General features: G+C 39.5%; 1 protein-coding gene across 4 annotated transcripts; it reads right to left on the bottom strand.

The window, feature by feature from the left end:
* Positions 1 to 6,792: 6,792 nt before the first annotated feature.
* Grem2 (gremlin 2, DAN family BMP antagonist) lies at positions 6,793 to 98,257 on the bottom strand. Of its 4 annotated transcripts, none has more exons than XM_034520875.2 (2): positions 97,978 to 98,257; positions 6,793 to 10,249 (listed from the first exon to the last, which is right to left on the bottom strand). In XM_034520875.2, the coding sequence occupies exon 2, from the start codon at positions 10,246 to 10,248 to the stop codon at positions 9,742 to 9,744; it is 507 nt and encodes a 168-aa protein (XP_034376766.1). In that variant the 5' UTR covers position 10,249; positions 97,978 to 98,257; the 3' UTR covers positions 6,793 to 9,741. The 4 variants fall into 4 exon arrangements, 3 of the variants coding, with proteins under 3 accessions (XP_034376766.1, XP_076770657.1, XP_076770658.1); XM_076914542.1 differs by lacking the exon at positions 97,978 to 98,257 and adding an exon at positions 96,820 to 96,913; XM_076914543.1 differs by lacking the exon at positions 97,978 to 98,257 and adding an exon at positions 93,612 to 93,937.
* Positions 98,258 to 144,179: the final 45,922 nt, after the last annotated feature.

Here is a 144,179-nt window from a genome sequence, read left to right on the forward strand (position 1 = left end):
GCCCAAAGCTGATTCCTTATAATTAAAGCAGTTAAGTAGGTACCAATGTGGAAGAATTTTATATAGTTTAAAAAACACAACTCAGGACAGGAGAGAGTGCTCAGTGGTTAAGAGCACTGGCTGCTCTTCCAGAGGTCTTGAGTTTAGTTCCCAGCAAGCACATAGTGGCTCAAAGCCATCTGTAATTAGATCTGTACCCACCTGGAACACAGGTGTACAGGCAGATAGAGCACTCCTACATTAAATACATACATACATACATACATACATACATACATACATACATACCTATTTCTTAAACCAAAAATGCAAAACTCTGAGTTTAAAGTTTTGAAATTCTAAATAATCCTAAAAAGACTAAACATGTTTCAAAAAGTATAGATCTGGAGAGTGGAGGGGAAGGGACAGGGTTGGTCTATATACAAAGAAATTGCTGTACAAGGTAACAGGAGAGGGTTATGTCCCATTGGAGCGGTAGGACCGAACCAAAGCCCAGGACCACTGATGCGGGGGGTCTCTGCAAGTGCCTACCTTGGAGGCTGTACACTATTGCTGATACTGCATTCATGACAGCAGGATAAAGCAGACCAAACTGGACAATATCTATCACACAGTGCTGTTTCACAAAGGAACTCAGTGACACCAAGAAAGGCTAGATGTGGATTCAGAATGATAGCAATAACTATTTTTTTTTCAAAAAAGGAAGAAGCAATATCTTTAGACTCTCTCAGATAAGCCTGCAAGTCACAGCCCCTAAGCCTACAAGGAAAAGTGTTGATAAGGGAGAATAGACTTAGTCCTGCTGAAGAAATGGAACAAGAACTAGTTATGTTTAGTTCCCACGATGGAATGTAAAGTAGCTATCAATTGGATAGAAGAGAAAGATTTCCCTGAGCTGAATGAATCTTAGGGGGACAGGAGTGAAGAGACAGCAGGTATGAGGGACCGTGTGCTGAGCCATTACTCAGGATTAGAACTCATGAAAAGGCAGTGCTGGTGGTGCTCAAGAGTCATTAGAAGACACAGGAGAGGTGGAACTCGAGGACCCCATAAGAAGGAAGCTTCAGAAAATACAGATAAGGGCTTCAAGAAACAGTGGCTGAGAGTTTCCCAGGATCAAGGAATGGCATGCTCTTTTCGTTGAGAATGCAACAAAGGTCAGGCCAAATAAATACCAATAAAATTGACCTAAAGAGGTCAAACTGAATCAGATCCTCTAGGAAGAAAGAATACACCACTTACGACACAGGGATAGTTAACCTAAAAGCAAGAAATAAAATAGTTAAGAGCTAACTTGAAAACAGCAAATCAAGACTGTTGGTGAAAGCGATCAGTGTTTTCAGAATTTGAAAACCAAGAGTTTACTGTCCAAAAGCCTCACAGGCAGGTCTGCTAAGGGGCATGTACCAGTGAGGAAACCAGAGGACATGGATGTCAGAGGTCATAGAGGGCCCAGGAGCTCAAGCAGTAAGTCAACTCCAGACTATAAACAACAAGAAGTCATCTTTGTGTTTTAAAAAGATTAATAACAAGATGGCTAAGAAATTTTAAGAAACTAATTCAGACATGCTTAAAAAGCTTGCCTTATTCTCTCGGTGTAATTCTTCGAGTGGTGGGCTGTTAATATGTACCAGAAACTGCTATTACTGATGCTATGGTGTACTTACAGACAGGAGCCTAGCATGGCTGCTCTCTGAGAGGCCCAACAAGCTGACTGAGACAGAAACAGATACTTACTCCTAACCAATGGTCTGAAATCAGAGACCCCTGAAGTTGAATTAAGGAAAGGCTAGAAGATGTTGAGGAAGAGGATGACCCTATAGACTGGTAGTCTCAACAAACCTGGACCCCAAAATCCTTCACTGAGCCACCAACCAGGCAGCATACACTAGCTGGTCCAAGGCCCCAACATGTATACAGCAGAAGACTGCCTGGTCTGGCCTCAGTGAGAGAAGATATGCCTAACCTTGAGAGACTTGAGGCCCTAGGAAATAGGGAAGCCTGGCAGGGTGTGGGGGTGTGGGATGTGGGGACATCCTCTTGGAGATGGTGGAGGAGGAATGGGATGAGGAACTTTCGAAGGGCAGGATGGAAAGGGGATAATGAGTAGACTGTAAAAGATGATTAAAGATAACAAAAACAACAAAAAAGTGTTTTATCCTCATAGAACCTACATTCAGGGCTGGAGGAGAAGAAACAAAAACTGGGTGCAAAATAATACCAGAAACAATGCTACCTAACAGGGTCTTAACATCCTTCAGTATTCTTACAGCTGGAAAACTTCCTTGAACCAATGCTATTCCCAGACAAACACATGCATGCTACATGAGCTTTAAAATGAGAACAGAGAACAGACAGGAATGTTGAATGCGTTTAAAATTTTTTGTGCATATTTGTAAGTATGTATAGTATTTAGGGGGTATTCACCACAAAAATAGAAATTTTAGAAAGAAAAAGGCAAAGCTTATTAAACTGAAGGCGAGAAAGTTTATTTATTTTTTTAATTTTTTATTCTATATTTTTTTAAATTTACATTTCAGGTGTTATCCCCTTTCTCCATTCCGCCATTTCAGATGTTATCCCCTTGACCATTGGTCAAGACCAGTCGGGGACTGAGGGCCTCGGGGCCTTGGGGCTCCCATCTCTAGCCCAAAGTGGAAGAGATTCCACCAAGTCCGTTGTGGCAAATCTCAAAAGCCGTCTTTCTTATCTTTCTCCTCCACCCAGATCTCAGCATTTTCTCCACACTGAAGCCTCAAGATCCTCAAATTTATTAAGGACTTGCTGGATACTGATTGTCTGAGTGTGAATTTGCAAATAAGGTGAGGGATGGGACCTATCAAGGAAAAGCTGTCAAAAGTTTGTCTATTTCAGGTTAAACAGTGATCCTTATAGATCATTACCTGATGCTTCCTACATTCATGGACGTGGTTATAAATTTCATTCAACAATGAGTGTTCATTCATTTTTTTTCCCTCTGGCCTTGAGTTTGTGGCTGGGGTTTTCCTCCTGTCAGAGCCCTGCCTCAGGTGGGTAACAAGGTTCAAAAAGTCAAGGGTTTCTCCCCCTATCGATGAAACCTGGAACCCTACAAAACAAGGTACTCAGGAAGCTCAGATACACATAACACCCATGAGACCCTTCTCCAAGATTATATGCTGCAAACAATTGCTGAGGATTAGGGTAATTTTCAGTAGATCTATGTGCACACTGGAAGAGAGCTCCAAAATACCAGTTTTCTTGTTCATCATCCATACTGGAGTAGACTTTTCAGTGATGCAGCTACATAAGGGTCACCCATAAGGGTCACCCATTTCTCTCTCTCTCTCTCTCTCTCTCTCTCTCTCTCTCTCTCTCTCTCTCTCTCTCTCTCTCTCACACACACACACACACACACACACACATGTATGTATGTATATATGCGTGTGTGTGTACGTGTACGTGTAAGTATACGCATATGTATATATAACCATGCCCTAAATGAACTCATCTGTTTACCATAGTAGACAGGAATAGAATAATTTCTTGGTTCTGTTATCAGTACTTAATCAAAGAAGAACCACATTTGTGTTTAGGAAAAGCCACACCACATGGACAAATGAGAGGAGCTTTCAGAGACGCTAAGCAATCCAGTGGAAGAAGCCTTGGGGATGACAGGTTCTAAGGCTGCTGGGTCATAGAGCTGGGGTTGAGCATTACGTTGCACAATGGGTATTTCTCAGCATAAAAGCAATGTCTGGATTTGGCTTTATGGAAAATGCCCCAGGGATGGTGATAATCTGCTGGGATGATTCTATAATCCAGATATATGAAACAGAAATACAGAGACTTCCATTCTATGTAATGGAGAAACAGATTTAGTTTTAGAAAATCAAGCATGGATCCAAAGCAAGAATATACATTTAAAATTTGAGGAAATAAAACAATTACAAAACAAAACAAAACAAACCAACACATTCATATAACGGTGTTGAGGTTTGGTCCATTGCTATGTATTATAATACTAAATACTGCCCCCCTCCAAGATATGGTTGCTTCCAGAACAAGGTGATTCTCAATTTCCTTAATTTAAAACTACTGGTTGAGTAAAGATGCCTACAGCCTATAGTTGGGCAGAAGAGAGGTAGGCAAGGCTTCTATTCCCAAGTGTGCTGTCTGAAGCAGAAATCATGAGGGGAGAAGAGGGAGGAAGAGAGGTGAAGATGCTATAGAGAGGTAAATTCTGAGAACACGGCCATGAAGTTTGGCCAGTTGAAGTAAGAGCGGCCTAAGCAGAATGTGGCAGTTGTGTCACAGAGTTCATGACAGGGAAGTAGACAACATAGCTTAGAGGTTGATATCTGCCCCGCTCTAGTGCTGTTGAGACTATTATAGATATTAAAAAGTGTGTCCTTTATTGGGAACAGAATGATCAAAGATGGGATAGAAACCCCAATTAATTTTTACTACAATAGGAAGGTCTGGGCAATAAGCTTGTGCTGTTGTAACTAGACATCATTGGACAGAAGAATAGCAAAGTCCCAAAATAGCACTATCCAGATATTAATTCCTAGCAAATATATATATATATAGTAAAGCATGGTAGAATTATAGTGGCTTTGGGAGTGATTAAAAGAATATAATGTTTCTGGAGGCAAATTTCTAGTGTTTCTAGGTGGGCTAATAAGAAGGATATTGCTTAACACATACAATAAAAATATCAGTAAAGGTGGTTGTGCTGGTTTGAATATGCTTGACTCTGGGAGTGGCACCATTAGGATGTGTGGCCTTGTTGGAGGAAGTCTGTCATTGTGGGTGTGGCCTTTAAGACTCTCATCCTAGCTCCCTGGAAGCCAGTCTTCTGTTTGTTTGCCTTTGGAACAAGATGTAGAACTCTCAGCTCTTCCTACCCTATACATGACTAGATACTACCTTGCTCCCACCTTGATGATAATGGACTGAACCTCTGAAACTGTAAGCCAGCCCCAATTCAATGTTGTCCTTATAAGAGTTGCCTTGGTCATGGTATCTATTCACAGCAGTAAAGCTCTAACTGAGACAGTGGTAAAAGTTGGAAGAATGAAGGTGCAATCCCTTCCCAGTTTACAGGTCAGACTTGGAATGCATTAGTTGAAGGCATAACAGATTCTGAGCAAAGGTCCTAAATACCAGGGCAACTCCATTTATCATCTCCCCACACCTTAATCTAGGAACACTGGACCACCTATTTAAGTAAATGTGTTTTAGAGCAAAAGGAGACTACTTGATGCTTTTGAGGATTTTTTTTCACTCCTAGGTTGTAATTGACACTAATTCCTAAAACCTGAATGAACCACCATGGCTGCCCATTAATGTTGAAGCAATAGAGGGTATTCTAACCATAGCTAAAGACTGGTTCTTGGTGGGCCATTGCTTAGAGCAACCTACTGATCCATTGTCTCCTCTCCAAATACAAAATTAGAAAGGATACCCTTAGAGGTATGAAGAAACCTCACATTGATTCTTTGACCTTAGGTAAGAATTCTTACTGTAGAGAGTAACAAGCCTAAACTCTGAAACTGCTCCTATCCCCAGGGGGAAAAAAAGGAGTGGTACGGAGGGGGGAAATGGAGTGCTGAAATATTTTAATATTGCCCTGACTCCTATGTAGCTCTACTTATTTTATATGTTGGTTCTTGCAATGATAATGGCAAGAAATTATAGTCCAACACTAGAATTGGTCTCTGCCAGAGTAGCGATTGGGAATTTTGCTCTATCTTTGAGCAAGAGAACAAGACAAAATCTCCTTTCCTATGGGATGGACACCCAGTTTGTTTATTCTATTGCCTCTCGGATATTTACATTGTTATAACTCTTGTCAGATTATTGTCTGAGGAGTGCCGGGCAGTGTTGACACATGCCTTTTATCCCAGCACTTGGAAGCCAGAGGCAGGCAGATTTCTGAGTTTGAGGCCATCCTGGTCTACAGAGTGAGTTCCAGGACAGCCAGAGATACACATAGTCTGTGGAGACCTGGATTTTGTGGGCATTCTGTACTACACACTAATGGCTTGGTAAGAAATGTGGGTCACTTGTGCTTCTGCAGGAAATCTTCATAAGCACTTACACAACATACCATAGAGATTGGATAATTAATCTTATAAAAACTCTGGACACCTGTGCTACAACACAGGATAAAGTGGATATACTTTTCCTCTTCCACCCAGCAAATTCTCTTGACCCCACAGATACACAACAAATACAAGAGAGGCTTCCACTGTTCAGGAATGAAGGTGGATGGGTTAGAGAAATCTCAGGATTCAAAGAATGATACACCAGTGTGGGGGGTTGGAGGGGCAGGTTTTGTTTGGTTATTTGTTTTACCACATATTCTATATTGGAAACTCCAGAAATCACCAGAAGCTATTAGGTTTCACATAGTTCATCTTTGGTCACATGGCTGAGATGCCTACTGTGTTTGAGAAGCTGTAGCCATGGAGCTGGTAAGGGGAGGGCGTAGGGAAGATCCAGAGGATATCCAGAGAATCAACAAGCTTGGGTTACATCACTTATGATCTGGTCTGATCATCATCTAACATGAAAACCATAATCAATGGTGATACATCAATCATCACGTTAGCTTTCTAGAAACACGATCACTCTGAGTTGCTTGGTCAGCAGCGGCAGGTCATTTTCATTAACTTTACAACCTAGAAATCAGTCAGCCACTGTAGAAACTTGTAATGCCACCAATCAAAGTGGAATATTCTTGTTTAATTAACTAAGACGAAGTCTTGTCATGTTAAATTTAAATCATTAAAAGTCTAACACGTATGCGATTTTATTAAGGTTTTTATTTCTCTTATTGATTGCTGCATGTTTTAAATGGCAGATAACTCAGTTTGCAGGAAAATGACAACACTGTGAGGCTGAGATGTGTTTAAATTAAAAAATGTTGAAACCCGTGGGAAGTAAACATAAAATGAAAGAAAACAACAGTCTCTGGCTTCTGTAAGACACGAGTGTGGTGCACTGGCTAAGGAGTGAGGAGGAGATTTACAGTGGACTTCTCTTTGCATCTGTCTCTCAAAGCTTCCTCATTCAATATTTCTTATTCCAAGAACACTCAGAGTACATTCTGTATTCAGCTGGTGGGTATCTCAATAAAGGCTTGAAGTTCCTATAGACTGGAGGTGAGAGCCATCTTCACTAATTCTGCTTGTTTGATGCCTGTTTCTGATTCTCCTAGAAGATTCCAGCCACCCAAGGAACGTTTGTAATATGGGCCAAAGGTGAACTCCCAGAGGTGGATAAACGCACTCTGAGTGCACCACAATTCTTTGCTACCCAAAGACACAAGTGCAGAATCCAGCTTTTATGGGCACATGATGCCAGGATCACATAGAATCCTAGAGTATCTTTATTTGTTCTATAACTTAATAGTATACCTATAAAATAATTACATTATACTTATAGCTTTTCTTCATTTATAAACAAGACACAATTTAAATACAATTTGAGCCATATGAAGGTAAACTTTATACATACAATAAGTCAAGAAGTAGCCTCAGACCACAGCATATCATATAGCCGTCATGGGTACACCCACAATTAGAATCAAAAACGAATGCTCACGTATATACATTGTGGGTTCCTAGCTCACCTTTTCCCATTAATGTGTGGGTCCCATTAATAGAATGACATGGGCTGGCTTTGCAGCTGGGTGTGAGAATCTCCTCCTCACCCTCTGGCTACATGTCACTATCCTCCATTAAAGACGCTCATATCTCCTTCACAGCTACTCTGCTGTGGCTCTAGCTTGAGATTTCCTGCTAAAAGTGAAAATTGTAGTTCTGACCTCAGTCACCCTCTTCACTTTTTGCCTTCATCCCTGGGGTTTCCAGCCCTCTGCAATTTTTCTATTTCTCTTTGTTTCTCTCTCCTGATTCCAGGCTGGGCACTCTCATTTCTGAAGCTAATATCCCCTTCAAAACCATACAGCTTGGTTACTGTATGGCAGAATTAACTAAACTAGAAAACTTACATTGCAATACAGTCAAAAGAGTCCATGGCACACCCTACCCAGCTCATCCCAACCCTCCTTCTCCAAGTAGCAGACTGGAGAGCCAGCATCATTGGTGACTGTCCAGAAGCCTGAGTCTCAGAGCAGCTTATGGAGGGTCTCTCTCACATACTAGGAAACCCATTTTTGGCAAGAGCATGGACTCAGAAATTATCAACCAGAGGATTTTTAGCACATTCTGATTCCCACCAATGACTTCTCATTCACATTTGTCAGATGATTCCATACCTGCCATTCACAGGGAGGCTTCCCTAGGACAATTGCACAAAGAGATTGAACTTGAGTGTAGTTTTGAAGGAAAATAAATTATTTTAAAGTCCTCATGTCAAAAGACCACACTACATAGACTTCAACGACTCACCAGCAAAACTGAAGATGATCAAAGTGTTTCTTGGTGTTTTTAGAAGTCTGTTCTTTGTAAAGAAAGCTATCCTCTGAGTGACAGTTCCCCTACATTACTACCCCTATATTTGCTCTATATTTCTGTCTGTGTCACAAAAATCTCTCAATACCATATATTCTTACATATCTTTTACTAGAAAATATTTTCTTGCTTAGTGTAATGGCAGTGGAAACAGTACCAAGTCTCACCTCACATGTGCCTGTCAAGCCTTGTAACTTCCTAGTGACTCGTCTATCCCCACCGTCTGTCCCCATCCGATTTCTACACTAGGCTGCAATGCTTTAGTGTCTCCTGTGATGTCATATTAAAAGTAAAATCATGACGTGTATCACCTCCCTTCTCAATCTGGGGGGAAAAAGTGTGTGTGTGTTGGGGGGGAGGGGGGCAGTGAATTGCTGACCTGGCAGTTTTTTCTCTGTAAAATACTTTTCCCTATTGAGAATGGTGCTGCAAAACTAGAGTCCAAACACGTGACTTGATATATGAATACGCTGATAATACTTTTAACTGTTTTTAACATGATAGGTCAATTATAAAACTGACATTATTTAATACAGAGACATTGTGAGTGATATCATGGCAGTGGGAATAGCGTGTGCACCAGTTTATCTTGAGCTACAGATGGGGGCTATGAGAAGAAAGAAGGAGGTGGTGGTGTTCAGAGGTCTGGGGAGTCTTGCTTCCTCCATTCCTGGGGAAGTCCATTTCCTGATCCACTTAGTTTGGCTTGTCCTCGTGGCTACCAGGTTTGTTCCGGAACCCCTTTCGGATGAGCATCTCCTTGATAGATGCTGCACACATCGGCATCACAGCAGCAACAGAGGTGGGCAGCTCCCAGGTCAGAAGAATGAATGCCCACACCACAGAGTTCCGGTGACCAACAAAAGTTTGCGACAGAAGAGTCATGCATCCTTCACCAGGGGGAGGGTCAAGCTGGAGTGTAGGATGTGACCAGGGAAAGACTGGCTTTTCCACATGGTGGAATCGTCAATCCCGGATGACAGTGCATCTCCTGAAAAGTCCTGTCGAGTTTCTGGAAGTGGAGTTTTCCAACATCTTCTGTGTCAAATCCACAGACTGGATATAGAGACACAGGTGTAGCCTGGGGTAGATCTGGGACAATCAACAAAGCTTCACTTGTGGTTCTCATTTGTGACAAGGACACCGTTAGCCCTAAGAGATGCATTTGCTGCTGATTGGGACACTGGGCAGAGTGTGAGTGAGCTCAACAGAAGTGGCGGTGGTGCAACCCAGGGGTAAGGGTGCTCAAGGCTGAGCTGCATCCTGCCCCGTGAGTTCACTGCTTGTCGGAGTCACTCAGGTTCACCGACATGCACCGGCAATGCTTCACCTTCTGGATTTTCTTGATTCGGAAAGGTGGGTCGAGACCCGGGCATTCGAGCTCCACGATGACAGAGGTGACACGCTGGGGCTTGCAAAACGCGCAGGATTGGAAGGAATCCTCCTCTTTCTTCACGTGTCGCGGGATGTAGAAGGAGTTGCACTGGCCATAGCAGAAGCGGTTGAGGATGGTGCGGCTTCGGCAACCCTCCTCGCTCACTGTCTGCCGCAGCGGCTGTGTCTTGCACCAGTCACTCTTGAGGTACTTGCGCTCTGTAACCACCAGGGCCTCCTGGCTGGAGGCCAGCACCTCTTTGATCTGGTGATGCCATCTCTCTGAGTTGTTGCTGCTACCATCCTTGTAAGGTGAGGGAATGGCGCCCGCAGGACGGTTCTTCCTTGTTTCAGCTACCTTTACCAGCACGGCCACCAGGAGCAAGGTCAGCGAGAGCTTCCAGAACATCCTGCAATGAGAAAAGAGACGGTCAGGAAGGCTTATCTGGTCAATATCCATCTTTTTCTCTTAGTGTTTACGGCTGGATACCCAGAAACGAAATAGTACAAGAGAACGCAGCTGTGACCACACTACACAGTACCCTATAACCAGTATGTTTTACAGTAATAGGAGAAGGTCGTGCTGTGATTTGGATGAACAGTGTCCCTCATAGCTCATGCTATTTAAACATTTAGGTCCCAGCTGGTGAGTCACTGGGATAGGTAGTTGGTGCTACTTCCTGTCTGTTCTTTCCTGCCACCATGCCTTCCTTGAAGAATCAGGCTGTATCCCTTTACACTGTAAGCCAAAATAAACCCTCACTTAAGACCTGTCCCAATAACAAAAAAGGATCATTGTTATGGAAGTAAAGTTGGACAATTTCAGAGAAAAAAAAACAGTAATGTTGATGTAGCCTGAAGCCAACGTACAATATTAGCAACAATAGCACCCAGGATATACTCTACAGGTATGCACAGTGTGGGTTACTGCTGGCTTAACTGAGTCTCTCCACAGCTCATTTGTCTCAAAGCAGCCTTAGGCTCTAGCCACTGTCGATTTCGCTACTTACTTCACAGTGAAGTAAACTGAGACCCACAGAGCTTGAGTCCTTCATCCCAGATTTCATTCTCCAGACTGTAATCTCATGCTGCCATTTAGTATTAGAATAGCTACAATTTATTGGTCCTTAAGATATATCAAAAGGGTTTTCGTTTCCTTTCATAAGTAAATGTAATTAATAGTTAGAGATGCTTAGACTGAGTATGACTGCCTTCCCAGCTAAGGAATGGGAAACAGGCTTGGTAAAGCTATGCAGCTTGCCCAAAGCACAAAGCCTGTATATGAAGTGTTTGACTCCTGGCATCCTAGCTCTGTTATATTGACTTCCATGAATGTAGCTACCTCTTTCTTCAAAAGTTACAATGTTACAATATCTATGCTAAATCACAACGGGTATCAAGTCCAGGTCTAAGTGACAAGTGGCTTTGTGTCTCATCTCAAAGATGACATCTTCTGTCCTCAACTACATCCGAGAACTGAACCTAGAGTCAATGCTATCAGAGGCTTTGTTAATGCCAGTATTTTTCTGTGACTGTTGTGCTGTCAAACATCCTCCAGACTCCATGTGAGTTCCCTTGACTCCATTGACCAACAGGAAGAACCATTAGAGAGCTGAGAAAAAGAGAAAGAATTTGTTTTTTTTTTTTTTTTTTCTGTTACTATAAAAACATTTGTCCACCACAATTATTAAATTTTAAGTCCAAGTTTCCTTTAAGGGCTTTGCTCATGCTTCCCTGTTTCCACACATGAAGTACCTTATGATAACAGCCACACATCTACCAGACCCATGGCAAGAGTTGAGACTTGGACTTGTTCAGTGTACTGAGTCTAAAGAGTGATTTCTGATCTCAATCACCTCTTAAAAGAAGATTCTTTGGGTTGACTTTAATAATTTCCAAAATTATTAACACTCTAAGTAAACAAAACCAAAAGTCCTCAAGTCTCAGCCAGGAAAGATTTATGATCAACCCAGTTCTCAGTTCCCGGCTCCAACAACAGTTTATCATGAACTCTTGGTTCAGCTCAAGATTCAGGCTTCTCCTTCAGCAGCTTCTCACGGTCGTCAGAGAGAAGGGACCTAAAACATGCTCAAATCCACTTGGGGCAGAAACTCTTCGTGTGAACAGTATTCAAAGTGGTGATTAGTAACAGGCATTCTTTGAGCACTTTAAAATGGCATGCGAACATCTGGCATCCATGCCTGGAAGTGCTGTCTCTCAGGAACGGAGGAAGTAGAACAAACTTCCAGCTTTTAGGAAAGAAAAAGATACTGATGAAATACGCATAACTGGGGACAAATCTGGCTCTCCTCTTCATCCCAATTCTCTCACAGACATAACTTATTCACATGTGGCAACAAGAAACTGGAGGAGGACATGGCATCTCAGTGCCAGAACAGGTAGGCCAGTTACTTACCTGTTTTGCTACAATGACTTGTTGGGGAGGTATCCTTATTACTTTAGGGACAGTTCAGCCTGCTGCTGCCGCTGGCACCTACTCTGCTGGCCTTGGCTCCTGTAAGAGCCATAGGAGGGGGAAAGGTACAAACCTATTCTTTAGTTTATCACCTATCTCACACACATCAGGCTGAATGGGACCTGAGTTTAGCATTTCAGTGCTGTCCTGAACCTCTTGGCTATTCAGAGAAGTGGCTGGCATATAACTACCTCTCAGGAATGCTGTTCCAACTGCCAGTAAGGACAGCACGAGGATACTCCATTTTACCCTCGCATCTTGTGTTTGGCTTGTATCAGAAGAAACTCATAAATAACTCCTGTTGGTTTTATTAACCATCATTCTGGCCTGACAGTGTTGTCAATTTGCAAAGTATGCCAGAACTATAAATGCTGATGGCCTAAGCAGACTAGGTTGGCCAAAGTTGATTGTATAAAGAGAGAGCTGGTTGCAGAAGTATTTCCCCTAAGTGAACGCCCTTGGACTTGACCTTGGAAGCCAGAGCAGCCTACCACCTAGACAGCCAAATAATAAGTCCCTCCCATCAGCTCTTCATAGAATGGTCAGGACCGAAGAGAATTTTCTATCACAGTACACTTCTAATTTCTAGAAAATTTATGGAAGTGCTGAGTTTTTAGGCATATGCAGATGTGCAAAAGTCAAGGATGCAGTGAAGCTGGGGACCTCACCATCAGAGTGACCTTAATGGATTTTAGACATCAGGGCCAGGCTGTACTGGACTGTGTAGGTAGGAGTAGGGAATCGAATGGGAACAGAGCATTTTCTGTATCCTAAGAATTCCAGAACATCAGAGGATGAAGGAAATCATAGGAGATAAACTTCTCATCTCTCCAACAACTCTAACCAAGGAAAATAATGCAAATGCAACCCTACTGTCATGTTAATCTTTAGGGATTGTTGCTTATGGGCCTTCTCCAGCCACAGCTAAGGTGACTCCAGCTCTCATTTGGAGACGTAGAGAGAGAAGATGATGTTTAGCCCGTTATCTAACTCTCTAGAGACACATGCGTTCCATGGTCTCCCAGATCATCCTTAGCTTGGGGTAGCTTGTTGTTGAAACAAGTCCCCTTGGCTACTGTAAACTGAGGCAAACTGTGCCCCAGGGGGCCAAACCAAACCTGAGGTTCTGGTTTGTAAATAAGCTTGCACTGGATAGATGTCATACACTCTTTATCTGTTGACTGTGGCTGCTTTCGTGCTCTCAGGGCAGAAGCAGTGACTATGATGCTTACAAAGTCAAAGAATATTTTCGTGTGGCCTTTGACAGAAAAGCTTAGACACGTCTTGCCCCAAACCCTGTCTGTCTAACTCAGTTGTTGCCCTTTTAGGGTTCCATTCTTTGGCCTTCAAATTTTCTAATTGGTCAATATTTCAAACAGAGGGGCATAGAAAACACAGTAAGTCCCTATGTGCCCATCACCAAGATGTAAACAAAATTTATACTTCTTATCTTTATTTTACAAGTCTCAATTATGAAAAATCATAATATGAGTATATAGAGAGGCAACATTACGGTTCCCTCTCCCAACTCCTTCTGGATGTCCTCGCTGAGACTACCAGCACTGCCTCTGGTCTGCATCGCACCGTTCGCTGCTTCTGCTTCTGCTCATGTTTAATGCATGACTATTGTTTCAGTGTGTGTAATAATTCTTTCTATAAATAATACCACCCTCTACTTTCCATCTCAGAAATACATGCTTGAGACTTTACACCCGTGGGTCCTTGCAGACATCTGTTCATCCCTGTGCTGACTGTTAAAATGAATCATAGACTCCATTCATCTTACTGAGGGTGCTTCTGCTTATCTTCTACAGTCAATGTTGCTACATTGCATGCTTTTAATATCTGTTTATTTATGCTTGCCAATTGCAGATTCTTATCTATCTATCTATCTATCTATCATCTATCTATCATCTATCTATCTATCTATCTATCTATCTATCTATCTATCTATTGTTGTTACAGGACTCATGGAGAAGTGCAAAATGCTAGATCACAGGCTGTGCTCAGTTTCAGCTGGACTAGGTTTGGTGGGTTGCTTTCCAAGTGCTGACACCAGCGTTCTTTCCCCAGGGTAGGATGTGGGTCCCTGAAGCTGCGTGTACTTGCCAACACTTGATATTAGCACAGATTACTTTCGCCTATCTGAAAAAAAACTGTGAAAGGATATTTTATGACTAATTTGCATGTCTCTGATTAGCAGGTCGCATTGAGTTCAAACTCAGTTGTCCTCTCACTACAAAAAGAAGACTAATTGCAGTTCATTGGAAGGCAGAAAAGTTGGAATATGGGGAGAGGCAAACTCGGAAGTCCTGACTGCAAGTCTCAGAAGTGTCACAAATAGACTCTGAAGTGGCTAGCAATCTCAAATCAGAAATATCAAGGTCTCCCGTGTGATTCAGGAATTTGAAATCTAGAGGGATTGATTTACATTTCCAACTGACCTGTCTTGGGCCAAACTGACCATCATTTCATCCTAGGAAAAATTCTATTTCATCTGAAAAAAAAAATTATATCCTGCTTAAAAAAAAAAAAAGATTTTTCAACCAGAGGAAGAAAATAATGTATGGTTATGGATTTTTTTTATTTATGGGTATCAAAAATATCAATGGATTCAAAGTTTTTAATCTCTTGAGTAAGTGCTGGGATGCATTCAGGATAGGCAATGGAAGCTAGAGGCAAAATGGCAGCAGACTGTTAGATTCCACATGGGAATGGATGCGAAAACTTTGTGGCAGCTGTGACATGTATAAGCAGGTGTGGCCTCTGCTTAGGACCCGTGCATCAGAATGGGAAGGATAGTAATAGACCTCTGGCCTTGAGCTTCCCATACATGACCTAGCATGGCTCACTGTTGGCTTCCTTCATAAAACAGTGCTAGTTATCACCCACTAGACCACATTACTGTCAAAAGGAGAGCAAATCAGACATCAAGTTGCTATCCAAGAAATCTCCATCACATTTTTTTTTTTGAAAGGAAGTCCATAAAATGTTTTGTGACCAGTTAATTGTTCTCCCAGCCACCGGGCAACTCCTGTTGCTTCTTATTAGATAAAGAGTTTGGGCAGATATCCGAGGAGGCTGGCCACAGTAAGATACTGCATAGCCCAGTGTTGTCCCCACCCTGCCAGGATGACACTATGTTCCCAGATTGCTTTTCTCTGGGCACATAGTATAGATTTCCTGGGTATGTAACCATAAAAATCAGAGGCTCGTCTAAGAAACTTTGAGCCCAAGGAAAGCTTTCTCATTCACTGTTATATCCAGCTGCTTGGTTTTGCTTGCTCTCTATCAGTTTTTGGAATGACAGCAGCTCATGTAATGCTTGACAAAACAGAGCCTGTCCCTTCCTTCCTCCAGACTTCCTGAGAATATGCAGGTAACTACTGTCTGTTGGCTTTTATATACTTTACCTTGATTTCTTTCTTCCTTTCCCATCCTTCCTTCCTTCCTTCCTTCCTTCCTTCCTTCCTTCCTTCCTTTTCTTTCTTTCTTTTTTCTTTCTTCTCTGTTTTCCTCAGTGGGCTAAAGTTTCTCATGGAACTCATTTTTCATATTCCTATCTTACTACTCATCCATATTTATGAATTCAACTGTGAGCTCTCTGCCCATGATGCTCAGATACTATCCCCAACTGCCTACCAAGCATTCCCCCTATGTCCCCTGGAATCCTAGGTTCCATATGTCCCATGATTTTTCAATCATTTCCCTGCATCTGCTGCTCTCCTAACCATCTCTATCTCAGTAAACAAATCAGATTTTTCCTTTAAGCCAAAATGCTGAGACTGCTAATTTATAACGTCAATGTAGGACCTGATTCACTCTCAATGGAAGAACCACACATCTGTTCAGGCATTGGACTCTAAGTTCACAATGAACTTTCTACATGCCATGTTGTGGAAAGTTGGTTGGTCCAAGCCCAATCAGTTAACCCTATCTTCTTTCAGTTAATTGGTTTTGACATATGCAGGGGTGCACCTCTGAGAATTTTTTTCTAGATGAAAAAAGACCTGCCGTGAGAAATTACTACTGTAGATTGTGTGTGTGTGTGCATGTGTGTGTATCTGTGTGTGTATCTGTATGTGCATGCATGTGCATGTGCGTGTGCCTCTGTCTGCTGTGTGTGCCTCTGTGTGTGTATTATGTCTGTCTGTCTGTCTGTCTCTTTCTGTCTCTGTCTCTCTTTCTGAGTGGGCCATCTGTTTGTCGGTTTCTCTCCCTCCCTCTCCTCCCTCTCCGTCTCCCTCTCCGTCTCCCTCTCCGTCTCCCTCTCCATCTCCCTCTCCCTCTCCCTCTCCCTCTCCCTCTCCCTCTCCCTCTCCCTCTCCCTCTCCCTCTCCCTCTCCCTCTCCCTCTCCCTCTCCCTCTCCCTCTCCCTCTCCCTCTCCCTCTCCCTCTCCCTCTCCCTCTCCCTCTCCCTCTCCCTCTCCCTCTCCCTCTCCCTCTCCCTCTCCCTCTCCCTCTCCCTCTCCCTCTCCCTCCCCCTCCCCCTCCCCCTCCCCCTCCCCCTCCCCTCCCCCTCCCCCTCCCCCTCCCCTCCCCCTTCCCCCTCTCCCCCTTCCCCCTCTCCCCCCTCCCCCTTCCCCCTCTCCCCCTCTCCCCCTCCCCCTCTCCCCCTCTCCCCCTCCCCCTTTCCCCCTCCCCCTTTCCTCCTCTCCCCCTCCCCCTCTCCCCCTCTCCCCCTCTCCCCTCTCCCCCTCTCCCCCTCTCCCCCTCTCCCCCTCTCCCCCTCTCCCCCTCTCCCCCTCTCCCCCTCTCCCCTTCCCTCGCTCTCTGTCTTCTCCCTCTCCCTCTCTGTCTTCTCCCTCTCCCTCTCTGTCTTCTCCCTCTCCCTCTCTGTCTTCTCCTCCCCCTCCCCCCTCTTTTGTTATGCAAAGATTTGATACTTGTTCTAATAGAGTAAACTGTCAACTTGACCAAGCATGGAATCTCTTGAAAAGAGGGTTCACTGACTAATCTTTATCAGGTTGCCCTGTAGGCATGCTAGGTTTGGTTACTGTCTACTCTATGCTTGATATTTGTAAGTGCAAGAGTAGTTTGCTATTTTTGGTGTTTGTTTTCCTAAACAGGTTTTCTCTATGTAACCCCAACTGTCCTAGAACTCACTACATAGACCAGGCTGGCCTCGAACTCAGAGTTCTACCTACCTCTGCCTCCTGAGAGCAAGCTTCAATTTTGAAATCACATTGGTATATGCGATTTGAGCTGATCTCCTCACACATTTAATCCATTGGCATCACTCTTCCACACCTCACTTACGAATGAATATTCCTTAGAACCAGGTCCTTGAACTGGTCCTGATGATAGTCCTCTCACTGGCCTGCCTGCTTCCCGTTCCCAGACTGAGCTCTCACACACAAAATTTCTAATCAGAAACTGACTAGATTGTGCCTTTAATTTTCACCCTTTAAAAATTTCCCATCACAAATTCAACCTTTTTGGCAGTTAGCAAGAATGTTCATAAATCTTTGTCTCTTTCTTGTCTGATCTCATGGCATCTATTCACCATACTCTATATGTGAAGCTCACAAAACTCCATGTTCAATCCTATGTGAGAGTGGTTGCAACTTCTATATGTCTGTAAAGCTATTTCTCTTTATTATTTATTATTATGTGTATGACTTATGTATTTCCTAGGGTCACTACTAGGAATCTTTAATCTTTGTTTCCACAGTCATTTATGATAGCTATGGAGAATGGCTTGGAATATTTATGTGTGATGAAAGACTAGATGAGAGAATGAATTTTTACCTCTATTTTATAAATGTAGTTTCTTATTGGTTTTTAGAGACAGGGTCTCACACAGCTCAGGGTGACCTCAGACACTGCTCTGCTGGTCAGGTTGGCCATACACTTCTGATCCTCTTGTCTCCATCCACCTCGCAGTTGCAAGGATCACACACGTGCTACCACACCCAAGTAAATATAACTTTTAAAATCTATTTTAAAACCTACCAACAGGAGGTTGAAGCTGGGTCAATTTTTCAGTAGGAGTGATTTTCTTGTTACAGTCTTCAGCAGGTAAGTTAAGCCCATCACACCCTGAAACCATCAAGCCCAGAAACTTCTGCAAATCCCAGCAAGTCCCTGTGATTCAGTATTCACTGTACCATGTCCTTTTTACCCTTCTATTTCATACTGCTGCCCATTCCTCCTTACTCCGGGGCCTCTGACCTCAGGTTCTCTGCACTCTCTCCTTTAACAATTAGAGCAACTCTGCTAGGTAGCCCATCTTTAAACATGCATTTTAGTTCCTATGAGTGCACAGGATGCTGTAACCTCCAGGGGAGTTAAAGAACAATCAGTATACAAACCCCCAAGCACTATTTGTTGCTCCTCTCCTAGTAAAGGCACCTAATTTAAAACAAACAGGTTCTTCATCCAGCCTCTTTGGGTATTCCCTTTGTCCCCCTGACAACAGAAAGGGATATCTCCCCATCTCACCCCACTCATATCATTGGTTAGTCTCATTTTACTTTCTAGAAGTAAGAGGTATTTATTCACAAAGCATACACAGCAAACACATCTCACACGAGATAACGCTATAGAGGTAGGTCACTTAAATGTATAAGTCTATGTTTAATAACTAGTTGTTACATTCATACTATTTGATCAAATACTGTTAGTCACCAAAATGCTTAACTCACAGGAAATTTTTGATATTTCATGTTTTATGGCCACTGAATAAAAAGTAAAAGTTAGATGCTTACTTTCTTTCACTGAAAAGATGAACAGAATAAAAGGTAAAAGACTTACAAATATAAAACCTACCAGACTGCTAGCGTGAAGTATGTACTTAAGGAGAAAAAGACATTACATAAGATTTTCTTTAAAGGGATATTTTATATGTGCTTCAAAAACATGCAATGATATACATGACATACCTATGATATTTAGAGGCCTCTAGGGATATTATGGGGGCGGGGGAGGATTTTAGTTTGAAATGCTCAATTTGTGATACTCATTAAATGACACTCACTGCAAATTTTAGATGACCACTAAAAAAAGCCACAGATTATATTTAGAAGTAACAATGCTGGAGAGTCAGGCCTTACTGCAGGCAGAGAAGCCTATTATTCCATTGCACAACTAGGATTAGTGCAGTGATGAGGCCGGGCAGGAGCAGTGTTCACCCTCCATTTCTTTGGTTCATAAAACTTATGTGCGTATATAAAGGTTAAGAAAGTGTTCAAGCTCTATTCCTCTCTGATTCATTCACTCGTGTCTCTCAAGCTGTGCAACCTCTCTTTCCTGACAGTTTCCCAAAAATACTTAGTTGGCTAATCGGCCTGAAGAGACTGGAAAACCCTGTATTAAGTAATCTAATTGAAACAAGAAGTCTGGTTTGGTTGGTGTTGCTTCTCAGGCCCTCGGCCTCCTTCAAGTTAGCTGCTATTGACAACTGATGCTGAATTCAGACAAATTGGAGGGCAAATCCAAGGCTCTGGACCAAAGAAAACAAACATAATCAGAGACAACCAAGAGACTTGAAACATGCCAATGGAGATGGAGCTATGGAAAAACTGAAGTAAAAAAGTGTTGAAAACATACTAAAAATGAATTCCAAGAGGAAAATCACTCTCTATGTACAGGCCCTCAATAGCGGACACCGTTGTTAAAGCTGTGTACATTACCTCACCCACTGGTCCATCATCTGGACTCTGTGCACCTCTATAAGGCTTGACATATAACAGGAATTATTGGTATCCTAGAGCAAGAAAAAGGTTCCTGCAACCGTTGGAGGAAGAGATTATGTGATTATCTGATTGAGTTTTTGAGAACAGCCATGAAATCAAAATTTCTAGCCTGAACCAAGGGCCTATGAAAAGAGAAAGAAAGGGAATTTTGTTTACAAAGTTGTGTTTTAATAGACCCAAAACAAAAACAAAAACTAGATTATTTGGGTCACTCAATTGGATTTTGTGCGTGGAGCTGAGTATTTAACCTAAGAGATCAGAAAAAAAGTTGTTCCGTGGGGACAGAAAAACTATATGCACTAGGAAAGAAAATTCCAGCAAAGATGGCTTGTAGAAAGCCAAGCTATAGTTGTGTCTTGCTGTGTGAGAGCAGGAAGATGGCTTCCCTGTAAAGCAGAACAGAACTGGCATCTTACCCAGAAGTTGTGGGTGCAACTCTGGGACTAACAGGCTTTCCACTGCAGTACAGAAAGGAAACCCATCAGAGTGACCTGGTAAAAGCAGAAAGAACAAAGGCTCTCAGAAGATAAGTGAGACAACATCAGGAAAGCCTTCCCTCACCGGTGAGCCCATGAAACTCCAGTGGACAGTTCTGAACCCATCGTCACATAGAAGGCTCTGGTTAAACCCAGTGGGTCCTAAAACAGATCGAAGGCATGAATGTGAAAAAGGGAATGTGTTTAGGGAAGTGTGGCAGGGGGTGACATGAGGAACAGGGAGATGAGCGATTGGATCAGAGTAATGAAGAATGCATTATATGTGTCAACTAGCAAATTGAATTAATGAAACCTAAATCTATCCTAGTTGGATGGATATGGCTCCAGGTTGATTGATGGGTTCCAGAGAAGGCAGAGGTGGATAGAAGCAAGATTGCAACAGGAATGGAATAAACCAAGGAGGAAATGCTTTGCTTTCCAATACTCCTGATATCCTTTCAGAATTTAAGAAACTAAGTCAGTAGACTGTTGAGAAGACTAAACGGTAGTCTTCTTTCTTCTGATGCTAAAGATTAAGCCCAGCGTCATGGCATGTTACATTCCATCACTTAGCTACAGTCCCAGCACTCTTTCCCCCAGTCATATTACTGAGTTATAGTTCACATAAGCCTCAAGCAACCAGTTGTCCACTTTTCCTCTATATATACTTGCCAATTCTGGACATATAAAACTACTACTGTTCAGCTCTAGGAAGATATGTTAGTGAGTGCAATGCATGCTGCACTACCAGGAAAATATGGATCCCATTGCTAGCACCCATATTAAAAGCTGGGCATGGTGGCACAAGCTTTTATAAAAATCCATGCACAAGGAAGAAAGAGACAGGCAGATCCCTGGGGTTTTCCGGCCAGCAGATCAAGTCTAATTGGTGAGCTCTAATAATAGACTCATGTTTCACAAACCAAAGTAGAGGACTCCTGAGAAATGACACCCCAAACTGACTTCTGCCTTCCACATGCAAACACGTGCTCTCATACCTATACAAATGTGTATATGCTCACACACAAGAATGTGCACACATTCTTGCACATAAATACATACACATTCTTCTCTTTCTTTTCCTTTTTCTTTCATTTTTAGGCTCTGAACCATAAAGAAGGAAATTAGGCTGAGTCACGGTGAAGCGATGGACAAAATGGATCAAATATCAAGCTGGTCCATTCCTTTCACTGATGCTCCTTCTACTTTTTCTGAGAATTCTTTTGTTTCCCTGGTGATCAACCTTCTCTGAGCAAACCTGACTATTTTCTCCGGTAGAAAAACTCCATCAGAGTATAGACCATGTCTACCATATTCTTAAAATTGAGCACATGTCTCACCACATAAAAGATGAACAATGAATATTTGTTGAGCAAATGAATAGAGATCGATATTTTTGAGAAATTACAGATGTTCCATTTGCTAGTGTGCAAACATCCAGACTATAAGTGATATTTGAGAAGGGAAAAGTCTGGGAGGTTAAAGACATCATTCCTTTGCTTTTTATTTGGGAAATAAAGCAAATTTAAGTGTACCATTCATGCAGCAAATATTTACTGAATGCATATGTGCTCATGATGTTTGGTGTCCATTCTGCATTTTATAACTCTGTTTAGATCTCTGCTTAGATCAGCCTAATTATAAATAATGTAAACACAATGGACTTCCACTGAACTTTTGAAGTATATGCAGAGAATGTTTCTTGTTAACATCAAACAGAACCACTTCTACCTTAAGCCAAGCTTATCAAATATTTTCTAACATATTGCTTTCAAGCAATATTGGCACATCTTTCTCAAGAAGAAATTTCACAATATTTGTTACTGGTATGCAATACAAATTCAATAAAGAATCTTCTGTTGCTTACGTGTTGCTATGAACCAGCCATACCTGAGAACTTACTAAAAATGCAGATCATGTGTGCATACAGTGGGAAGAATGCCGACAATCATGATCTGAGTTAGGACCTGAGTGAGAATTAGTAGTTTTAATATGCACCCTTACTCTAAATCGCAGTCAAGAGTATTTATCTAAACTGTAATTATCTTTGTTCTGGTCCAATGGCAAGTATAAACTTCATTAATTATGTCTTCATTAATAAAGATCAGAAACAAAAGAGCAGGCATGCAGAGCAAGCAGGGGTAACATTAATAGAAACTGAGATCTAACAGCTCTTCCAACAGTTTGCCTGTGTTTAAAACAAAGAACATCTACAGTGAGTGGTGGTGGAGAAATGAGAGAGAGACCAGTGTTCTCACATAGGATCCATTTTTTGTGAAGGCCAAGCACCATGCTGAAGAGTACCAAGCAAAGTAGCCTTAGAACCCAGAACTTAGTTTCCTGTCTGCCATTTACCCATATGCAAAGCCTTTCCCAGGAGCCAGCTTGTTTGATGCTGCAATACCCCCAACTGTCTCTCCTTTTCTCCATTTCCTCTTGATGTTTAGGTCTTTCTCAGACTAGATACACTCTGTGAAAAGATGAAAGCCAAAGAAGAAAAAGGCAGATGACTCTGTGGCCAAAGTTTGGATCTGTAGCATCCACAGGAAATGTTAATAGCTATAATGGCTTGCCTATAATCCTAGAACTTGGGAGGCAGAGGTGGAAACATGAGGCAAGTTGGCTTCTTGAATAGCATAATTACCAAGATATGGAATCAAGAAATGCTGGCTTTGCAAATAAAGTAAAATGGTCAAAGAAGAGACGCCAAATCAGCCCCCAGCCCCAACGCCAGCAAACTCACATGCACGCACATCTGAATATTCATGCATCCACACATATGCTATTATGTATTCAAGCACACATCTTAGACACATACACATACATACATACACACATACAGAAAAACAATGATACACAGATATTATAGTAGGAGGGGCCATAAAGGTAAATCTATGTATTTCAAATAATGCAGTTGTATTTGGTGGTTGTGGAGGTACCAGAGATGGTAGTGATCATCAAGAAACCATGAGTTTTATTGGGTAGGGGTACTGATCTTGAACTTGATGTCCCTACCTCATATATTCTGAGTACAAAGATCTACCACCATGATCTCTGAAATCACAGTTAAGATACTCCAGAGCAAAGTAATAGCCAGTCATAGCTTGGCCATAGGAAAGTATTCCTATCCACTATGTATTCAAGGAAAACAAAGAAGCATCAACTCTTCAGCTATTTAAAATGCTAATGGAATGCAGAATACAGGGAGACAAAAGGCAGTGACAGTTGTCAGAATCTAGAGGTGACAGAATGCAAAACAAATATTCAGTACAGGGTTTCCTTCTGTGGTAATAAAAATGATTTTAACTAGATAAGGCTCATGACTGCAAAACACTGCAAAGGTACTAAAGGCCACTGAGTTGTGAACCTGAAGGTCAGTGGTTTCTCAAGCTGCCTTGAGTTCCAGGGCTCAGGGCCTCAGCCTCCCAATCAGCTGAGGATGAATATGCAAAAGAACACAACTAGGCAAAGTGACTCATGTTATGTTATCTGAATTTCATTTCAATTAGAAGAAATAGTTAGTAGAGGAATGAGCTAAATGGTAATTTCAAACAAGTACTCTAAAAGGACCTGAGCAAAAAAACTCCTTTGTTAAAAATAAAAATTAATAATTATACATTATTTCCATGAACAAGAAAGTGAGTGGGTTGCTTCAGAGTGCTATGCTTTTTATCTCTGAGAAGATGTGGATGTGAAGGGCTTCAGGGAAAAGTGTTCCTGGACATGAGTCATGTTCACTTGCTTCATTTAAAAAAAAAAAAAAACTTGATCTTATTTTTTTACATCATTATATTTTGGTTACAAGACCTCAAATCCAAATAAAAGTATGGACAGCTTTTTAAAGGACCATGTATAGGTACATATATATCACATATATAAAAATATAACATATTATTTATATTATATATACAGTCACATATAATCTCTACTATAAGCATGTTCAAAGTATTGAATTGTTGCTCTAATTTGGCTTTTTCTACCTTTTAGATGTTAGATAATCACATTGTTCTGGATTTATTATAAATATTCCCTAAGAGATGCCTTCAATATAGCTATATTGGCATCAAGTAGAATGTCCTCCTCTTATAAATAAGACACTTAATAATGAAATGAAATAAAATAAAATAAAAGCAGTAATTTGAGTAGATAAACTTAGTCACAGACTAGTATAACAACTCTGCATGTTGTAGCTAAAATTTTCACCTGTTTTCCTGATATTGGGGCTTTCCCCCACATTTCACAATTACTTTTTAATCTTGATCCAGAGTTTCTTAAATTATGGTCCCGAGAAATGCAAATTTTGTAACCAGCCTCCCTTCCATCCCCAATATCCCTCATATGTACAGAATCCTAGCACTCTGTATTGGAGCAGCCTTCCAAATAATTATATAGTCATCTATGACAAAGCTTATAGGAAAGGACTTGACTCATAAAAATGTTGATAACTGAATGAAATTTCTAAAGCTTCTTACTAATCGCAATTCATTCCGATGCTCAAAACTCTATTTTTTAAAAACATAATTCAGAACTCTGGCTCTCTCTATATTTTAATCACTCTACATAAGGAGATAGATTAAGAATAATTCTGTATGAAATTTTATGAAAAATCCACATTCATAGCTCAGCTTACTGATAGAAATTTGTTATATCTTTCCCTGGTTGTCATATCAAAAGCCATTGGTGAGATTATTGGCTGAAATCAGATCTGTTTCTGGGGATTCCCTTTTCAAGAAAGCTTCCATCTTGGCATTCTCATCTATCCATAATACTCAGCAGACATCTACTATGAATTTACTATATGCCATACACTGTTGTAGGCACTGTAGATAAGGTAAATATGTTTAACACAGTATATAATATTCTACTTTTCTTAGAAGTTACACTTTAGTTATGATGTACAAATAATGTCTGTAGTTGAGTGGCTGAGCGAGAGAAGTGATAGAGAGACACAGAGGGCCAGAAATGTAGCTCAGATTCACTGCTTACTCAACACCCACAAGGCCCTGCATTGATCTCTAGCTTTGCAAAAACAACTAACGATGAATTTTTCAGGTTGAAGATGACGGCCTATGGACCTATGCTTGTTATCCCAGTATTGGAATGGGGTTCAAAGCTAGCTGGGGCTCCATAATAAGATCCCGGCTGCTTTGTAATGTACAATGAGAAAGGGAGGGAGAGAGGGAAGGGGAAAGAGAGATGATGCAGACCAAAGAATAGATGGCTTTGCAGATTGTGATAAAGTGGAGAGTAGGGGGTTTGCTTGTTTGTTTGTTTGTGCTTAGTTAGTGAGAAGCCCAACAAGGGATTTAAAGTAACAAAGTTCCAAGTTCCAATTCAATGTCTCGAAAACCAAGAACTCAACTGCTCTACAGAGATACAAGAACACAGGAGTCAATTGGAATAATCTTGATGGCTTTGGGGACTTGGGTGACAGTACTGGAGAAGAGAAGTAAATGGCTATGAGACACATTTTAAGGGCAGAAAAACAGGGAAGAGGAGCATGCTTATAGATCCTGGAAATAAACAAGAGCTGAGAATACTCTCCCCCCACCCCCCACCCCAGGCTCAGAGAGCCATGGCAAGAAGGAAGCAGTGAAAAAAGACTGCAAAGGAATAGCCAGAGTTAAGTAATGTAAAACTGGGGAAACTGTGCATTGCAGACCAAGACACGAGGAAGAGGATTCAGCCATTCACAATTCTACTGAAATCAAACAAGCCAAGAAGCAGAAATGCCCCATTGCTCAGGCAGGAGGGGGATCAAAGTCAACCTTCAGAAGAGCAGTTTTTCAGAAGTACAGATAGTGAGAAAGAAAGCTGCATCCAGCAGGTTTGATAAGAGGCTATCAAACAACACTCAAAGAAAGCAGTTTGGAAATGTATTGGGTATATGCATGGACCCAAGGCAGTGTTTGGCACAGGGAGAGGACATACTATGAGGATATGGAAGAGCTATGGGTAATTTCAGCTCTGCTTAGGCACCTATGCCTCTTCTCAAGGACACCACTAATGATCCCTGTGAGTCCCATACCCTACAATGTTCACACCCTTAAATGTCTAATCAACTGAGGAATGTTGGCTACTCCTAGCTTTGGTTATCTATTCAATGCCTCTGATCACATGGACAATATTAGCCCAGTTTCTTCTCACTAGACGTTCTCTTCTAGATAGTGCAAAATAGTATTGGCTTGTCACCTACCATTCCCTTGAGTTGGCTAGTGTCTCAGAAGCACTTCGATTGTCTTGGAGGTTCTATCAGCAACCCTCTTAGTATTTTCCCTCATTTGATCATTTCCTTGCTCTCTCTGGGAGGGCCCTTTTGAGATTACATGAGGTTAGGATATATGAGTTAAACAACACAAACTCTTAACACAAGTACCAGCATTTAAAGTAAAAGGGATTGGGGTCATTGCAAAAGATTGTAAATGTTGGGACTAACAATTTGGTTTTGTGGGTTTTCTTCGTGAGGCTGTGTTCCAGAGAGGGCAATAAAGGGTAAAACTCATTAGAGCATCATTATCTTTTGTCTAAAGGAAACAATGTGTGGTTTCTGGGCAGCCCACTTGGTGTTTGCATTGGCCCTGGAAGCCTTTCAAACCAACTATATTGTTTGAACAATTTCCCCTCTTGAACATGAAAAGAACCACCAGTGAACCAAAGAGATGATGCTAAATTACTAGGTGATGACTCCTTTGGCTCCTAAAGTTTTCTAGATCTCAGTCATTGAAATTATGGATCTTCCTTCTAAAGGGAAAGAGTGGTGCCTCTGGGGAGACCTCCCATGTAGTCTCCTCTCCACTACTATGCTCTGCGACTTTTGAGAAGTTTGGTTTAGAATCATGGTTAATGGGTTCTCTCCAACTCCTCTGTGTGTGTGTGTGTGTGTGTGTGTGTGTGTGCACGCGTGTGCATGTGCGCATGTGAAGGGGTGGACATATGCACATTTTTCAAGTGTGGAGGCCACAGGTGTCTTTCTCAATCCATTTCACCCATACCTTTGAGACTAGGTTTCCCATTAGGCCTGGAGCTCATTACCACGGCTAGACACCTAGAAAGACAGGTGTCACCACACCTGGATTGTTACATGAACAGTGGAGACTCCAAGCTCCACAGCCTTATCCTTGAGTTGCAAGCATCTTGTACCATCTGAGCTATTTCTCCCCAGTCCCTCAAACCCTGATTGAGAAATTTCAGTTCTTTGAAAACTGCAAAGTATTTTCAGATTGAATTTGCAAACTTGAATTTGAGCGGCAATGTGGCTTAACATTTTTTTTTCCCCCTGAGGGAAGCACACTCAGTTCCTGTTGATCCAGGAGACATGAAATGGATGTGGAAGACATTGTTGTTATTTCTATGCTTGCTTGCTTGAGGACTTCGTTGAACTTTTAAATAATGATGTTACCACAGGAGCCCTTGGGAGGAAACCATAGACTATATCTGTGGCTTTCTGGGATAAAAAACCTGATTCATAGGGATTTCTACTAAAACCTTATATCTCTCTAGAAAATTTCCATCTAATCTGCTGATTCTTGCATTGTAATCTCTTGTTGGGATTTTAGCAACAAAATCAGGAGCTGCCTTTTGGTTGCTATTTCCCTCAATCATGATAAAGTTGTAAGATTTAAATATTAGAAAAGTATAGATCACATAAAGGTATCATATATTAACTGAACTTCACTTCTGAGGTTAAACCGTGTTATTGATTTGTTGCTGGTATAAATGGCACAATATGCTCTGTCCACATAACATAAATTAGAAGATGGTGGCTGTGTAGAGTCTAAGGCTTTGATGTCCTGGGTTCTAGCTCTATCTAAACCAACATTTATTTTAAATGAAAACATGACTAGATTTTACACCTCTCCACCATGATTTTCTCTTCTCCAAACTGAGAAGTGCAGAACCTGTGAATACTATTGTGGTAAGGAACACACATACACACAGAGAGAGAAACATAGAATGAACATATACATACATATACACGTATGAACATGCATGCACTGTGGTGGTTTGAATAATAATGGCTCCCATGGGCTCATATATTTTAATGCTTAGTCATCAGGTAATGGCACTGCTTGAAAGAGTTATAGGGATTAGGAAGTGTGGTCTTTATGGAAGAAGTGTGTCATTAGGGGTAGGCTTTTAGGTATCAACATCAGGGGATTCAGTCTCTGTATTTCTCTCTCTGTTTCTGGCTGTTTCTCTCTCTCTCTCTCTCTCTCTCTCTCTCTCTCTCTCTCTCTCTCTCTCTGTGTGTGTGTGTGTATGTGTGTGTCTGTCTCTGTCTTTCTCTGTCTCTCTGTCTCTGTCTCTCTGCCTGTCTCTGCCTCTCTGTCTCTCTGTCTCTGTCTCTCTGTCTCTTTCTCTCCCCATGGGAAAAAGAATGTAGCTCTCAGCTACTACTCTATCTGCACTCAGGCCAACATGCTCCCTGCCATGATGATAATGGAATAAGCCTCTGAAACTGTGAGTGAACCCCCATTTTAATGCTTTCTTTCATTATATTCATCATGGATTTTTTCTTCACAGCAATAGAACAATGACTAAAGCACATGTATACACACACATACACATAATACACAAACAAAGAAATACACATTGATATGTTTATAAAAAGATAAAGAAAAGGGGGATATGTTCTATGAAGGTGTGGTGAGGTACAGGGGAGGAGGTTACTAGTTCTTGGAAGTTTAGGCTATCGAGTGTTGGATCTTCATGTGATAGCAAGGAGAGACATACATACACAAGAAAGAAACACACATACACACATGCATATACACAGGCAAACATACATACACACACACATGCAATCTTGAATCAGGAAATTTCTCTTCTCAATAACTAGTTGTCAAGTTGTCAGATGAACTACTTCCCATTTTGTAGATGTAAATACTAAGGGTTCCTCCATTAGCTATTTAGAGTTAGGATTCAAATTAAGATTTTCTCTGACAAAAATTTCCTACTTTTTCTAGATTTGTCAGTGATTTTCCTCTACTTTTTTTAATAGCAGAAGAGTATACTTTTCCAACTGGCTCATTTTAAGTGTCAAAAGAGTATCATAACTCTGTATCTAAAAATCAAAATAAGCCTTAATTCTTTTGTGCTCTCTGGGACCCACCAAGCATACATCTGGTCTTCTTGCAAGCTTTTTATTACAAACAGAGAACAAACTGGATTTCTCACCCCTCTGTACAGCTATTGCAGTGGTCACACAGGGACAAGCATAGCATAGGTTTTTACTACCTATAAAACTTAAGAGATTACATAGCATAGTATTTTAAGGAAACAAACATTATCAAGTGTCTTCCCTAACCAGCGCTCCCACATTCTATAGTGAAACAGTAACTCTCAATGAACCTAGACCTCATCGGTATGGTAGAGCTACTTGGGTAGTGAGCCCCAGACATTCCCGAACTCAGTTCCTCATTGTTGCACAGCAGACACTGTCCAAGTGAGCCTTCTCCCTAGGCCCTGGTTGGCTTTCTAAGTCATTACTTGTACAACTTGCATTTTAGAGTTGGGATAGGCCATATTGGCTTCTGCTTCATTCTCTTCTCAACAAAGAATCTAAGCTGCAGATACATTAAGACCAATAACCACCTTGACCTTGACTATGTTTTCACAGAATGGTTGCAGCTGAATGAAGTGTTAGGACACTGGGAAGGGAACTCCGCTTACTGATCTGTTGCTGTGAGGAGCAGGCATAACACACACACGCCTCTGTGTGTTCTTTTTCCCATTAAAGTTCTAGAAGGCATGATTGTCACAAGTGTAGCTTTTAAATGATAATGTGGTTTTGATTTGTTGTTCTTTTATTTTTGTTTTCTGTTACTCTTTTAAAATAAAATTTTATTTTACTGAGCAAAAGTGTTTTTTGGTTGGGGAGGGAATAGGTTTAATCAAGCACCTACAATTTGGTTCCCTTTGAATATCTAGAATGATAAGATAAATTAATCTATCAAAATAAGCTTTAAGACTGCAATGCCTAAAAGGATTTTTCTTTTGACCCAATCTAGTCCACTCTGATACTCTTGTCTCATCTCCTCTTTGCTGCTAGGAATTACAAAAGCTTTGTCTATTCCTGGGTTCATCTTGTGAGTGAAAGCGGTGACTTACAATTGTCCCCATACAAAGACTCAGTATGCTCCATCTATGCCCTGCTTTTGGCTTTAATACAGTTATTAATATGAACCAGAATAAGGCAATGTGTATTTCAAAAGATAATGAAATATAAGATGTTGATTACATTTGTTAGAATATTGTCTATTTGCTGAGAGCTGTCATAAGGTAGCTCCTTTTGTGTGGAAAGTGGTTAGTTCTATCTACTCTTGGGATGAATGACCCTAAGATACACTGCTGATTTCTTGTGGTTTTATATATTTTATATATGATGTGTTTTGACAATTTGTGTACAGCTTAAATGGTGGTTTTCCCTGGTAAGTCAGCTTAGGGCAAAGCCTATTGTGGCATCCCTATACTCCCAGCCATACTCTGTCATGAACCTCCTGTACCAGCCCAGATCGAGGCAGACTAGACTCTCACATTAGACACACAATAAAAGAGAGAAGTTCACATGCCCAGGTCACAGAACAAAAACAAAACAAATAAGAAGCCAAGACAGTGGGTCCCCCCCAAACCCACTAGTCCAATGAGAATCACCTAAGTGAACCAAAATACAGAATTTAAAAGAACAATTATAAACTGCATCAAAGAATTTGCATCAAAAGATTAACATCAAAGAATTTTGCATCAAAAATAACAACAAATAAAAAAATACTTAGAAATTTAATAGAAATGCTGAAATAAAAAGACTGAGAAAATGAAAGTAAATTTGGATCAGGGGTTCTTGCCATGCGTTACCACATACAATTCTCCAGGTTAAGTCTTATCTTGACCCAAGTAAACTTAGTTCTTGAACATGAAAGGCTCCTTTGGCAGCTTATCTTGGAAAAGCTATGTTTGACCCATTGGCAACTGAGGGGGAAGGGTGAGCATAAGTTTTATGGTAAATAAAATTTTACTGTTTTCTGACTGTTGTCTTGATGTGACATTAAGAGGGAGTCAGTCATGGTAACTTACAGCACATTTATGAAATAACTTTTAGAGAAGTCTTTAGAGGTCTTTATAGAAAGTCACCTCTGTCACTCCGGATCTAAAGGCACCTCTATGCTATCAGTGTCTTTAATGGAATGTTTGCCTTCAGCAGGAGAAAACATTGACTTAGACATTTTCAGATGTTAGTGTAATTTTTCTAATATTTACTTTCTCCAAAGCTCCTTTGATCTGATTCAAAACATTACAATTGTATGACCTACTATTGTCTTCTCTCATTTGGTGATCATTTCCATGAGAGAATACCTCATCTATGGTGGAGCAATCACTATAGATGCCCTTGAGATTTTCCTGAGAACAAGAACCAGGAGCAAAGAAACTAAAGAGTCAAATCAAAGACGTTTCTTCACAAACTCTGAAGGGCTTAAAAAAAAAAAAAAAACAAAGTTTAACAATAACTAAGAGAAGAAGGGGAGAAGGGGTGGAAGTAGCAGGAGAGGAGGACAAAAAAGAAGACAGAGGGGAGGAAGGAAAGAGAAGAGAAGAAAAAGAAGCAATAATTGTGTAGTTCTGGGGAAGCAATGCATGCATTTATAATACAGAATTGAACACTACAAAGTAGAAAACACAGAAAGGCTTCTATCCTCTCCTGGCTCTTAAGAACAACAGTACAGATGCCATATAATCAGTTCTGGAATCACTCTAAAGTAGCATTTCTAACCTTAAGACTCTAGGAATATTTTGGGGATTGGATAACTGTAACTCTATGCTGGAGATGAGATTTCTCTGCTTATTCATGACTGTTCAGTAGTATCCTTGGTATCTACTCACCATAATACCATGTCACATCCAAGATCTGACACAAAAAGTCCTCCTTTGAGGGAGACACTGAACCATATATTAAAAAAAAAAAAAACTTTATAATAGCCGCAAGGAATCATTTTACTGGCATGGGGAACTGCACAATCATCTTTTATTAAGTTTATGTGAGAACTTATTTACCCAGAAACTGGCTGATAGTCCTTTACATTTTTTTTTTTTTAAATTTGCAGTCACATGCATGGTTGTAAAGAAAAATCATACACATTTCAGGTAATTTCAATTCATACAGTTTCACCTTTAATATAAATTTCTACAAGAGAAATATCTGGGTCAAAGGGTGTGTGTGCTTGTCATTTTGATAGGTAACACATGGATTGTTGCCAATCTCATAGGTGAAGGATGACGTTTCACTGTTCTTTTGATTTCCATTGCTATGTGGACAGACTAAGTTGTTTTTTTCTTTGTTTAAGATCTAGTTATATGTTCCTTTATGAAACACCCATTTATAATTAAGTTTTCAGAAGGTTTTTTTTTTTTTATGTTTCATGCTCTTTTAATATAGCATGAATTTTATTTTTCTTTCTGTCACTGCATGTGTACATGGAGTTCATGCACATGGATATGCATAGGTAGATGTGTGTTTGTAGGTAAATATTCATATTCATGTACACGTGCATGCATGCCATGGCTACAGACTGAAGCCATGTATTGTCATCACCAAGGCTTCTCTCACTTCAACCCAGATCTTGCTAGCTTCAGTAGCCAATTTACCCTACAGATCTTGTCTCTTGAGTACTAAGATTACAAGTGGGCTATTCTGCATGCCTGACATTTATATGGGTGCTGGGAATATGATCTCTGGTCCCCATGCTTGCATAGAAAATGTGTAACCCACTAAGTCATCTCTTTAACCTATAACTCTTTTTGTTTGTTTGTTTGTTTGCAATCTAGTGAATTGTTAGTCTTTTGATTCACTTATGTAACAGAAGGAATTCAGAAAAAAAAACCATAGGTACACATGGGAATGTAAGAAGTTGGGTCTGTGCATTGTACATTGAATGACCAGTAGCAAAAGAATACATCAAAAGTCATTTGTAAAATACAGAGTGGCTAACATAATGCCAATATACTTCCCATAGATCCAAGCTTCAGCTGAAAATAAACAGTGTCAAAAGAAACTACAAAAGAAACATTATTTTAATCAGCTGCTTGTGGGAAAAAGGTCTTCCTTCCTCATAAACACACACACACACACACACACACACAGGCACATGTGCCAAATAGGATTGAAATTCGTTTGCTTCTAAATGATCCTTCCTGCCTACCATTGTCACCCTCTCACTACCCCACTTCTGTTTGTTTGTTTGTTGTTGTTGTTTTGAGACAGGGTTTCTCCTATGTAGCTTTTGCTATCCTGGAACTTGCTTTGTAGACCAGGCTGGCCTCGGACTCCCAGAGATCCACCCCTGCCTCCCAATCACGACTCTTTTCTGAACTAATTTCAAGTCCCAAATAGACATGTCAGTAAAGCCTCAGCCAATTCAGCATGAGTCCCTGCGGCCTCAGGATGTGCCATTGATGCCATGGGATTCACCAACTACACTAAGAATAGCTCAGAGGTATGGGCAATAAGCTCGGGGTCAGGAGGTCCTTCCTCACTTCTTGTCTCAACTGCCAGAGACACTGTGATCTTAGTTTCTTCACAGGATTACTGAGTCATCCTTTCCTCTGCTTTCTCAGGAACTTCACCCACCTTGCAGGCATTGGCTCCAAATGACTAAGGCTCATCCCTTACTCCCCCTTCTCCCTTTAACATAATATTCTGGTCAAACTTCTGCGAACTTCCTAAGTACACCTGGCAGGAAGTGCTGCCATGATTGTTTACATCAAAATTGTGTTCAAATGTGTCAATATTTTGATCTGTGGGTCCCATACATACTAGGATACACGGGCCTAACACAGAATCATAAACTTACTTAAATATTTATGGGATTTTTTGCAGTGTTTTTTTGTTACTCGGTTGTAAACTTCCTGTGTGTGAACTTTGTAGAGAACAAACACTATTTGTTACAATTTCAAAAGTTTAGACATACCTGGAACTTAACTCTATTGATGGTAACTCTCCATTTAAGAATGTGCTATGGTTTTGATCTTTCATGTCCATCAAAGCTTATGACTTAAAGGTTTGGCCTTCAGCATGTGGCCTTGTTGGGACATGATAGAACATTCAGGAGGTGGGGCATAGACTGAGGAAGTTAAGTCATTGGGGCTATGTTCTTAAAGGGAACATAGGGACCCTAACCTCTGTCTCTCTCTGTCTCTCTCTGTCTCCCTCTCCTTCTCCCTGTCTCCCTCTCCCTGTCTCCCCCTCCCCCGTCTCCCCCTCCCCCTCCCCCCTCCCCCTCCCCCTCCCCCTCCCCTTACTGAATTTGTTCTCACTCTATGCCCTAGACTGCCCTCAAATTCTTAATCCTACCACTTCTACCTTCCAAATGCTGAGACTCTAGGAATGCATCACTATATCCAGCTCAGTCAGATTTTTTAAAAGGTGATACAGAATGGCTATTATTTTATTGCCACATTTCCCTTTTGACCATAACCCAGGAAATTCCATTTCCTTAAAGGACCCATGAGTTTATATTAGACTCACCTGCATTATCTAGAACAATCTCCAAACTCAAAGTCTTTAACTCAATCACACCTGCAAAGTTAACTTAGCTTTCTTATGGTAACATATACAGGGCATATGCATCTTTGGAAGGACACGTTTTATCTACCACACTGCTCTAACATGATTCTGGGGTCTAAAGGGTGAGGCATTAACCCTGAGATATTAGAAGCTGTATTTTATAAAGCATGTCACAATCGATATATTAGAAGTATGGTTTGGGGTTCGTTGCTTTGTCAAAATTAAGGCCTTTCTTACAAGTAGCATCCAACTTTAATGTGCTAGTTTCTGCAGAAATCAAAGCAACTCAATCTCCACTCTGCCTTAATCACTAATCCAACAGGCATTTAAAGCCATGTTCTCTCTGGCTTGCTTGGCTGTGCAGTCAAGCGCTCCAAAAGGCCCTCAGCACAGCTGCTGCCTTCAATGCCATGGCCAGGATCTGGTTACAACCACTTCTGCTCTAACTTGGACCCCTCCCAAGAAGAACTTTGATTTAAATATTCGATTACTGCTCTACCAGGTACTCTCCGACTCCTGTCTGTCGTTGAGACTTCAAATCTCTGTGCTTTATGTGGACGTGCCTTCAATAGCCATGCATCAGATAGAAAGATGCATGCTGTTCTTTCAGTAGTCAAGAAGAAAATTGTGCTCCAGCGAACGCTCTCCAGTACTTGAACACAGTAAAGGGAGGAGGGAGGAGGATGCTGCCAGTTCAAAGTACATTTCTAAACTACTTCTCTGGGCATATGTAGGGATGGCTTAGAGTGCACTGGCTGGAGAGAAACCTGAGCCTCTGCCATGGGGTCAGCTATCTTGTTACCTTTTAACCCGATTAGTAGATATTCCGCTAGCTAAGCAATACTTACTAAATGTACTCGGCAGCATGACACTAGAGTAATGGTTGAGAAATAAAGGAAGATATGCAGAAAAGGAATTGGCGGACAAGAAAAAAGGCAAGAAGTCCACTTTAGAGAGAGGGTGCGTCTTCCATGTCCATTATTGGTACCCACAACCTGTTGGTTAGTTCTGTTGTAAATCTGTTGCTTAAACCTTACACTACTCTCAAATATACAATGCAAAATGCCATCACATTTTAAAATCTCTCTCTCTCTCTCTCTCTCTCTCTCTCTCTGTGTGTGTGTGTGTGTGTGTGTGTGTGTGTTTGCATGTATAAATGTGTGTATTGTGTATTTGTATGTGTGTGTGTGACAGAGAGAGAAAGAGACAGAGAGACAGACAGAGAGCAAGAACAGGTGTGCACAGGTGTGTACAGGTGTAATTTGTCGTGGTCCATATGTGGAAGGCAGAGGGCAATCCTCTTGGCTATCATTCCTTACTTCCCACCTTGATGAGGACAAGGTATCTTGTTTACCATTATACTAGCCACGCTATTTGTCTGGGAGCTTCTCGGGGATTCTCCTGTTTCTGCCTTCCATCTCACTATTGGACCACTGGGATTCCAGATATGTTCTACTGCGACCAGTTTTATGTGGGTTTTAAGGATCCTCAGATCCTCTTGTTTGTACAAACAAGCACTTCCTGAGGCATCCACTTCGTTAGCCCAAAATTCCACTGCATTTTATCAGGGAAAAGAATTATATCTACAATAGTTTTAGTAAGATGCACAGTTATTTTTCTATATTTCTATTTTGAATTTGAAAGCATTTATAGTGCCCACTGGAAGTCTTAAAGATAATGCTATATGAACACAACTAGAACAATTGTATATCATTAAAGTAAATTAGTATTAATTTTAGTATTTCTGGTTTTGAAGTATTCTTAATGTTTACTCCTGTTAAACACCTCTTCCCACTCCACACAAACTCAGGATTAGGACAACTAAAAGAGAATTTTTGATTCTGTCTCTCTATGGATGCTATAAAGGGGGTTAGGGATTGATGTGCTTCTAAAAGATCTGAGGCCAAGGAGGCACTGGAAGACAAGTGTAGCAGCAGAAGTGGAGCATGGAAGGAATTCAGTGAGGCAAACTTGCTTATTCCATGTCTGTGCCAGAACCAGCATGGAGTGAATGAATACACATGATCTTTACTACCCATACTCTGTAGACAAACCCGTTGAGTCGTTAATTGCATGGTTAGAACCATGGCCCCTAGCAGAGTCAAAACTCAAATTCTAAACTGTCAAAATTCTACACCTTTAACTTTAATATACATTATGTAAAATGGAAGGCATCACTGTGGCTCAGTCACCGGGTTCTTTACTCATCATGTCACAAGAATATGAAGTTATAGAAAGTTATAAGAACAAGGTGGACAATCTTGTGAGTGATTTTCAGAGAGAAGCCCCAAATTGGGGTAAAATGTGCTTATAAGAACCATTTCTTAGTGTTAAGCACCTGACATTTCATTTAACTCTTACTAGGAAGCTTTACTTTTCTTTGTTATAGTTAAAGAGACAAAAACTTATGGAAGATGGGCTTTTATTAAAATGTGTACCTGAATATCAGACTTGACTAAAAAGAGTGGTGTAGCTTCTCAGATAATGAGGTTTCTCATGAGAATTTGAAATTCCTGGACTTAAGTTTTACAATGTGAGTGACATAAATTAGAGGGTCAGTTGTTTTCTTTAAACTAGCATATTCTAATTTCTAAGTGAGCATGGCTCTCACCAGCCAGTCACTCTGTACTTACCTGCATCCAGTCTCTAATACTTTAGAAACATTGTTGACTACAAGAAGAAAGCTGAATTAAAATAGAAATATTCTAGGGCCTGGATATGTGGGGTTTTTCCTATGTAAACCTGAAAGCCACAAACTAGCTGTATTCAATAAGTTAATTAAAACAACTAAGTAATTGGCACCAAGTATATATCGTGGCCTGTTTAGTGAGTGGATGAAGTAAACCTTCACTTGAAACTGTGTCTCTCTGGCCCCTTAGCACAGGTCCAACTGTTCTGGCAAGTCATTTCTCACTCTACCACAGCCTTGCCAGAGAAATGATCAACAGGCTGCCTGCTGAGGTTTTATGACTGTAGACTTAGAACAGCTCTTTCAATCCAAGTAGAGCTTCAGACTCAGCACCAAGCTTTGCCAAAGCCACATCAAGAAGAATCATTTAACCTGAATTCTTTTCCATCTCTTTCTCCTGCTTCTTCATGAAGGGGCTTTTGGGGTTTTCTGAAGGGAGTAGTTGATGAATCCCTATGTTCAGCAGCCAATGTTGCTATAAGGTAAAATATGACTAAAACTGTTGGATTAACATTTCTTTTTGATCTAGCCATTTCTAAGGAAGGCATCATACTTAGTGCCTTTATTCACTTCATATGTAAAGGTGTTGGAGAGGAAGAGTTTTGTAAGACTTTCAGGTGAGTCCGAGAGGATAAAGGGAGGAATTTATGGACCTGAGACTAGTGAAGTCGAGGTAATACATCCAGAGCCTTATGCTAGAGTTATTTAAGCACAAGATAGATGCCAAAATACAAACAAATAAACAAAATTAGCTCCTATGATGAAGAATATGATGATGGTGATGATGATGGTGATGATGATGGTGATGATGATGATGACAATCATTATTTTTTTGGTAGTAGGGATTCAACTTAGGATTTTGACAGTCTAAACAGGTATTGTAGCCATTGATTTCTCTCCTCAGTTCTATTTATTTCTTATAAAGTTTGATAATTTGGTGACTGCTATTTCCATCAACAATTTTATGAAACTACAGTAAAATATAGACATTTGCAACCATGGTGAACACAGAAAAACAATGGTTCATTTACCAAGATAGCAAATTTGTTCTTTTTTTTTTTTTTTTTTTTTTTTTCTGTGCATCTAACTCCAGAACCATCCTATTAGAGAGTGGCTTCCAGAAGAATGGCCCTTCTGATCTGTTATCATCTCAGATAGATTAAAAAAAAAGCTGATAAAATAAGTTTATATATTACATGCTTATATAACAGAAATAACCCTTTTTTTCAAAGCAGTGCTAGTTACGAACTTCCAGAATTACCAGAAAACTATTCAAATACATACTCGAGAAAACTGCCAGTGGTGTGTATGAATTACCTGAGTTGGCCTATACTCTCCGAGATCCCAGGACTTTATACTGATTTCCTTATTACATGGGGTAGACCCTTGGGCCCTCTTAAGTAGTTCTTTCTAGCTTTCTTTGCATCACTATGAGACACTTACACTGTACTGCTACTGCTGTCAGAACAGTCATTTCATAAGCAGATCCAGAGGCAGCCCTAATATTCGCCACTTCACTGCTTTATAAAACGTTAGCTCAGGGCTCAATAAATTCTTAAATGCTAATTTGCATTTCTATGTATGGAGCAGTACATCTGGTTGGTTCTCCAATAAACCGAGTTTCTAATTTTAGAAGCCATTGATCATTTGACAAGCAGGTCAGGCCCAAAGATTTTTAAGGAAAAATAGATCAGGACTCCCTATTATATGAATTTCTAAATGCTGGCTCCAGAAAAGATGTCTGTGATCAAATAAATTAAGTCAACCCATGTTAAATAGAGCTATAGAGAGGCCTTTTCTGGAAGATGTAAGTGTGACTAATGGGATATGTGAGTCTCTAAAAGAGAGTTATAGTGCACAGGATTTCCTGAATTCTCAGACAATAGGAAAGATCAGGACTGTCAGGGGACTGGCTAGACAGGATGATTTTGAAGACTCTTTCCTGCTCTAAATTCTCTGATGCTCTTCAGTTCGCACGAAGACCAAGTTATTCTGCAGATCTTTCCTACACCTTTAGCTTTCAATGCTCCTCTTTAAACTCTATAGCTCTTTTTAAAAGGTGGCATAAAAGATCAGAGGCATTTGGCACCAAGGAGAAGAAAGGGATCTTAAAACCATTGTACAGGAAGGGTACTAGACTCAAGGAGCACACTGCTCAATTCTAAATGATAGCTTTTAACATTAACCACCCTAACATAGCAAAATCTCCTATGAAGTGACTCTTGGAAAATAAGATTGGTGGTGTATGAGCAATGCAATGGTGATTACCAAAAAGTCTGGAGAGTCTTCCTAGAACCTGTGTGTAGAAGGCTGAAAGTCAAATGTTATGCTTTTATTTTTAAGATTCAGTGTGTTTATCTGTGTGTGCGTGTGCTCACGTCTCTCTCTCTCTCTCTCTCTCTCTCTCTCTCTCTCTCTCTCTCTCTCTCTCTCTCTCTGTGTGTGTATGCCAGTGCCTACAAAGGCTATAAGACAGGGTGAGATTCCCTGGAACTGAAGTTAAAGGCAGTCATGAGCTGCTTGACTTGGGTGCTGGGAACTGAACTTTGGTCCTCTATGAGAGCTTCAAATGTTCTCATTTCTCAACCACTAAACCAACTCTCCAGCTCCTAAAATGCCAGTCTTGCTGTTCCTTTCTTTGTCCTTCCTTACACAGAACAAAAATTAGCCCTCCTTCTAGTCTAGGGAATTGTTCACCATCAAATTGTCCAAAGTCTGAGGACAATAGTAAACATGAATGCACTGACTCTTGTTGTTTTAAGAAATTTCAGCGCAAAAATAGACAATCCTACAAACTCTGAAATTATGACAGGCATCTGGGAGCCCGGGTTATTAAGGGCTTTGTTGTATTTTGTTAAGTCTTCAATCAGATTTAGTGACAAATAACTGGGATAACTGAACTTCTGACCGAGAAACTCATGGAATTAAAAAGAGAGAGAGAGAGAACCAAACCAAGCAAGATTCATTTAGAAATTCTTGTTTGGATTCCCATAAGAGGAAGAAATATCCTCACCGTTATACTGTTTTTTCTTTCTCTTTTTGGCACAAACTGATAGTTTGAGTTTGAGTTCTCATAACTGTCTCTACCCCCATTTATGAAGATTTTTTTCCTTTATTCTAGCCTGCTGGTGGACTTTGAACAAGTGGATAATATAACTAAAAATTGATTTTCTTGGAATATCACTTACTGGGAGAAAGACAGCATACTTAAAACTCGACATAAAGGGTGGGATTAAGCATGATCAGAGCTACATTGCCAGCCCTAGGGAATGTGTCTGCCTCAACACAGGCTTTACAGTCACTGTAATTTTAATCACATTTGAATGTAATAGTATTTCATAATTTTCCACTGATTCTTTTTCTGCTTCCTTTGGAAAAGAAAAACCTCCCAAACAAGAGATATTAAAAAGAAGAATAGTATAGTTGGTGTGGTTATGTGGCAAGGATTAGTCTGCTCACACATGGTCTCTGCCTGGTTCCCGACATAGACTCATAACTCTGTCTATGCTTGTCCTTAAAATCTAGTTGTCAGGCTCTTTCTTCAGTACAAGTGGCTGGAAATGGAAGCCATTAGGAGATAGTTTATTTCTGGCTTTAGATCTTTACCAACTAATTGTCAATAAACTGTGTGACTGTGTCTTGAACAACGCAGATGACTCTTTCCTATGAAAATGTGAGGGTCTTGAGTTAAATGATTTTAATTGTCATTTCATCTCCACAGATCTGTAAGTCTGAATGATAATTTTACGAAGTTAAGCAAAGTTATGTAATTTATTTTCATCTTTATCATAGAGTAATTTGACAGACCAGGGGATTGGAGGAAGAAGAATATATCTTCACTGAAGACCACTCAATGTCAAATGCTATGTATAATTTGTTCAACTGGTCTATGCAATAATTGCCCCAGGAAGTCATTACCATAATCATAATCTTTATCACAATTATACACACTATATGGTGGCACTTAAGGAGAATGGTAAGGGAAGATCTATTATAGGATAGCTAGTGAATGGCCAAGGTCGGGGACAAAGCCAGGTTCGTTGTCCTCTTTCGCTATGATTAGAGCCTGTTTAGTTACTACCTGGAACATTTCACCGTGAAGATTGCATTGATTTCCTTTATACCCTTCAAGTCTTTTAAAATTGAATTTGTTTGTATTCATGTATTTAATTAGTAACAATTCATTACTGTAGCAGATTCTGTCATTTATTATGGTACAGTGAACATTACAATATTCACTATATCCAGAAAGAATTTTGAGTATTACAGAGAATATTCAAACATATAATATAAAACAATAATGAAAATACTACATAGTATTCACTGTGAAATATTAATACAAGCATGCCTTGGGTGTGAAGAGGGGATTTGTGAATAGCCATAGTTTCCATCAGAACATCTAGCTGGGAAAATACTTAGAAAGAGAAAAACCTAGTGCAATGGAAGAGGCCACTAATTTTAATGTGTATTTATAATAAAATTATATATGTACATATGTATGCACTTATATACATAATTATATATATTCATATATATAACCATATGTATTTATATACATATATAATTAGAGGTCAGGGCATTGCATAGTCTACAAATTGAGATGAGGTCTTCATGGATGAAGGAAGGGTACATGACAGACACATGGAGATGAAAGTGGAAAACTCAGTATTTGGAAAGCCCTTTGTGTCTCACTTTAAAGGTACAACACCATCCCAATGAAGTTAAAATGTCCTTTAAAATTTTTAAATATAAACTTTTTATCAGTAAGGAGATGCCAATGAGATGAGGTATAGAAAATTCATGTTTAAAAGAAAATCATTTTCATTTGACACATGAGAGAGAAGGCAGAGAGCACACCTAGGAAAATTAGCATATGTCATTCTCAGGAGTACGAATTCCATGTGTATCATGAAAGGCTGTGGAAGGGTCTGGCTCTGAAAAGTGAGGTAAGAAAGTACAATGCAAATGGAAATAGACAAAAAAAACTAAAAGTAATAGATCCTTTGTGTCTGGGTAAATTAGAGAAGCCATGTGCTCTCTCTGTCTTTCTGTCCTCTCCTGAAGTACCTCACACTTCTTGTTTTGATTTACCTCTCAGCTTGAAAGATTCCCTGTCAGTTTTGCCTGTGTGCTTTCTCAACCTAAGGCAGGGATGGAGAAATGGAATCTGGCTATGAGTGGGTACTAGGATGAAGGGAGAAGACATTTATTTATTTTACAATTGAATCTCCTCAAGTCGTTATTTCAATTCAAACGCCAGGAAGAAACCCTACTGAACATAAAAGATTTTGTTATCCGTTAAAATAATGATTGAAATTATAATAGTAAGCACCTACGTGTGCAGGAATCAACTGACAGATATTCTGCATTAGTGCACACGCACATTTGCTCCATTAACTGGATCAATGATTGGAGTCTGCATGGAAGTGAATTTGACCTTAGAGAAGTTGTAAATAATAACAAGATGAGCATGCAACTCATTCATAATTGCATCACTAGCAAAAGTGAGTTTAAGAGCTGGGATTTTAACTCGGCTTTGTTGTGAAGACACTCAAAACTAATTTTTTTGTTAATGTTTATTTCTGATATTTAAATATAGCTTTTCTTTGAGTTTTTAAAGCATGAAAACATTGTTTCTTGGCCTTTTGGTTAAGATTAAGTGTTATTAAAACAAAAATTATTAAAAAGGAGTGATTAAAAAATAAGGAGAACAATGAAGATATAAAATGTGATAAGAACATCACCTTTGGAAAACCACAGAATAATAAGCACCTAAAGAATAAATGCAGTGTTGTCCTCAGAGAGTGCCCCACCCCCCAGCAGCTGACTCAGAAAGATACAGACACCCAGAGCCAAGCAGTGGATGGAGCTTAGGGACTCTTATTTGAAGAATAGGAGGAAGGATTGTGGGCTCCTAAGGGGATAGAAACTCCACAGGAAGAGCAACAGAGTCAACTCACTTGGAGCCTTGGAGCTGTCAGAGTCTGAACCACCAACGAGAGAACATACACTGTCTGGACCTAGGCCTTCCCGTTCATGTGTAGCAGATGTGCAGCTTGACCTTCATGTGGGTCTCAAACAACTGGAGCAAGGGCTATCCCCAAAGCTGTTGCCTGTATGTGGGATATATTCTTCTAGCTGGACTGTCTTGTGTGGCCTCAGTGGGAAAGGAAGCATCTAGTCCCGCGGAGACTTGAAGTGCTCGGGCGGGGTGGGGGATTCCCAGGGAGGTCTCCACCAACTCAAAGTAAAAAGGGAAGGGATATGGGGGAAGGACTATGGGAGGAATTTACCAGGAGGGAGCAGTGAGTAGGGTGTAAAGTAAATAAGTAAAAATAAAATACAGATTTAAAAAAAAATACATGTAGAAGGAAGTAGTCTTTTCCCAAGGGCTTCTATATGAAGAACAGAGAATGCAATGGGAACAAAGAGTAAGAAAATACCAAAGAAAGTAGTCCCCATGTGCTCCCTGTCACCAAGTGAATCTGGACACAGTTGATCTGAACTCTTTGCCTTTGGGAGCAGCCAAGAAGCAAGGGGTCTTTGTCAGAGCAATGTCACTGTACCAAATGTCACAAGAGTGAAATGATGACTCAAAAAGATGCAAGGAATTAGAGCCCCTTTGTAGGATGTTTTGAGAAAACTGGTTAGCAGGGGAAGAAACAAGATCAGGTATCTACTTTAGTGGTTACCAGGGTGATGACTCATTGGACGTAATTTATTATTTGTTCACATATTTACTTGGACAGAGCCTTATTTGAGTTCAGTTCTAGAGTGAAGGGTGAAAACTTAGGAAGAAATGTGAGGCTTATGAGCACATAATCAATCCCGGAGCAAGGTCTACTGGAAAGCAGGAAAAAAGGGATATGCATCCCGTGCACAGATAGGTGTGCTGCTCTTAAATTAGCCAAAGGTTAATTTGTCTTTGACCACAGAGAGAATGTTCTGGGATGAAAGAGTGTATTTGTAAATTGTTATGACAACATGTGAGTAGATAATGCTCTTAGAGAGATAGACATACACACACACACAGAGAGAGAGAGAGAGAGAGAGAGAGAGAGAGAGAGAGAGAGAGAGAGAGAGAGGAGAAAGAAAGACCTCTGCTCTACTTTGTGAGAAAATCTCCACCTCTCTCTTCAGACCCATCCTGCTGTATAGTGTTTACTTCTATTATCAGATTTTAAGATAGCCTCTGATTATTCTTATTGGGCTCCTTAATGATAAATGTATGGGTTATGTATAGTTTTAAAAATATGCCTGATTGCTCTTCAGGACTGTGAAAGCCTGTCTTCAGAATCCACAGACCTGAGGTAAGAATGGAAGAAGCAAAGGGAAGCTTGGTTTCCACGGTTACCTCTATGCAAGGCAGGCAGGTAGAGATGGAGGGAATCTTAAGCTGCGATATTGCTGTAAATTTCCCAGTAATCTGGCTCTCTGAATGGCAAATACTGGAAACCCATTTTGCCTTCCTGCTTCACACTGACAGCAACACTTTGCCTACCCACATCTGAGACCTTGTGGCTTTTGATTCATTCTGCTGTGGATACCTCCTCTCTTGTTTTCTCAAAATGTAAATATTTGTTCTGTCTGCATCCTAATTGTTAGTCTTGGTGTCTTACTGACTATGTGGGCTGTGGTAATTGGAGGCCTCAGGATCCCTTGTTATGTGCTAGAATTTCATGTCTTATGACATTAGCGTGGCATAGCTGACAGCCACCCTGTTCTTATGCCCCTAACAAACTTGCAGTTATGTCTATAATTGAAACCCACTATTATTTGATTCCCCGATACAGAAAGGAAAAACAAAACTATCGTCTTGTACACACACAGAAAACCACAGGAGCCTGGGCGAGGGTCTGTAATGACAGGGCCCCTCCCACACAGGACATTTGCAAGCTCTTTACTAATGCCTTTAATTGTCTTTGTCTAGACTAACTTATTGCATTTAAAGTGCTGCTTTTCTAGCGGACAGGGGAAATCATTAGTCCTTCAATACCAGCCAAACGAGGAGTGGTGAGAAACACAAACAACCAAGAAAGTCAGTTAAAAGGAACCAGAGGATTTGTCCATGAATGGGCTGCTTTCTGAAGCACATGCTAGCTTCAAGTCGCCCCGTTGGGAAGCTGTGTTTTAGAAATGTCTATAGAATGAATGGCAAATAACCCATTTGAGAGTATGTAAATTGAGAAACAATGGATCTCTTCCAAGTAGATAGGTAGGTAGTCAGGAAGGAAGTGCCACTCTCTGGATGCCGAGTTGTGGATAAACTAGGGTAACTGAGAAAAAACTTCTCTAATGTACAATTAATATAGCAAGGGCTATTTGGGCTTCACACAGTAAAAACAACAAAAAAGAACTTGTGTGGTGTCTCTTTCCTGACACATGTTTGTGATGAGAGTACCAAGAGAAATGTAATACGTTGGCCATAAACCCTTTTGAAAATTCCTTCAATAACAGGACACTGAACAAGAGCAGGGTGGCCATTCACAGTTTCTAAAAGCCCGAGTGGGGAAGGAACAGAGACACTTCCATGATCAGGACTTCAGACTAGGGAGATGAACTTATGGGGCCTTTGGAAGAGCACTCCACACTGAAAGGCTTCCGGGCAAGGCTAGTCCTCTTCAGTTGGCACCATCTCTTGAGTTCCACATGCCAAAGCCTTGGGAACATTGGGAGTGTCTGGAGCCCTGAAAGAGCTTTTCCTAGGGGCTGTTCTTTTTAGCCAAGTCCTTCAGCACCTAGGCATGCTCACTTCCTCCTCCTCCTTCTCAACTTGTGTCCTCTCCACCACTTTTGTACACTCAAAATAGGTTGGTTCCCTAGGCTCTGCTGGCTCCTTTCACTCAATCACTGCCTCAATTACACTTTCCTAAAATATCTACTTTGCAGTTTGGTTGAACTTTTGGTGAGTCAAAAATCCTAAGGCTTTTTATTGGTGGTATGAATTTGTTTATTATTTACAAATTATATATAGTAAGGATTATTGTTTTTGAAGTAATGCTCAAGCTGGATCTGAGATAAAGAACGGATTCAGTATATTTCTGTTTGTTCTGATGGCTTTAAAACTTTTCATTTAGTTCATTAGTTCAATAGATAGATAGATAGATAGATAGATAGATAGATAGATAGATGATAGTTAATTTTGAGGATGACACCTGTGTGTCAATGGAGTGCACATGAAGTCATAGGTCAACTTACAGGAATTGGTTGGTTCTCTCTTTCATCTTGTGGGTTCCCAGAACCAAACTCAATTTGTAAAGTTTAGTAGCAGACACCCTGATCTACTGAGCCATCTCACAGGCCTTGTTCTGGTGGTGGTGATGCATACATTTGAATTTTTTTGTTTTTGTTTTTATTTTGAGGTAGGTTTTCACTATGCTACTTGAGCAAATCCTGGGCTAAAACAATCCTCCTGCTGCAGCCCACTTGAGTAGACAGGATTACAGGTTCATGCCACTACTCCTAGCTTTGTCTTTTCTCCAGCAGGATGAGCAGGTGACTTGGGTTTTCTTTTCTTTTTTTTTTTTTTTTTTTCATTTATTAGATATTTCATTTACACTTCAGATGCCATCCCCTTTCCCCCATTCCCCCCCCCTTAGGAAACCCCTATCCCATGCCCCATTTTCCTTTTTGCATTTATACATTTTTAAAAAATTGTTAATCATAGGCTTTATAAGTTTGTTATTGTTCAATCAGAGGTGTAACCCACTACCCAACCTAGGTATAAAAACTATCTTTAACTGGTGGAGATACATGAACATAGGAGTGGATGGTTGGCAGCTGACATTCATCCTAAAGCCAGGTTCAGAACTAAATGTTTTAGTTAGGATAGATGACAGAGGTTCTGGTTAGTCAACAAAAGGATGGACAGGGTATTAGGACTATCTTGTACCTCACTGGTACAAATTGGCATAATTATGTTCTAATTGTATTTTGAGAGAAAAGTTTCATTTTAACAGGAAGGGTGATGTGTAGGAGGAGCTAAGGTGGGAGGAGTACTGAGAGGAAGAAAAGGAGTAAGAAGAGGAGAAGAAGAAGGAGAGGAGAAGCTAGGTGATGAAAGAGAGAAAGAGGGGGGAGACTTGGGTTTTCTTAAATCTTCCTAAATCAGAGAGAAGTGTGGTGGTAAAGAGTATAGTGTGCCCAGCATCAGTACAGTACTTTTAATCCTAGGCTGGGTAGGCACACCTTTTACAGTAACCTTTGACTGCTTTTGTGCTTTCCCTATCACCCACAATTCTACTTTCTTGGTAGAGGCAATTTTGTATTGATACCCTCTTGGTTTCCCTCTGGGTAAGCCTTTACCGTAACCTGAGCCCTTTTGAACTACTTTAAGCTTGACTTTTTTTTCCTTTAGTGTTAATCTACAGCCTAGAAGAACAAGCAAGTTTCATATACCATCAAACATGTTAGGTAACAAGCCCTGCAGCCATCACAGAAAATTCATGTTATTTTTAGGAACAAAATAGATTTTGAAAAAATAAATGCATGACCCAAGCTCAAACTATGTCACCAAGAAAAACTTGCTACAAGGAACTTAATCCACCTCACCATTGGTCTTTCTCATTTCAAAAGTGGTTGACAGGCTTAAGATGATTTCTGAAATTTTATACCTAAGGGAAATACTATATGTAATGCGAAAATACTAGACACTGAAAGCTGTATGATTAGCTTTCTTTATGAAATCAAGACTAGAGGTGATTCACATATTTAAAATGTGGCAACTGTGACCGGAAATACTTCTGAGCTGTCAGGCAGTGTGGTTTCTGTTATTAGGAAGAAGATAATGCATCCATGTATTTTTGCCAATTTCAAGGCCACTCATATCCCTTCAGTTGATTTATTTGTGATCCTCAGAACTCCATTCTTACTTCACAATACTGAGTTCCATGTCATGTGATCTATATGCATGCACAGAACATAACTCAAGTGTCAGAGCTCTGTGTTCTTGGCGATTTCCCTCAAGCCTCTGAGAATTTGAAGAATTCCCCAAATTCAAAACTAACATCACCCACACCAAATAATTTCATAAAAATAAAATTAGATTACAAACTGCGTATTTACTATATCATAACCATTTTGCATAAAGCTCAACAGAAAAAGTTGTTTAATTAGCTAAACAATGCTTATGAACTAGCTATTGCTTTTAACCACAAGTATCACAGAATACAAAACCAGTCAGTTAGCAAATGTTAATTTTCTCTGCAATTCCTTCACAGATGCCTCCAATTTCTCTAAATGGAATTTTCTGCCTATTCATTTTCATTACCAAGTTAATTTCACTTGTGCCTAGAAGTACATGATGCCATCGAACATACAGCATGCCAACGTCATCATGTCTCAAGGAGGTTCCATTATTGTACTCATCATTGTCTCTTCCCTAGGATCTACAGTGGGATTTTATACATGGTCAACTACCTCTGAGTAATTGTTAGATTTACTTAACTTCAGTACAGAGACGACTGATGGAGAAACTTGTGGAGTATACTGCTTTTATCTATTTCCAGGTGTGCATTCCCTTTGTAGATTTAGAAATGTGTTGTGATATAATTTTGACACTGTCCACAGAATTTTTTGAAAGAAAAATATTCATCTGATTATAAGAATTGTCAACAGGAAAATGGATACCTGCTGTGTTGCCCATTGGTTTAACATATCCTCTCGCATATTGTACACAGAGTTGACTTGTTCTTTGTAGGCTTTCAACATGGTGACCAGGGATATATGTAGTAATTGCCAATAGAAGGGAATAGGCATGGTAGAAAACTGGAGAAATTTGAAGGCTTAAAATAATTTTTATTTCTATATTTTTATTACTTATTTTATGTTTTTTATTTATAAAGGGTCAGAAATATTTCACACACACACACACACACATAGGCACACTTGTATCAGAAAAGTAAAATGTAAAAGAAGTCGGAGATTCATGATATGGGAAAGCCTTATTCTTGGATGGAGGAGGTAGAGGTTCCTTGTGCTGTGAGAGGAAGATACATGAAGCTGCTAAGATTAAGAAAAGAAAGGTCCAGCTTCTCTTTACAGAAGAGTGTGGCCATCTGGTGGGTACAACTACATGGGACTGACTTTGGAAACAAGATAAATAATGACTAGGAGGACAGATTGAAGCAAGATGAACCCAGAAGGATTTACCAATGAATAATCTGCAAAGAAAGTCACAGTAGTACTTTCTATACAGCAGCACTCAAGACTGGGTGACTGAAGAGGCATCTTAGGACAGGGATGGGGTGACAAGCCAGAGTGGTGGGAACTCTCCAGAGTGGTCTTAGAGATCATTGGAAAGAGGAAGAGAACAAAATGTACTGTCTACTAAAAAGCAAGGAAGAATTGTTCTGGACCTAAAAAGTAGAGTTGGAAACAGACTTTCTGAAACATCATGGATCCTGACTCTTCTGCTCCAGGTCAGCATTGCCTTCTTCACATTTCTACATTGATCTTTTGGGTCAATATAAAAGGTCTTGATGATACTTTTGTTACAAGTTGATAAATTCCATGACACACCCCGAAACTTCCACTTCTACAGTGGGAGGATGTTCTATTTTTGTCTATTTTGGTGTTTTCTTTTGTTTTTTTTTTCTTTTGGGATGGAGGTGTGCAAAGGCAGAGGGCAGATATAGGAAGTGGGGAGATAAGTAGGATTAGGGTGCATGATGTGAAATTTACAATGAATCAATACAAAGTTAAGAAAACAAAAACAAGCTGACAAATTCACATTGGTTTTCATCACATGTTGACAGGGATGGGAATTGTTCAAAGCAGATATTATGACCACATATGCAATAAGTGGACAGTTTCAAACAGCTGCAGTCATATATTGCATAAGTTATATCCTTGATGCATTTGGACACATTGCAATTGCTACAACAGAACCACGATGATCAACTAGAATAGAAATAGGATTTTAAAGCGACAGTGAATTTGAAGAAAAAAATTCTCCAGAGAACAAAAGAACCCATTACGAGTGTTCAGGGATGGGCTGAGCACTTCTGGATGCTCCTTAATTTGATTTATTCCGATGTCTGCTGAAATCGGGCTAGTTTCTTGTCATCCGTGTGCTTTCTGTGGAGCTAATCCAAGCACAGAGTCTTCTTCAGTTTTGGAAGACACTTTGCATTTGGATGGTTTCCATGAGGGTTCAAAGTAAGAAGAAACACTGGCTCTCAAAAGATGAAATGACTAGTGGACTTAACTTCCTGCCATGTGATAGAATGATCTGATGTTTGCTGAACATCACATTTAGTAAAAAATAAAATAATAATAATAAAATAAAAATGCATATTTGAATATTGTTTTACAATAGATACTTAAAATTATAAACATCAGTAAAATTTAAAACCCCACAGGTTTTCAAACCAGTGTTTTGTTTTGTTTTGTTTCCTTCTTAAGGATGAGTCTAACATTAGGTGACATCATTGATGACAAGTATCCATTGAATTAATGAAGGAAGAGGAAAAGCCTCAGAAGGCAGTTTCTTGCAGCAAGAACTGTAGGTGATGGTACTTTCTTTGCAGAGCTTGTGGTTCAGAGAAGCTATGATTTCAAGCAAATCAAGGAACTCATTTAAGATTAGGCAGCGTGAGTGAATAATTTAAACCAGTAAGCCAGCGCTCTCTCATGTAGTGTGGCACCTCTCACACATCTCTCTCTTTCTTCATACTTAACTAAAATTCAGTAGTGACTACAGACTTTTTTTCTTGTAGCCATGGATCTTAAGGCAAAAGTGACTGAAACCACATGCAGCTTAGTCTTCTGTTTTCTGTAAGCTACTAATGTAGGGATGAAAATATCCAGGAGCTTCTCACTATTCCTTTCCAGCTTTTAAAAGCTTTCCTTTAAAAGCAAGCATATATAAAGGCTAGTTTGGGTGCCCACTGTCAGGGTAGTGGGTCTTGTTACAAATCTCTGCTGTCTAGAGGCAAGATGATGAAAGATGCCACTTTCTGATCTCAGATGCAGAATAGTGACACAGCCCCTAGCCACTGTTGATGTGGGGGAATGCACCTCTTGGTGGTCTTGGAAAAGTTCATGTGTAAGATGGCAGGGCATGAAACCTTCCTTTTCTCTTCTCCCCTGTGGCTTTCCACAGCTATTAATAGTAGATGGTGACCATACTCTCTTCAAGTATTCTTAAACTGATTTAAGCGTTGTTCCTTCCCTGTTGTTTTCATTTCCTGTACCAGGAAAATATCTTCTCAGGAAGAAATTCAGTAGTATTTCTGGCAGAGACTCTATGGGAAGTCATAGATTGCAACCTGACCCAGAATGCTTTGATGCCAAGGGGCATCAGAATTCTATCTGAAATCGCAAAGGCTTTGCTTTGAAGTGTCAGATTTCCTGGCGCTAAGCCAGGGTGACCCTTGAAATCCAAAGGAAACAACTGGTCTTTTCAGGCATCTGTTTTAGCTACACCAATGGGTTTGGCCCAAGTGTAGCACAAACAAAAGCCAAGGTACTATAACCTTCTTCTCTTGCCTAGGAAGCAGCCTCTTATATATGGGATGTATCCAGCTTTCAAGGACATAGACAAATGATATGTTCAGTTGACTCTCGGGGAATCAAGTTGTATAAATTTGTTTTACTAGAGTTATCCATGCCTGCCTTCATCATGACCAACATATCAGATGCAAAGACGTCTTCTTAATTCAACATGAAGTGTGTAGATGCTGCGGCAGGGTGACAAGCTTCCACACACAATTAGACAATGGCCCAGTTAGCAACCATAAACATGCTCATGGAGTTTAAGCATGGTGAAGCAGAGTGGGAACTCAGAAGTGTCACCGTTTGTTGGCAGAGGAAATACTTTAAAGACCAATTGACCTTCATTGTATTGTATACAGGAAAATAAAAAGAATCTAAAGCTGAACACACAGACACACAGAGACAGGCAGGCCCAGACACACACACACACACACACACACACACACACACACACACACAGAGACACACAGACACACAGATACACAGACACACACACAGATACACACACACAGACACACACACACAGACAGACACACACACAGACACACAGAGACAGGCAGGCACAGACACACACACACACACACACATACACACATGGACACACACACACACAGACACACACACACTGTCTGAGAGATCACGCATCAAAAAGTAACACATTCCAGCTTGATTTTTATCATAAAAGACATTTTTTTTTCTCAGAAGTTTAAGTTCACATAACCTTGCATAGAACATTTTATGTATGGGTTGTATAAACCAGAAACCTCAAACTAATATCAGTGGTTGTAATGAATGTGGTGTTTTTAAAGTTACAAATTCAAGGTATTACATAAGAAAATATTACAGTTTTCCTTTATATTAATATATCAATGAAAAGTTTTTGGAGACATAAAAAGTAACACATTCCTTAATGGATAATAGCTCAACTCATCTGTATGGAGTGTTTTTTTTCTTTATTCTCATCAGAAAGGTTCATGGAAAATACTGTATAGGTTTACAGAGGATGGCTTTATACATATACACACTAAGAAGAAACAAATAAACTTGAAAAAAAAATCCCAGTTATGAATGGATAAACCAAGCCATTAGCTTGTCTGAGGGCTACCCCACGCACTGTCTTCCCTGGACTTGAGTGCCATATGAATAGAAGACTGAATTCACTCATTTTTTTCTTGATTCGGAAGGGAACAATGAGATCTAAAGTCTAACATTTTCTATGTCATTTTATTTAGCTCCTTCTTGGAGTCAGAGATAGGAGGAGCTCAGAAATCTCCTGGCCAGCCAGTTAAGCCTAACTACCATAAGTTTGGGGGGCGGGGGGGGGGGAACTCTGTTTCAAAGAATAGAGTAGATCACAATACAGTAAGACATCTTTGTATTGACCTCGGCCTTCAATGTGTCCCCTGGGGCAATCGCACCTACATAAATTTATACATCACACACACACACACACACACACACACACACACAAGCAAATTCCAGTCAGTCACATTTTATCATTTTAAAATCAAAATTGTGTCAATCCTGGAACCATAAAAGTCCATACACATATAGTTAGTTCATGGTTTCATGGAGCACAAAGTATCTGTACAGACAAAAGTAAGGAAGGAAGGAAAGAAAGAAAGAAAGAAGAAAGAAAGAAAGAAAGAAAGAAAGAAAGAAAGAAAGAAAGGGCAAGCAAATGATTTATATTTCCTCGTTAACCCAGAGAAGCAAGAGGCAATGATATAACTCAGTCATGAAACAAATCTATTGAAATGTACATTTCATTGGAGTTGAATACTGTGGGTCTTTTATTTTAACTACTGATAAACATACATTAGCCCATCTTCATTTGATTTTTCTCAAGTTTCATTTAGGTCTGATTGAGAGCAGTAAGTAGCTCTGGCTGGCCTTTGTCTCTTACTATGATCTCCAGTGGGCATTTCAAGTAGCTAAACAGTATATAGAGGGTAAAAAAAAAAAAAAAAAAAGCCTAATTTTTGCCCCTTAGACTCAGAAAAGCATTCAAATCTAAGTAAGAGAATCACACAAAATGAAGGAAGAAACAATATTTTAATTTTAAATCTTTCAGAAGCTAAAATTAAAGTTCAGACTTTAAGGACTAAGTATGTAGATCAGTGGTGTGGAGGAGGGAGAAGAAAGAGAAATGGTGGAAAGGGGGAAAGGGGAAAAAGGGGGAAAAGGGGGGGAAAAGAGGGAAAAAGGGGGAAAAGGGGGAAAAGGGGGAAAAAGGGGGAAAGGAAGTGTAGTAGAGAAGAAAAATTCAGATAAAGAACAACTTCCTAGTTGTATAAGTAGTATACCTGATTATCAAATAAAATAAATGAACACCAAAAAGAATGTTTTGTCTTTAGCTTTCGGGCTACAGAGCTATGACTTCTATGCATTCAATTATTAGTGATAAGTTGGTAGATTCCTTAGTGTTATTCAGACCTCTGCCCAGAGATCCTAGAGAGAGGACAGCTGAAGAGATGAATGTCGGATTAACAGTAGCCTAAAATTTAATCTCTGTAACACTTTTAAGGACTTATGTATAGTGATATCTGATGTGTGTGTTCAAGTGTATGTATGTATGTATGTATGTATGTATGTATGTATGTATGTGTTTGTGGTCAAGCCTATTTGATGTTTTTAAAGTTCTGGCAGCTCTGAGACCAAGTTGAACTTGTCTATGTAAGCAATGGTTTATTTTTTCAACTTTGAGGCAGGATCTCACTGTGTAGCCCAGGCTGTCCTTTCATCCATGGTAATCCTTCTGGCTCAGCCTTTTAGTGCTGAGATTCTAGATGTGAGTCACCACATAGACATGAGCAGTGGTTTTGATGAGGAGATGCCAACATGGACAAACACACTTACACAGCAGAGTACAGCAATTATTAAATTGTCAAAGAACAACAACAACAACAAAAAAGCATGTTTCAGATTGTAGAAAAATAAACAGATCAAGGCTTTAAATCCCACAATTTGTACAACGTTTGTCATGTATTCCTAATAGTTTTTATCTTCTTCCAATAATTATAATGCTGTCCTTCTTTGGGAATTTGAGATGGCATATTCTCCCCCCTTTTCCCTCCTTTTCCCTATTAGTTATGCTAATATTAAGAACAGATTGTCACTTTACCCATATAACTGTATCCTAGGAGGACTTATTTTGTACTTTTTTTTTAAATGCAGAATTTGAGAGCAGACAAAGTTCAGTTCAAATCCAGGTTTTCTCAATTATATGACCTTGAGCAGGTTTTTGTTTACTTACCTCTTGGTGCCTCAGTTTCTGTAACTGTGATACCAGATTGTTGTAAGAGTTGAGAATGTGTAAGACATCTAACACCTTACACATACAGCATGACATAAATTTGAGGCCAAAAGCATTTGTTGTGTTTATGGCAATGAAAATGACTGTATATGATGTCTAAAATTACTGTAAATAGTCCACACTTCATAAAACAAAATGTTTTAGTACCACATCAAGCCTGAGATGATTCAGACAAAAATATGGATTTCTGTGTGGCTGAGTGCAGTACACCCTGTTACTGTCTCTGGGGTCAAAACAAGAGCTGGACATTGACTAGTATTGAGTGTACATGTCAAGTAATGTTAGCATCAAATTATTTTTAGTGTGTATCATAGTCAGACTTGGCTCTATTGTGGGTTTTCTTTTTTTCTATCCCTCTCTACCCTTTTCACACCCTTTCAACTCCCTAACATTAGATAGGAGAGGAAAAAGGATACAGAGGAAAGGACAGAACTCCCTAAATAAAGTCAGAGGTCAGAAAGGAGGTGACATTACTGCTAGACTACTTCCTACTGATTAGGGTCATCAAGTTCCATGGGGCAAATTTAATCTTTGTTGTCTTCTTCTTGTTTTTTCTTCTTATGCTTATGACTACTTAACAAACCATGACCAACAGCCACCACCAACCAACCAATAACCAACCACCAACAAACCAATAACCAACCAACAAGCCACCACCAGCCCCTGGGGGCCCTAGCATTTACACGTGTTCTGAAAAGTCCCCAGAATTCCAAATGTCACACAGTTGCAGAAACTATCTGCCACTGGCAAAATCATACTCCTGCTAGAGTACAACGCAAATCATACTCAGCTGCTGTGGACAATCTGAAGCAGCCCCACATTCCACACCAGGGGTTAAAACAAATGCATATTCTTATAATATTTCTGTTTTTTAAAGAAACTAAAACTTCAAAATTCTCACTACAGTGTATGGTGCAATAGGGAAAATTTTCCCTCATTAAGAGGTGGATGTAGCCGGGCAGTGGTGGAGCTTGCCTTTAATCCCAGCACTTGGGAGGCAGAGGCAGGCGGATTTCTGAGTTCGAGGCCAGCCTGGTCTACAGAGTGAGTTCCAGGACAGCCAGGGCTACACAGAGAAACGCTGTCTCGAAAAAACCAAAAAAAAAAAAAAAAAAAAAAAAAAAGAGGTGGATGTAGTACTGGAGAGATGGCACTATGTTTAAGAGAAACGACTGTTCTTATACAGGACACAGGTTCCGTTCCCAACCCTCAGATGACAGCTCACAATTATTTACAACACCAGATCCAAGAGGTCCCACCTTTTCTGGCCTTCATGAGCATCAGGCAGGCACATGGTACACAGACTTACATGCAAGCAGAACACCCATGCACATAAAATAAAATTATAGTTTAAAAACTTTAAAAAGAGAGGTAAGTATAAAATGGGCCTTCAATGACTTGAGCGTTTAAAATGTTTGTAGAAGAAAGACACTGGAAGTGTGCTATGCATTAGTCACCCACCCCTACTATCCCTGGAGAAGAGCAGGATTGAAAACAGATGCAAGAACTCCAGTCAACTCAAAATTCCCACAGAGTAGGCAGATTTTAATTGGCGAGATATTTTAGTCACCTTTGATTCAATGGCATATGGCTCTTACTTTTCTGTGCTGAATTAATTCTTTTAAAGATACATCAAAAATTAGCTTTGAAACACCTTCCAAGCTATGAGCTTCTAGTGGACAATATCTTAATAATGAACAAAACTCAAAAGATACTGAAAATGATAAGAAGTAGGTAGTAAGCAGTAAGTATTATTAAACATCAGATATGAACCCTCCATTTATTTTCCTGTCCTAAGATTCCAATACCCTCAAGTGGCTCCATGTAATATGTTATTTTAAGTTGTTTGATCTTTGAGAACTAAATAAAGTTACAGTCAATGTTATAAATAAGATCAGAATGAAATGAAATTCTTTAAAATGTTTTTATTTCTTGAAAATTCTGGACTATGAGATTCCTGACAATTTCTGGAAGTTTTGCTGAAAAAGAATGGAAATTAAAGTGAGTCTTTAAAATCCCAATGAATAGGGACAGTGAGGCGGCTCACCAGGAAAGGTGCTTGGTACCAAGACTGATCCCTGGGTCCCACATGTTAAAGGAGACAAGTTAACCTCTGATTTTCACATTCATGCCATAGCATTCACACACACACACACACACACACACACACACACACACTATAAAAAACTCAAAGTACAATGAATAGAAATATATAAAAACACCACTGCATTTCCAAAAGACACTTAAATGACAATAAATTATTTAAGAAAATGTGATTTTTAAAAAGAGAGACAAAATGACAAGGAAGATGGCTAAGCAAGAAAGGTGTTGGCTAACCAGGGTCTTCAGAACCCATCTAAAATATCTGATCTATTGATTCATGCCTATTACCATGGCATTGTGGGTGGAGAATACAGAGATAGAAAATGCCTGAATCTCACTGGCTAAGCTATTTAGGTAAATTGATAAGCTTCAGGTTTTCTGAGAGATCCTGTTTTAAAAAGTAAATCAAGCAAAAACATGAGAGATGAACCCTTGGCTTATACACACACACACACCTGCACATTTTGGGGTAAGGAGCATGAAAGATGTACATGTGTTTGGTGGATGACAATGATCAGTATGAAATCAAATAGCTTAGATCTCATCTTAATCAGTGAAACATGAGCAATTCACGTGAACATCCAAACCATGAACACGCTCTAATGTTTATGTAGGGAGATCCAGGGATGCTACCGTAATCAGTGGGGAACATGGAGAGTAACCACCTTTTAGGAACTGAACAGGGGAAAGGGTGGCAGATGAGGGAGGTCTGACTTGACAAGCTTTGTAGGCAGAAAAATGTGTCTGTAACTTGTGCAAAACCAACTTTGATGAAGTAAGAAAAGAATCTTGAAAAGTAAAATATAAACAAAATCACCTAGAAGAAACAAAAACAAACTATATACAACATTCAAAGCACATCAGTATGAAGGACACGTGTGGCAAAGGAAATATGAGGGCTTAAGAATGCTGTAGCAGTATATTTATAAACTTGGTAATTTGGGAGGAGGTAATATGGGAGGAGAAAGGAGAGGAAGTGGAGAAGGAAGAGGAGGAACTAGAAGGAGGGGAGATGTATGAGCCTTTGGTTAATCTTTAAACCTTAGGCCTGAGCCGAGCAGCGGAGGGAACACGCCTCCACTCGTGGCCTCAGGCCTTGCCTAGTCAGGAACTTGGTGGCCCCTTAACAACAAGCCAGATTGGGAGCCGCCATCTTAAATATTAATTGTAACAGAATGCAGATGGGACGTAGGAGACACTCCAAAGCATAACTCCACTGAAGATCATTAGTGAAATCCTGATTGCCACTTATGAGACAAGCATTGGAGCAAATGAAGGGGGAAGCCCTGCCCTGATATCCTTTCCTTGACTAGACCCAGCACTTATCAAACTTCCAACTACCAGAACCTTATTTTGCTCTTTAAAAACTATTAAAGACCTCAAGGAGCTTCCCCCCATTATAGCTATCATATTTATTGTATTGCAAAGGAAAACAATTTGAATTATTTGTGACATTCTTTTAAAATAATTCATGACATGTTGTGTTAAAAGTCTATTTTCAAAAATAGCAACATCAAAAATTAGAATGATATACATTCATATTTTGGCAAATCTATTTTAGTAGGCAGCTTAATTGTTTTTTTATCAGCCTGTTAATTAATTACCTTCATTAGCTATTTTTAGCTGATTAGCCAGGCAAGGTGACTCATAACTATAAGTCTAAATTTCTGGGATGCTGCTGCAGAGAAATCAAGTTTGAAGCCAGCCTGGGCTACACAATAATTTTGAGGCTATCCTGAGCTATGTAGTAAATTATCATTCATTCTAGGCGTCCTCAAACATACTTATCACAATCTATCCCTTTTCATAATGGCTCTGGGTATTTTTTGGTAGAGCACCAAAATTTGAGATAAAACAGTCTGTTGTGTTTGAATTGGCATGAGCAACTTTGAACTGTATCTGTGAACTTCTTGCCCTCAGCTACATTAAAATCCATTGACCTACTACTGGGACCAGAAGGCTGTAAGGATGAGTTTATGTTTATACAGCATAATGCTAATATGAATGTGCTGTAAAAGTCTGCTAAAACATGGCTGACACAGGACATTCAGGGTCCTGAGTCAGCACAAAATGTCTGACACCAGATATCTAGAGCCCTCAAAGTAAACAGTGATGTACTCCATTATATAACTATTCTTGAAAGATTGCCACTTTTGTGTGGTTTCAGTACTAATATGTCCTTGAGGCCAGAGGTCATAGCCTTTGCCTTTTCCAGTCTGCCGGCATGTATTTTTAGGCCTATGTGCTATGTATGTGTCTACAACCAAGTGGCCTGTGTGTACACTCATGTGCTTGGGTGTGTGCCCTCAGGGGCCTGTCTTGCAGCCTTCTCTTGGAGTAAAATAGTATATCTCATCTCTCTGTGAGTTCTCAACATCTCTTTATCTTCATAGCCTCCTGTGATCCTCCTCCTTTCCTGGCATCAGAGATTGGATACCACTATGTTCTTTATATTGACCTGAATTCCTGATTCTCTTACCTTACTCTTCCACTTTCTGAGATTAAGGGAGTGTGCCACCACACCCAATTTAAAGAAAACTCATAAGTGAAACTGATGATCTAGCTCATCTATAATTGGCTGTGTGTTAGATAACACTGCTCTGATTGGCTTTGTGTTTAAAAAAAACTCTGCTGTGATTGGCTGTGTGCTAGATGACATTGCTGTAATTGGCTGTGTGCTAGATGACTCCACTATGATTGACTGTGTATTAGATGACACTGCTGTGATTGTGTGTTAGATGACTCTGCTGTGACTAGCCTTAGACACCAGCAACTTTGGTTATGTGCAATCTGAGTTAAAAGTGATGTAGTGAAAGACACAAAGAGTTTGGGTATTACTGTGGCTCTCAGAAACTGTCTTTGGATTTCTGGTTTAAGTAGTAAACTCCACGAGAGGGAGGATTAATTTATTCTCTTTGCCTTTCTGGGACTGTGCTTAGTACCTAAGGTGGTCAAGAATCATAGTGAACTAAATAATGAGGAGTATAGGGAAACTAAACAATTTTAATAGCCTAACCATAGGTAAAATAATAGGAAACTAAGACAATAGATCCTCTAAAATTGAAGTTCCTACATGATTGTACCCTGTATAGTGTTTTTAAAACTCATTTGTCTTTCCCTTCACCCCATCACAACCAATTGCTGCCATATTGGCACATAGAATAACATAGCCAGAAGTGAAACCCTCATTCAACTCCAACTCTCCAAAAGAGACTGAACTCATCCCTTCTTCCAGATTCATTGACTCCTTTCACATATCAATGGTCCAGTCCCCACCCACATCCTTTCACTAGTTTTCACTTTCTCTTCTTTTCCCAGAGCCACTGGAACACTCATCTAAAATCTATTTCAATGATGTATTTCCTGGTGACCTAATGCCTAAATGTTATATCCCATCTTTGATCAACTATTTAGGATCATTTTGGTCACATGTCTTTTGCTACTCCCCCATCATTAATTAATTCATATGTTACAAATTGTCTTCTTAGACTTCAACCTTCTGAAGTGTGGAAATTATCTTTCTCGAGGTAATACTCAGCCAGGCCTCGAGGCTAAACTTAAAATCCTAGCTATTAAGGAGAGGTAGAAAGACTGGAAATTCAAGGCATATCTGGGCTACAAGGTGAGTTCAAGACCAGTCTATGCAGTAGTGGGGGGGGGGGGGGAGGAAAATAAAGACAAGAAAGAAAGAAAATTAAAGAAAAGCTGCATGAAATGAGCCTAACAGACAGATACGTTTAGAAGGAAGGGTGTAAAGAATCCTACCGCTCACTACTGAACTATGCCACTGAAAGATTCAGGGAAAGGGAGCCATTGCCTTCAGTAATATACCCACTGACAACCCTACCACACTAAAATAGACAGTCCCAATCCAGTGGTAACACAAATGACCCTGGTTAAACTAATTGAGTTAAAAATTAGGCTGTAAAAGGAACTTATTTTAATGGGAAGTGGGGAAGGCTTGAGAAGGATGGGGAAAAGAATGGGAGGATGAGGGAAGAGTGGTCAGAAAATATTATATCCAGGGAGGAAATTGTCAGATAACAATAATTTATTTATAAATATAACAAAGCTAATAATAAAATAGGATGGAAGAGGCCTGGGATAATAGCTCCATTGTGAAGCTCTCACCTAGCATGCAAGTTTCTGAGCTCTCATCACCAGAAGAACAAAAAAAAAAAAAAAAAAAAAAAAAAGAAAGAAAGAAAGAAAGAAAGAAAGAAAGAAAACGTAGGTAGAAGAGACGGAGGAGACAGGTTATTAGTGAAGCTTGTCAAGAAATACTCAGCATATAAACTACCACTGTTTGTTGTCCTTACAGAGTTGTGTTTAGATACAGAAAGCATGGGAATCTGAGTGAACAATTAGTTACAAGTGAATAGAAAGACAGGAAGGATAGGTATGTGGGAAGTTTGAACACAGAAAAGCCAAAGCAGGTTTTCTGATGTTCAGCTTTCCAAGCAAGTCACATTACATTTTATTTTCTTGTTTTAATAGGCCTATGCAAAAGGTGGAAATAATGAAGAGTTAAGATCTTTAAACACTTTAGCTTTGTATTATTCATATGCCCATGACATCAAATATTTTCAGAATTGGTCATTTCAGTTTTCCCATGAGAGAATTTCATGGAAAGAATTCTTTGAGACTCTGAAAGGATATTAACAACATTTTGTCAACACACACACACACACCACACACACACACACACACACACACACCACACACCACACACCACACCACTTACACATTCATCCAAACCACACACCACATACCCACACAGTCTCACATATCACACACACACAAACCATATAGTAACTGCAGATTGTAATTACTATAGTATGGATTGTATCACATTGTGAATACACCTTTCAAATCTTGCACATAAATATTAGCATCTCGTGTTCATAGAAATAAAACAGGTCCTTTAAAAGAAAAAGCAGCTTGTCTAGAACCAGAGCCTTTAAACTGTAAGCTCTGGACTGGCCTTTATTGAGGTTTAAATCTCAGGTATACACTTGATTACAAGCACTTCTTCACTGACTAAAATATTAAATAAATTGCCTACTGGAAAAATGACTAATTAAACACATAGCTTCTTGTGAAGATTCAATTCAATATTCTGTGTCTTCTGGCTAATCTAAAGCTTCTTTAAACAAGGCAAGGACACGTGTGCTCTTTGAAGGAGGCACATTTGGCCAAAGTTATATAGGGAAGGCAGATGATGCAACCACGGCTTTGTTGCTGACTCAGAAATGTTGAGAATGGTAACGATAAACACATGGCCCAACATTTTATTCCTTGGTGAACTCTACCTGTCTATGAGTGTGGTGCTGGAAGCTTGTCTATGTGCCCACACTAACAAAATAATGACAATTTAAAAAAAAAAAAAGACAGGCCACTTGAAAACTCATGAGTAGTCCTTCCTCCAAGACAAAGTCATTTTGTGCTTCTGAGGATTATGGCTCCTGTAGTAACAGGTGGTGTCAGGACTCTAAACCTGATCCTTTAGGAGCTGCCTGGTGTTCAGTTTCCCATTTCACTGTAGGTGTAATCTACGCCATGAGTTTACTATTTCTCTGTGGGAAAGACACCAAGGCAGAATGTCCTGGACAGTGTCCCAGGATTTCCGATGGCTCTAGAGGGAGATTTTTGTACCTGATAAGAGCTTTCCTTTGAGTACTTTGCATGCAGGCAAGAAAAGACTGTTCTAGTGTAGGCTGTCTATGTGTGTGCTTGCCTAGAAACATCTTGTTTGTGATTTAATGTCTCTACACATCAACAGCAACATGCCTCCAAAATATGAAAACTCCTGACTAGAGAACACAGTGCTCCTCAGGCTAAGTTCATGGTGAATGGAGTTCTGTAAGTTGGCTATTGTATATTAGAGAGTACGAATCGAGTTAGCAGAAACTGCTGCATGAATACATTCTGTAACAAACAGCATAACAAATGGATTTAGGCAAGGACAGAATAGCTCAAGATGAAAAAAAAATTCTATTAATCCAAGTATGGGATAGGGTTGCTACCTTTTGTCTGAGTTTCCCAGGATGTTAGTCAAGGGGACTTAGATGAATCTTAGGCAACAGCTTAGGTGATTGACAACTGACTGTGGATAGGGCTAAGGGAGCCAGGTGGACCTGGGAACCTCAGATTGTTTTGTAAATTTCTGTGTTAGCAGGATAACCCGTGAGACAAAGGTTTTTAACCCACTTCTCCAACTACTGCCAATCTATTTCCTTTAACATTCCTCACAATTAATGTTTCTGGTTAATTAAAACATATAGACAGACATGTATCAAGTAGTTTTTGAATGTTTGGTGTATAGAGTAATATTAGAGGCAAGATCTCCAGGAGTATCTAGTATTGAAATTTCAAACATGATTTGATAAAAGAAAGGAGGAAATCTGAGGATTTTTGTGTCATGTCATGCATCTAACACGTCCCCTGCTTCCCTTGACTAAAAAGCAGATCCTCAGAGATACACAAGTTGTAATTATGCGGAAATCACATTTCAGTGAAATCCGCATAAGATCCATTTCCACTGTGATCTTTTCTGACATGTAAGCATGGCCACATTTTGTACTTGTCTTCTTCAGGGAACTGACCTTTGAGCTGTATTTCATGTGGATTTGAGAGAAGACATTTATATGATTTGTAAGGAATCCTGTCTTTGGGTGAGATTGCCTTCCCGTGATGAGAATACTGTGTTGACTTCCTTTTCACTGCTTGTCTGTTTATCATTTTAGATTTTGTTCTGTTTATAAAATTTCTCCAATTATGAAACATATAGACTCTGCTAAACCTCAGTTGGCTCCTGACTTCTTTTTGTCTTTTTATGTTTATCTTATGATACTATTTTATTCTACATGATAGAAAATTCCCTATTGCTTGATGTAGAAATGTGAAACTTCAAGATGGCTTTGTGGTCCTTTCTGTCATTGTTCTATGTCTTTACAAGTCAGGACACAGTGAAACTCATGAGGTTTCCATGGCCTATATATCTATGTAATGTTCTTTATTATATTTACACAGATCCATGTTGAAATTTACTTAGGAAATGCTAACATTGAATTAGCAACCTAAATTCTTCAAATTGAAGCCACTCTTAATTTTCGTATTTTTAAATTTGGCCATGATACTGCCTTATTATACATTTTTCATTGACATTGTACAATTCCTGAGTGACACACACACTTTGGAGAATACTGAAATCTTTTAAAAGTTAAACCTACACCTATCACTCAACCAAGGCATTTAGTCAAGAAAGGGGAAAGTATTTATGAGGAAACTTGGATTCATATGTTGGTAGGGATGATATAGTATGTATGGTAACCCAGATACCCAGCATAAAATGAGAGGATAAAAAAAAAAACCAAGATAAACTCAAACAATTCAATGATACTCAGAAAAAAAATGAAAGGGGCTAGAGGAATGTTTCAGTTAATAGAATGCTTGGGTGCTTCTTTTGCATTTATAAGGATGTGAGTTTGGCCCTTCAGAAGCTACATTTAAAAAATACCCTGATAAAGCTGAAAGTGGCTACACAAGCCTGTGATCCCAGCACTAGGCTGCAGAGATAGTAGACTCTCTGGAGCTTGCCTACTATCGGAGCAAGCCAAGTTGATCTCTAGCTAAGTTCAGTGAGAGGTTTCCTCTCAGCAGATATGGTAGACATGGACTGAGGAAGACGCCGACATTGCGCTCTGCCTTTCACCAGCATGCATACACACTTACTACCATATACATGTGCACATACATTTCCACCAGCATGCATACACACTCACTACCATATACGTGTGCACATACATACAAGATAGACAAAACAGCACACAAGTGACTCTTAAAACAATAGCAAATAAATTAAAAATAAATTAGACATGCTACATGACTCCATGTGTACAAAAGTTAGTACTGAGTTGTCAAAGGAAGACACAAGTTCTTGAGAGATGGCAAGGTTCTAAATATCTAAATTGTACTAATGTTTGTCAAAACAATATGCATAGTTTATCAAGTGCCAACAGGCACAGCCAAGTGTCCTTCCTTCCTTCCTTCCTTCCTTCCTTCCTTCCTTCCTTCCTTTCCTTCCTTCCTTCCTTCCTTCCTTCCTTCCTTCCTTCCTTCCTTCCTTCCTTCCTCTCTCCCTTCCTCCCTCTCTCAGTCCCTTCCTTCCTCCCTCCCTCACTTCCTTCCTTTCTTTTTTGTTTAAAAAATGCAATAGAAATTTTGTCTGTTCCCAGTTGCATATTGATTTATTGATTGGCTCCTGAAATATTCCTAGAAGGTACATGGATATCTTTCCACCATATTCTTACAGTTCATTGACAATCTCTTACATGCTTTGCTTACTTCTTAATAAAAAGGGCCAGTTCACTTGTGCACACATAGGAAGCACTGACCCGCAGCTGCTCTATGTCAGGAAAAGGGTGTTGGGGATGTCTTTAAGACAAGAGACAACTGAGTGGTATGGACAATTCTGCTGTGGGGTTTCCCTTTGTCCAAAAAGTGACAGTGTCAAGTGAGTATGATTTAATAAGGTATTTGTACAGTATGTCACAAATCACTTTTGAATTAGGACATTGGTTACCTTGATAAAATGTACACAGACATAACTACCTGGGTAGAACATATTAAGTTACTTGCTGCATTTTAACACAAAATCAAAACTGCATCAGGCTTAGAGCAATATTACAAACTGAAGCTGACTGGGTGTGAACAGGAAATAGTTCAAAAGACTCCCAGAACTATGCTCAATATCTACCTGTTCCCAATTTAAGTTGTATAATATTTCAGGTTAGGCTAGTAATATGGGTCAATGAATAAAGGTGATTTCAGCCAAGTCTGATAACAAAAGCTGAAATAAGAATCCTTCAAATGGGCAGATTTTTGAGACTCTGCTAGAGTGTAATTGACTGATTTGACTTAACCCATAGAGAAAGACTCAGGTGAGTTTCTGGTTTGGCATATATATTTCTTGCTCCTGGATAAACTTTTTCAGAGGTGATAAGTAGGCTTTCTCATGGCAGGACCAATCACCTCCTTGTTTTCAAACTGGAAAATTAGAAATTACAGATTTTATTTGAGCCCCAAAAGACTAGGGAAGCCAAATGGCAGTGCTGCCTGCTGCCATCAACCCTCTCATTGTGGAGACATGCTGACTGCCAAGACCAGCCACCTACGTCAGCATGGCCACTTGGAACTGGCTGGATCCAGAGGGGAGTCTGATTACAGCTACAGGGCCCCATGAGGATTTTGGCAACTTTTGATCCAAGATGAACCTGAAGCTGGACTAATGAAAAATCGGTATCTTCCTTCTTCTTTTCTCTTGTCTTCTTCAATTTTACTTGTAGTTGGAATGCTTTACTATATTTACAATGATCAAAGGAATCCTGGGAGGGGAATTAAATCTAAAAGTGGTATTTTTTGGTTTTTGAAGCAAACACATGATCTGAAGAGTCCTGTGCAAACTATGCTGCACATAGTTGGTAAGAGAATGGTTGAAGATTTGCAGAAGAATGCTGATCGACAACAACTCACTAGAGATTCAAGATTATCCCATCACTGTATGCCTCTCATTGAATGTGTATAACCTATTCTTTGAGTCTGAATTCCAAGAACAACAATGAAAGGAGCTTACGTCACTGGACAGGTTAGACTTTCTATGTTCTCTGAAATAAGACAAGCCTTTGCTAGCTGAAATTGCCCTAAAGAGCACAATATCTGCCCACCTGCTTGCTACTGTAGCAATGGAAGCATGGCAAACATCCATTTTGTCTGGTAGCTTTGAGCCAGTGACTATAAGGATAGACAAAATTCCAGATGTGAGATATGCATGCCCCGTAATTCTTATTTCTTACAGATACTGGGGCTCTCTTTGGTGACTTGGTTTAATGAGAAACATCCACATTTAGATGTTTTTATCGCATAGCCTAAACCTTTCAGGCAATCAGTTGTTTAATTCTGCCTCTAAGTAAGGTATATGCAAGGGGAAGCTCTGAGAATTATGTGTGAAAATAGAGCCCAACTGGCTCTCCACCAGTTTTATGAATTAAATAGAACTACAACACCCCCTTACCTTAATAGTAGCTCTGTGACCTTTGCAACCTTCAAAAGAGGCTTATCAAAACAGTGATAAACAGAACCAGGATACTCTGATGACATAGTCTCAGTTAGGACTACTAAAGTGAAAAGATCTAATACCAGTAAGTGGAAAACTCAGCAATGAAAGACTATAGGGAAGGGGAAGTGTTAAGAGTGAAGAAGTAGAGGAAGAAGGTAAGTGTATGCTTTAGGAGTGCATCCTCTGTGATCAATATATGCTACTGGATAGATGACCTCTACCCAAGAACACTGTCTTAAATAATGTTCCTTGTGGGGAGCCGACAGAAGGCGGCTATCATCCTTGCAGCCATCTTGAGCCATATACCCTGACAAGAGATTTGTTTACAACAGCCTATAACAGCTGAGAACAGTATGATAACATCTTGTTTTAGATACCTAGGATTTCCCCTTGGGTGTGTGAGACTTAAAGGTGGGATTTAGAGACAAGACTTAAAGGCTTGACTTAAAAGTGAGACATATAAAAGGTGAGAGACAGACAGAAGAAAGTACTTGAAACTTGTAACTTGGAAAAAGAACTTGGAAGGAAACTTGGAACTGAGAAAGAAACAAACAACTTAGAACTAGGATAAGGACTTGAGACTTGGTGCTAGGAACTTGGAACTTGGAACTTGGAACTTGGAACTTGGAGGCACTAGAAACTAGGAACTCGAAACTTGGAACTTGGAAGAAACCTTGAAACTTGGGACTGGGAACTAGGGACTTGGAGAGAAGAAGAGAGACTGAAGAATAAACGGGATTGAATCACACTCTGTCTGGTCTCCATTCTTCACGTCCGTCCTCTCTCTCTTGCTGAACCCCGACCTGTGGTAGACTGAAGCAGTTTGGGGCAGTGCGGTCTCTAACAATTTAGCCCCCAAGGCTTTTGGCAGTGCGGGTTCCAACACTGATAGAGTGGTCCCCGACATTTTGGCCCCCAAGCGTGGGGCAGAGCAGTTCGCGAAAGTTCCTCAATGCATGGAGCTATCTGGAGGACAGGGCTCACAGTAGAATCTTTAAGAAGTAAGGCTTGGTTTGAAGTCTCTGTATGTATGGCATAGCTCAAAGAGAATATTAGGACTCTGTCTCTTCAGATCTCTCTTTTTGCTTGCCACCCATCATGAGTTGAGAAGAATCTTCCAATACACATTCTTTCTTTGATGTATTTTGTTGCCACAGGTAAGGACAACAGGGCCAAGCATGGTCTGACATTTTCAAAACTGTGAGACAAGATACCTCTTCCATTTTTTAAGTTGATTTATCTTAAGTATCTCCCATAGTCAACAAGTTCATACAAAACCAGTCCAACAAAACACAAGACCTGGCAGTGGTGGCACACGCCTTTAATCCCAGAATTTGGGAGGCAGAGGCAGGCAGATTTCTGAGTTCAAGGCCAGCCTGGTCTACAGAATGAGTTCCAGGACAGCCAGGGCTACACAGAGAAACCCTGTCAAAAAAAAAAAAAAAAAAAAACCCTAAAACAAACAAACAAACAAACAAAAAAACAACAAAAAAGCCCACAAGACCTATTGAGAAACAAGTCCAGAATTAAAGTTATACTTCGGTCATTATACTATTTTTTCCTGTCAGCCTCCTCCCCTTCCTCCTTCTCCTCCTTCCCTTTTTTATTGAATTTTAATAGCATCATTCCTGCTATTTTAGCTAGGAATTTCAGGATCAATGCTGACTATACCTGCCAATCTTTAGCATTCATAGTTAAAAAGACAGCAATCTTTTAAATAGTTAAAGAAGTGTGGCATATAATTATGTTTTATTATATATATATATGATATATATATATTATATATATATATACACATATATGTATATATAAACATTTTTAAATCCAAAATCTTATACCTTGTGTTTATAAAATGGGAGTTGCAAAGTCAAATATTACCAAAAAACAGACAGGCACTGCCAAGCAGACTAGATCACTATATTAAAATGGAAATTTGTTGCCCTAATTAAAGCTGTTTGTCACCACTGACTGACAAAAAATAGAAGCAAATGGTCTTTATATTGTCATATCTGTGTCAAGCATATACTACTGATGATTTTTCCATATTTTAGCTTTTTAATTTTACACACACACACACCAAAAGTAAAAGTCTGTGAGAATATGCTTTCAATGATAATAGATCTGAGATTGCATAGTAAAAGTGAACACAAATTTATGAATTACTTAATAAAATTTGTTTCATAAAATTGTTAAGTATAATGTGTTAGTACATTTATTTGATATAAGTTGTTCACTCAAAATCATAACAATACTAATTATACACACACACATATATGTATGTACACACACACGCACACACACACACACACACACATATATATATATTTAAGGTACACAGAAATAAAACCAAGAATAACTTTGTCTTTTAGGTGCCATATTGAAGAGTTATTTAAAAAAAAAAAAAAAAAAAAAAAAAAGGAAAAAACAAAACCACAAGTCATAGAATCCCATTAGTGACAAAGCCCAAGAAGGGATATTTGCTTCGAATAATGTTTGGCCATATGTCTACATGGCCTATGAAAATAAGTTTTAGGACATTGTTTTCAATTTCCTCTAGCCTCAAACAAGCGCATACCTTCTAGGTAACGAACTCTTTGGCAAACAGAGGCAACAACAGAAAGCTGTTGCATGGGTTCTGTGGTGTGGAGCAGCACATTGATCACAGCGGGGAGAAATCAGTCTAGAGATTAGAATTTACAGCTGACTCTGATTGTCAGAGGCCAAAATACGGAATTGATTGTATTTCTCTTTGCATTTTCCTCTACTGTTCCATCTCCTTCTATTAAGCATACCTTTTGCCAATCTTGTCAATGAACCTTCCTTCTTCCTCTTCACTGAACTTTCTGATTCCTCAGGGGACAGTGAGGAAGATTCCCAACAGCAGGATCCATTAGTAACATCTCCATTTATTTTCCTGTTTAGATGTCATGCAAGCCACAAACCCTTGAGAATCATAGCTCTGATCTGGTGACAAAACTTTTTTTTTTTAACATACAACCACATGACAAGGCCATAACCCCAAATGGTGCCAAGTAACCCTGGCTGACCTAGTTAATGCTGTAGTTTATAAATGTTTATAAATGGGGGGGGGGTTTGGGGGGTTGGTAATGCCAGTTAACGAACACTAATCTGATTAAAATGAAAACACTATTTTTTATTTAATTCATTAGAATATAAACAACTGGATATTTAGATTTGATAGGAAATATACAGGAAATTGAAATTATTTCTTCTTAAAGTTTTAGACTCCCCTGGTTTAAGCTGTATGAGTTGTGGTTCACTAAGTTCTACCAGGCCCTTTTGCGTTAGTTTCAATATTTTTACTTTCAAATGTAAAAATGTGTGCTATAGACAGCAGTGCAGACTAACATTAAATGTGCTTCCTATGTATCCTGCATTATGGCCTAACTTGCTCAATTCTGTGTATCCTGCGTGGTATACTTTGCTCATTTTTATTACATATTTTCTTGTTGTTTTTAATACAGTGCTTAGATTGGCTTCAGACTCTCTTTGTAGCCCAGATTAGCCATGACCTTGTGGTCCTTGCCCCCGGGTCTCTGGAATGCTGTAATTATGGACATACACTACCACATCCAGACTCTATTACTCTTTAGCAAGCAGGTCAATGAGATGCATATTTGAACCCTTTAGCCAATTTTCCAGATTACTCTGTCTCTATTTATAGGCAGTGTCAGAATGAGTCTTTCCTTTAGAATGGATCTTCCTATGTTCTCTTCCAGAGTTTGCAAAGCAAAGATCTCTTTTTCAATTTAGTTTTAAAGCATTCCCAGAAGTGTCAAGAACCAAATAATTGAGGCTCTGCTCCTAAAAACGAACATGGGATTGAGTCAACTGTAAAATAATGTCTCCACGACTTATTTCAACAGAGAGAAGTTCTAAAATTAAAAGCATGTTTCTTCTGTCATGTGTCATACAAGAAAAAAAAAAAAGAAGAAGAAGAAATTGTCATGTGGTCCTAATTTAGATTCCTCTTCTTTACCACAAACATAACTTTCTGTAACAGTGACACACATGTTCTGCCACACTTGAGTCTGCAACGGATTTCTTGTTTTGTTGTTGTTGTTGTCATTGCTTTCATTTTTTTGTTTTTTGTTTTTATTTGGTTCCCACCATTTGGACATTACAAAGAGACTTGAAGCTGACTGTGTTGACACCTGTAATTCCAGGGTTTTGGTGGCAGAGGCAGGAGGATCAGTTTGCAAGGCAAGCCTGGTCTCCATAGGAAACTCCAGGACAGCTAGGCCACCAAATAAGATCCAATCTCTAACTAAATAAACTTAAATTAATGTAATTGAGTTGTCTAAGCATTAGCAAACCTAAAGCAGTAATAAAAAGAGGCAGGGCTACAATTAAAATGTATGCAGTTTGAAGATATGTTGCAAACCTCATAAAGCATGTATCCTTAAGAAATTGGATTGTATAGCATCAATCTTAATGACAAGCTTGAAAATGTTTGGTTGGTTCATAAATAAGTGAATAATCAATAATATTATTGATATTGCCATATTAATCATAAGTTATATATATACATATATGTATATATATTAGTGATATATTCTATATAAAATATTTTGTGCTTTTATTAAGTTTATAAAAATTCATGATGAAATTTAATAGAGCACAGGCGAAATGCATGTGAGAAAGGTTTCAGTGTAGTTAACTGAACAAAATCAGTTTCTTGTTTAGTAAAGACAAAATACCAAGAACTCTGTCATCATTTTTTGAGAGTACATTCTAACTTAGTTAATTTTCTCACTAAGTTCCTCCCAGTATCTCATAGACATGGCAGAGTGAAGGGAGTATCCTGTGTGCACTTCAGCAAGCAGAAAGCTGGAGCTGGGCTTTGCCATGGAACACTGGGGGTTGTCATCTACTCCTCATCCACTACTCTGGGAAGGTAACTGTCTTGCTTCACTTATTCTTCTTAAAAAGTTGGTATAAAAGCCCTTGATAGGACACTGGTTTTCTCCACAGGGGCTTTCTGACCAATGCTTCTCATAAGTTTGTCATATTTCACAGTCAATTGTTTTGTTTTGATTTGTTTCCAACTTGCCTCCACCCAGGCTCCAAGACTTTAATTTTCACTGCTGGTGAAATAAATGAAATTGGAATTATTAACAGATGCCATGCCATAAATCTATATGCACCTCTACCAAGAGCACATAAGCTTTAAGGCTGCTTAAGGAAGTTAATAAGATGATCACCTATAAAAAGAGATCTTGGGGTTAAACAATGGAGCTCAAGTGGCTACACAGCCAGCCACTCACCTGCCCAAGAGGCATATCGCACTATCTAGCTGTGTTTCAGATGACAATCTTCTACACACATATGTCCAGTCCTATATGAGTTTAATTGAAATGCTGATATAGAGACTCCTCAGTAGAACTTAATGAAGGCGAGGCCTATGGGTAGAATTTGGAGCATCTCATTTTTAAAAATGTTTTAAAATTTATTCGTATTGCTTTTGATTATGTGAGTATGATTTTGTGTGTGTGTGTGTGTGTGTGTGTGGTGTATACATATATGTGTGCATATGAGTGCAAGTGTCCACAGCAACCAAGTACCCTGAAGCTGATTGTAAGCCACCTGCTGTGGGTGCTAAGAGTCAAGCTCAGGACCTCTGGAAAAACAGTACACATTCCTAACCAACCTGCCTTCCCCCATCCTTGTCCCCAAGGCTCAGGGATTTTCATTTTTAAACTGGGGGAATGGTTAGGCTAACTAGAAAATGTTAGTTATCCATCCTCAGAAGAAGCCCGAGCAGTTCACAAGCTGAGACATATGGCTCTTCTCATCTACTCTTGCTCTCTTTTGCACTCCCTCATGCATCTAAACAGCTAGTATAGAGTTTTCAATGAAAGGCACAGCTATCATGATCATGGGGAGAAGGGTAGTTTAGACCATTGCACTGAGCACTGATGCTGTCAATCACATGTCTTCTATCCAGTGAGAAAAAGTCTTTCACACTTAAGGATGCATCTGCCTTCTGGTGTTTTCTGATTTAGATTTTCTCTCTTTCCCTGCAGATGTGTGCTACTTGGCTGTTACTTTTTAGCCTTCCACAAGGACAGGGGAGCTCTCAAGGCTCCACCTGCCTGATTCTTCACTGCAGTGACATGCCACATGCATGATCATTCCTCCCTGTGTCTATGAGATGCTGGAAGATTGGCAAAATCTATAAAGTTGTGACATTCAATTTTGAGTTAACGTACTTACTAGACCTACAATTGATTTCTTTTTTTAATTTGTAATTTCACTCAAAAGATATCTGAGAAAAATGTACATCAGAAGAAACACAGATTTGGGGTCAGAGGACATAGAGTAACACTGGGCAAGGCATTTCCCCATATCACTCTCAAGGTCTTCATACGGACCAGCATGAAAATAATCCTCGCACTTACTTGACAGATGTGAGAAAATGTGAGCCCCATAGTGAAATCATTTGTTATCTATTTAGCATCCATGACACGATAGGATGCCATGCCCATAGAAGGCTTCAATTGCCTTCACATTTGCTAACTGTGTACACTCTAGTTTCTGAGTCACTTCTCCCACTCTTCTTTCCATTCTCTTTTTCATCTAGCTCATCCACACTTTCTTGGGGTCATATCTACATGTGAACATGCCTGTTGCTCTCAGAATCATGCTGTTCCCTTTGCCACACAATGCTGAATGGAGAATCAGCAATGACAATGGCAGAGTATGTCATGTCTACCACCCTTTCTTTCCATCTTGTCCTATTCGTGTGTGTGCCAGGCCTGCATGACTGTGTGACAATCACATGTGAATATCAGATGTCAATGCAGAGAGACAAGTATTTCAATGATTGGGAACTTGCTGACTGGCTAGACAAACTGACCAGAAAGATCCATAGACAATCCTATCTATGCCTCTGCCACCCTGCTATTACTGGTCCATTCTTCTGTGCCTAATGTTTTACATGGGTATTCCACATTTGCACTTAGGTCTTCATACATACACAGCAAGTATAGAGCAAGTATTGGCAGCTGAACTACCTCCCCAGCCTTATTCTATTCCTGTGGTCTCCTTTTATTTCTTGCTTATAAAGTAGGGGCAGGGATCACCCAAACTGAAACTTTGAGACTAGGGGTGTGGCTCAGTGGTAGAACTTGTATTGAGTTCCATCCCTAGTCCTCCTTCCCTATAAAAAAGAACCCTTTAGGTCACAGTCTACTTGTTAAGTGCCAGATCTTTATCTAAGAAATCTCTATATGCTGTATGCTTTGAGGAGTAGCATTTTGTGTGCTTGACATCCAAAATGCACAGTGAGAATCGAATTAGATGAAGAAGTTATATAAAAGGGTATTGTAAGCATAAGTTGTATGTCAGGACTAGGAAGAGGGTGAAATAAGATAGGTATGTAGGATGACATGTTTAAGAAAGCCCAGAACACTGTGATGACTGTCTCTGACATGTAGGCTGTCATGTTTAAGAAGGCCCAGGGCACTGTATTGACTGACTGTCTCTGGCATGTTAAAAAAAAAAAAAAAAGGACATTGTGATTAACTGTCTTGGGCATGTAGGGTGACATTTAAGAAGGTCCAGGACACTGTGATGACTTCTTAGCCATGTAAGGTGGCACGTTTAAGAAGGGCCAGAACACTGTGATGACAGTCTTTCAGCAGTGACAAAAGGATGAACTCCTTAGCACAAATGATTAGCATGGAGTAGATGAAAAGGGGAAATATCAGCGATCTCTGTCTCAGGATGTAAACTAAGATTATTAGATAATGAAACACTTTCCCCAGATTTTGAGCAGATGCTTGGTGAGAAGACCACATCTCCAAGTGCTCAGATGAAGGGGGCTTCTCACTGAATAAAGTGCTCCTCCAAATAGTTTCTCCACTTGAGCTCTCAAAGGATGTCTTAAAAGAATTCAAATTCTTTTAAAATCATAGCCCATGTTTAAAGAGGGAGAAATGAAGCAAACCAAACCCATGCAGAATTCAAACAGAAACACCTTTCTGAGAGGAACTTCAAGATGAGGATGCGTCTCAAACAGCCTTAAAGACAAGCTTTCTCTGCCTCAACATAACTAATGTGGACATGAGGATGGCTGTGTAACACGATGGAATCCTCTCTGGAGCATAGAGGTACTTGCTCACTGAGGACCATCATGTGCCAAGAACACAGATGCTATTAATACTTGTAAAGCTGCCTGGACTAGAAATCCATCACTTGCAGAAACACAAGTCCTTCATGATCTAGGGTAATTAATATAGTTTGATTTTCTGGTGCTCTCTGCTTAGCAGAAATGGATGACAACTCCCTTTTTTTACGATGGACAAAAAGATCTCTAGAGAAATTTCTCAGGGAGCAACCATTTCTTCTGTGTTCCTCTTCAAAGTTTAGTGAGCTTAGTGAGTTTAAGTATTGCAGAAGCATACCCTGGGTGAAGCTCTGGTACCTGGTGCTAGAAGGTAAGAAAGGAAGTGGATCCTGGGAGAAGAGCAATAAAACTGGTGCCTAGCCACATCCCCACCAACCCAAACAGCAAAAATGCACAGATTGCAAACAGCAATCAAGTTTCAGTCAAGTTTCCCTTTTGTACCCCTGTTACTTCCTTCAAAGAGAGTTGAAAGCCTTCACTTCTGTTATTATATATAAGGTGGTTCTTACACAGTCAAGTTCAGAAGCATTGGGTTTAGTTCTTTGCCCATTTCTACTTGAAGATACCTTTGGCAAAGAAATAGCAGGACTATAGATTCTTAACCAGACACTGTCATGTGTGCCTGTGACTTCAGCTACTCAAGAGTCAGAGGCTCATAAGTTTAAGGCTACTTGGGTTACAGGGTAAATTCAGTTCTAGCCTGGGTGACCCCTGTCTCAAAATAAAGAGTAAAAAGAGGGCTAGGGTCTAGTAGATCACTTACATTGTATGTGTGGGACTTTGGGTCCAATGTCCAGAAATACCTATCTCCCCCTAAAAACCAATTGTTCTTTCAAAGTTCAAGCCCACCTTCCTTTTCTACCAAAATTAACTAAGCTGGATACATGAGAGATTACAATAAAACAAAGAAATGGAGTCTCAGGCTCTACAACAATCAGTGGGACATTTGAAATATATATATGGCATATATTACAAATATTTCTGGCTCAAATTAGCTGTCCCCTCTTCCAGGATGATTTGACTGCCTCTACCCTCCAGTATTAATTACACTTTTCCTATTGTAAATCTAAGTCTTTCTTAGTCATATAGATCAATACATAAGTTGGGGAACACAGATCAGCAGAAAAATAAATCACCAAGAAACCAAAGTCTCAAAGATAATCTTTTTAAAATTATATTTACAAAGGTTTATTTCCAGGCTTCTAGGATCTTACCAGTGGTCCCTGTGTTTGTGCAGCACATTCTCTAACCACTGAGCAATCTCGGAATCCCCCAATACGGTATAGACTGTACATATTTCAGATAGACTGAAAATAATCATTTGTCTATTTTGTTTGTTGTGCTTGGTTTTGAACCTACTCTGGCAGTTCAATTTCCAGCCTTTTGTCTGACAAACAGATTGCTTCAAAGGAAAGTTGCCAATACTTGCTGTATTTCTCATCTCTACCATTTTATGAATTCTAGCTTGATACCATGGCCTAGCATTCTCCTCTTCAATGGAAGACTGGTGTCCAACTGCTTTCTGAAATATACCATACCTGAAAGAGCCGAGTCTTTCCAGGGGCATTCCTCACTCAATGATTGACAGATGAAGAGGATCAGTAGTCAACTCTCTAACTTCTAAGCAGTAGTGAGCATGAGATATGTATTTTGCAATGTTTTTCAGTGCTATTGCACTGGATTAAGAGCTACTTTCCAGTTGGAATTGCTAAATTCTAGCATTGATGTCTGTTTTCAGGGATGCATAAACTCTGGTACCTATTAACGATCACTTTGGCAACAAAAGTTCTGAAAGGGTGACCTGTAATTGTTCTTGCAAAAATACTGTGGGAAATTCACCTAGTCAGCAAACAGATGTACAGAAGTTCAGCTATGAGCCATTTGACAATGCTATCCCAAATGGCAGACTACAGAGGTGTGCAACAGGAGTTTCAGAGACGAGGAAGCTGAATAACTCCTCTGCCTAAGTCAATGAAATTTGGAAGACTAGTAACTGCTCATGTCCCTCCTATCTGAATGATGGAGCAAACAGATCTGACATTTCCCCAAATGTACATAAACCCCCAACCCACCAAGTCTAAGAGAATGACATGGAACAGGACATGGGAATAATTTAAGAGATGGAAGGTGTGGAGGAGATCTTTGAAGTCATGTCATTTAGACATGGCTATTTCAAGCATGAATTTACAGTAATAATAGTTAACTGTACTAGACCTACAACATTCAGGACAGTCAAGACTCTGGCACAGATAAAGAGGTGCTCCTCAGGCCCAACTCCTTACGAAGAAACTACTGATAGGTAGTGTCTACAGGAGGAGGTTCACTGCTTGGGGTGGGGGCATGTCCTATTGGCCCATGATCTAGTGCATGGCCCTACATCCATGAACATATAGGCAGCACTAATTGGACCTACTGGGTTATTTAAAAAAAAAAAAAAAAAAGCCTAAGGTTTGGAGGGGCAGTATCTTGTATTTTGTGGGGAATAGAGAGCAGACTCAATCATATTTCTTTGTATAATTGTATGAAATTCTCAAGAATAAAGAAAACTTTCTAAACTATAATATCCACAATACAGATAGTGAAAAGTACTTGATAACAAGAGGGAATGTGTCCCCATCTCTGGTCTGTGCAGCTGCTACACTCTCCGTTTAAGTCATTATTTTATAGGGTATCCCTAGTTATTTTCATAAAAACAGTTAATGTAAAAAACTGATGTGGGTATTATATAGACATTTTGTTTCTATTGACCATCAAAACACCTCATCCAGTGATATGGGTCCATTCTAATGCTGTCACAGTAGCATAATTTCCTAACAAAGCACTTCTCACAAACATTTATGTTCTCATATAAAACAACACCATACTGTTCTTACTTTCTATCACTTCTGCATTTTGCATATTTATAAGAAGTCAGAACTGTCATAGCCCTATCATCTATCCATCTATCTATCTATCTATCTATCTATCTATCTATCTATCTATCTATCTACCTACCAATCTATCTATGAAAAACTGTAAACAATCTGAGTTAAATGCTTTCTCTTGGGTAAGGTGGTGCATGTTCGTGTAGGGTATTAAAGTCAAGCCAGTATCTAAAACCTCTGTTTTCTGACTACATAATTACACATCTACAAAGTGATACTAGTGTGTCAGAAATAAAGGTGAATTGGGATGAGTGAGGGACTGAAATCAATAAAGCAGCCTTAAATCCTATCCTCCTCAGCAGCAGAGGGATGATTTCCTGCCTGAAGCCTCAGACATTGTAGAACTCTGCATTCATTGTGCCTGTCCAAATGCTCACACCCTTATGTTAAAACTCAGCTTAGAAGCTATGGTAAAAAATAAGCAAGTATAAAAACCCACTCCAAGGAAATGTATGGGAATGTAATTTCTTTCTCTTGAGAGTCAAAACCAACCAGAATGGTCCTTGATGGTAGTTAGCAGATTAATGCCTACAATTTAATTCTGATTCAACTCCCCATCTTCCTGCTTCTTTGGGCTAGTTCTTCAGCATCTTTGAATTTGCTTGGCACTTGAGGTGAGTCTCTCTACAGAGCATTGCCCTGAGATCAGAGAGTTGTAATTGAGGACCAGCTGACCTCCTGCAGGCTTTATTGGTGTGGTGGTGTGCATAAATATTCATGGTTCAAGGAAGAGTGTAGTAGGCATCCTGGAAGAGGTGCAAAGTCCTTGGGAAAGATGGAGAAAGGAATGAGGAACTCTGGCAGAGGGATAAGCTTGCTGGAACAGGTGGCCTTTAAGCTGGGACTGGAGAGATGGGTAGGATTTTAACAGGTGGATATTGGGTGAGGAGTGGGAGCAGAAGGAACCCAGAAGAATGCAATGCTGGCTCAAATGAAAGGGATGATGGGTTAACAGGGCTCAGTTGGAGGTAGAAGAGATGGGCCTGCAGTGAGATGGAGAAAGATTTTCATCTTCAATGTCCAGGAATTTCTTTTCTTTGGGGGGGGGGGGTTGAGACAGGGTTTCTCTGTATAGTCCGGGCTGTCCTGGAACTCACTCTGTAGACCAGGCTGGCCTCAAACTCAGAAATCTGCCTGCCTCTGCCTCCCAAGTGCTGGGATTACAGAAATTTCTATTTGGAGAATAGTATTCTGTCAGCAGGGAAGCAGCATGTATAGAGATGGGTCTGTACTTTAAGAACACACATCTGAGAAATGTACTTTATTACATTTGATTGGTTGATTGATTTTTGTGTGCAAGCATGTAAGTTTGCACATGCTGTGGCATTCATGTGGAAGTCAGAGAACAAACTGGAGAACTTCTTTTTTTCCCCCTATGTGTTTCCCAAAGATTAAACTCAAGTCTGCAGCTTTTCCTATGGAGCCATCTTGCTGGCCTATATATTTCTTTTATTGGGTGTTTTTCATTTTGCTGTGCTCAGCCATTTTATTTTTAACATTTTGAAATGAAGTCTCACTATGAAATCCAGACTGCCCTGGAATTTCCTAAATAGCTTGGTTTAAGGGTTGGCCTTGAACTTGTGATTCTCCTAACTCGACGTCTTGTGATTATAGGTGTGTGCCAGCATGCCATGGTACTGGTTTCTTAACTGACATTTGCTTAAGGAGATTTCTCTGGTCAATCAGTCATGCTGTTTTCTACAGAGTATATAACAGTATTTTTTAATGTGCACATGTCTATTTTTCAACTCTGCCACTGGCATTGGCTGCTGAGAGCATGAATCATACAATCCCGTCTGTTACATCTTCCCAGAGCTTTTCAGAGAGACTAGTACAAAGGAGGACTGAGTATGTCCTCATTGAATACGTGAACTGAATAAAATATAGTTAATTCACCAGGAAAGAAGTTATGTTGTCTGGAGATATGTTTAAATATACAATTAGGTGTCTAGCAATAGAGACTGTCTTATAGGCCTCGACCTTACTGCCCAGTGTGTATAAAGAAATCTTACACTATTTTTGGTGGCTATTCCTCTTGATTTCTTTATTCTGTCATTCCTTCATCTTCTACTTCCAACATTTCCTGATCATTATTTCAACTAAGTGACAGGTCTGGCGAATTTCCTTGTGATCTGGGAAAGATTGTTCATAACCAATTTTGTCATAACCATGATTTGTTAAAAAGTATGGGTGTGCACATGTATATGCAGGCCACCTAGCAGCTTTTGACAAATTTCTGGTATCTAAAGTAGTAGGTCCAGAATCTTTCCTGGAAACCTGGCTTCAGGATTTCCTACAAGGTATGGTGCTACTATGATGCTTGGGGTGGAACATAAATGGTTCTGAACTCTACCACAAGATGAAGTTCCTTTTGAAAATGCTTGAATCTTAAAAAAACAAATCAAGCTGAATTTACAAATGGCTATAAAAATCATACAATTTTGTTCTAAGATATAAAATTAGATGATAGGAGGCTAGACTCTGGGCTACAATGGGAAGAACTGCAAACACTGGGGAGGATGCTAAGAGATAAACCATCTTGACACTGGAAAGAAGCATACATTTGAATAACTGTCAGTGCATCAGGGAAGAAAGAATGATGCAAGATGATTTTGTTTTTGAGACAACATCTCTCTTTGTACTTCCAGATGGCCTCAGATTTATAATCCACCCTCTCAGATGATAATATTATAAATGTGAGTGACCACTTGAGATGATATTTTTAAAAATTAAATCTCATGTAAAATGGACCATTATTAATTAATGTGTTCATGATTTTTAAAGGAAACACAGCTAGAATTCTGAGCTCTAATTCATTTCATATGCCATTCACACAATAAGAGAGTATCCTATAACTATTTTGTTTGGACCCATGGGTAGCAAGAGGAATAATCCTAATGCTACCTTTTCAGACATTTTGAAGATAAATGATACTTTTCAAAGAGATTGGCATAATAAATTTAAGCTTTAAAACTTAGTAATGAAAATGTTGCTTTTCAGCTGTCTTCAAAATTCACATAATTGGGGAATGGGGTGGAGTTCAGTGGGCTGAGTGCTTGCCTAACGTGCAAGATGCCCCAGGTTCAGATCTCAGCACCATTTAAACCAGGCTTGGTGGGATGAGGAGGCAACTGCAGCACTTGGGACATGGAGGCAAAAGATTGTACGATCATCCCTCATTACTTAGCTACTCTGGGGGTCTATGAGCCTGCAATAGATAAGATCCTGCCTCAAATAAATAAACAAATTGACACAGATAGAACTCCTGTGTTTCATATTGTCTGGTGAATAGAATTTGCTGATATTTTTCTTGATGTATTCTTCAGTGATATGGAGGTTTCAATGGTTCTGAAAAGGAACAGAGCCTTTTTCCAGGGATGTCTTTTTGAATAATGATCTGTGTGTCTCTGTGATGGGCCTAGGCTTTGGGCCCTTCTTGTTGTCCACTGTGGAGCCAGGCAGTACGGTCTCATGACTCTCTTCTTACCAGTGTTGTCAGGGACAAATGTTCTCTCCTGACCCATATACCAAGCTGTGAGGTTTGACCCTGAGTTTCATGTCTCCATTCAGCCCTCTGAAAGTCCAGTAAGGCTCACTGCAACTGTCATGTTCTTTGAGGAGCCTTCCTATCTTCTTTGTTCCCAGCAGCGACTAGATGGAGAACGGGACTTGTCTGTGGTCTGTGGCCTCTAGGGTCCTCTCCTATGACATATGCCATGTGTTATCTGTGCAGAACCATAGAAAGCATGGTACTATGAGCTCAGACTTCAAAATCATACACATTAAGAGCTAACGCTGTCTCCACTGGCTATATGTTGGGGTACCCTGGGTAAATTTACCTTACTTAGTCTTGGTGTTCTTGCTCATGGGATTACATGGGGATTAACTAGGCAATGAACAAAATCACTTCGCAGAGCATGTGTCACCAATAAAAAGAATTGATCGGTACTGTTGCTACAAGAATGTCTACAAGTCATGTTCTGATGTTCTCTGAAATGAGAATCTTCCTGGGGAGTCCTTAGCAGATCTTCCTCCAGTCAGGAACACCAAGAACATAGTAGGTCCTCAATGGTCATAAATGAGTAGGTGTGATTGTCCTCAGAGTCTATTAAATAACATATGGTTTGAACAAGACTGTGTTACTGGAGGGCTGACAATATATTATTGACCTGTAAGTACTTTTTTTTCATGTCCTTATTTGCCCTGCAACAGCTCCAGCTCTGCCTGTTGTCTCAGGCAGTTTATTAATAGCACCCTCCCCCATGCTCTGAAAGCAATCTAGTTTGAATGATAAATGTTACGATCACCCTAGTTTTCAGAAGAGTCTCATTAGCTTGATTCCCAGAATCAGAGCTCCTCACCCAGCAGTGCACACAGCCCATTCAGTGGGCATTGTCGGCGGCATGTAGCCTGCTGCTGTATGTGGCAGGAGTCCATCCTGCAAAGGAAAAGCTCAACCTTTGCAGCTGGCAAGAGAACGGAAGAGCAAGACTCAGTTCGTTCTTTAGTCTTTCTTTTCCTAAAAAATGAACTTGGGAAGGATATTTGTTGGGAATCTAAGAGGATGAGAGAAGGGCTCTAGAAAATCATTCGCAATTTAGAATGATTAGCAGAACAATCTTCCATGGGTAGATAATTCTAGAAAACAGCAATAAATATAATAAATCTGAAACCAGATTATCAGTGTGGCATCTTGGCCCATGCTGAAGGTGTGAACAAAGTGGGTGTCTACTTTACCAGCTCACAGCTCCCTTCCTTGACATTTTTGCCTTCTCAGAAGTGTGCCCCATTCCTTCCATATCCCCATATCCCTGGTGTCGCCTCCCCCCTGTGAATATGTGGACAGTCCATCCCCACGTTTGGATCAGTCTTAGTATTTTACTTTCCAAATCATGTTCTGGCTTAGGCAACAAAAGGTCATTCCCTATTAAAAGACTCTAGAAACTCCAGAGGGAAAGCCACCTGGGCCTAGTCGTGGATCCTGGCGCTGTCTGATGCACACCTAGCAAATGGACAGAGAGCACGGGCTTTGAAACCTGTTGTAGATGCCAGTCTCTTGTCATTGGCAGTACAGCTTTCATGTGTAATAAGACCTGGCTCTATTATTTGATTGGAAAAGTAAATGAGATTATATTCAGCGTTTAATACTGGACTTGTCATGAAGGCCAAGAACAAGTCCTTTAGTGGTTCATAGACAAGACACAGGGTTAACTTTTGATAAAGGACAGACAACTTGACACTCTTCTTCTGAAGAACAAGGATATGCACAGTCTGCAATGCATTTTTTTGAAAGATTTACTTTGGTTCCTGGCATGATAAGTGCCAGATTAGCAGTGGCTCTCATGATGGTAGTTATCGTTCTTGAAGGGGCTGATTGAAAAATAGACACTGACTTTGTTGTACTTCTTACTATGACACCAGGGGCTTTCTTCAATTCAGCTGAGAGATGGTTTTTCTTCCTTCAAGTACAATGCCAAATTCTGAATCCAATGCATCATTTCATACATTATTTGCCATGAGGGAAAACTTGTGTTTGAGGGGACCACTGTGTTTCTCCAGGGGCCAATCCTAACCTTGACTAGCCCACTTGCTACTTAGCAAAGGTCACTTCTGTGCATCAACCTGCTCTTACAAGGTTAATGGTCAGTTTTAAACATGCTGTCAAGTACAGTCTAAAGCACTCAGGTAAGACCCTGTTATGAAACAGGGTTTCAGCTCAGCTGCCACTAGTCACGTAGTTGTACCCAAACTTGTGTTCTGATAGAAAAACAAACATTTGGTTAGCTCCTTGTGCATTTGTAGAAGAGAAGGGGGAAAGGGGTGGAATCTGACCTCTGGGCAATCACTTTCCCAATCCTGCACTCTGGCTGGTGTTCAAGTACACAGAGGCTGGAAACACCTCACCTGCTCAGGCATGCTCTCTTCTATACTAAAAGGCAGCCAGTGTCAGATATAAAACAAGAAACAAAGAACATGGTGACTTTTCTGTGTCATTGTTCCTTGGGCCATATTTTTCTAAAGAACTAAAGACTGTGACTTGCCTAGATTCCAATCATCATTAGATTTTTATGACTGCAGTTACAGGACTTCATGTGGTGGGGGTGGGATGGGGGAACAAAACCAAACAAACAAAAAAGCAACCAAGACCAAAGCCTTTGGCTATAGCAAAGGAGAACAGCCAGAGCTTAGAGAGTGCAAAGCATGGGCTGTCAAAAGTGACTCTTGAGACTCAAGCCTGGAAATCATGGAGATGGTGTGCCCACCACTAACTATAAGCATTGATATGTTACAGAACCCTGTGGGGAAAGAAACTGCGTGCCAATGTGACATGTGACAACCAATAAGCTAAAGTGCTGAAGAGATGGTGTGTAAAAGCTGTAGACTGCTGAGAACAGTGAGCTGGTGATGTTCTCCAGCATGGTGCATGCTTATATGATCACCTTTTTAAAGAGAACCAGTGATGCAAATTCTCATGGTCACCCTATTCCGATTTCCTTTGCTCACAGATTGTCTAGACTATTTTGATGGTGGTGGTGGTACCCTCCCCGCTCTCTTTCCGTGTGTGTGTGTGTGTGTGTGTGTGTGTGTGTGTGTGTGTGTACCTCACACATGCAGGTGCCTGCAGAAGCCAATGGGGACACCATATTCTCCAGCGCTGCTGTCACAGGCGCTCATGAGCTGCCTGACGTAGATATGGGAAACAGAACTGCGGTTGTCTGGAAGAACAGCAAGCACTCTTAGCCGTTGAGCCACCTCTCTGAAAGCCCTTGCTTTCTATTTTTTAGGCAGACCCTTGATAAAAACCACTTATTATCCTGGAACATACAGCAATCCTCCTGCTTCCCATCCCCATATGCTGAGATTACAGGTACGTACTCTACTTACTTTACATATTGTACTTCATTGGTTAGTAGGCCCAGGGAGCAAACGTAGGACCTGGCACATGCTAGACAAATGTACTACTGGGTTATGTGTACAGTTTTTGCTTGCACTACTTACTTGTTGACATCTTATTTTCTTGCTTGTTTTCACAAGTGAGCAGGGAGCTCCCGGAAGGTAGGGATATATACTGTTCTTTTTTTACTTCTAGTTCCTGGCACTCTCAGAAGCTCAATAAAAATTGGCGAAACATGTAAAATCAGAACTTCGACAAAAAGACTTACATTCTAAACCACTGACCAATGTGTTGGCACCATCTGTGACTCTGTCACGTTTCAGCAGAGACCTTTACTTCCAATCTTCATGCTGTAAGGTTTTCAAGCATCCACAAAATGTGGTCTGAACGTCTGTCCCATGCCAGCTACTGAGATGGCTATGCAGATGGAAAACATCTTTTCCCTTCCTTTAGCAAGATTAGTCTCTGTCATGAATCACACTCTGTATATTCAGAAGCCACCCTAATAAATATCACTGGGTTTATTTGATAGCTCTGGCTGTCATTTGAAACAGAGAACCAGTCCAACACCACTGCAGTTAATATCAACTCTACAGCTCCAGGCCTCAGCTGGCCAGTGTTTCATCATATGGAGACAATCTGAATTTTATTGCCATCAAAAAACAAGGGCAATATCTAATGGAAGAATTAGGAATGCATATCAGCTTTCACAGTGCTGCTTGGTAATTATAAAAGCCCACTTTTGTGTTGCTATGAAAAGCATTTCTAGTAGCCAAACTATTGTGCTGGTGTGTGGTGGGTGCAGGGAGCGCAGTGGCCTCTCTGCCTTTGATCTTTTGAGTTTCTGGAGTTGTGAGATTTTGCATGCTACAATGATAATCTGAGAAAACATACAACCCATATAAAAGGAAGTTTTTCTATTAGTCCAAGAATAATCTCTTACAGCAAAACCACCTGACAGAACCATGAAGGCACATATCACCCGGATGAAGACCAAAGATATTTTTACAATGGTGAATTATTTTCCTCCCTTTGTACAAATACATATGGTGTCTATTCACATATCAGTCATCTGCAGCAGTGTATCATTCGACTCCAAGAATAGAACTGAAAATGTTTGCTCCTGATTTCTATAAAAATAAAACTTGGTATTAGCTGTTCTAGTTTTCCACAGGCACATTTCTCTTTGGCGATGGCATCTTACCTTGACTGGAATTTGAGAACAAGTGTGAATGGAGCTATCATGAAATATGGGTGTTCTCCCCTGGATATATTTGCTACTTCCTATTTCTCCTTTCAGTGGATAATACTTGCTTCCCTGGGAAGAGTCCATCTGCCTGCAGAGTCTCAGAGTCATCTGGAGACACTGTACTGCTGTAACTCATCCAACCAATCTGTCTGTACATCCATCTTCCTACCCACCCATCCATCCACTCGTTATCCAATAGAAATTTGTTGAAAGGTGTGCCCACTATTTATTGGGGAGCCTCTCCCAGGGAGATGTCTGGCTGTGGTGTATTGCTATGGTGTATATTCTATCAATATGTCTGTCTAAAAAAGTGCAGAGTGCTTCTATCCAAAGTGATTATGTACCAACGAGTGGGAGTAGACTCTGACAGACTCATTTCTTTCCCTAGTCCTGTCCAGAGATTTCATCTGCTACTTAAAGGAATTCTAAGTATGATCAAATAAGCCAGTCCAAATGAGGCATTTGGGCTACAGGAGACACTGGTTTGGGAGTGGGAGACAACTTGAGCACATGGATCACAGAGATAATCCATTCTAATGCCATACAAATCCTTTAGTCCAAACAGAAGGGAGGAGGAGGAGAGTCATTGCGTTCTCTTAGGGAATCCCAAACTCACTCCAGTGCCTGAAAATCCAAGAGGGGAGAGGCAGTGGCTGCCATTGCTTCATTAGACCCCAGCCCAGATGAAGACATTGCTGGATTTCTAGATGAGATTGGGATAGTTTCCTTGGATCTTAGCCTTGGGGAGTCTGAGCTCTGAGATGAGTCCTACAACAGTACTGAAATGAAAAGTAGAAAGCTAAGATCCTCCATTTAAACAATAATAAAACTTTCCATGAAATCTTTTGTCAGCAAGTACAATGCTTTTCCCCAGCTTGGGCAACCCTCTGGCAGGTGCACATCGGACCTCTGTGAAAGGCTGTGGCACTTCATGTACTGTTGACTTAGGTTCCTTAAGAGTAGAGTGTTGTATGGGAGGATGTTCTCAAAGAAAGGATGGAAGAGGGGGGCTGGATTCTAACACTAGCTCTGCAGTCCGCCAACTTGTTTTGAAAAACAGGCAACTTCTGTGCTAACGCTGTCATGGCTATAAAACCAGGAGACTAAATAAGTTTTATCTCTATCTAAAGCTATGGGATTTATAACACACCAAACACATCACACATGCCATGAAGAGGCTAGAGTGGAAGTCAATCATGACAGCAACACAAAGTCAGATCTGCCCAGCTCTCCAGAAATATTCCTGAAGTCTTCCTTGGAAATGACGTTTTGCTTTCTGAAAACTGGGGAGACCTTATTTGTGCAAGTTATTGCTAGCATTCCCCACTTTTCACCTTGTGTACTTACTGTTGACATACATGTCTTGCTTTCTTCATGAACGCTAAGCTTCTTCAAAACATGGTCCATCTTTTGATCTCTTGCCACGTCTAGCCCTGGTTCCATAAATACTTGCTAAATGAATCAATGGCTCTCTGAAGAGTGTCTGACTAGCTTTTCTTCCAAATAATTATTCTTTCTACTTCAAAGATAAAATTGAGACCCAAACACTCCAGCTTATTTATCTCAGTTTACAAAATAGAAGTCTCAGTTCCAAAGTACTTAGTGTAATGAACTGTTCTTTAATAAACCTTCACGGACATCCATTCTGATGTCTATTCCACTAATATCAAAACCCTGAGCAATAGTAATAACAATAACAACAATAATGATGATATCAACTGCACCAAGAAAAATAATATTTGAGTGTTTTGACTGGGTCACCTTTCTAGCTCAGAACATGGTTTTTAGGGAAATATTTCAGATCTAAACTGAGTAAAATCAGAAGGGTTGTTTCTTATATTATTTCCCTACAATGTATTATTTTTAAAATGAGGTCACTGCTTTTGTAATCGTGGTGACCTGTATATGTGGTAGTTTTTCATTCATTCACTTGCCAAACGTTAAATACCATGACTCAGATGTAACGCAACAGAACAAAGATATGAAGTTGAGAATAATATGGTCTCTTCAAGAGTGATGGTGAGGAAGAGGAAACAAGCCATAAAAACGACACTTGAATATAGCATGAGGTTCTGAATGCAGACAAACTCTCACTTTTCAGGACACAAGCTGTACCTGTCAACTATCACCATGAGTCATCCAACTTATCTTACTGGAAATTACTGATGTTGAAGACCAACCATTAAAAATACAAAGACATGTGCTAGGAGGTATTCCCACAAGGACTCTTCTCTTGTGGCATAGCAACCTGCTTCAAGCCAGAGAAATTCAAACAGAGGAGAGACGGTCTGTCTACATTCCTTTTTCTTTTGAGCATGTAGAGATTCCTTGGAGTTCGGTGCCACCAAGACGTAATTCTGTGCGAGGCTTATTCCTGACAACTAGATCTCCTTTATCCCAACCTTCAGCACCAATGTTTTGACTCACATTTCCAATAGGGACAATCACAGTTGTTAGAAAAGCTGCCCCTAATAAGCCTAACTTTCTACCTGTGGGGTGAGGTTTTTATATTTTGTTCCCCGTGTTCTGATAAAGTCAATATAGGAATTATGAAGATATGCACATGTATTATGTAAATGATAGTAAATGAAAGCGTCTGAGTAAGGCTGATGCTAACAATACTTTTCAGAAAGAAGTTTAATAACCACTGTGGTTTTGAGGTTGTGAAGGGTATCAGTGATGTTTAGAGATGTATGAATCAACAAAACATCCAAATAGCTTTTGATCCTACACATTGTGTCAAGACTACTGTTATCTGATACATTCATTGCTACCATGGGGAAGTTCCACTACAGACCAGTATAATTCAAGATGGAATTGTGGGAACCATTCCAGTTCTCAGAGCCTGCTGAATTTTCATGAGACTTCTAATGTAGAAGACACTTAAATGTTTTAAACCTGCCCTCTAACCTTGGCATGGTCCTGCAGTTCTAGTACTCAAGAATCCGAGGCAAGGGAGCCACAGCTGTGAATTCTGTTCTAGCCTGAGCTACATAGTAAGAACTTGTATAGCAAGGCAAACAAACAAGCAAAACAAAATAGAAGCTAACAAAAACCTGCTGTCTGAAATTAATACAGAGAAAATTCATTAAACTCTTCAGTTTCTCTTAAATTAAGTTTTTCATCTGAAAACAATGACATTTACCCCTAAATTTTCAGTGATGTTATCACTTTCTTCTTCATCATGAGGAGTTTTTTAACTTTCAAACTAAACATAGTCAGAAAATGAGCTTGCATCCCAAAGTTAACAAGTAGCCTGCATGATAGAGGATAAATAGAGGGTAGCACTCTGGCATCATCTTTATACTTTTCTTCACTTGGTAAAAATCTATCAGAATGGTTGACTCCATATTTTTGATTCTTATGGAGTAATACTATGTTTGTAAGGAGAACAGATTTTTAATACTTCCTTGACTTTCTTATAATCATTTTAAAGCATTAAAGGGTTAGGCACATTGAGGCACAGAAAGCAAAAAAAGAAAAGAAAAGAAAAAAGAGGAAATGAAGGAGGGACTAAGGAAGGGAGACAGGGAGGGAGGGAGAGGAGGAAGGAGGGAGAGGAAAGAGAGGAAGAAGAGAAAGAGAGAGAGAGAGAGAGAGAGAGAGAGAGAGAGAGAGAGAGAAAGAGAAAGAGAGAGATCATGATTAAGTTTGTCATTTGTTTAGCTTCTGGTAGATATGTGTGTTTGAAGAATTTGGAGACCATATCTCCTTGGAGATAAAGAGCAGTCTCCTATCCCAGCTCTAAATTAGGTGTAGCTGGATCTTAGTGTACTCAGACCAGACACAGTTTGTTATTCACCACTTCTGGTCTAGGAAATAAAACATTGAATAAGAAACAGTCTCTATCCTCAGGATCATTTAAAAGCGAGCAGAAGACGTGAGCAAAACACACCCAAGAAGTCTTCACCCACATTGGATGGAGTAGTGTGTAGAACAAATGCAGAGGAGTCGAAGAAAGGATTTAAATGGCCGATAGCAGAATGGAGTTCCTGTTGCCAACCAGCTATGTTCATTAAGCAAAATTCACACTGTATTTTCAGTGTGGCAGGTTATGACTCTGTTCAAATATCTCTTGTCTCTCTTATGACACTGAGCTCTTAAAGGTACTCTGTTTCCTTTACTGTGGTAACCTATATTCTTGCAGAGTGTTTCTAGATCAGACCGAAACTTCTCAATGCCTACTTAGGAATACTTGAAGGAAGGGTAAGGAATGTGGGTTTGAAACAGATGGTTTGTAACAGCTTGACTAGTGGTACTGTGTGTGTGTGTGTGTGTGTGTGTGTGTGTGTGTGTGTGTGTGTTCATGTGTGTGGATGTATTTATATGTGTGTGTTATGGAGGGGTTGGAAGCCACAATACTATTTCAGGTGTTGTTTATCAGATGTCATCTACCTTGATTTTTGAGACAGAGTCTCTCACGGGCCTCATGCCTACCAAGTAAGTGAAGCTGAATAACCAGCAAGAAGAGGAATCTACCTTTCTCTACCTTCTCAGTTCTAGAGATACAAACACACTATGGCCTATGTGTTCTAGGGCTTGAACTCATAGTAAATTCTAACCAGTCCATCTACCTATCTACCTTCATCTACATGATAATCTGAAAGCCCAAAGTGTTGATTAGCTCATCTGTAAAATGGGAATGATGCTGATGCTGATAATAGCTAGTGTGTTTCTACAAACTGTATGATAGCTATAAAATGGTTAACAAAGTCACATTTGAGATAGTTGTTTTTACAGAAAGAAGAACATAGAGCTGAAGTCTAAGACTAGTATGAAGCACAACGATGCACTCTTGTCTTTCTAGTACAAAGACTTTCATATCTTGTCTTTTGTGTACAAAGTACACAGGGGAAACAGCAGGTTTTCCAGGGAAAGATATAAGCATGAAAACCAAGTTGCCTTACTTTTCAGGTTTAAATATTTTTCATAATGTCTAGATAATGCCTTTCTAGATTAAAAAGTATTAACATGATTTTATTTTCTGAAACCAAGCAACATTTCTAGTCAGTCTGCTCCAAAGATTAGGGAAAAATAGGACTCAAGGAAGCTCATATTGTTTGTTGAGGGGGATTCTTAAAGATACATATGTAAATCCACATGTCTGTGTTACTCAAACATTTTCATAAAGAATAGTTTTGAGTAATCTTTTTGAGTCAAGGATGTGGTCCCAAGACACAAAACACAGTCTTATTCAAGAGACTGGCACAGCTATAGCTCTCAAATGAACTTAAGTTTGAATATGTCTTCATGTGTTTAGTCTATGAAATAGAACATGAGCATATGACTAATGCATTCATTTGTATATGCACCAAAATAAATTAATATTAAAAGCACACATATAATTCTCTTGTTATTACACAAAGAGGCTCAGTAGCTATCTGAGAAATGCATGCTCACATGGTTGAATGAATGGTTATATTTGCAGCTATTCAATTCTGTGGTTACATAAACATGCATTAATATCTGCGTTTTTGATGGAGACCCAATTCAATAATCTGAGTAAATATTTCTCTTGATATCTGGCATGTGGTACACATTCACCAAATGTTAGGTGAATTGTAGCTTTTCAAATAAGTAATGAGGGTGGGAAATTAAAGATCTCTTGAAAAGCTAGAGAAATTAGATTCCTAGCAAAGGTGATTGGTAGAGAAAAATATCTCATTTTTACACCTACTTAGTTCTATCAGCTCTTTTCCAATGCAACTACGACAACGTTCATGTTATAATTGCATAAAAGCAGTTAGAGATGATGAACAGGCTGGCTTCCGTTCAGCCTTAAGTCATGGTTACAGAGTCAGGCTGAATAATTCTTTTAAGGCACACAATAGCTCAACTAGACAATGTCAACTTCAAATTTCATATGAGAGAGTCAGGTGGTCCCCTGCCCCATGTCTTCTCTCACACTTGCTATGACACTGAATATGTAACAGGAGAGAAGAAAACTATACTGGGAATCTGCACTAACCCATACCATGAAAGTCACATTTGAAAATATTTGTGTTGTTGGCCTTGAGTTCTTCAAAACCTTCCCCTTTTGAGAACTTTCTTAAATCTATGCATTTCCTTTCCTTCTGATTCCCTTGCATAAAAAAAATTTATAAACAGCTTTTAATTGAACTATTTGCACAAATATGTCTTTTTACTAGGGTTCCAGCCAGAATTCCCTTACCATAGATTTTTTTTTCTCCAAATTTCAAAGTAATCTTTAGAAGGGAGGAATGAACTGTGGTTTATTTGACTATCTGAAAGGAGTTGGTGTGGGGGTTGCTGAGCCACAGTGAACTGGAAGCAGCAGAGGAGTTCTGGGTCTTAGACCAGAGGTTATAAATTATTCCCCAGTGTCTGGGCTTAGTCCTTTCTCTTTCTCTTGTTATCCCCCACTCTGGCAGCAGTGTACTTGGTTCCAGGCGGACCCCAAATAAACCAATCTTTCCATGGAGTTTCAGCATTGAGACATTGCACAGTTCCAGAGAGCGGGTAGGACTATGTCAGAAACCAATGCAGCTAAAAAACAGGGGAGAACAGAGACACACAATGACCTCACTCTTCTCCCAGACACTAAAGAATTTAAATCTTGTCCTTGAAACCCCCCCCCCCCCCTTTTTGATTCAGGGCGACCCACCTTGAGCAGAATGTAGTGGCCCTAGAGAAGAGAAGATATGGGTGCACACATGAGCATTTCCCTGAGCCGCCTGTATTCCACCCTATGCGCTTGGAGCCATGCTTTCTTGACAAAAATACCTTGGCTTTTCTTTCTCTGAGGCATCTATCCTTAACCCAGGCCTTCTCACTCTTAGAGAAGCACAGCTTTCCCAGAATGAGGCTTCTCTGTGATTTTCAGTGTGGGGTCTAAAACCCCACTCTGAGCTTTCTTCTCACCGCTCACATACAGTCGTGAGTTGTATGGTAGATGACAAGAGAGCAAAGAGACTGAATCCCCTGAGGCTAACATCTCTAACCTACTAAATGACAACAAATGAGGAAACGCCTGGCCACTTAGGTTTCAGCAATGCCAGTCACACCCTGTAAGAATGGTGAACTCTGTCTTTTATGAACTTCTGGACCTTGCACCTTCAGAGTCATCTCCAAAGATAGAAACAGCACAAAAAAGGGGGACTAATCTCAGAGACTGAAGAATAATGTAAGATTTATCATCTCTAGTCTAAGACCCACAGCCTCCACTGCCACTTCTGGTTCTAACTCCAATCGCTGGGAATTAGACAATGATTAGGAAAGGCTAGGTGTTTAACCATCTCTGGACTTAGAGGTAGATATTTGAGTCTTGGTTTTGTTAGCATGGCTTTGATTCTGCCCATCACTGAAGCAACTTATTCCACATCCCTAGTTTTAAAAGGCCAGTTTCCAAAACCATACCTGATTATGCAGAGGCCTTGAGCTTACACTTGAGACACACTTACAGTAATGGTTGGTTTTGCTGGTAAAGCACAAAGAACAAACAATCAAACAAACAAAGAACTATTATTCTTGGCAAAGCCTCAGAGAACCCCAACCTTCCCTTTTTCTTTCTTCCTTTTTAAATGTGGCTTCCCATTCTTTCATCTGCTAATAGTATAAAGAATGCTTGATTCGAGTAAAAAAGTGAAGTTAGCTAAAAGAAACAGAAGCTGAGATCCCTGTTAAATAAGGTTGCTCTCTTCATTTCTGGCAACTCCAACTCTGAAGCAAAACTAGCAAAAAAAAAAAAATCCCTCTGGATGAGATATCTCTTTTTAAAACTCTACACTGTGTTTTCCAGAAGGAGGGGGGTACATAAGCTTGATCAGGGATTTTGGAGCCATTGAGAAATTAGTATAAGCACATGAAGAAGAGGCATCAAAATTTTCAGAGTTTGCATGCTGCCCTCTTCTGGCTTGTATGTCCAGGCCTGTCAGCACATCAAAAAGTGTTTATTTCAACCCCACACCTGTGTGTAGTATACCTGGGAACACAGAAAATGGTGTTGAAAATATTCAGAACATCACACCAAATCTATATCCTTGAAGCTAACCAGAGGAAATAGACTCATTTTCCCTCCGGCTCCTGGATTCCCATTTGAGGCTATCCACTGTCGCAGTCTCACTTCACATTCTTGTTGCTTGAAACATCTCATCCTCCACCCTCTTAACTCCCACAGGACTCTGGGACTCATCTCTACCAATTAGTGCCCCACCAAGGGCTGGGGCTGTCATCTGCTGGAGAAGCAAGGGGATTTTCCCACTAGAATCAATGGTAGTGCAAGTACGCCAAATTGGAAGGTTAGTGTTGCAATGAATGGTCTAAGGACCACATTTCTGTAGCCTGACATGTGATCAGGTTTGGTTTTATACATTATTAAGTCCATGTGTACAGTTCTTAGAGACAAGAGAGTTATGTGATAGGAGGAGAAGCAGGTAATTGAAGAAGCAGATGCCGCCATAGATCAAATTTATAATTACATGTCTTCCCCTTCTATACAATTCATCTACATGCTGGTCCTTTGTGGGACTGGTTAGAAGCCCAATATGGGGCACATTTTCTTGGTTGAAGCTGTTCTCCTAACTGCTTGAAAGAGTCTAACATGGAGCTCTTGCCTGCCACCTGGCATATCTGCTGTCATGCCACTGGAGCACAAATGTGGCTGGCCCAGCCTACAGTGTGCCTGGGAGACTGTGGCTGTCGTCTATCATGGTTTGTCCTTGAATCAGGAAATAATCATCTAATATCACTAGAACCCAGGACCCAACTCAGGATTCAACACTATTCTCTTAAATCAAAAGAGAGCTAAGATGGAGGTGTTCTAAAATACTTGAAGGCATGTGATTTATTTAAATTATACCAATACATAGTTGGAGGAAATCTAGCTCTCTGGTTGGCTATTGTGAGGTGTAAAGAGAGTGAGCCTTGGAATGAATTTCTCCATAAAAATGATAGCACAAAACAGTGAATAATCAAAACACTGTGTATGTTTGTACCTGTATCCCCATCCAGATATATACATGTATCTGAAAGCCACACATATCTCTGCCTGCACAAAATGAATGTATGCAGGCTCTCACTTAGTCAATGCAGCACACCCAGCATGGCTTTGGAGTTGAGCAACAAGGGGAAATGAGTTATAGAATTCTGACAAATGCTCATAACAAAACTCTCCAGGCTTGCAGGATGGCTCAGCGGCACCAGGCTGATGGTCTGAGTTTGCTCTCAAGATCCCACTCTGGAAGGAAAGAAGTGGTTCCCTAAAGTTTTTCTATTACCTCCTTATATGCAACACACACACACACACACCCCAATAGTAATTAATAGTAATATTATTATTAATAAGCAGTTGTAACTACAAATAGACTTAAGCTGGTGAGTTGCATGCAATGACTAGTGAACATCTTACAATCAGTTTATCTGGTGTATGCGAAGGATAAGACATATTTCTCTACTAACATGTTCTCCCTTAAACAAAGCATTTACGCAGCACATCTATTGCTTGTCAAGACTTTTTAAAAGTGTCCTGTGTGATCACTCACTTTAGTCAAAGGGCAAAAATGTAACATTTTCTTAACTCCATGGTAGAACGACGCACAAATTCTTTCTAATGACGAAAGAACACAGTCATCTGATTAAAAGAAAATGGGTCAATTTAAACTCTCCACGGTGATATGCAAACTGAATAGCTTTCTTATTACTTCCTCATCTTGCTTGACCAGGCACAAGATTTGGGATAAGGGCGGTGCTGAAACTCTGTCTGGTACCACAGACACATGAGCCAGCAGTGAACTGTCAATGAATGGGTCTCTACCAGCAAATACCAGGAGCTGACTGAGTAGAGTGTTATTCAGATTCTGCATCTGATTACTCACATGACATCCCGAAGAGACCCCTACTCTGTATCCCCAATCCAGGAAAAGCACCACTTACAGAGGGTAGGGCCTGTGAATATCAGCCCTGAGGACTGTCCAAAACAGGACCAGTCCTTTATCACAGTTACTCAGTCCCTTTGGCTTTTCCGGGAAGATGGAACTGATTAAGCAATGTTAATTTAATCATAAGTAATCAACATGGGGAAAAAATTACATAACCCACTTCAAAATTGTGAATCAAACATGGCGAAATCCCAGGAAAATAGCTATTTTGTTGCCCTCCCCCACCTTTCACCTCAGGAATAAACACGGAGAAATCTATACCTTTGACGATTAAACAAAAGCACAAACTACGAATTTTATTGCATGAAAATGTTTATATTTTGTACAAAGTTTTTCAGTTCATAGTTTTAACTATGTAACCCAGGCTGGCTTAGAACTCACAATCTTCCTGCCTCAGCCTCTCGAGTACTGGGATCAATTCGTTATGCTTTAAACCTAATTTGAGAGAATTTGAAACTCATCCTGTCAGGGGTTCTGAAAGATTTTTTTATTTTTATTTTTTATTCATCAATGAAGGTAAGAATATGACAACTGCCTTTTTTTAAAAAAAATTGCTGCCTCGCTTCTTTCTTTTTTCTCCTTCAAACATAGCCTAAATACATAGTGATATTTCAGCCATGAGGCTGACTGTATCCACTTTGGCTACATGCTTAGGAATTCAAGACCATGACCAAGTCTTCTGTGGCTTCCTGATGCTACAGGGAACACATGAACATATTAAGTAGCCTGACTACATTCAAAACCTGCTTTCTAGACAATTATATGATTGGTCATCATTATAATGCAGATCACCAAGGGGTATCCGCACGACAGTGTGCAGGTACTGGTGTTATTTTATTTATTTAATGATGGATCGATCGCGGTGAAGTTTAAAGGTCTGGCTTTTCCACCTACGCAGAATCCAATAGGTGAATCCACCTGGTGGCCGCAGCCATACAGAAACAGTGTAACAACCCAGGAGAAGTCAGGAGGGCATTCACTCGGCGCTTCTCTGTGAACCAGCCCTGCGGACCTACATGAATCTACCCTAGGTGCCTTGGAAAGGCAGAAGACAGAAACCTGTGCACCTCAGATAGGTCATGACAATCCGCATACCTGCAATGACGAGATGGAAGCCTCCTCCTCGATTCCCTTGTGTGTCTCCCTGTCCCTCTCCTCTGTGTGAATGACACGAACCACAGCGGGGTGTGCGCCGGATCGTGCGGGGGCAGCCACAGCCTGGTTCTGCTGGAGGCCGGGAAAGCAGCTTGGGTGTGCGGAGCAAGCAGAGCCCAGCAGAGTACAGCGGAGCGGAGCGCAGAGGGCGGAGCGCGTCCCGGCCGCGCCTGCAGATGTGGAAGGAGCTGGAGACAGCACTGAGTCCTCTAGGCGCTGCATGGGGATATTATCACAGGCTGGGGTTTCTATTGGCTCAGAACACCAAACAAATCACACTAGTCACCCCCTCCTTCTCGGGCTTCACTCAGCCCTCGCTTCTCATCTAACCCACAAACACTGTACACACACACACACAGTGCAGTCGCTCTCTGTATTTCTCCCTTCCTCCTTGCAGACTGTGAATTTACAACCTTGTGGGCAGCTTAACATTTTGTTTAGCAGACTTCCAATCCAAACCTTGTCATGTAGCGAAATCAACCATCCTCTTTACCCATACACTCCATTCATGCCTTCAGATCATTCTCTTTAGGATAGACTCAAAAATGTCAAGAATATAGAAACACACACACGTACAAGCACACATGTTTGCGCACATGCATATAAAACCAGGTTTCTTTTGTTTTGAATAACCCAGGTGGGTGAAATTAAAGGCAAGCTGATCCTATGGCTGAAAAAAAATGAGTTTAACTAATAATTAAAGTCTTAAATGAATTCAGTGCAAAGTATCCAACATTTAGATTTATTTTCTTTTCCACATAGGGGTCATTATTATCCCTCTATTTTCCCTATATTTTGAGCGCAGAGATTTCTAATACAAATCAGATTATTCAACATCCAGAGAACATAGACCAACACTTGCACACTTGGCCTGGGCATGATAGACCAGCTCACTGTGATGTTAGCTGGATGGTGACTTTTTCTCTGCAGGATTTTTGGTCTCCATTTACCTCCTCGGCACTGAACTTCCGTGTGTCTCTACTGACAAAGGCACCTGAGTGTAAAATCATTATCTTCATACATGTACAGAGATAAACCTTTGACCCCGTTAATGAGGAAAAGGCCTAAGAAATATCTGAGACCTTAGTTACTGAGCTGGGAAATTTCAAAAAAAATAAGATTTTACCTTATTTTATAAAACAGCCTACTATGGTCTTTCCTCAGTATGTTTTATTGGTGCTCATGGAAACACGAACCACCATTTTCTTGGCAGAAACTGTTGCTTCTGAAACCACAGACCTCCATTTTGATTTTTGACTTAACAGTTTCTTTCCTAGAATTATCCTATTTTGTATGCCTTATAAAAACCTGACAGTCTGGCTTCAGCCAACTCAGAGCACGCCTAAGTTCAAAGTCATAGAAAATGATAACGTTTTTGAAATTTGTTGCCAACAGACATCTTACCTGCTCTCTTTTCACATTTAGACCCATTCTAAGAATTCAGAACTGCAAAGCTGTTACTCAGAACAGGCCACCTAGAATCATCCTAGATTCCCCAGGGGAAGAAACAGAATAATAAAGCATCTTGCTGAAGATAGCTGGAAGATGGGGTGAAGGCCTCCCTTCTATCTTCTTGAACTTATCTTCCCATACTAACTATGTGACTCAAAGGAATCTGAAGAGTTAATACTGCATATTCTAACCAGTGCTTACCTTTGTATCCACGGGGACTCAATTGTCTGACCTGATAATCATTCTTTACGTTTTTTCAGGACTAGTCATATATGTAAATAAGTTATCAGTCATTTGTTTTACAGCTGCCTTTCAGAATGAATGCAAATAGGGATAACCCACAAATAATATCAAAATAACAATAATAACCAATAAAACAAGTCTTTTTACTTTGCTTATTATATACAGGGCTCATTATAGTGTTTTCTATCTCTAGAGAGACAGTGTCAGTAGAGTCATGAATAATGTAAGGGCACAGATAGCATGGCTGCATGCTTCAGATTTGGAAGGCCAAAGGAGGACCTTGAGTCCCAGGCATGCATGGGCTACATATCACAGTTTTGCTACCCTCTGCCTCAATAAAACAGAAGGGGGGAGAGAAGGAGGGGAAAAGGAAGAAAAAGAAAAGCACAGATAAATCTTCAATTTCATTTTAGGTAATAATTCAATCCAGTTAATGAAGAGCAAAAGTGGATGGTTTAAAAGACATTTCTTGAGCCTAATCAGTTATGCAATTAGTGGAAAATAAATCTTTGGCATATATTCCTTATGCTTCTGATCATTTACTACTTTAAGGAGACAGCCTTCTTAAAAAAGATAATCCCTGTATGCTACAGTTCATTAAGCCTTACTTGTCGTAAACGGCATGGGCATGGTAATAAGAAAACCCTTGTGTAGTGATAGGAACAGTAATGAGTTGGCTGCAGTGCAGATTCATAGCCAGGCACTCTTTACTTTATATTCTACTCTTCCTTGTCACCCTCTTTACTTCTGTATGCAATGTTTTTAACAAGAGGCATTCAATACTGGCATGCATTCAAGAGAGGTGAAAAGATAACGGCTATTCATACTATGATATATAAGAGATGCTCAGAGAACTGAGGCTTTTGTCTTAGAGAGAGAGGTCATGGGAAAGCAAGAACAGGCTTTAAAACGGGAGGGAGCTATAGCTACAATCTGTACTTTTAAAGTACATATTTTAAAGACATTGTCATTTTCATCAATACTTTCTCTATGTGTATTTCTGTGCATGCATGTACATGTTCAAGTGTCTATGGCTGCAGGGGTATATAGGTGAGAGTACATGTGTGTGTGTATGTGCATGCATGCGTGCCTACATGCATACATGAGCATGCAGGCCAGAGGTCAATCTCTAGTGTCATTCCTCAGAAAGTATTCACCTTGTTTTTTGTGACAGGGTCTCTCAGTAGAGATGGGTCTCATCCAGCAGAATAGGATGGCTGGCCAGTGAGACCCAGGACTCCTCCTGTCTCTGCTGCTTCAGCACTGGGATAATTACAAGCATGCACCACTACATCTCGCTTTTCTTTTTTTTTTTTTCTTCTTTCTTTCTTTTTTTTTTTTTTACAGGGGTTCTGCAGATCATATTTATGTCCTCCAGCACAACAGCAAGCACTGTTACCATGTCCCTAGTCCATTCATTGGTGATTTCTTATTTGGATCTTTAAGGGTCTTATGTGTACTATGCATAAATGTTATTTGGACCTGAGCTTGTCAGGTTAATGGTATGAAAGGATGGGGAAGATCTTAAGTGGACCCCAAGCCTCGAGTTCATTTGGAGAAAAAACAAAACAAAACAAAACAACATTGGCAGACAAAATTCAGACAACAAAAAAGCTTCTTACACTTAATGGTTTCAGTAGCTAAAAAGATTTTCTGTTGGGGTATTAGAGAATTTGATGTAAGTCATTTCCTGGTCAGCAAAAGACTGACTGTCATCTAAAAAGATTATGAAATTGTTGCTAGAAAGTCAGACAAGATGGCCTGAGGTTTATTTCAACCTTAAAATACCTACAGGTTTATTGTTGGACTTAAACATAACTAAAGTATGTACAACTTTATTGCATGATATTCACAGTATATCATTAACTCTAAAATGTTTGGACTTTATTATCTAAGTAGATGTAGTTATGGGGTAAAGATGATTATTAGTGACAATTTGCTCTTTTTTTAAATATATTTGAGGAATATATGTGTATATATATGTATAATTATACATATATATGTATGTATAATTTGTAATAAGAAGTTAAAAGGTTAACAATGTTATGACTTGTGCTCTTCTACACAAAGATGCAAGAGTCCCCCATGACTGAGAAGCTAAAGATGGACCTTGCACTGCCAGCATCAAACTTTCACATATTAAAGCTTGTCTGGTCCTGTTCAATTATAAATTAGATGCTGTCTTAATGCTACTATTCATCCATTTCCATCTCTTTATTCATCTAAATGGCTTTCTTTACATCTACTCATTTATTGATAGGTCCGTAAATGGTGACTTACTCCCTTTAGAGCTATAGATACCTTCCTTACATTGTCATAGATGTTTAAGTGTAAAATTGTTAAAATCATTTTGATATGGAGTGCTTTAAAATATTTAACTTACTGGTTAATAGATGCTTATTCCCCCATCAGATAAAAATATTATTTTAGAGAACACCATATTTTTATTGATGTTCTGTTTATACCCATTTCTAAATAAAATATCTATGATTCATATATATATTCATACATATAATAAGAGCACATGTATATATACATAAATATATATAAATATGCATATATATATACACACACACTGACTTTTCAACTAATATTTCTATGGAATAGAATTTATCACTTTTTGCCACAGTATTCCTGCCCAAATGTGTACAAATGATTTATAAGACTCTTGTAAGAAAAATTATAGCCCTTCCTGTGCTTCAGAGTAAGCTCCTTGGCCATGAGAGTGCCATCTGTCATGTCTGTGTCACCCCAGCAGAGCAGAGAGCACAGCCCACAGATGAGCTTAGGAAATTAATAGGAAAGGAAATGACCACATATTCATCTGAAGCCCCATATTTTCCCTTAAGACCCAGGGAGCAGGTGGCCATGGGTTCTTCTGACTCATTAGCCCATGTTTATTAGATGTCAGCCAAGTCTTTGCATTGTACTCTTGGTTCTGAGATATGGATAGGAAGAGATGGAATGGATGAAATCAGAACATAAGGCTACCTTTGGCCTAAACTTGTTGTTGTAGTTTAAACTGTACATTGATACAATATACATAAAATAAAATTTGAAAACTATGACCGTTTAGCAGAATCCAAACTCCTCTCTCTACACAAACAGCAGTGCATCTCTCAGACGCCATCAGAGGAAATTTTGTTGTTGCTAAGCAGATGATGGTTAATGCAGAAACTCACAACTGGCCAAAGCACAAACAATAAGTGTTAGTGGAGTGCCAAGCCAAAAATGGAGCATGTATATCAGATCCCCTCCTCAAGGCTCAGGAACCATTGTAGAAGAAGAGGCAGAAAGAGTGTAAGATCTGGTGGTTGGGGTAAGGGACCTTGTGTAAAACAATGCCTTCTGGACATGACAGAACAGTTTTACTCATTAGCTCACAAGAGTTATGGCTGCCTGCACAAGACCCACACAGAACCAAGCCAGTCAACACTCTATCATGCAGTGGGAAGGAGTAATGAGCCCCCACACCTGAGGAGCAAATGAGTATTGATGACTTCTAGAGAAGAGATAGTTTTTGTTGCTGTTGTCGTTGTCATTGTTTTCTATGTTTTTTGGTTGGTTGACTACTCTCTAGGACTTACCCCATGCTTGGGAGCACAAATTACAGTCAATGGGTTACAAAAATGAAAAAGACACAAAACTGGGGACAGGGCAAAGTGTAAAAAAGTGAGCGTGGATCTGGGAAGACATAATGGAAAATGTGGACGGTCAATATGGCCAAAATCTAGCGTATAAATTTCTCAATCTGGAGTGGCACTTTTGTATTGCTGTGCCCTCAATTTCTGATGTGAACAAGAATAAAAAACTAAAGTAAGTCTTAACTCACAATATCAGAGGATTTCAGTCAATCTTGGCAAAGAAGCCACAGCAGGGTAGTAAAGATCACTGTGGCTACAGCCTATAGGTCAGGCTGTTCACACTGTGATGCACCATGAGGCAGAGAGCAAGGGGAAAGTCAGGGACCTCCAAAGCTTGCTTTCCCCAAGACAGCCTTCCCTTCCAAAGTTTCTAGAACATCTAAAAAGTGTGCTACCAATTGGGACCAAGCGTTCAAAACATAAACCTGTGTTAGACACTTCAAATTCAAATGATAATCTAAATATACCAGAAGAAATGTTAAGATTGTCCTCTTATGGTACCTGTTACTCCCATAGCTCTTTCTTTTTTCCCAGACCAGGCAAACTAAGAAGGCAGACATACACAGTTATATGTTTCTTATCTGTCTGTATGTTCCATGCTATTGATACCAAGCTAGGAAATCCAATGTTTACCTTGAAGAGGTCATGGTGGTTTTATGTTAACCAGATTTCTTCTTTTGAAGAGATTAAACTGGGCTTATTTATCATCCATCTATCTATCTATCTATCTATCTATCTATCTATCTATCTATCTATCTATCTCTAACATCTATCTCTATAATTGAAAATTGATAACAATATTATAAGTTTAAATACTAAAGAAACTCAATGGAAATAAAGTGTCCTAGTTATGAATATGCTAAAATAGGCATATAAGAAGACAAGATGAATCCAGTTGTTTCAACTCTCTAATTTCTGTGTACATTCATGCGCTAAAACTTCCAATGAACTGAAAAGAGTGGCATAGATTTCTCCTATTTGGAAATGTCACTAAAAAAGAAAAGAACCCATAGCTAACAAGTTGTAACAGAAGCCTGGGGCTAAGGTTAAGATGATGAACATCATCACACAGTAGCTTGGTGTATGAATTTTGATGTCACTGCCTTAATTCCTGAATCACCTGGTATTTGGACATCTACTTTTATTCATGGGTATCAGTTATCATACATACAAGATGGGATCAAAAATATCTGCAAGTTTTATAAGAGGATTAACTTGAATTTTGCTTTAAATGGTTTACCCAGAGCCTGATGTGGAGAAAATAATAAGGGGCAAATTCCAAGCTTGATAGGACAGGCCCTTCATGTGCAGTAGATCAGAGACTTGACTAGGGGGAGAATGTTCTTTGGATGGTTTTTAGCACTCATAGGGTTACATACTGACTGTGATTTAGAAATAAGACCAAGTAGTTCAAATACCTTTTTTTCTTTTTCTTTTTTAACTAAAGGAGCATAGATGACTATTTAATTTTAAAGCATGCAGTCAAAGCAACACACCAAAATATCCTTATGTAGAATGGAACTTGTCATGGAATATAATTTTTAAAAATTTCAGTACATTTTATCCAGTAAAATTTTTGTTTGGCTTAAATGCTCGATAATGGTTGATCAAGAGAGAGCAGACTGTCTCTGCCCATCCCACTGGCTGACACTTGCAATTGGGCTACCTCAGGGTATGAGAATAAGTTCAAAATTTACAGGTGTACTTCCAAAACATGGTTTTTAGAGCCTTCCAATGGTCCAATACATTCCCTATTTTTTTCTTCTAAGAGAGTAGCCAGGTCCTTGGTTCTCTCAGTGAGGATGGCATAAAGCAGGGCCATAGTTCACATGACAGATGAAGGTCAGTGTTACAACTTAGCTGCTCAGAGACTACTGGTCAGTTTTAGACTATCCTACAACATAAACTAAATGAAGTTTCTATAAGTAGATATCTGATGGTTTGATATGGCTAGTTATGCCTTGTTTCATCTCTTTGCTTCTTCAGTTGGTGTCTTCTAAATGACAATTCCTGCTTGGTGGCACAATGGAATGATGTTCCTGGTAATAGCTTCTTCCACATGCCACTTTCCATAGTGATGCTACACATGAGTGACTATAAATACATGTCATCTAATCATGCATAAAAACTAGCTATAATAGAAGAGCAAAATGCTGAGCGGCAGCACATACCAGAGATGTGTATTTCCACATCCACATCAACCCATGGATACCTTCTTCTTTCTTTAAATGTGATTTTAAACTTAAAAAATCATATCATTCCTTCTAGACTTAGCCCATAACTATCTCCTTTCTGTGTTTACAGTGGTGAGACATGCCTTCCTCTCTACAGCACTTTTTATAGAAAGTCTTCTTTGTCTTCTATTCCTAATTGGCATTATCCATGTGCTCCACTTTTTGTCAGCTCCCAGAGAACATGGTTGCTATAACAATGAGATACACATGCTGTATGATTACAGAAAGATTCCAGAGGCAGATGGCCCAGCCCCAAGCCTGAAATACATCCTTATCTCCTCACCTGTCACAGTCATAGCTTCCTTCTCCGTGAAGAAGACCTACCATAAACCTTGGTGATGTTTTAAATGGGACCACAGTATTATTTAGCATTGCTTTTGGTAGTAGATATAAAAACATTTTTGTTATATGAATAAAAACTAGGTTGCAGTGTTGTAGCAAGTAAAACTATTCCCCTCCACCATGTAACAGTTTATCAAAGAAATGTGTGGCCCAATGCCTCAGAAAAAAACCATAGATTGCCTCCCAAAGCACTTTCTGAAGAAGCGGGGGAGTTGAAATTGTTCCTTTTTAAAAGATGATTTGTTCTTTAAATAGGAGGAACTGTAAATTTTCAGTTAATGGCAATATACAATGTTACTGAAAGGAAGGCTGAGAACCTCCTCCACAGCTCCTGCCATTGTGCGAAGATTCTCCCATTTGTTTTTTTTTTAATCATTTTTGTTTTTTAAATAATACAAAGTATTACTTTTCAGTTAATGTTTGCTAACAATGGAAATATGCAACATTATTGTTTTGGTTATATTTATTTAAATTGTTAGTATGTGTGCATGTTGTCTGTGTGTGTGAACATGTGTATGTAGGGGAAAGAGATCAAAGGACAACTTATGGGAATTTGTCCTCTCCTATCACTGGAGCGTCAGGAGTAGAACTCACATCATCAGCCTGAGCAGCAAGTGCCTTAAGACACTCAACTATCTTTCTGACTAAGTGTTGTTGTTTTTTTGGTTTTTGTTCTTTTTTAAAACTCTGATCCAGGTTATTTATCAAGAAGGTGGAGTCATCCAGCTCCAGCTCAGGGCCAAGACTGAAATCCAACAATCTGAACTGTTATTTCTGATATCCTCAGTACAAGCATTGCCTTCTGGAAGGGCCTTAAGCAAGCATTCCTGATATATTTGGAAGGCAACAAGAGTTAGTTTGGAACATTTACAGGAGTTTTATATTAATATGTACCCTACGCTGCCCTGCACAAACTTCCGAAAGCAGCAGGGTCAGTGACAGGGGGACAGCTGGCCAGCCTCAGAGCAAGCTTGGCCCCATAAGGATTGTAGGGCTGTCCCATTAGGAGAGCAAGACACAGAGCCTCCTCCACAGCTGGTGCCTTTGTGGGGAGACTCTCATCAGGAGTAGTTACACAGACAGGGTCACAGAGTCATAGGTCTGTAGGGATTGAGTAACAATAAGATTACATCTCTCAGTCTCATGGTTTCAGAAACTCATGAATATTAACGAAGTGCACGTGTCTGTCTCATCAAGAGAGATTATTGATTAAACTTCTGTACCCAAGTGTCAACATATTAGGGGTTAATAAAGTGAACTAAATTGATAGGGAGCACCAATCTCTAACTCCGGCAGCAGAATAAGACCTGGTGTTGGCAAACAAAGCGCACAGCAGAGACACTCTGTGTCCTTGTGATCAGTCCTAAAGTCAATCTATTATTTTATTTCATAATATTTACAAAAATATTTAAACTATACTCATTGCTATGTGTATGTATGTGTTTACTATTGATCACGTTTAGGTAGTGTATGGCAGTTAGCTTGCTATGAAATCTCAAGGACTTATGCTTCACAAACCTTCTTGATCCTCAGGGTCTCTGCATCTTTGCCCCACCCAGCTTCATTTTTGGCCAGAAGAAAACTCTACATGTACTGCAAGGTCCTCCTGAATTCTATGTATATTTTCTTATGAATATTCCAGGTTTTAATGATTTCTCATATGAGCTTATTATTTATTCGTATGCAGTTGGAATTGTTTCATTTTGGAATAGCTGTTATACTAAAATCCCTACAACAGTATTCGTGAACTTCAGAAGGTACAAATCCATTCTCTTTGATCTCTCCTTCTCCAGTGTGTGAGTCTCCTCGCACCTCTGTAATAGAATATCAGGAACTCTAGGATTTAGTGGATTTGTTCTAAGTTCTAGTGGCTGAGTCTGTGACCAAAGCATTAGCACAGCCACACTTTCTCTGAAGTCTTAGGGTAACATTTTCTCGGCTCTTCTGGGTTTCAGGTGGTGGCTGTCAGTCTTTGGTATTCCTTGCTTGCTGCTTCTACACTTTAGTCTGTGTCTCAGTGGTATTGATTATAAGGTCCACCTTAATGTCCTCATTTTAATTTGGTCTTATCTTCCCCAAAGGTTCACATCCAGAGTAACCAGAAGTGGAGGCTTCAACATATGTTTTAGTTAGAGTTTCTATTGCTGTGAAGAGACACCATCACCAAGGCAACTCTTATAAAGAAAAGCACTTACTTGGGGCTGGCTTAGAGGTTCAGAGATTTACTCCATTATTGTCATGGTGGCATGGAAGCAGACATGGTGATGGAGAGTAGCTGAGGGTTGTACATCTGGATCAACAGGCAGCAGGAAAGAAGAAAGACATCGACACTAAGCCTAGATTAAAACCTTAAAGCCCACCCACACTGACACACTTCTTTCAGCAAGGACACACCTACTCCAATAAGACCATGTCTCCTGCTGGCCAAGCATTTAAGACTATGAGCCTATGGAGGACACTTCTAACACAGCAAGATATGTTTTGGAGAAACATAGACCAATCCAAACCATTTGGTAATTTCTATCATTACCATAGCTCTTTGGCTCATCCCACGGCTTATTCATAACAAGTTTCACACCTTTATCTTTGAGCTACAAACATTTCCAAGTTCACTTGCTGTTTCTGTACCTTGTTTGCTACTGATAGAGTATTTCCTAGACAATATGGAAGACATAGGCAACATAGCACCACTAAAAGAAGTTAACGTGTCCGCAGAACAGAGCCACAGTAAGGAGTGAGGGGAAGGTCAAGCTGCAAAGAATGATCCCGGCAGTGGATGAGTTTCTGTAGTCATAGCAAAAAGCTACCAGCCAGGGTCTTTTTCATGAGATTTTCTTTCCTATATTCCTGTTACACCATGGGACTGTTTTATTTTAAGGGAGCACTAGAAGACTCCTATCTTTAGGTCTGACAATCACGAGTAGATGGTAGTAAGTTTCTTTCACACACTGAAAGCTGTGTTCGTTTGAAGTGTATATATCCAGTTACAAAAACATTCTATGGGACAGCTGGAGATGCTCCATAAAGGGGTATGACTTTGAAATTCTGCGGTCATCTTCATTGTCACAGTTCTTATGTCAAATGCCCAGTACAGTATTTTGTTTTCAAATCCGTAGTTAACAACAACAGCAGCAACAACAACAACAACAAAACCAATCTGGTTTTTTGTTTAATTTTTTTGTCCCGTTCTGACTCATTGTCCATTCAAACTTCATTCCCCATGAGTGAATACAAATTATGCCTACCTATCAGATCTTGACTGGAGAAAAGCCTGGTGTGATGGAAAAAAAAAAAAAAAAAAAAAAAAAAAAAAAAAAAAAAAAGCCTTGGTCTAATGGCCCCTAAGCACTTTCAATGAGCGTGTTTATGAAAGTTGTGTGGTGTGTGTGTGTGTGTGTGTGTGTGTGTGTGTGTGTGTGTATAATCTAGAAGCCAACCTGGAGCCCTAAGGCAGGAATTCAAGGTACCTGGAGGCAGGAACTGAAGCTGAGGCCATGGAAGGATGCTGATTGCTACATTGTTCCTTTGTTTCTACTTGGCTGCCATTTTTATGCAACCCAGGACCACCTGCCCAGGTACCACTCCACGTGGGATAGTCCCTCCTCAGTCATTTAACAATCAAGAAAACATGCCCCCAAACATGCCTCCAGTGAGCTTCCCTCTTCTCAGGTATGTCAAGTTGACAACCAAGTTTATCTACCAACCCCAGTCACCCGGCAAATTGAAGAAGTAGGACATGAATTCAAAGTGCTACTCCAGTATTCATACTTGCTACTTCACAATAAACACTTTTCCATTTGTGAAATAGCACATGGTCACTGTAAAGCATTTTGTAAAATATAAATGGATAGTTTAAAGAGAGAATCATAGTCAATTTTAAAAGAATTTTAGACAAAATTACTGTGCGCACACATTTGTACGTGAGCTTGCCCATGCATACACAACTGATCTCAACAGAGGCAGAAGAGGTGCGGGACATTCTTGACACATGAACAGAGCGATTATAAACATGATGATTGGGCAAGGTAGATATGACCTGATTGGTTACACTCAAGGTTTTGCCTTAGTTGGATATGGTCTGTTCAGTTGGCTGCCTGACACTGGCCAATGCATGGTCACTGGGGGTTGGCTGACATTTGGCTATTTCCACTTTGCTTGTGTATTGCTTGGTTGAAGCTCTTACTCAAATCAAGAAGCCAAATTTAATTTAGAAGTCATAATCTGTTAACTTTTTAGAACTATTTTCTACTATTTGTTCCTTTTGTACTTGAGTTTGATCTGTTTGCTAAACTTGCTTATTGCCTTCTAATTCATAGTATGTTTAAGTAGTTTAATAAAGTTCAAATAAGGTGATTTAATAAATCACTTAGGGGCTACAGAATATTCCCAATTATGGACACGTTTAACCACCTCCTTTTGTTAGAAGCTTAAGCTGTTGCCAGAGATTTGCACTATGACACAATAAAAATAAAATATCAAAACAATGATATATGCTGGATGTTTTAAGCTATGAGTTACCTCTGATGGCTCTAGATTTTTGAATGTTCAATTTTTAAATAATATTTAATTTGTCATGTTAATATCAGTCAGTAGTATTAAGTCACCTAATCAATAATAGAATTTCATACATTGGTGAATCTTTGAAGTTGCTTGCTTATTAGTAACATTATTATTATTATTATTATTATTATTATTATTATTATTATTTTCCTTAATTGAAAATTGTTTTCTTGTTCATTTACTATAATCAACATCCTCTTGAGTAGGTCTAGAGACAGAGCAAAATCCTGAAATATTTGTAAAAATTACATTGTATCCTCAGCACCCTCTTCAGCAATCTTGAATGATAGTTATGATTTTCTGGGTCCAGAGAAGAACCATTTCAGATATTTTCCAGACCCCCAGCTCATTTATACAGAAAAGATGTATCCTTCTATTAGAAAGTTTTGTAACCAGCAATAATATTTTATGAGATTTAATCTTCATTATTTTGCTAAAAAAATGAATACTTAAAAACAGAATGGTGATAAGATAGTAAAAGTAGAAACTTAAAAATAGCCAAAGTTGTAAGTTTTAACCTTGTTCTGATCCTTGTCATATTTATGTTCAATAATAAAAGACCAAATTGAGATGCATGCAAAAAAAAGAAAACTGGATGTGCAGTTGAAAGATAACATACAGAAATTAAAGTGTGGTGTGGCGTACTGTCAAGACTTTAGGGATTAGGTAATAAAAACTTCCCTTGGGAACAGAAAACTTCCTTTTGGAACTGAAAACTTTCTTTGGAACTGTGTTTCAGCACGTGAACAATGCCTGTGTACCTCAGAGAAACCCCAAGAGTTTAAGAGATGAAAACTCCTTCACCTTAGCCAGGACAAGAGTTGCAAATAGAAATGGCATGTAAGTAAAATTCTCATAAAACCTTAGTTATATGAAAATTCAAGAGCAAATGACTGCTCTTAACCCTCATGCTTCTACTGGTCAGCCTCCCACGCACACGGCACTTGAGTGGGCTTTCACAGACATGATAGTGTTGAGGAGGGTCTGTGGAATCAAATACCCTAAAGGGCTCTCTATATACATATTCAAGGGCCAGAAAGCATATTTCTACACTGCCACTTTTTTTCCAAGATCGCCCTATTCTTTTTAACACTGGCATCCAGTGAATGATAGTTTCTTGCTTCAAACTCAATTTTATGTATATATTTATTTGCTTTATTTCCCTGTCCCCCACCTTTGTAATGAGAATGACCTGGCAATGAGAGTATGTGTAGGTGTGTGTGTCTCTGTGTGTACATGTTAAAGTGTCACTAATAGGTTTTATAAATGAATTCATTCATGGTTACCTCCTATTACCCACTATTGTCACCTTGAAAGGATTGAAACACAGACATTGAAGGTCAAATGTGCACTCTGTCCAAGGGCAGCCAGCCCTGCACAAGATACCCCATGTGAAGTGTTTTCATTGGCACTGTTGGTATATCTTATCCAAGGAAGTAGTTGTAGTCACTTGGGCTTGCTGGGCTGTGACCTGTTTATATTCATTTTATCCCTTTAACTTTCAAGACTTGGTTAAGTGGTGTTGAAAGAGAAAAGTTATGGAAGATGGGAGGGGAAAGAACCCTTCACTCCAGCATCCAGTCACAGCCTCTCACTGTCTGCACACCCAGAATTTCAGGACGATTGACAAAATTTGGAGTAACTTGCATGTTATCAACATGATGTTAAGGTTTGTTTTATGTCAAAATATTTTCAAACAAGGGGCTGGAGAGTGGCTCAGAGGGAAAAGCGATTGTCAAGCAAGTAGGAGGACCAGAATTTGGAGCCCAGACTTCATGTAAAATGTTTCATGGCTATGGAGACCTACCTATAATTCCAAGAGCCCAAGTCAGATTCTGGAGCAGGCGGGCCAGACAGACTAGTTGAAGTGAATCTAGCAAGAGATCTGGACTTGATGTATAAGGTGAAGAGAGATTGAGGAAGAAGCCTGCTTTTAACTTCAAGCCCCTCCCCCCACATGTGAATGAATATATATGTTCATGTACTGGCACACCAGCAGTGTGTACCTAGATATGAAATATATATATATATATATATATGCATAAACAAAATATTTCCAAGCGAGAATATTACAATACCAATAAGCCACTAATAAGACCTGAGTGTATGAACCTTAACTACAGCCTCACTCTTATAAGATATTTCTTTTTTGAAAATCCAACTCTTGTGACCTAGAATTCTTAACGTTCAGTGCATCTCATGATCCAACTTGTGAGCTCATTCAGATAGTAACTTCAGAACCCACTCAAAGTGACATATATGACTATCATAAAGACCATGGGGTACAACTCTGCCCTGAGAAGCTCACACTTAATTTCCTCTGGCCCTCTTATTCTGTGTGCCTCTCTTTCTATTAGCACCACTACTTAAGATTTATGTTAAAAACACATCTTCATAAACTTTGGTTCTGTTTGATAGTGGCTTGTCCTCAAATTCTTTTCTGTGGGTAAGTCAAAGATTTGGCTTTCACTGATTGGAGGTTTATGAAAATAGGCCTTCCTGGTGTATCAGGAGGCAGAGGGCAGCTGTGTCTCACTCTTGTGTGTTTCTATGAATCCACTCAGTAGCTTTGTATATTGTAATGCTAACTCTTTGCTGGTATAAATATTTTCCAATACATCACTTCTCTATAAATCTGCGTGCGCTAGCCTGAAAATACAGCAATTAGATGTTAAAGTGCATGTGGTCACTAGATGAGTATTTTTCTGTATTGCTTTCATTGTTGTACAATCTAAAATTCTTTTTCCACTTAAGAATGAAGTTGATTTTTGTTCTTACTATTCTACTTATTATTCAACTTGTGAAACTTAACACTTTGCCAATAAAAGTAATTTACTTCTGCAAGTAATTTAGAAGTAATATTGAGTAAATATAATGCAATTTAAGTAAAACACATTTGAAATGTTGTATAAAGGGGTAGTAATATTTCATCATTGATTAGTATCATATTTTTCAGACATATTGGATTACATGTAGATTTGTATATATACATCATACATATATGGTAAGTCACAGATGCTCCCCTGTAGATGGGATCAGACACATCCTATATCTTCCTGAGACTGACAGTTCCTAATATGTAATGTTCTCATGATAGGGAGAAACAATAGAATTAGCTCCCTAAATTGCTTTTTGGTATCTTATTTAACCCACTACAATCAGAGCATCTCCTCAGATGTCTATAAAAACAAGGAATTTTCTTTGTTCTGCTGATTACTATTGGATTTCCAGCTTCTCTCTTTGTGAATGACCACCAACAATAAGGAATCCATCTCAGTGCATTTCCCTATGAAGACTGGAAAAATATCTACTGTCTGAAACAATACAAAGCTCCTGTTCAAAAGCATGTATGTGTTTATATATGTATACATGTATAAGAAAAATTCATATTCTACATCTAGTTATTTCCCTGCTCGAATCACTCTTCAGCTGATAAAATCATGATTCTGTTTCTACTGCCTATGGAGACATTCACAATAATCTTGGTGTCAGTAAACAGCTCTGATTTTCTTACTATTTAGCTACTGGGGTAGGGTATTAGATAGTATACATGGGCACTTGTTAATTTTAATAAGAAGTTTCTGCCAAGGATATAGAATATTTTGGAGGCTTAGAATAGTCCATTTCTCACTCCACTGCCACCGTATTAATCTTCCTCTCTCCTGTGCTAAGGATTAACCCCAGAGTCTCACACATACTAGGCAAGTGCTCTGCTGCTGTGCTGTGTACCCCAGCCTCCAGGAGATGACAGTCTTAGTCTTACATGAGCTTTAGGGTAGAGCTATGACCTTGGCAGGAAGAGGGCCCAAAGTTGTTGAAAAGATTCATTGTTTAGCTTTTGAGTTCTGAAAACATTCATCTTCTGATCCAAGATGCTTTTGATTTTGAAAGGAGTCACTGTTAATTATCTTGAAGGGACAACAGGCATAAGGCTGGACTGTCCCCAGATTTACTGAGCAACTTGTAATGACACCAGCCACAAATGATATTGTTTGGAAGATGTCTGAAAAAATGTAGTAACATTTGTTTTTCTATTGAGAGAAAACAAGTTTTCAGAGCTGGAAAGAAACAGTTGACCTGAGGGAAGCAACGAAACAAGAATTGTTCAGGGTCCTTAAGAACCAGTCCTCAGCATATGTCTAAGTTTGGTGCTACAGCTAAAGGTCTGAGGACACAGGGGACATGTTTTCAGTGCTCAGTATATTCAGGAAAGCAAGCCACATGTAAGGCATAGTTGTGTCTACATAATGTGTGAACTCTGTGTGGTGTAGAAATAGTGGCTAATGCAGGTTCACTAGAGTAACCGGGGTAACATGGGAACAGGGAGAAGAGTAAGGAAAGGAATTAAACTCCCCCAGTTGGAAACTAGGAAACTCACAGCAAGTATTACTGAGTGCCAACACCTGCCATTAGACACCTGGGATCATGAGTGATGGCAGCACACTGCACATGGGGACAGAGTTCATAATGTCATCCACAGAAGCCTAAAGAGTTCTTTTTTTTCTTTCTTTTTTTTCTTGGATATTTTATTTACATTTCAGATGTTATCCCCTTATCCCATCTCCCCCACCCCAAAACCCCTCTCCCATCTTTCCTCCTCCTGCTTCTATGAGGATGTGCCCACACTTAACCCCCCAACTCACACCTCCCCACCCTCAAATTCCCCCATTGAATGTCCAGCCTTCATTGGACCAAGAATCTCCTCTCCAACCTATGCCTGACAAGCCATCCTCCCTTACATATTCAGCTGGATCCATGGGTCCCTTTCCCCGTGTGCTCCCAGGCTGGTGGTTTGGACCCTGGGAGCTCTGGTTGGTTGGTATTGTTGCTCTCCCCATGAGGCCTGCAAACACTTTCAGCTCCTTCAGTCTTCTCTCTAACTCCTCTATTGGGAACCCTGTTATCAGTTCAATGGTTAGCTGTGAGCATCCACCTCTGTATATGTCAGGCTCTGGCAGACCTCTAAGGAGACAGCTATATCAGGCTCCTGTCAACATGCACTTCCTGACATCCACATCAGCGTCAATACCATTGGTGACTGCACATGGGATGGATACCCAGGGGGAACAATCTCCAGATGGTCACTCCTTCAGTTTCTGTCTCACACTTTGTCTCCATATTTTCTCCCATGAGTATTTTGTTACTTCTTCTAAGAAGAACTGAAGCACCCACACGTTAGTCTTCCTTCTTCATGGCCTTCATGTGGTCTGTGAGTTGCATCTTGGGTATTGCAAGCTTCTGGGCTAATATCTACTTGTCATACCATGTGTGTTCTTTTGTGATTGGGTTACCTCACTCAGGATAAAATTTTCTAGTTCCATCTATTTGCCTAAACATTTCATGAATTCATTGTTTTTAATAGCTGAGTAATACTTCATTGTGTAAATGTACCACATTTCCTGTATCCATTCCTCTGTTGAAGGACATCTGGGTTCTTTCCAGCTTCTGGCTATTATAAATAAGACAACTATGAATGTAGTGGAGCATGTGTCCTTATTATATGTTGGAGAATCTTCTGGGTATATGCCCAGGAGTGGTATAGCTGGGTTCTCAGATAATGCTATGTCCAATTTTCTGAGGAAATGCCAGACTGATTTCCAGAGTGGTTGTACCAGCTTCCAATCCCACCAACAATGGAGGAGTGTTCCTCTTTCTCCACATCCTCACCAGCATCTCCTATCACCTGGGTTTTTGATCTTAGCCATTTTGAGTGGTGTGAAATGGAAGCTCAGGAAGTTGTTTTGAATTGCATTTCTCTGATGACTGAGGATGTTGAACATTTCCTTAGGTGCTTCTCGGCCATTTGAGTTTGAGAATTTTTTGTTTAGCTCTGTATCACATTTTTAATAGGGTTATTTGGTTGCCTGGAGTCTAATTTCTTGAGTTTGTTGTATATATTAGATATTAGCCCTCTATCAGATGTAAGATTGTTAAAGATCTTTTCTCACTCTGTTGGTTGCCATTTTGTCCTGTTGACAGTGTTCTTTGCCTTATAGAAGCTTTGCAATTTTATGAGGTCCCATTTGTCAATTCTTGATCTTAGAGCATAAGCCATTGGTGTTCTGTTTGGAACTTTTTTTCTGTGCCTAGGTATTCGAGGGTCTTCCCCACCTTCTCTTCTATTAGTTTCAGTGTATCTGGTTTTATGTGAAGGTCCTTTATCCACTTGGACTTGAGCTTTGTACAAGGAGATAAGAATAGAATGTTTTGCATTCTTCTACATGCTGATCTCCAGTTGAACCAGCACCATTTCTTGAAAATGCTGTCTTTTTTCCACTGGACAGTTTTAGCTCCTTTGTCAAAGATCAAGTGACCATAGCTGTGTGGATTCATTTCTGGGTCTTCAATTCTATTCCGTTGATCTTCCTGCCTGTCTCTACCAATACCATGCAGTTTTTATCACTACTGCTCTGTAGTACAGTTTGAGGTCAGGGATGGTGATTCCCCCAGAAGTTCTTTTATTGTTGAAAATAGTTCTTGCTATCCTGGATTTTTGTTATTCCAAATGAATTTGCAAAGTGCTCTTTCTATCTCTATGAAGAATAGAGTTGGAATTTTGATGGGGATTGCATTGAATCCATAGATTGCTTTCAGCAAGATGACCATTTTTACTATATTAATCCTACCAATCAATGAGCATGGGAGATCTATCTTTTGAGATGTTCTTCAATTTCTTTCTTCAAAGACTTGAAGTTCTTGTCATACAGGTCTTTCACTTGACACTTTCTCCACTCAAGCAAATTCCAAATTTGTGGCTTCAAACAAAGAAAACCAGGAAGGAAAGCAACTAGGAAACACAATTATAGTTCATGAAAAGAGGCTTTTCTACAGATCTTTGGAATAAGAAGGCTAGAGACATTTCTCAGTAATTTAAAGTACTGGCTGCTTCCTCAAATGACCTGGGTCCAGTTCCCAGCACCTACATTATGGCTTGCAACTGTCTATAACTCCAGTTCCAGGGAACCAAATGGCCTCAAAAGATACCAGGCATTCATGTGTTATACAGATGTGGGGGAAAACCACCTACACACATACACATTTTAATTTAAAAAATGATGATTAAGAATGTGAATAATACCAGAAATAATGGAAACCACATAGGGGCAGACTTCTTTAGAAAACAGTAGTGTGTCATTGTCCTCAAGCTTCCCTCATTGGTGAGTTTGGGGGCTATTCTCTTCAATGCTTGCCAAGGAAGCAAAATGAGAACAGCAGCTTTCTAAGGCATCCAGAGTTCATATGACAACTCTGTAGGCAATAGGGTTGTGGGAAGGTGGGTCAGCTTCACAATAAGAAAATAGTGTGGAAATTTCCAGAAAAAGTCAGAGCAAAGGAATGAATCCTACTCAAGCTCACAGACATTCAGGCCTTAAGCCTGGTTCACTGCTATTGGTTAACTTGGACAGAAATGCTATTAATTGTTCTGAAAATTTTGTTTAATTGTGTTATTATTTTACATTTATGGATGTTTCACTGACACTATATGTCTGTGCACTATGCATGTGTCTGGTGTCTTTAGAAGCCAGCAAAGGTGTTGGAGTCCCTGGTACTAAAGTTACAGACTGTTGTGATCATCCGTGTACATACAGGGAATCAAACCCCAGTCCTCTAGAAGAACAACAACTGTTCCAAATCTCTGAATTCTTAACCCCTGCAAATGGTGAGAGTCTGCATGCAGATTTTACTGTGAGAAGTTCTGTTTCATTCTTGAGTTCCCATAATTCTCCTTGCCTTTCTATCCTTCTTTAAAGCCTCAACCTGTCTGATGTAAGTGGGACATGAGAATCCTGAGCTTAGAGAGCAGTGGGCCATCTCTTGAAGAGATTCTGGAAAACAGGATGTTGCTACTCAGGGGAGAACTGACTCTTTTTTTCTTTCCTTAACTTCCTCTGTCTTTCTATCAAGCATCAGAGGGAACAGGAGTTGACAAGCCCTGTCAGGCAGGGAGAACAAAAGAAAGGACTATGGATCAATGATGTGAGCAACAGCATTGCACTAGGTGTTTGAACAATTACAATTCTGACAAAGTTGTTGATGAATGCATGCTTGGGAAGGGAAGTGGCACCTTGGACATCTCACCCAGACTGGAAATATGCAAGTCATCTTACCACACCCCACACCCCCAATTTGTCTTCTGATACAGCTGATGACCAACTCCTATTTAGATGCTCTTGAGTCATTTGGGGGTTTGGGTGGGGTGGTTGCTATGGATTAAATCAAATCTTTTAATCTCTGTCAAAAGAGCTCAACAAACCATTGCTCCTACTCAGATCTCCTTACACACTTTTAAAATGACTTCTTTCAGCTGTTTCACTAATTCATTTTTTAAAATGTTCTTTTGTTTTATCCTGTTATAGATACAGGCTCTTGCTCTGTAGCAGAGGCTGGCCTGGAATTTGGAACATAGCCCAAATTTGAACTTATGATTCTTCTGCCTCAGGCTTCCCAAAGCGCAGGGATAACAGGCCATACCACCACATTTGGCTTGTAGTCTTTAATCCCTTGGCAGAGCATGTAGTCCCAGAGATCTGATATCAGTACCAAATGCTCAACTGATTACAAAAGAAGAAAAAGTATGCAACAAGTCATTATTAATTTTAAAGTTTTTATTTTATGTTTACTTAGTTAGTGGTGTGTGTGTGTGTGTGTGTGTGTGTGTGTGTGTGTGTGTGTGTTTACACAGAGGAAAACTTTTAAAAGCCAATTCTCTCCTTCCACTGTGTGCATCCTAAGAATCAAACTCAGATGGTCACACTAGGCAGAATGTGTCCTTACACACTGAGCCATAACGCTAATTTTTACATGATATTGAAATGATAATGTCTTGAAAATATTGGATTAATCAAATCATTGAAAAGTTAATTAGTATTAATTTTACTTCTCTCACTTGCTCTTTCCTCTCTCGGTCTCTGTCTTTCTCTCTTTGTCATTCTCTGTCTCTCTGTCTCTGTCTCTCTGTCTCTTTCTGTCTCTCTCTCTTTCTCTCTCTCTCTCTCTCTCTCTCTCTCTCTCTCTGTGTATGTGTGTGTGTGTGTGTGTGTGTGTGTGTGTGTAAGCTAGAGGAGGATGTCAAGTGTTTCTCACTTTTATTACCTTAAAACAAGGTCTCTCTTGAACCTGGAGCAAGACTGGTGGCCAGCAAGTACAAGCAATCCTCCTGTCCACTGTTCACCAGCACTGAGGTTACAGGTATGCTCATGACAAGGCCAGGCCTTTTATTTCAGTTCTGGAGATTTGAAGTGAGTTCCCATCCTCATCCTTGCCCAACAAACACACTTAGACACTGAGGCATCTCCCCAGTCTTGGTTTCACTCTTTAAGTGATGACAAGAAACTTAAAGATTACATATGTGGCTCACATTTTATTTTTATTGGACAGTGTCATGTTTGGATTCCTTAATTAGAAAGCAATGCTCACAGTCACACACACACACACACACAGAGAGAGAGAGAGTTTATATTTATATTTAACCATTGGTATCCATGACAACATTCAGAATTGATGGAATCTGTGCATTAAACTCTAGCTTTGGTCACTTCAGGGGACTGTCTTCTGAGATGCCTTTCAAAAATAAATGTTACTATGGCTGTAACTTAAAATATTGAATGACATAGCATTGCCCACAGATGAGGTAGACATAGTTCTCTAGTATTATAGTAAAGACTCTTCTTAGTATAACCCAATTTATTTTTCAATCTTCTTGTGACATCCTGACTACACACTTGCATCTGTTTCCTAACTCTTCCAGACAACCTACCCCTCCTTTCAGTCAGGCGTATACATAGCTGCTGCCCACTCCTCGTCCTCTTCTTTCAGCCTAGGGATGTTTTCTTTCATTTTTTTCTTTGTCTAAAACTCTTCATTCAACAAGGTCATGGTGGGACTTTCTCTGCTAATCCTTCTGTCATCTGGTGTTGCGGTGGTTGTCCTCTGTAGTGTATCTCATGATTTCTTGCTCACATCCTTCTCCTAGCAATTGAATTCAGAGTGTAGCTATTCATACTCTTAAGCACAGATATTTCACAAAGATGCATCATCTGTTTGCCATGCTGCAGTATGGATTATTTTAAGCCATGACCTTATATGTTCCATTTTTGCTTTTCTACTATTTTACATATGGCGTGTATGCCATTAGCACTTGTTCAATAAATGAAAAAAGAAATTCTAAAAGAAGGATAACACATTCGATCAGGAGATGCTATTAAAAACCTACATTGTGTCAGTTAGATGGAATAAGAGAAAAAATAAAAGACACCTGTATTATTATTTGGGTCAAAGACATAAAATTATCTGGGGTCCTATGCACTTTGAATGCACAAGTGGGCATGAGTGATCATATTTGGTATAATGGGATGTACATAGCAGGACTGGCAAGTCGGTTCAGATGGCGTCAGGAAAGGAGCATGCTGTGCTTAGATTTGTTAGGTCTCCAGTTACTGATGGTTATAGTGAAGACATTAAAAGTTACAAAACATCTGGACTTGGTGATTGAGTAACAGTAGAAAAATAAGGATTTATATGAAGCCAATGGAGACGATAAGAACAAAGGAGACCATATGTGAGGGGAAGGGTTCTTGTAACAGGCCAATTTTCACTTCTATAATAAAATATAAAAGGCCAGGTGACTCAAAAAGAAAAGAAGCTCATTTAGCTTCAGGTTGTAGAAGGTGAAATTTCAAGAAGCATGGTTCACTTACACACAAAAGCTTGGAGAGTGGCCACAGTCACTCTTTTATAGCTCATTCTTGAGGGACCCAAGAAAGCCTCTTCAGGTCTCATAGACCTCAAGTCCCAACAGGATCTACCTAACCTTCTTACTCAGAGCCCCTGCAAAGACTTTTTCAACATTACTACGGAAGGGTGCCAATCGCTAACAAGCGAAACTCTGACACACTCGTGTACATATAAATAATAATAGTATCCAAGTCCATATTAAATAATAATGTTCAAGAATTGGAATAAAAACCTGACCCCCACAAATGAGATAAAGACAAAAAAAATTAGAGGTTAAAAATACAATCTCTAGATTTCTCATCTCACTGGAACTGGTGAATTAGATCTTTTGCCCTTGTAGTACTGGAAATTGTTGTGGGGCCTGTGTGGTACTAACAAATTGTTTCTGACATTAGAAAATGACCTAGGATCTTGTGTTTACTGGGAAAATACACTGCCACTGAGCTATATCCCAACTCTTTAATTACCTATTTAAAATCAAGTCTCTCAATGCTGTCACATTATGATGAGATTATGCTAGTGAGTCTCTATCAGCTTGATACAAAATGGAGTCCTCTGGAAAATGAGAACCTCAGTTGAGAAATTTCCTTCATCAAGTTGACCCATGAACATGTTTTAGGGACATCTTATTGATTAATTGTTAATGTGGAAGCATCTAGTGGGGTATAAGCAGTACCACTTCTGGGAAAGTGGTCCTGAGCAGGCCATGAGGAACACAAAGGTAAACAGCACTCCTCCATGGCCTCTGTTTCACTTTCTGCATGTAGGTTCCTGCCTTGAGTTCCTGTATTGACTTCCTCAAATGATAGACTGTTGCATGGATGTATGGCCAAATATACCCCCTTCCTTTGAGTCATGGTGTTTTGTCACACCAATAGGACGCAAACTTGGACAAAGGTCCTGCAAGTGAATTTGGAGGTGAAGAGAAACACAATTCCTGTTATAATGAGCACTTCTATCCAAAAAGTTTTATTTTCTAGTGGCAAACTTTAACGCACATGAAACAGCTAAGGCCAAAGTTGTATGGCAGGATTAACAAATACCATTGCAGTGCCCTTATCTGCTCAACGACCCTCCTCCCACTTCTCTGCACCTCTTCTTTATATCATTCTGAGCATTAATAACTCTTTCTAAATATATTGTAAATGTTTATTGTAGATTCTGATGTTTCAGATCTAGGTGACTTAGCAGAAGGCTTAGATGCAAATAATTTTAGAGTAGGGATTAAAGAATAATGTAAGACCAAAGGGTGTGGCTGACCCAAAAGGACAGCATAGTATTGTTCACTTGCTTCCATACTCCAACAACTACTTGTAAAGCCTTGTTCTGGAACTGTGCATCCCTGTGGCTACTATGTTGCAGCCTGTACATGCCTGTCTAGTGTGTGAGGATGACTGGTATCTTTGTCTTGCAGATTCATGAGAGATTCTCTCAAGTAATCTGAATCCTCGAGTCTGCATCCTCAAGACTCCAGGAGCTGTTACAGAGTGGTCTCTGTTCTACTCCTTATATGAATAGAATGTGAAACAAATTCACCTTAATAGCTAGTCTGCCATAGAACAAAGTGAGTCAAGCAGTAAGTCACATCATTCTTTAGTAGTCTATACATGTGACAGCAGACCCTGGAAATAAAGCCAGAAGACTTGAATTTGATACCTGCATCTCTTTGTCTTCCTGGGAGTGTAACTTTTCACAATTTAGCTGAACAGTCTATTAGTGCTCAGTTTTAAAATACAGGTGACTTCAGTTTTATGTAGTTTATGTAACACATGATTCATCCTTGGCAGATTTTAGCTGTTATGAATATTCTGCATTCTGAAGGAAGATGAAAAATACTATAGGAATTACAGCCAAGAAAGAAGTATTTAGCTTCAATTAAAAACAAAACAAATTTGTTCCTGTTTAAAAGAAATGCAGGGACAAAAATGGAGCAGAGACTAAAAGAATGACTGACCAGTGACTGGCACAACTTGGGCTCCATCCCATGTACAAGCACCAAACCCTGACACTTTTTCTGATGCTATATTGTTCTTGCAGACAGGAGCCTAGTATGGCTGTCCTCTGAGAGACTCTACCAGCAGCTGACTGAGACAGATGCAGATACTCACAGCCAAGCATTGGCTTTTTTTTATAGGGGTCATGGACCCCTATAAAAGAGTTAGGGGAAGAACTGAATGAGCTGAAGGGGATGGCAACTCCATAGGAAGACCAACAGTGTCAACTGACCTGGACCCTGGGAGCTCCCAGAGTGTCTCAGAGGAGAAGGGGATGGGAGATGGGCTAAGAACTCTGTGAGGGGGGACCAGGAAAGAGAAAACATTTGGGATGTAAATTAATAAAATAAATAATAATAGTAATAGTAGTAATAGTAATTATGATGATGATGATGATGATGATGATGATGATGATGATGATGATGATAATAATAATAATAATAATAATAATAATAATAATAAAGACCTTAACATAAAAAAAAACAAGACTGGAGTTTGGGTCTCAACTTTTCAGCTTGCAATCATTGCAAATAAGATTCCTTTTTCACAGGTCTCCTTGAATTGCTTGTTGCTGTTATGAAATACTTTATATATTTCCATTCCATCTTACCATGTTTTATTACAAAAAAATATAGCAAATGAAAAGAATGAAGAAAACTTTGTCCTACAGTGCAGATACTCAGAAGGATGATAGAAGAAGACTATAGGTTTAGTGTCTGCCTAGACTACATAGTGGAAACCTTTCTCAAGCCCCTTTTTAAAAAGTAGGGCATAATACAATGAGTGAGCAGGCACCCACATGACAAAGAACATTCAATATGGTTTGGATGTTTTCATTCATCATTCCCTAGACCTGATAATCCTATATCCAGGCATCCATCCTAAAATTTCTACATACCTCAACATGAAAAATCCAGTTGACATTCATCATTTGGTCAACATTTTCCCTATATGGGTAGCTAAATTTGATAAGAGAAAGATAGTGGATGAGGCTGTACACATTACTTCTCTCATTGCTGTGACAAAATGGCTAACTATAGAGCTTCATGGAGGATGGCTTTATTTGATTCATGGTATAGGAGACAACAGTTCATCTTGCCTGGTCACGTCACATCATCTGCAAGCAGAGGAAAAAGGAGTGTTGACTGCTGGTACTCAGTTGATATCTTCCTTTTCCCCGAACAAATGAGAGTGCTTCTTTCCTCCTTAAGTAAAGCTCTCTGGAAATACCCTTGCATGTTTGCCCAGAGATGGCTCTCCCAGGAGATTCCAAATCTAGTCAAGTTATCAGTGCAGATCAGCCACTACAGTGAGTTAAAGTGGTAACTTACCACTAAGCCTAAAACTCTGAGAATTTTATGTATTTCAAATTAAGATTGCCCACTTATTCTTTGGCTTAGAGAGAAAAATTATTGATATCCTTTAACTCTCATTATCCAGATCCAGAGTGATAGCTTTTATTTCCCTGACCTAACCCATTAATGAGTCATAGCATCAATTTAGCATCTTATGGCAAGCTAGATCAAAATTAATAAAACAGAACAAATCAGGAGGAAAAAAAAAAAGAAGAAAGAAAGCCAGCAGAGATATCAAGTGCACATAACAAGAACAAATTGTTGAGAATGTGTTTTTTATACCTGTAGATAACTATGTGTTTATGTGCATGTACCTAATTGTTATGCAATATGCTACCCAGTAGGACCTGGTGACTAAACTCTGATATCTGTAAAGGTGAGTATATCTTTGACAGTATACCAGCAGGTCTTCTGTCTAGCTTTCAGGTTCTGGGCAGAAGCAAGCAATGAAGAGAAAAGATAGCTTCAAGACAGTCTGGCAGGACCAGAACTATGGCTAGAAACTGGAGACATGAGCCGTTCATTGTTGGTCCTACCCTACTTAAGTCACTTCCTCCCTGGGTCTACCAGAAGTTTATGTGCCTCCATCCAGGATGCCAGGTATTAAGAGACCACTTGATTCTTACACATTTCTCCATTTTTCTAGCACTTCCATAGAGCATTTTTTTAGACTCATTGCATATAAAAGGTCCAGTTCATTTTAAGTTACTCTGGGGATTTTTTTTTTCATGAGCTATGGTAAAACATACAGATTTATAAATTATGGTCATAGAAAACATCTCCTTAGAAACAGAGGATGTGGCACACCATAATGCAGAAATGCACGGAAGCACAGAAAAAATGGGAGAAAAACATATGAAAGAATTTTTAAAAATTTTAAAACTTGTATATGTACAGTGCGTGGGCCTGTGCATGCAACTAGCATGTGGGCACATGTGTATGTGTCTCTGTGTGTGTATGTTTATGTGAGTATTGCAAGCCCATGAATGTGGAACTCATTCTAGTTCATCAGCCTGCCTTACTGTTTTGAAATAGTACTTGTGCATGGTTAAGCAGGCATGCGCACATGTGTGTGTGTGTGTGTGTGTGTGTGTGTGTGTATGTTTATTTGAGTATTGCAAGCCCATGAATGCAGAACTCATTCTTGTTCATCAGTCTGCCTTACTGTTTTGTAATTTTCAATCTCTCATTGAACCTGAAGCTTGCTGCTAGAGGTAGGCCGACTGGTCAACTCTCTTTCTCCCACCACTGGGGCTATAGACCAGTGTCGCATGCTCCATGTCCCACTGCTGACTTTGAAAACGGAAAACTTTAGTAGGGAAGGAAGGTGGGCAACTTGGAGGAATGAGGGACAGTGAAGATCTAGCTGACAACCAACAAGAACAGAATGAGGGGAAAGTACATAAAAGAGCTTTAAATTAGCATGACAATGACAAGAACTCCAATTCTGCCAAAACCACAGAAAGCTCAGAAACAGATTGTTCTCTGAGTTTCCAGATAAGAAGTTAGTCTAGCCAACACTTTGACTTTGGCCTTTCCTAGCTTATTCATAGGAGCCAACAGAACCTGGATAGCCCCATGAGTATGCAGCATGTTGTTTTCTGCTGCTATAAACACCTAATATTTATAAACATTTTAATTTATAAACATTTTTATTCAAGGCATTATATATTTCTTTTTTCAGTTTTTCTTCAAGCATAAGCAGGGCAAGGTGAATCTTTTTGGATTACATTCATTTATATTCAGAAACATTACATGACTTTGCTGAGGTTATTCCTAGCTATAGAACCTTCAAAAGAAACTGAAATTTACTAAATTTCCAGAAACCAACAGATGTTAAAATAAAATACTCTAATGGAGGCATAAATCTTTATGAAAACCTTTATTTTTAATTTAAACCTTTATGAAAATCTTTTTTTCTTTGAGATTTCTTTTAATTTTCTTTTACTTTCCAGGTATGAAAGCCTTTGGTGTGATGTGGGGATATTTCCCCTTGTTAGATATGGATAAATGTCTCAGCAGTTAAGAGGACTTGTCTATCTTGCAGAGAACCTGGGTTCACTTACCAGCATCCTCATGATAGTTCACAAATATTCAAGAGTCTAGGGAATCTAGGTTCTCTCTGGTGACCACCATGGACACCAAACACACACGTGGTATATCTAAAGACAAGTAGACAAAAACACTCATACATATAAATAAATATTTTTAAATAAAAATAAAAGTGAGCTTCCATGGTAGTTATATAATAAAAAGATCATTTTGAAGGCCCCAAATCAGAGCAGTTCAATGCATTAAATATCTGTATATGAAGCAGAAATGGAATGTTTTGTTAATTATTCTGTCAGTTTCTTTATTAAGGTAATCCACGGCTAGGCATCTGTCCTATGAACTCTTCTCTAAGTGAATTTCAGATGTAGCCTGCTCCCTTTTTCAACTCATAGTGTACTTGGATGTTAAATGTCCCCAGCATGGCACTATTGAGAGGTAGTTACCTTAAAGTTATCTTAAAGGTCTTACCTTTAAGATAAAGATGCTAGTAGGAGGTCCTTAGGTCATTGAGTCTGTGCAAGTAGATATTATGGGACCTTTCTTTCTCTTCCTCCATATTTTTCAGGTCATTAGATGAGTGGTTTTGCTCTAACACACATATTATTATTTATTGCTTCACATGGGGTCAAAGCAATGTGGCTAATCATTCCTGGACTGATACCTCCAAATCCATGAGTCAAAATAAAGCATTTCTTTTTACACATTTAACTCTCTCAGATATGTGCCACAGTGATTGTAAGCTAACTGAGTTTACATCTATGCAAGGCTCAGAATAAAATAAGGAGGTGAGCTGTAGCTAAGATCTGTCCCTCGGGGCTTTGAGAACATCATCGTCTTGGTAGTGCTGACCTAAGTACCAACAGTTCTCTGGTGGTTATATACACATGACATCCTAGATGGATCCTCAGAAGAATGCCCACACCACCCCAGCTCAGCCACATTTGATTTCATAATCAAAATTCCTCTTCTTTCCAATATTTAGTTTATGGCTAAACAGGTCAACTAATCACTTCTTTGTTTCGTATGTCCTTTGCTTAAAACAATAAGCTCTAAGGCAGGCAAATTCCAACAATATATTCAATTCCTAGGACTAGAATTAATAATCTGTGAGTTTTAACAAGATCTTGAACTTCTCCAAATCTCACTTTCCACACTGGATTGGATTGAAAATCAATTCATAGGGTAATACATTAAAATAATGTGTCAGCAGGCTAGCACTGTGACTAGTATCACTATATTTCTATATAATGTATTTTGATATTATTATAATGAAGCTTTTTTTTTTTCCTATCTGGATAGGATCAACTTTTGAGAGCAAGGGGCATATTTAATTTTTGTTAATTTCCTTGACCATCCATCATAATGTCTGGCATGTCATGAGTACTTGGTTATTGCTTTTTAAAAAAATGGATCAACGAGTCAGATGAATCAGCAATTGCTTTGACGTGTCCCTACTACAAAATGTGTGTGGGTTTTTTACTATTATTATTTTAAAGGGAAAGCATGCAGAGGGTTGAGGTAAGGCTAGACATGTTTCTTTCGTGCAGATCTGAGGCAACACATTGTCAACATCTCCATGAATTTGGATTAAAAAGCATTTGATGACACACCTTCCAGATAAATCATATTAAGGGAGAAAGATCTGATGACATTCCATTCTTATCCATATGTACATTTTTTTTAAAGTTATTTATTGACTAGCTGTCATTGCCTTGCTATCTCTCTGCCCAAGTCCGTTTCTCTAATTTTATCTTCACCACCAAAGCAAGGCAATTGATTCCATACTCATGGCCTGGTATTCACCAGTACGGTGCCAGGATGGTGTTATCTCATACTTTGCTGGAGGTATTAGGACCATGTGGATATACTTTAACCACAAACATGAAAGACAACATGATCCTCAAAGGATTGCGGAAATTACTTTTGGAAATACATTTTCAAATTTTTAAACAGATGTGTATGGGCTTAGGAAACTACTTTTTGGGTGTATCCTGAAGTTCAGAGGTGAAATTTTACCTATCTCACATGCATGTTCATGAAATTGTTGTTGCCCATCATCTGTAAAATGTTTTCAATTATATGTTCACCATCAACAATTCTATATAGTTAATAGTTATTTTCTAATATTCTGCCTTTTCATTTTAGAAAAGTGTCCTGTTTGAAATCACATTTGATCCTTTTGTTCTCTCCATAGATTTTCTCAGGAAGAAAACTGCATATGTGTACAAGCATGTACATGTGCCTGAAGATAGTAGGTCATGTATATGTTTTATCAAAATATTTCACTCACATTTTCTGATTCTAAAAATTAAATTTTTTGGAGGGAAGATTTTACTATGTAGCCCTGGATAGCTTAGAGCTTACTATGTTGGTCAAGCTGTCCTCAAATTTACAGATACCTGCTTGCTTCTGTCTCTTGTGTGCTGTGATTAATGGTGTGTGGCATCACACCCAAAGGTGAGGAAAAACGTAAATTAGTGCATCTTTTATCTTTATATTGGAAAGGTTCATTTATTTCTTGAAAAACCAACCACTACTGCCTATATTTGTTGATTAGCTATTTATTGAACATCATGGTGCATAGAACTTAGAAAACTTCTACAAAAAATATGAAGAGCTATGGATCAATCTAAGTCTTGTCAGGCACATTTATCTAAAACACAAGCAAATGCACAAGAAGTCATGAAGCCTACATAGTTTAATAATGAGAGATTATTTCTGGCTGGAGGGAGCTAGGTAGCTTTTCAGGAGGAAATAAAATATGAAGTCAGCTTTTAAATACAGACAGAATTTTGATAGATGATATAGAAGTGTTAGAAGAGTATTCTCAGAAGGTAGGACAGCAAAGAACAAAGAGACTAGGCCCACTGATTCCATGGATCACTCTGAGATAGTTGTAGATGTATATTTGACCAGATTGGAATTTATCCTGGAAAAGTTTGCAAAGTGGTCAAGGGACTTATTAGGAAAAAATAAAACTTATACTTTGTAAGTGACTAAAAATAAATGTATCGATCAACTAATAATTTAGGACCCTTTGGGGAAACCAAAGTCAAAGACTAAACACAGAAAAATAAAATTTTCAACTTCAAGAAAGGAGTGGGGAGGGTCATTCATCTTGGAGGCACTCTGAGGTGGTTCAAAGACTCAAGAGAAGAGCACAGGAACCAAATGCCAGGGTGTGATGGCAGCTTGGTGTCTCTAAGACTAATTTCTCATTCATTTCTTTCGGTCATTTTCTTTGCCCCCCCCCTTTTTTTTTAGTTACAATTGCTTATAATAGGCAAGTATACAGATCTTGCAGTCTGAACTTTATCTTTACTATTGTATTATCAATGAGAGTAGCTTTTTATTTATCTTAAAATTAACAAACAGAGGGGCTTTGATTGATTTACCTTCAATAAAATGACCACACTAGTCCTATCACATGACAATGGGAAAGGGGCATTATAATTGGTCAAGGCCTATGGGGGCATGCCCACTCAGTAAGAACTGAGAAAGCTCTGTGGATAGACAAATGCCACAACTATCACAACTCATCACACCAAGCCAAGAGTCCAATCCTTTCATTCATTAATTCACTCAGTTTCATTTCTTTGACTCTTAGCTTCTAGACCATAGAGGATATTACAGGAGTTTTACCTAGTTACCAACCCTAGAAAAGACATTGCCTATTCCCATGGTGATTTGCAAGGAGAAAGAGACCTTTCTGTAACCACTGAACCAAAGTGACAGAGCCTATACCAAGGACTGACTTAATGAGGGGAGAGAAGGAAGTCAACAGAGTTGGTACTCAGGAGACATATGTGACTTAGCTCAAACTAAGATTGAAGTGAGGGTTATATGAGTCAAAACCAGCCTCATTTAGCCAGTGGGAGAGAAATTAGTAAGACAGTATCGGTTATATTTGGCATTCCGGAATAAAAATTAGATTAAATGATAAATCATATGCCAGATTTATAATATTCTAGAAAAAAAATAGTTTTCTTCTTTAACTTTTAACTTGACATGGCCTAGAGTCTCTTGAGAAGGGAATTTCAGTTGAGGGGGATTCCAAAGTAAGGATGCCCTGATGGCCTGTCTCTGGGGAGTTGCCTTGATTGTTAGTTAAAGTAGGAAGGCCCAGCCCATTGAGAGTGGCACTACTCCCTGGTCTGGTGATCCTATGGTATACAAGAGAGTTACCTAAACATGAGCCCAGAGACTAACAGATAAACAGCATTCTTTATGGTTTCTGATGTATCTCTTTGATTGCAAAGCAAGTTTCTTGGTTAGAGGTAATATTTTCTGGAACGGCAAGAAGGCTTATCCTAAGTTGCTGCTTGAGTTCTTACCCTGATGTTTGTCCTTGGTGGCCTGGGACATGGAAATGTAAGCCAAATAAACCCGTTCCTTCCCTCAAGATGCTTTGGTCATGGTGTCTTTCACAGCAGCAGAATGAAACTAGAACAGATGGATTTGAAATGGCAGGGAGGCATTTAGGTGGGACTTCTTGGAGGTGGTTGCAGATGTTCAAGAGGGAAGCAGAGGTGTGAGGACTTCTCACAGATTTCATCCATATAAAGATGCAGATTGAAGGTATGTGTGACACACAGACTTCCATTGAAAATACCCAGAAAGAGGAGAAATAGTACATAAAGAAAGAGGAAGGAAGAAATATATACACATAGTACCAAGGATGAACCCAGAGCCTCATTCACACCATCTAGGTATTCTACCATATTCACAGTCTCTGAAATCATTAAGAATTTATCTTTGTTTCTGGTTGAACTTTGTTCTACCTACCTACCTGCCTACCTACACACACACACACACACACACACACACACAATACACACACATGCACATGGAGGGAGAGAGGATGAGAAGGATTGAAGGAAGACTGAAGAAGGAAGAAAGAGGGAAGATCTGACTTGCTGTGTTGCCCAAATTGATCTTGAAATCCTAGGTTTAACCAGTCCTCCTGCCTCAGCTTTTCATACAGTTGGGACATCAGATGTGCTAACATGCCCAACAATCAAAATATATCTTCAAGTCTTAAGCCCTGAGATCTGTAAGCACATTAGTTAGAAATAGGGTTTTTGCAGATGAAATCAAGAACGTGCTTTAGGGTGGACTTTTAATCGAATAAATCCAACTATTTATTGACAATAAGCATGATTTTTGAACTCAGGCAAGTAAACACAGTGGAATGCTGGGATAAATGGTCAAAATTCAAGGAGGGTTTGAAGCTACAAGAATATAGAAGAAACAAGCAAATAACTCATTTTCTTCTATTAACACTGGCAGGCACATGCTCTACTACTGAGTTATATCCCCAGTTATCCACATTCCTGTTAGAGAGTTGAACTTAGAAAGTCTCCCACTGCATGATGAACTTGTCCTCTAGTATAACTGTCACATCTATTTCCATAAATATTCGTGTAGTCATGACATTGTCCTGTAGCTTTCTGGTCAGTGCAGGTCCAGATCATTGCCCAGCTTTAGTGGGTCTTTATCTAACTCCAGACTTTGAACTTTAAGTTAAGTTGCCTTAGAGTCAAAGTTATAAAAAGGAATGGAAGGGCTTTTTTATACAAGTCATTTTCTTAAATGGCCACATGTGTCCAATTCTGATCCACATGCATCCAATTCCAGGACACGAATGATGATCTTGAAGCTGGCATATCCAGCCTGGCTTCCTACTCAGGAGACAGGCAGATTCCCTGCTGGAACTTGCCCAGAATAAGCACAAACTGAAACTCACCACCCACACACTGACCACAATGATGAGATTTGGGTTTTACAGGGGACAAGGTCAATACGGTCCAATAAGAATTGTCCTCACAGATACATGTGCTTCTTTCATGAATGAAAAAAACAAAACAAAAAAACAACCAACCAACCAAACAAACAAACAAAAAAACGCTCATTAAGTGATGTCTTTGAGGTTGCTTCATTGATACTTTTCCCTCTGAGGTAACTGAAGAATTAAATGGTGAAAATGAAGGCTTTCTATGCACTTTCTGCAAAAAGACAAGAAAGGTTTGTTTCTCTTCTGTCTAAGAAGCACCTTTTACACTTAGGAAATGCAAATTAAGCTCCCACTAAGTATATACAACTTGGCTAGTTGATTTCCTGTAACTGGCCACAAGTTCCTCTTATAAAAAATAAGCAGTAGATTGCTTGGGGGGGGGGGGAGAGTTAGTGCTGAAATTTGTTTTCTAGTATAAAACCATGTGCCTTTGATACTTATATCATGATGGAAGACATTCTCTGGAACTATAGGCAGGCTGGAACCTTTGTAGATTTTTAATGGTGTTTCTCTCAGCCTGTTCCCAAGGCTGGTCTTCAACAACAACTTTATGTTACAAGGACATATGTTCATGGACATATGTTTTTCCATATGTCCATAGACTATGTCCAGTCTGCTCTGAAGAACAGTTCAATGTAAAGGAAGTCTTCATACCTCTTAGCGGGGAATCGGGTCAGGCTATCTAGACTTGGGTTGTGCCTAGGAATAGACAACTTGCTGTGTTTGTGTCAGAGCATGCTCCACTTTGAGATTAATTTTTCCCCCACAAGTGTTAATATTCAGATTCCAAGGAGAACAAATGTTCTTTCCTTACAACCTGAGATCTGATGATCATGAGTGCATAATACTTGCCACAGAAGAAAGTGTTAAAAAACGATTGGTGTGAATTGCAGATACTACTGCTTCTCATCCTTGCCAACAAAAGCTGTAATCTTTGCTAATACCTGTGTTTTCTTTCAGATTAAAGACAAGAGTTATAACTTTCCATCTACAACTAACCCATTTCAGTTATCAGCATGTCCACTAACTCAACAAACTTGGTAGTTAGAAACCATATAAAACATGGCACATTACCTACTTTTCTCATTACTATGAAAAAAAATATCTGAAAAACACAACTTCCAGTTGGTAGCAGGTATGGCCAGACACAGTGCAGGAAAAAGTACTAGAGGCAGGAAAGTTGGGCATCTAGTCACACAGCACCCAGAGTCAAGAAGCAGAGAGAGACGAATGCTGGGTCTTTCCCTTTTATTCAGCTCATTTTCTCCCTTTTATCTATCTAGGGACTGGGGACATAACCTTTAGGGTCCATTTTCTCACCTCAACTAACCCAGTCTTGAACACCCTGACAGACATGAGCAGAAGTCTGTGGCCTAGAGCTTGCCAACATTAACAGTGATGTGTGACACAGGAAATCTAGACTGCTTGGGAAATAAAAACAAGTGGCGAATCATGACTATATAACATGTATATAAATATGAAAGAATATATGGTTATGTTATAAGGAAGTAGAAATCTGGACAAAATATTCAAAGAATACATGTTTTGTGAGACTTATGTTTGTCCTCAATATGCTTTTCCTTGTCCATGCCTCTTAAATTTGCACTTCATTAAAGTGTCAAGATTTATTTAACCTTCTTGTTAGCCAACTTCACGACATTTACAACCCAAGCATATTGTCTTGGACTAAGAATAATTTTCTCATTGATGGTATTGGATTGTCATGCAAGGCGATTGCCCCAGAGTGACATCATCTATACACAAATCCCTGCTTGCTGGAAAAAATCTCAGATCCATCCATACTTTCCCTTCCTTGTCATTTTTTTCATTTATTGTTCTTTTTTGTTAGTTCACACCACACTTAGTCACACACATGGTGCCAGCCTGGGACACATATTCATCCCCTTCAGTCTCTCACACGGTCGCCATCATGGACACATACATACACACACAAACACCACTCATGCTGTTGGAGTCTCTTCCATGCTTACTTTCTCACTGTCAAATACACACATGACCTCACATTTGTAATTTCCTACAGATGGGCTCTGTCCCCAGAGACTCATTCTCCCTCCTCTGAGCACGAGGCCTTTCTCCAGTACAGCATCACTCTGAGCTCACACACCCACATCTGCAGACACTCAACGAGGCCCCTCCCACCCCTCTGTCTCACTAGTGATCAGTGTAAGGACAGAAGACAGGAAGGGCAGTGGGGGAGGGGATTACCAATAAGTCATTTCTCATCCACCCACATTTGTTAAATGCTTTTTTCCTGAATTTCTTTCTTCCTCTTTGGTTAGCAGAGAAAGAGCTTACTGAGCTGATAGAGTGACTCTTTCCAAGGATAGCTATGATGCTGGCAACGGAAGGAGTGAAGGGAGCATCTTGGAGACCCTAGAGGCCATGTCTCTGGAGGGGTAGATAACCATGCAGCATCCCTGGCTCACTGGGCACATACTTTTCTAAGCATCCTTACTACTAGAATTTCTTTGTTGAGCTAAGTTGTTGTCTGTACAGAACAAATCAAATCTCTAGAATATACATCAATCTGGATGATCAGAAATGACTGTTGATAAGTCTATGAGAAGTAGACAAGCCTGTTTGTCAAAAGACTCAGAAACAAGTATTTCAGACTTTGAGGTTTGGATGGTGCTTGCTGCACCTAGTCATCTCAATAGATGTGGATGATTGAACAGGCAGGGAGCGGTGGTTCCATAAAAAATATAAAGTCAGTAAAAGAACTGAACTGTTGATCTCTATAGATAACATTACATTTCCTTGTAAATTCTCTTTTTTTATTGACTCCCACTTAACTTGAAATTGTTATATGAATTTTTCATTAAATCTGGAAATTTAATGTTTTAAATGCTATACATTTTGAGAGAGAAGAAATTCCTTTGGAGACCCTACAGCCACACTAATGACATTTTTTTTTTTAAACTAGTGGCTACATTCCATCATGGAAACATAGTATAATTCACCTGTGTTCCTCAGTTGGATATTCATTAGACTCAGGCTACTTCTAATACAACCTTTTGTTGGCCATACATACCATTTAAAGAAGGCTGCATGATCAGAATAAATGCCAGAACAAGAAACAAGGAAAGGGTCTAGGTGAAGTCTTGCTAGTAAATTGTGAGAATGGTGGAACACAGGTCAGGGTGGATAGTGTGAGGTACATGGGTTGCTACATGTGAGTGTGAAGATGGGAGAGTGTGAGGCCATGAAAGGGTGTCTTGGTTCTTGGCTGGGCATGGGCCTCGAACCCCATTCCCAATGGGGCAACAGCAGGTGTTCAGCCATGCCCCCCTCCCAAGCCAGGGTCCTGACACGTGGTCTAGATCTCCATTAGTCTGCACTGTGCAGTCACTTAGGGCTAAGCAGCCTCTCCCAGAGAGGTGTCACCTAACACAGATAGAGGCTACAAGCTTCAGCCTCAAGAGATTTCCATATCAATGAGTTACCTAAAGGCCAGAGGGCAGCTAATTAAGTGACCCTCCTCCCTCCTCCCTCTTTCCCTCCCTATTTAAATCAACTCTCTCCTGGTTTAAGTGGGGGTGCACATCCAGACCATCTACCATCCGTCATGCCAATAAAGCCGTTTTGGAAACCCATGGACTTTCTCGTGTTATTGGGGCATGTCTTTGACAAGCTCGTATTCCAGCTCCACTAAGCTGTTTTTATTGATTTGATTTCCCTGCTTTAGAGAGAAAGGGAAAAAAAAAGAAGGAAGGAAGGAAGGAAGGAAGGAAGGAAGGAAGGAGAAAGGAAGGAAGGATGAAAGAAAGAAAGACAGAAAGAAAGAAAGAGAGAAAGAAAGGAAGGAAGGGGAAGAAAGAAAGGGAGGAAGGGAGAAAGGGAGGAAGGAAGGAAAATAGAAAGGAAGTAAAGGGAAGGAAAGGGAAGGGAAGGGAAAAGAAGGGAAGGGAAGAGAAAGGGAAAGGGAAAGGAAAAGAAGGGAAGGGAAAGGGAAAGGAAAGGGAAAGGAAGCCATGTGAAAGGGTCTAGTTTTGAGCCAATCAGCAGCTGGGTTCAGGAATGAACAGCAGAGAGCAAATGTAGCAGAGATATCCATATGCATACCTGGAAATGCCATGTTTACACTCTCTATTAAGTTCCTTTTGCCTTTGAAAAGCTATTTGTTTGGCAACTCACTCCAAACAATAGACCACATTGAAGCTGTTTCAGAGGAGATTTATGCATAATGACATATTTACACAATATGTTGGGAACAGAAAGGAAAGCAGATTTGTTGAGAAAGTTTGTAGAAAATCTCACATTTGTGTATATATGCATGGCACACATACATGTTTGCCTAGACTAAAGCTCAGACAAGTATGTACAGACTTTAAACAGTAATTATTTTTTAACTCTGTGGACTCCCAATTTACTCTTTCTTTTTATTCTCTGCCCTGTCTCTCTTTGCTTTTTGGTCTCCATGGACAAGCACTAGACATACAATGACAAAGGTCAATTGAAGATTTCATCTAGCACAGCTATTAAAGCCTTGTAGTAATGATTTCATTTCTAAAAGAAGCAATGATACATAGAGACAGAAAAGCCTTTCTCTTACTGACACAGTTATGACCCCTTTCTCATCAGTTGTTTGCAAACAACAAGTCTGTATTTTAAAACAGGGCATGTGGCTCAGTTGTTAGAATGGATGCATAGCATGCATGAAGCCGTAAGGTCCATCTCAGGCCCATTAATCAGGATGAAGCAGTGCATGTCTATAATCCCAGCTGTGGAGGAGAATTGGTGGGGAGGGGTAAAGGTAGAAGGATCAAGGCCATCTTCAGCTACATAGCAAGACTGAGGCCAGCCTGGGCTGTATAACACTTTGTCTTCAGGAAAAAATACAAAAAGAAGCACTGTTTTGTCAGAGTTATGCAAATCATGGTGAGTATTCCAATTCAAGTCAAAGCACATGGGGAAAATGAGTCAGAATATTATGAACTCAGTGCCAGAGGAGGCTACCTATGTAGATCCTTGATAAAAATAACAGTGTATTTTATCAAACAAGGGATTTACTTTGTGAGTAAGTAAACAGCTGCCTTGCCATATCAAGGACAAAAACCAGATTTGGGGATCGAAGTCCTGTATAATTTACAGTAAATTATTTAACCTCTATGAAAACCGTGTCTTCGTTTTCTATGGCTTGATCACGCAATCATACTTTACAAGTGCATAAAGATTAAATGACCACATATGGACAAAAAACCTAGCAAGGCCTGACATCTAGGAAGAGCTTTAGAAAAAGTTGTTCTCTCTCTCTCTCTCTCTCTCTCTCTCTCTCTCTCTCTCTCTCTCTCTCTCTCTCTCTCTCTCTCTCTTCTCCTCCAGCACCAGTTTACTGAAAGGAGAGAAATTGGGTGGTGACTGCCTCATGATGTGTTCTTCTTTCTCCAAGTCCCAAACCATCCTCCCCTCTTACCATTAGAAAGTAAATAACAAGATACCCCCATGCTAGGAGTAGCTAAAGGAGAAAACAGATGGCACCGTGCACATGCTTGGAATGGCTAGCATAATTACATTAGAAAATAAAACTGTGGGAACAGCACTTGAAATAATCCAGTAATTCTTAAAAAAAGAAACCTTGACTGAGAAGTTTTTATTTTATTTAGTTTTTAAGGGATTCATTTATTTTAAATTTTATCTATATCTGTGTGGACATACGTACACATGAGTACAGCTGCCCTCATAGGTCAGACTTGTTGGATTCCTCCTAGAGATAAAGTTACATGTAGTTGTGAGCTGCCTGACATGGGTTCTGGGAACTGAACTAAGATTCTTTGCAAGAGCAGTCAGTACACACTCCTAAATTTTGCAATCTAGACTTTTCTTTTTATATTTTTATTGCATTTATTTATTTTTGTGTTTGCATGTGTATGTGTGCATGCAAAAAAATGCATCTATATGGGCACATGAATGGTATAATACATTAGTGGGCAGAGGACAGTCTGTCACAGTGGTTCTTTTCTTTCAGAAAGGTCCTGGCGATTAAACTGTGATCATTAGCCTTGTAAGAGTGTGCCTTCATTTAGTGAGCCAATTCCCCAGCTGAGAAGGTTTCATTTTAAAACAGCAATTTAGCTTCTTGGATTTTTAGTCCTTTGTTCTGCCCTTATGTATTCAAAGAATCATCAAATTTATATAAAACTCAGTTTCTCTTTGTGATTAAAAGATTGGCATTCTGACATGTGAGCATCTTCTGACCTCAGTGTAAACTGAGATATCCTATCCAGGACATTGGGATTTTAATGGTATACAACTACAAATGCCAGCAATGTTAATGTGTTCATACCCAGGAGAAACAATTTGGAGCTCAACAGAGCCCATGCTAAACTCCAGACCTTCCCTTGTAATCTTCTGTCTTTTGTTTGTCTCTCACCACATTGTCATGTTCCAGTTGCCTCCCAGATTCAACTGAGCATCGTCACTTGTTCCTTCTCTGCTTTTCCCATACCCCAGTAATCACACCATCTTATTCATCCTTGCATCTGATGCCTAATTCAACCCTTTCCCCTCTTGTATATGATAACTGCTAGATTGGTTTCTCAACTTGTACCCATCTCCCCTCCACTCTATTTCTAAGTACAGACTTTAGGGGGACACTTTTTTATTGAGTCCTCATTGGCACCCCAAGCCCTACAGGATACGCTTCATTTTTTTTTAATCTTGACATTTGAGGTCCTTTGCAATTATGATAATGTGGAAATCAGTCTTCTGAGATGATGTTTCCATGGAAACACTTTCATTGGAGGAAATCTGGGATAATTTCCAAACTCACTGGAGATGAAGTTAGTGAATATTTCATTCTAAGTATTTCATGGAGCAGTTAAGCAGGGTTCTTATAGATGACACCATTTCAAGATTGACAGTCTTGAAGGATTTGTTCATGAGCCAATCATAAGCTAGAACCCAGAAGTAACTCCATTGCATTCAGAGCTGAGTGCTAAACAGAGCGTCTCTAGAGAGAGGGGAAGAGGGAGATGATGAAGAAAGACCACACCTATAGAAAGCACTGGGCCTTCCAGGACCTTTCAATGCCCCACAGAGAAATGGCCAAGAGGTCACATAAAAAAATCATCACCTGAGCTGTTGTTTTATGGCTCAGACTGATATAAAGGGAAAAAAGAAAATAAAATGGAGTATATTGGAAGGAAATCTATGTCCTGGCTAAGCCAGGGCAGAGGAAGAGAGAGCTGAGGTTAGTTTAGAAGTACCAGGAGCAGCAAGGAGAGCCCTTCAACTCAAGAAGCTTCTGAGATGTCTGAACTCAAGGACATCCTCTAAGGAATCCTTGCTCTCAGCAACTAGGAAGAAAAGCCTGGTGCATTTCTCAGAGGAATACGTCACACCCAGCACAAGGTGCCTGGCCACCTGAAAAGCTTATTCTAGTGAATTTAATATCTCCAGCCACCAAATTTTCAGAAGAGTTTTACAGTTAGAAGAAAGATCATCAGTGTGCATGAACGTGTTGAGATGGGGACTGTGTGTATGTGTCACTAGACTTTTATCGTGTGGAGGGATCTCTCTGAAAGGGACTTGCAGGATGTTATCATAACAGTTTGAGAGAAGTACTGTGATACACTTGTGGGTGGCAAGAGCTTCAGTGGACACCAAGATGGGTTGTGGAGACCGGAGTTGAAGGTGGGTGTGTGCTTCTGTGGACCTGCCCTGAGATGTGCAACCCCAAGGATGTAAGCATAGCACTGTTGCCAGATTGCACATATCCCATGGATGAGGGTGAGGAGTCTGGACCGGCAGTCAGTGCGGGACAGTAATGGTCACTGAACCACTGACTGAGTCTGTATACTGTCAAATCTTATGATTACATTACTCCTATTATCTGGCGAGCCTAGAGAAGTGGATGATGGAAGATATTTTAGAAAAAACAACAACAGCAACAACAACAAACATAGCTGGTTTACCAAAGTATACCAGTGTGTGCAACGTGTTCTGAAGGTTGTGTTTTTATATAGTAGCTTTTGTAGAGTTTAATTTTTCTAGATTATTTTTGATGTCACTATGCTTAAAAAGATTTTCAGAAAAGAAGAAAAGCAAATAAATCCATGTGTATATGGATATATGTGTAGTGTGTGTGTGTGTGTGTATGTGTGTGTGTGTACATGCACATGCGCACATACGTGCATGCATACATAGAACTGTATTGTAATCATTTCTGGGCAACTCAGAATCACGATTTAAATTTTTCAGAGTAAAATTCAAGCAAGTTAGAAAGAAGACCTAAGATAAACAGTTCTTACCTGTGACATTGTTTAACCATGTCTTACGCTCTTGTCGCCTCTCCAGTTATTCCCTTCTGCTTGCCTTATCCCAACTGACCAGAGCTCAAAGCACAAGATTCATTGTTGGAGGAAATGTATACCAGAGGATATCCCACTAATTACAATTCTCCATAGAATGTGAGGGTTCCTGTGTCTTTATCGCAGCTCAGCAGAAGCACCCCACCCACACTGAGTCGCAGACCTGGAGGCCTTACGCAGAGACTGCTCTTCCTTCTGGGCTCTTCTGCAACCTGGAACTTTGCAGTTTTGGAAAGAATTTAAAGACAAAGCTTTTAAAAGTTTTACTGTTTAATATCTGTAAAAATGAAAGCCTCCTGTCCAGCTGAACTGTGTGTACCTGTTCAGTGGATAGTTGATAAAAATGGAGAAGACAGTGTACTTTCTTGTGTTGAGGAATGGGAAGCAAAGATATTTCAGAGAGATGCTGGGGAAGCTGCAGCCATGTACAGACACGGAACAGTGTCTAGTATTTTTGCTATGAGTGCTTCTTCGTCTCCACGCTACATTGTGCTTGGTACTTACACAAATGAACATGCCAGTGACTAATAGTGATATCAACTGGAAGGCTGTGTTTGTTTCAGAAGAACAAGCCAATGTGAGTGGGTACAGGGTGGAGACACAACACAAAAGTGTTCCCTGGCAGAGGCTGGAGGAACCTGTCTTAGTACCAAGGTGGTCTCATGTCCCCAGCCTCAGGCCACACTTCTCAGAACCCATCTTCTGACTTCTCTCAGCACTTCAGACTGAAGATCCACACACAAGTGTGGCCTCCTGGTTTTATGTCTAGGCATTGTCTTCTTGCTTGCTGTCAAGTTTGATTGGAACAGTGATGCCTGACTAGGTTGTCATCTGGTACCTATGACAAAAAGTGAAATGGTTGCCTCTGTCTGACACATTGGAATTAACATTCTCATTGATGCAATGTGTACATAATTGTCCAATTTTTATCCAATAAACAAAAAAGAAATTATATACATTGTAGATTGTGTTTAGTTTATTAAAGTTATGGCACAGAATCATTCACAATATTCATCCATTATTCTTTCTGTATAGTAGATCTTTCATTTCTGATGCTGGTAATATGTACCTTTTACCTTTATTAAATCATGATTTATACCAATAAGTTCACATTTTCTCTTTAGCTTTTCAGAAAACCCACATTTTGTTTCATTGATTTTTCTATATTATTTTTCAGTTTCCTTTTTAATTATCACTATGTGTGTACATGTGTGTGTATGTGTATGTGTGTGTGTGTGAATATGTATGTGTAGATGTATGTGTACATGTAAGTGTGCACGTGCACCTGTGGATAGCTTTGCTTTTTCCTCCATGTTGGTTCTAGTCACCAAACTCATCCTGTCAGGCTTGTATGATGACATTCTGTAAGCTAAGCCATCTCACTCGTCCTCTGTAATTTTATCAGGTTTTATTTTGTACATTCACACTTTCTGTTGTTAGGAGCATACACACTAAGAATTGCTATATTTTTTAGAATGGCAATGCCTTTATAATTCTGTATGGCTTCCTTTATTCAAAAACAATTAATATTTCTTTTAAGTTGATTTTATATTAAATGAATGTACCTACTCAGTTTTGATTAATGTTAATATGATTTATCTTTCTTCACATCTATCATTGTTTTTAATTTGTGTCTTCATAGTTAAGACGGGCTTTTTGTAAACAATGTACACCTGTATCTGATGTGTTAAAGGTACACTAGCAGTCTTTGTTTTTTACTTGGTATATTTAATCTTTTCACATCTAAAGTGATTTTCAACAGAGTTATATTATTTCTGGAGCTTTAGGCAAAAGGCCATGTCTCTGAGAGTTCTGAATTTTTGGCTTTATCAGGCAATATAATGTACCAATCAATATACCAATATATCAAACAATATATCAATCAAATAAATGGGAGATAGAAAAATGAGGTTCAGATTTAATCAGCATGACTACACTAAGAAGAACAGATGACTGTTCAGTAACCGTCAAATCCAAGTCAATGTTTGGGACCTTGATATGAACTTTAAGGAAAATAAAGACTTGGAGGAGACTGAATGGTAGCCTGCTCAAGCAGCCAGCATGTGTCTCATTTTCCACTCCTCAGTTCATGATTTTAAAGATGACTCTTATTCTTTGACTGCACAGGCTAGTCCCATAGATGCTTGCTTCTGCATGACTACACAGTCCTGCTGCTCCTGGACTCTGAGGTACCTGAGGGACTAGGATAGTGACTGGAACCCTTCAGGCACCTTCAGAGGCCTAGAACAGAGCACAGTGAGAACTGACAGTAAGGTTTCCTTGTTTCCTTTTCTCTTTTTGCCTTTAGCATCAAGAGAGGATGAGATGGGTCAGATAGGCATGGGTTGCAGACAGATACTCCTTGAGTGATTGCCTACCTACCTGTAGACTGAGCAGTAACTTACTGAAAGTGTTTCTAGAAAGATCCAAAATGAAGGCAGAGATGCCGGGCTTCTTCACACTTTTAGTGCTGTCAGTTATGGTGTGGGAACTGGCATAGCATCAGCACTTTTTAGCACAATCAGTTTCTAAAGACCTGTCACAGTATTTATACCCTCTATACTTACAGCTATTTTCTGTGTGTCATGTTTTTACTCATTCTTCTCTCTGTTTGGTTTTCTACTCTTTCTCTGTCACCTCAAGTTTTCATTGGACATTTGATGCCATCATGGTTTTTTTTTTCTCCTAGAATTAGCCATTATAATTTTGCTTTTAAAAATGTGTATGTGATTGTATCAGAGTTTATAGTCACACATTTGTATTTACTAAGAGCTCATGTTGAATAACACTCCTATATAAGTAATCCAAGTGTCTACTGAAAACATGGTCATTTCCCACCTTTCATTAATAATCTTATCGTTATCCATCTCTTTAATTCATGTACTATAGTAAGTAAATACTTAGTTGCTATTATTGAGTACACAATTTTCTGTAAAAAATGGCGAAGAATAAAAATTTGATTGAATCTTTAATTTTCTCCTTTTGTGATGTTGTCACTCTTTATTTGATGTGTTGTCAAGCAACATCATACACAAGGAAGAATTTAACATCACTTGTAAGAAAGTTTACAGGCAGCATATACTCTCTTTTTGTTTTGTTTTCTGAATTTTTAGAGGCAGATTTTCTTTCTCTAGTTTGGTCTGGCCTGAAGGTTACTATGTAGACCAGGTTAGCCTCAAACTTATAGAGATCCATTTGTCTCTGTCTTCTGACTGTTTAGGACTGAAGGAATATACCACCACACAGAGTAACACATTTCTTCAATTTTTTGTAGTCTAAGAAATTACTTTACCTTTACTTTTGAAGGATAATTTTACTAGATAAAAAATTCCAGGGTGTTAGTTTTCTTTGCCTTTTTAGGCTGGTCCCTTCTCCTCTTACTTGAACAGAAATAAAAGGAAACTGTAT

Source organism: Arvicanthis niloticus, chromosome 16 (assembly GCF_011762505.2).
Source record: "Arvicanthis niloticus isolate mArvNil1 chromosome 16, mArvNil1.pat.X, whole genome shotgun sequence".
Taxonomy (NCBI): domain Eukaryota; kingdom Metazoa; phylum Chordata; class Mammalia; order Rodentia; family Muridae; genus Arvicanthis; species Arvicanthis niloticus.